Here is a 143,882-nt window from a genome sequence, read left to right as displayed (position 1 = left end):
AACCCACCTCTGTCTGTATGGATGTGCCAAGCTTCAGAGCGACCTTTCATTTCCTCCTGAAGCTGTTAAGAGGTTGTTTTTATACAGACATAGTTTCACCGCAAATCCATGGATTGCAAATCCTTTTTTTATTTTATTTTATTTTATTTATTTCAAAGAGCCCTTCGGATGTGAGAGGATATTAAGGCTGATCAGTGTAACAGTGGCTCCATTGTATTTTGGGAATGAAAATAAATTATTTCAACAGGATTTCCAGGCACATGATGGTTTTGTTTTACAGCTAGTCCTTGACTTACAACCTTGTTTAGTGACGGTTCAAAATTACAACTGCGCTGAAAAAAGTGACTTATGACCATTTTTCACACTTACGACTCTTGCAGCATCCCCATGGTCACGTGATCAAAATCTGGATGCTTGCCAAATGATTCATGATTTATGACGGCTGGTAGTGTCCTGTGGTCATGGGGACACCTCTTGTGACTTTTTGACAAGCAAAGTCAATGGGGGAAGCCAGATTCACTTAACAACCATATTACTAACTTAACAAGTGCAGTGATTCACTTAACAGCTGTGGCAAGAAAGATCGCAAAATAAGGAAAAATTCATTTAACCACTCTCTCACTTAGCAACCTAAATTCTGGGCTCAGTTGTGGTTGTAAATTGAGGACTGCCTGAGTGTATTCTGAATTTGCTTCAGCTAAGGTTATGAAAAATACTCTGTTGGAGGAGATAATGGCTTTTTAGTAGCATCGAGCCGAAAGAAGAAGGTTACAACGTTGTTTAAGCAACCTGTGACCCATTTATCCTGACATCTGCAATTTACAATCTGTAAAGAGCGCACGCACACGCCCCAATTAAGGGCAAAGAAAATAGAGGCGGTTGTGCCCAACTGTTTGAGACACCAAACTTATAGCCTCTCCTTCTGCCCCACAGACAGAACTGGTAGGGCCACAGTCCAGGAATCTTCTCCATCTCCATCAGCCCCATTCTGCACAGTCCTTAGTTTTCCAGCCCAGCTACACCGTGCATGTGCGTGCGCCTCCTGCTGGCCAGCTGATTTTCGGGTCTCTGCCGCAAACGCGCAGGGTCGGGGCGCACGCGGGAGACGCGCATGCATGCACAGGGGTCAGGTGGTGCAGTTCAGAGCGGGATGTGGCACTCCCCCCATGCATATGCATGCCCCCCCCAGCCCATTTTTGCTCCAAGGAGGCTGCAGGGAAGCCTACTAGGCCAAAATGGGGCACTGGGGGGGGGTCATGCATGCAAGCGCAGGTGGGCGCATGCATGCACAGGGGTCTGGGGGCACAGGTGATGTCAGGCACACATTTTATTATGGGTGTGGGCACATGCAGTTGTGTGCACACGCTTTTCACACACAATGACAAAAAGGTTAGCCATCACTATCTTAGACGGATTCTGATGAAGAGCAAAATCTGGAGATGGTTAATTTCGACTGAAGAGAAGTGTTGTTAGGGAGGAGCAGAAGACTGCTGAAGTTATTCCATTGGTCAGGGAGTGTATTCAGAAAGGGGTTAAGAATAAGGGAGCTACTTTGGTCTAGTGATTAAGCCATTGGGCTCGAAATTGGGAGATTGTTGACTTCTAGCCCCATGAAGACCTGAACCATGGAAGTCAGCTGGGTGACCCTGGGACAGCCACTCTCCCTCTCAACCAAACTCACCTTAAAGGGCGGCTGTTGTGGGGAAAATAGGAGGACAGTGGGTTGAATATGTTCATTGCCTTCAGTTGTTTTGTGAAAATAATGAAGGTAGCAAATGAATATAATAATTACAAAAGAATCTTCCAACAGGCTGACTGCAAAATTAAAACCTTTGGAGATTTTGAATTGCAGCAGGAGGTGGTTATGTTAAAGAGGATTTTCAACCAGGGCAACTTTAAGATGCATGGATTTCATGTGGTATGAGGAATTCTGGGAGTTTATGTCCACAGCTCTTAAAATTGCCAACTTTGAAAAACACTACTACAGCAATAGCCCTTAGGCTTATATACTGCTTCACGATGTTTTATGGGCCTCTCTAAGCGGTTTTACAGAGTCAGCCTATTGCCCCCAACAATCTGGGTCCTCATTATATCCACCTCGGAAGGATGGAAGGCTGAGTCAATCTTGAGCCTGGTGAGATGCGAACTGCAGGCAGCCGGCAGTCAGCAGAAGTGGCCTGCAGTACTGCACTCTAACTACTGCGCCATTGAGGCTCATACTATGCTGAGATATGAATCCTGATTGAAAAAGGTTTGGATGATCCATTTCCTCCAGAAGCCTCATCTTCTCTACAACCAGCGGTTTGGACCGGTAATGCTAATTTTGCATCTGGTTCGCTGAACTGGGAGTTGGAAGGATTGGCTGGCCACGCCCACCTCATCCTTCCCCTCCCAGGAGTCTCCATGCAGCCCATTCATCATGCTAGGTAAATGCAGGGCCAGCGCGGAGGCTCTGGGAGGGCAAAAAATGGACCTTCTGGAAGTCCAGAAATGGGCCTGTTTCCAGCCTCCAGGAGGCATCCGGAACCTGGGGGAGGCACTTTTCGCCCTCCCGGAGGCTCAAAAAAAGCTTCGGAAGCCTAGGGAGGGCAAAAACGCCCCCCAGCCGTAGTGCAGAAGGCCGGGTAGGCATCACCCCCATGGCCACGCCCACCCAGCAACTGGGCAGAGAACTAGTTGCTAAAATTTTTCAATCCCACCCCTGTCTACAACCTTCCCCAAACAGAGGACGCTGACAGCTGGATAGAAATTATCCAGGACTGTCAAATCCAATGAATGTTTCTTAAACAGGGGCAACCGCCCATCATTTTCCTGCAATTTTTACCAGCCTGGAAGAAAATGAACCTAATATACGTATGGCTAAGCACACAATCTGGAGACCCTCTCCACTTCCTTGGTTCAAACTCTTCCTAGTTAATACAGGTAGTCCTTGACTTACAACCACAATTGAGCCCAACAATTCCATTGTTAAGCAGGATAGTTGTTAAGATGAGTTTTGACCGGCTGTAAACTTTCAAGGCACCTCTGATTCTATACCCCAGAAAGGAATTTGAAATCCCCCAACATTATTCCATATAACGCATTGCACCACCAACCCTGGCAAAGTACCAAGCGAAACCTCTATGCCAGTGTTGGTGAACCTTTTCGGCACTGAAACGGGGAGCATGTGCGTGCATGCGTGCTGGAAACAGGAAGAGCAGCCGCCCGGAGCGCACAGGCTATCTGGTCTTCCGGTTTCCGGCAAAAGCAACCGGTTCTCTGCCCTGGGTAGGCGGGGCTCAGTGGTCATGTGACTGTGTGGGCGTGGCCAACTCAACGTCACTCAGGCCGATGGGCGCTTTGCCTTAGCTGTGACAATGTCATAAGGGTTAACCAGAGAGGCAGTTTCTGTAAGCAGGTCAATAAAGATTAGGCTAGAAACAACACCAGAATGTTTCCTTCCTGCCTTCCTTACAGGATTAGCCCTGTAAAGTGGAAAAAAACCAAATGAGATTTCTTCCAACAATTGGTTCTCCCAAATAGGTGCGAACTGGCTGAATCCCACCACTGATCTTAGATCTGGTTATCCATGAAGCCCTGTAGTCACTGCCCAAGTACAGTAGTCCCATTATCAACAAGGATGTCCTCTCCTAATCCACGCCATAATCATCACAATTATGACAAATCACAGCTTGAACTATCTTGCTTTGCATGTAATGGGTCTTATCTCATATATTAGTTTCACCTTTTAAGTTGCATTACTGAAATAAATGAACTTTTGCACGATATTCTAATTTTTTGAGTTTCACCTATAGGGGAAGTTTAGCATTTTAAATATATGGGATGGGACAAATGCTAAAAGTGGAACTGACACAAATCATTTCCTTGCTTTTCAGATGACTGATCATCAACAACTTTTCTGAAAGAGGCTGGAACTAGTTTCACATCTCCAATTCTTAGAAAAAGGCCACAAGATACCTCCAAATAGCCCTTACGCTAGATTTTTTTTATGGGCAAACTGCTTAACAGCCCAATTCTAGAACCAGAAACTACCCTTAAGACCACCACATCCACCCCCTTTCTCCTTGCAGAAGCCCCAACTACATATTCCCACATGGGATGGCTAAGTCCTGAAAACACGGACTCTCCACCTTGTTGAATTCCATAATTGCTAAAGGTCTCCTCGTTACGGGGAATGACTTCAGAGAAACCAGAACAAATGGATCTATGGATCCTTGCTGCCACCTACTGGTTGCCATGCAAAAAGCATCCCGCCAAGGATGGGGTGGGGGGGCTTTGCAGCCATAGAACCTGCCTGTGTCAAAAGGGGAGCTCTGGGACGACTGGAAAAACCTATTTCCTTTTGAGAGTGGTAAACCTTCCTCTAACCTCAATTTCCCATGCCAGGCCTCTTCAATCAGGGCCCACGCCCTTTTTTGCAGCCCCATAGTTGTTCAGAATGGAAAGGGCCATTTTTTAACAAATTAGATTGGGTTAGGAGGGAGGGGGTAGAAAACCCAGTGGAGGCTTTGTGCAAAACTCTGCTTCCTAATCTGTTCCTGGTAAGGGGATGTGGCGGTCTAGTGGTTCAGATGCTGGGTTTGCCGTCAAGGTTAGCAGTTTGAGACCCAAACACTGCATGACGGGTTGCGCTCCCATTCTTGCCCCAGCTCCAGAGGTGGGTTGCTCCTGGTTCAGACCGGATCGGGCGAACCGGTAGTACAAGCGGCGGGAGGCTCTGCCCACCTGCCCGGAGCATGCATGTGAGTGAATCCGAACCAGTTTTTAAAATTTGCAACCCACCCCTGCCCAGCTCCTGCCATCCTAGCAGTTTGAAGACATGCCAATGCAAGTAGATAATTAGGTACCATTTCGGCGGGAAGGGAACAGCATTGTGTGCCTTGGTGTATAGCAGCAATGGCGAACCTTTTTTGGCTCGTGTGCCATAAGCACAGGGGTGTGTGTGTGGGCGTGCCGCAACCATAATGCAATGTATGACCCCCAGCGCGCATGTGCACATGACAGCTGCGACCCCACCCATTCTTTGCATGCTTTTTTCATCCTCTCAGGCTCCAGAGGCTTTATAGGAGCCTGGGGAGGGTGAAAAGAGTCCCCCCAGAGGCCCTCAGGAGGCTTCAGGAGCTTCCCTGAAGCCTCCGGAACGCAAAAAAACGGCCCTACGGGCAATCCGGAAGTTCAGGAAGAGACTTCCAGTTTGCTCATAGGGCCAGTCTAAGCCCTCTGTAGCCTTCGGGGGACTTGCAGAGGCTTCCCTGAAGGCTCTGGAGGATGAAAAATGACCCTATGAACAAACCGGATGTCATTTCCGATTTGCTTGTAGGGCCGATTTAAGCCCTCCGGAGCCTTCAGGGGTCTTCCGGAGGCTTCCCTGAAGGCTGCGGAGGACAAAAACCGACCGTACAAGCAAACCGGAAGTCCGTTCCTGAACTTCTGGTTTGCCCGTAGGGCTGGTTTTTTGGGCTCCGGAGGCTTCAGGGAAGCTCCTGAAACCTCTGGAGGGCCTCCGGGGAGGTAGGGGAGGCAGTTTTCGCCCTCCCCAGGCTCCTTTAAAGCCTCTAAAGCCTGGAGACGGCGAAAAATGGCCTCAAAAAAAGGCTAAAGTCAGCTGGCCAGTTCACAGGACAATGCCTCGCCGTCCCTGACAAATGTGTAGTAATGCTGGTCACATGAACATGGAAGCATCTTCAGGCAATGCTGGCTCCTTGGCTAGGAAACAAGAGATGAGCACCGCCCCCTAGAGTCTAACATGATTGGACAGGGGAAACCTCTACCTTTAATGGTTGCTGTTAGTGATCTGGGCAGGGCTGGGGGGTAGGGGGAAGACTGCAAAAATAGAGAGGAGCTATTTCCCATTTTCTCTCTATTAAGTTGAAGGCAGGGGATTGTGAACTGTTCTTACGGTTTCCGGTGTGTGAATGCGCACTGGCTATCTGGTACTCCAGTTTCTGGCACGCATGCATGCGTGAAGACGATCTGACTGGCGCACCGGATCCTGGAAGAGCAACGGACAACGGCTTGTGTGTCTGGAGAGATGGCTCCGTGTGACACTTCTGGCACGCAGGTCATAGGTTCACCATCACAGCCCATTACAATAGGGCAATTAATATTATATCAGCACTTCCATCTGATTCCTAGAACCCAACAGGGTCTTAGACAATAGTGGGATTCAAATAATTTAACAACCGGTTCTCTGTCCTGGGTAGGCGTGGCTCGGTGGTCATGTGACCGTGAGGGAGTGGCCAACTCATCATTCACGTCGACGGGCGCTTCGCCTTAGCTGTGACAATGTAATAAGGGTTAACCGGAGAGGCAGTTTCTGTAAGCAGGGCAATAAAGATTAGGCTAGAAACAACACCCGAATGTCTCCTTCCTGCCTTCCTTACAGGATTAGCCCTTTAAAGTGGGAAAAAACAAAGGGTGGAAAAACCGTGGCCTGAACCAATAGGTTGGACTCTGCTTACCGTTTGTCTCGGATTGTCCGCCTTCTCCCTTAACGCTGCTGCGGTCCAGTGGCGCCCTCCGATGGCCAGCGCTGTGCTTGGTGGATGCTTTGCTGGTAAGGCAGGCCTTTACAAGCCCACCTTTGTAACAGATCCGCCTCTTGCAGGCATAGCTTGAAACAACCCAAACGGACACAAAGAGATGTGGAACAGACAACCACAGCATCATCCGTCAAAGTTGTACGGGGAGTCCTCGACTTAAAATCATACGTTTCATTACTGTTCAAAGTCACAACAACCCTGAAAAAAGCGACTTACGACCGTTTTTCACATTTACAACCGCTGCAGCATCCTCGTGGCCATGTGATCGGAATCCAGGCGCTTGGCAACTGGCTCATATTTATGACGGTTGCAGTATCCCAGGGTGTGTGTCACGCGATCCCCTTTTGCAACTTTCTGACAAGCAAAGTCAATGGGGGAAGCCGGGTTCACGGAACAAAACATGTTACTAATTTAACCAGTGCTGTGATTTGACATTAACAACAGTGGCAAGAAATGGGGTGACGCTGACTTAACAACCGCCTTGCTTAGCAAACCAGGCATTTGAGTTCAATTTGCGGTCGTAAGGCAAGGACCACCTGTACAAAACAAGGAATGGCTTCGGACACAAGGGCAAAAACCTGGATATAACCCCCAACCCTTGAGAAATGGGACTTTTCACTTGCAGATGGTACAAAAAAAAAAGGATTCCTTTTGGGGGGGAAAGTGAAGCCCCTGACTTCATAGACACAAAAATGCCGATTTCTCAGAAAGAACCAGGAAATGAATTGACCACAGCTTACTTCTTCCAAGATTTCTTTCGACATTTTAGTTTAGTCTAGAACCCTAGTTGCTTCCCGGGTTTTTCCCATTCTTTTTTTTTTTTTTTGAGAGAGAGAGAGAGAGAGAGCTCCCCCCCCGCCCCCGCAGATATTCCATCAAACAAGCGCCTTTTTTGCTTCACTTCATCTTCTCCGGAAGGCACAAACCCAGATGCATCACAGGCTAGAGCTGAAATGTCCATTTATTTAACAGCAGTAATAATTTAAAATTATAAAAACCCCTTTCTCGGTGTCGACTTGTCAAAAAGGGTGGTGTTAGTAACAGGGGAGGGTGGTGGCGGGGAGGGAGGGAGGAACTGTGCAGAGTCAGGAAGTGGCTCTGATTGTTAAATTCGCTCCCCACTCCTCCTCCTCTTCCTCCTCCTCCTCCCTCCCCCTTTGTTGCTGGCGCCTAAAGAAAGAACCTCACGAGCTTCTCCAGCAGCAGAAAATTCGCAAAGAGGGGAAGGGGAAGAAGGATCTCTTATTACATTTCTACTTTCGAGGATTGGTATCACCAGTTCTTCAAGAGAGCTGACGGCAGGACGGGAAGTGGGGCCAGAACAAAAAAAAAAAAAAGGAGACATCTGTCAAAATTATATTTTAAAAAAATAATGAAGAGAAAGGGATAGACAATCCGTTTTTTTTTTAGAACGCCCCTTTGGAACTCCGATCTCCCTTACATCCAGTGCTTGTTCATGTTCTGACACACAGCCGCTCGTCACACAGCGCAGTCGGCCTGGTTTTTAAGAGTCCGCACAGCAGCACAGTTTAGAGAGGAGGTTCTTCTCCCACCCCGCCCCGCATCGTTCCCTCGAGAGAATGCAAGATTGAACACCAAACATCGGGCCGGGCCAGGGGGGGGGGCGGGGACAGGAGGGAAGAGAGCGGAAAGTCAAGAGGGTCTTGAAGTGATGGCGGTTGAGGGGAGAAGAGGGGAGATTCCCATTCCCAGCCCTCCCCCACGGCTCTGTACTGGACATTCCCCACCCCACAGATTTCCCCCTGGTGGTGGTGGGGAGAAGCAAGGAAGGGCTATGACATTAGAAAAAGAGCATGAGAGTGGCGACATTTTTTTTTTTGCTTGTTTTTTTTAAAGATTCATGAGTTGTTTGCGGAGTTTTCGTTACTTGGTGAACTGGAAGAAGAGGAGGAGGAGGAAGATGACGAGGAGGAAGCAAAATTCATTGCGGAGAGTCCAGGTGGATTTGTGGCTGTGTTCTGCCCGCTTAAACTTTTCCGACACACAGGGCAGGTGTCATGCTGGGGAAGCAGGTGGAGACAAAAAAAGAAAAGAGAGACAGCTATAGAGAGCAAAAATGTTAGAAAACAGATATTTAGCTCACGTCTTGGTGCTTAAATACAAGCACTCCCCAACTTACGGCCATTCGTTTAGTGAACAGTGCTAAAAAGATGACTTGCAACTTGTCCTTGCACTTACAATGATGAAAGCATCCCCATGGCTTCGTGATTTCCTTTTGCAACCTGACCAGCCAGCTTCCAAGAAGCAAATCAAGGGGGAAACTGGCAGGAAAGGTTGCCATTTGTAGTCTTGTGATGTCTTGCTTAACAACTGCAGTGATCAGCTTAATGACTGTAGCAAAAGAGGTTGTAAAATTGGCTGTGGTCAGCTTACTTAACAACATCAGTGGTGAATGATGAATTCTCCTAATCTTATTGTGGCCGTCAATAGCAATAGCAGTAGACTTATATACCGCTTCATAGGGCTTTCAGCCCTCTCTAAGCGGTTTACAGAGAGTCAGCATATTGCCCCCAACAATCCGGGTCCTCATTTTACCCACCTCGGAAGGATGGAAGGCTGAGTCAACCCTGAGCCGGTGAGATTTGAACCGCTGAACTGCTGATCTAGCAGTAGCCTGCAGTGCTGCATTTAACCACTGCACCACCTCGGCTCTTCAAGTCAAAGACTGCTCTAAATTCAGAAAGAGGCCTTGGCGTTCTTAAGGACAAACATAGCACAGGCAGACAAGCACTCTCTTCCTGCTTCTGCCCACCTTTGGAATTAATTCTAGTGCATTGCACTGCCCTGTTCTTTTATCCAACCCGCCATACAGGGCCCTGAATCACAATACAGTGGTACCTCGGTACTTGGTTGCTTCAAAACCTGTCAAATTTGCTACTGGATGCATTTTGATGTGAAAATCTTGTCCCAGTACTTGGTATCTGTTTAGTACTTGATACGCAGCTACAGGAAGAGAGGGACGGCTGTGGAGAACAGACCGGAAGTAGGTCATGCTGAGAAGGTCACTGCAAAATGAGGGGGATGGCCACAGAGGGCAGACAGGAAGTTGGCCAAGCTGGGAAGGTCACTGTAAAATGAGGGAGATGGCCAAAGAGGGCAGACTGGAAGTTGGCCATGCTGGGAAGGTCACTGCAAAATAAAGGGGATGGCCACAGAGGGCAGACAGGAAGTTGGCCATGCTGGGAAGGTCACTGCAAAATGAGGGGGATGGCCACAGAGGGCAGACAGGAAGTCCCTTTTCCTAAGTCACTGACATAGGAAAAGGGACAGGCAGAAAGTTCTTCCTGGCCGAAACAATGGGTTAGGTGGTAAGTCATGTGGTTTGTTTAGGACTTGTCCCTTTTAGTACTCGTCGCACCTCTCAGAACCAGTTAACACCAAGTACCGAGATACCATTGTATTTCCATGGGTGGGAGCTTGTCATTGAGTCAGAGTCTACTTTGAATGGATCCTTCAAAAATTAAGAATTTTGAGGGAGAAAAAATAAAAATGGAGTGATGGAGAGAGAAAAGCTGAGATGCTGGAAATAAACACAGGGCCTATGCCGATGGTATTCCTGGGAGAGAAAAATAAAAGGAAATCACATGTGACAAAAAAATTAAGAAAATGTGGGCTTGACAGGGCAATGCAACATTTCAAAGGCAGATGTGCTTCGGAGCATCTACAGGAACAAACGTGATCCCCGTCTGCGACTCCTTTAAAAAAAACAATGTCTTTTCCCCAGTTGTGTGGGAACCTGGGCTGGACTGTCCTGTGCAACTGACAGTGCAATCAAAGGAAAATATTGTTTGGTTTTGTCACACAACTGCAGGATGGGATTAGTGAACCATAAGCCCCGCAAAGCAAAACAGCCAACCGAACAAAACTGCCTCTAGAAATTGTGAGCTTTTTTGCTGGAGGCATTTAACGGAGGCCGGAGAGCCATCTGTGTGGAAAAAAACCTACGCTACTGACAGTTTGATGAAATAGCCTCTAACTCTCTAATTCTAATTCGACACTAATTCCAGTGTAACCCTGTGCCAAGGGATCTGTCCCCCCCCCCCCTCAAATCCAGATCTTCAAAAAGATTATCAAAAACTCATCTGTTTTAAATGGACTTGACTGAGACGAGTTATGTAGCATGCTGTAAGCTGTTAATGCCTGGCCTTGAGATTGATTTTTCAATTACAAGCTTCGGGAATTATTGGGTTTAGAAATGACTTTAAAGGGCTGTATATTGGTTTTCTAGAAAGGATTTTCACTAAAAAAAGGGGGGGGGTATTGCAGGAACAAGAAGCCCTTAAAAAGAAAGTGTTAGGCTTCTAAGGAAACAGGGAATCTAGTAGAAGCCTCACTGGAGGAAGGGTTGCCCTTTCGAAGAAGCTTTTTAAAACATTTAAAATCAAAGGCATATTCCACTCTCTAGGTTTTGTTTAAAGCAAGGTTTCTCCCTCGCACATATGTGCTAGTCGTTCCCGACTCTAAGGGGCGATGCTCATCTCTGTTTCAAAGCCGAAGAGCCAGCGCAGTCCGAAGATGTATCCGTGGTCATATGGCTGGCATGACTAAACGCCAAAGGGGCACGGAACGCTGTTATCTTCCCACCAAAGGTGCTCCCTATTTTTCTACTTGCATTTTTTACATGCTTTCAAACTGCTAGGTTGGCAGAAGCTGGGACATGTAACGGGAGCTCACTCCGTTATGCGGTGCTAGGGATTCGAACCACCGAACTGTCGACCTTTCTGATTGACAAGCTCAGCGTCTCAGCCACTGAGCCACCTTCTGTTTAAAGCAAAACAAGATCTTTCGTTTTCAGCGGAACAATTGTTCCACTGAAAACGAATGATTTTGTGTCAATCGTTGAAGAATGAAGCGGGAAGACAGCATACAAGCCATGGACCAAACCTTGCCCCCTTTTGCTAAAAAACAACAACCCTTATCTTAAAAGTCCTCTCTTCCTCCTGTTCAATCTCCAAAGACATGTATTATTCTCCATCGCTATTAAAAAGTGTCTGAATCACAGCAGGCCAAAAGGATTTCCTGCCTAGGCAGGGGGTTGGACTAGAAGACCTCCAAGGTCCCTTCCAACTCTGCTATTGTATAAACAAGGCTCTCATTGGGGCCCCTGGTGGATAGTCTCCAGCCTCCCCAAAGCAGCTGTGGACATGGGATGCTCTCTGCTCAAGTCCTTCCATGACTTCCCCTGACAGCTCACCTGTTCCAGCCACGGGACTATGCAGCCATCATGGAAGAGGTGATTGCAGGGTAATTGTCGCACACTCTCGCCAACTTCATAATCTTCCTTACAGACGGGACATTCCAGTCCTGAAACTACAATTGGAAGGTAAAAAAATAAGAGCGATAGATAAATAGATAGATAGGTAGATAGGTAGATAGGTAGATAGATAGATAGATAGAGAGAGAGAGAGAGAGAGAGAGAGAGAGAGACCACAACTGGGACCAACTTTCTCGTTAAGTGAAGCAGTGGGTAAGAAAAACCGCAACAGGAAGGATGTAAATGTAAGTATGGGTTGCCTTTTCCTCGTTACCGTAGTTGTGAATGGTTGCTAAACAAGGAATACCTGTAGAGGGAGTCCTCCACTTACAGCCATTTGTTTTTTGACTGTTCAAAATTACAACAGCACTAAAAAGGACTAGGTCTTTGCATTTACAACTGTTGCAGCAACCCCACGTTTACATTATCAAAATTTGGGCACTTGGCATCTACCATGTATTTACGATGGCTGTATCAACCAATCCCTTTTCTGGGGTCTGATGAGCGTCGGCATCGGGCGCCTTAACCCGGCGTTCGGTTCATCCCGCAGCGCCAGTTCTGCTTACCAAAAGTGGCCCACTAGGCGTCTCGCATTCCACGCCCGGCTCCACGCCAGCGAGCCGGGCTTCTTACCCATTTAAATCAGGGGTCTCAACCTATACTTAAACTTTTAAATCAGGGGTCTCCAACCTTGGCAACTTTAACACTAGTGGACTTCAACTCCCAGAGTTCCTCAGCCAGCACAAGAACTCTGGGAGTTGAAGTCCACAAGTCTTAAAGTTGCCAAGGTTGGAGACCCCTGATTTAAAAGTTTAAGTATAGGTTGAGATTGTTTCGGCCCCAAGACCTCTAATCACTCGCTTGACTGGATAAAACTGCAGCAGCCTTGTGCCAGCGAGCTCCAGCCATCCTGAGGGAATTTTGGAGGGAACCAGCTACCAGTCGGTTTGATTAGTCTTTCGCTCCCATACACAGGTCGGTCAACCATTTGTATGTTAGGACCGCCATTTGCAACCTTCCCAGCCAGTTTCTGACAAGGAAAGGCAATGGAGGAAGCCAGATTCATTTAACAACCGTGTGATTCATTCAACAACTGCAGTGATTCGGCGAACACTGTGGCCAAAAAAGTTGTAAAAGTCAGGTGCGACTCACTTAATAACCCCCTTGCTTGGTAATGGAAATTCTGGTCCTGTTTGTGGTCATAAGTTGGGGGGTTACCTGGATATTTCAAGCAGCTAATGGAGGGGGAAAAAATCACAGAAACAGAACAGATAGCAAGTGTTCTGGAGGATGATGAAGGCAGAAGCAATTGGGATCTGTTAAGAATTTGCCACCTAAGTTCCCTAAGCTTCCTTTTGTTAAGGTACAAGTAGACCTCCACTTACAATTGAGCCCAAAATAATCGAGACAGTTGTTAAGTGAGCTTTGCTCATTTCACCAGCTTTCGTGCCCCAGTTAAGCGAATCACTGTGTTGTTAAATTAGCAAAACGGTTCTTTAGTGAATCTGGCTTCCCCATTGACCGCTTGTCAGAAGGTCAAAGGTGGTGATCCCGTGACCCTGGGACACAGCAACTGTCATAAATACATGCCAGTTGCCAAGTGTCCAAATTTTGATCCTGTGACCCCGTAGGGATGTTGCAAAGGTTGTTAAGTGCAGCCCCCCTCCCCAATTGTGTCACTTTTTTCAGTGCTGTTGTAACCTTGAATGGTAAGTGGAGAACTGCCTGTACATTGCTCTCAACCCACTGACTGGATGGCGGAAGATATTTATGATTGTACTTCTTTTCGGAAGGCTGAGGCACAGATCTCCTTCCATCCTTCAGCTTCATGTGCTAAACATAATTACAGCACTGTAGACAATGCTGTTCCTGTTCAATGCTATCCAGCCACCCTATTCCACTTGAATAGGAGACGCTTAAAAGAGACTGAAAGGTGATTCTGTTTTGTAGGCTCTTGGCAACAAAACAGAAGCCACAATCTTCTGAAGTTTTAAGAACAAGCTGAGATCGGTTCCAAGTAAGTCTAGGGTGAGCCTAAGAAACCTTGCCTGTCTCTGGTTCTCAACCACAGAAAGGAATGAGGCCACCAACCCTGAACCAGAGAATAAAACCAAGGGGCGAAAGAGGAGGAGGAAAGTTAGCCAACAAAAGCTACAATAAGACAGCAGAATCTTTTAAAAATAAAAATGCTATTGAAACGAAAATTAGATGATGATCCAGGTCTTTTTGAGTGTATTGGGGGGAAGGGGGAGGAGAGAAGAGAGGCAGGAAAATGAGTGAGCCCTTACCGACATGTTCCTCTGTTATATGAATAGTTGGAAGGGCCTGAATCTTCTCCTTGTCTGCAGGAGGCGGGCCGGTGTTTTCAAACTGATTCAGGAGCTGAAAGAAAATAAAAGGGTGACAAAGGAGGGAGAGACAGTCCCAAGGTTGCTGCTGCCAGATTGTGGCTATACATCAAGCTTGGAACTCCCGGGAGTCTCTAATCCAAGAATGATCCAGGCCAAATCCTTCATAGCTTCCTAGCCCAGAGAAGGCCAGCCTGCCGAAATAAATTAAGGGTTAAAATTAATTCTTATTAACAGGCTGTCCTTCCTCCTGCTTGCTCATTTGGGGTTGGGGGGGGGGGGGAATGTCTCAGCATCCCATTTGAACCCCCCAGTATAAGCAGTCCATGTCTTTAAAAAAAGACACATGTCTTATGCCTATCAGGGTATCAGGATAACCAGGGTCAGCTAAATTTGCAGCCTCCTGTTAATGGCAATGTAAGAGCAACCCGCCTTGTCTTTTGCGGCTACTTCCCCTCCCGCCCAATAAAGATGGCGGGGGCAGCTAGGAGCAAGTCTGGAGGTCACAAGCTCAGTTATGATAATTAAAAAAAAACCTAGTGAGCTCCTCAAGATGAACCTGGACATGCACTAGCCAAGGATCCTCCCAATTTTCAGGCTAGGTTTCTGGTGCCCCATTCAAAGGCGCATCCACTTTACAAAGCCCAAGTTTCAGCTTCCTTTAAAAGTGTTTCTCAACCTGGGCAACTTTAAGATAGGTGGACTTCAACTCCCAGAATTCCCCCGCCGGCATGAAGTCCACCTATCTTAAAAGTTGCTGAGAAACGATGCTTTAAGCTGTTTTTCAGAACAAGAAATACTTAAAACCTCCCCTTCCCATCCGCTTTCTAGCTCCAAAGGTTTTATGGGAGACATGTAACAGGGTTACCTCCAAATTGTCATATATTAACCAAATGATATGATTATTAATAATGCAGGTAAGTCTTGACTTACGACCACAATTGAGCCCCAAATTTCTGTTGCTAAGCGAGACAGTTGTTAAATGAGTTATGCCCCATCTTGCCACCGGTGTTAAGTGAGTCACTGCAGCTGTTACATTAGTAACATGGTTGTTAAATGAATCTGCCTTCCCTACTGGCTGCTTGTCAGAAGGTGCCAAGAGGTGATCACATGTCCCTGGGACCATCATAAAGATGGGTCAGTTGCCAAGCATCCGAATTTTGATTATATGACCAGGGGGATGCTGCGATGGTCATAAGGACAAAAAATGGTCATTTTTTTTCCAGTGCTGCTGTAACTTCAAACAGTCACTAAATGAATGGTTGTAAGTCAAAGCCCACCTGTGATATTAAGCAAGGTAGGGATACTTGGAAGGGTCTCACCTTGGTCATGTTTATAACTGTGGCATAGTTATACAGTTTGCATATACGTTTACTGTACAGATTAAGCTAGGCCCATTAGTAAACACTCCCCTGTTTCCTCCCTGCTTTTAGGCCAATGCCTGCACAAACCATATAAGCAGGATTTGTAGGCTACAGCCTTCTTCTGCTGTTGGCTTCCAGCACAAGTCTCAGGGTGGATTCTTCCCTAACAGGGAGTTTCCCTTTAGCTAGTGGAACTTGAGCCTCTTAGAATTAAGCTGCATCTCAGTGGGAGCCCATAGAAAAGGACGTGAGAGCAGGGGTGGGCTGCTACAGGCTTGCCCAGGTTTGGGAGAACCCGTAGCTAATGTTATGGACGGTTCGAAGAACCTCCAAATCCCACCCCTGGCTGGCCTCGCCCACCCTTCCCCTCCCAGGAGTCTCCACGCGGCCCGTTTTGGATTCGAGGTAGGTGCAGGGCCCGCACAGAGGCTCCTGGAAAGCCTCCGGAGCCCAGGAAAGGCAGTTTCCACCCTCCCAGAGCCTCGAGGAAAGCCTCCAGTGCCTGGGGAAGGCGAAAATGACCACCACCCCTGCCGTGGTGCAGGAGGCCGACTAGGCCACGCCCACCCAGCAACCGGGCAGAGAACGCATTGCTGAAATTTTTGAAGCCCACCCCTGCGTGAGATTCCTAAGCTCTGAAGCCTCCATATGCCACCATTCTGCTCCCCCCACCCTGACCCGCAAAAGGAAGAGATGTGCCCTACACACAGCCAGCTGTACCTGAGTAATAATGGCATCCAAGCCGTTGGCGCCCCAAGCGTAGTCCATGGGATTTGAATGCAAGACTCCCCTTTATAAATAGAAAGCACCAAAACAAAGAAAGGACAGGAGGAAAAGTTAAGCCTTCACTGGAACTGGCTGGGCTGCCGTAAGGCAGATGGTCAAAGGTTTATTGACTTTAGATTCTTAGAATAAGCCTAAGAATTCCACTTTCTTTAAGACGTGTGGACCGCCTCCCAAAATTCCCCAGTCAGACAGAATTCTGGGAGTTGAAGTCCATACTTCTTACAGTTGCTAAGGTTGAGATACACTGATCTATAACATGCTCTGACCAACTCACCAAGGTCCTACTCCAAGGTTTGGTATCGTGGTCGGTGCTATAATTCCATTGACCAGCTGCTGGATAATTCTGCCAAAAGGAAAGAAAAAAAAACACAAGAAAAAATGTTGAGGCATTCTGGAGCAGGGCGAAGAGAACTGCTGAATGAGATCACAGTCCCCCAATTTCTGACGATGGAATAGGTGGAATTTTAAGAGGCTACTTGGTAATCCCCAACTTATAACTGTAATTGAGCCTGGAATTACGGTTTTTAAATTGTGTCAGTCATTAAGTGGGTCATCATGTGACGGACCCAATTTTATATTTGCTGCATTAAGCAAATCATCATAGTCATTCAGTGAATTGGCAATCGTTAAGCAAAATACCGTTTGCAAAGTATGCTTTTTGCTGGAAACTGGAAGTCAATGCTGGTGATTACATAACTGTGGGACATTGCAAAGGGCTTCAAATACGGGCTAGTAGTCACGCACCTAAAATGCAATCATGCGGTCACACAAGGGAGGGGGGCGGGGCTGTCGTTGGAACTTCGCTGGTTGCCTTGTTAACTACAATGGCCCTGCTCCAGTGCAGCGGTCTCCAAACTTGGCAACTTTAAGACTTGTGGACCAATTCCCAGAATTTCTCAGTCTCATACTGGTTGAAGAATTCTGGGAGTTGAAGTCCATAAGGTTGGAGAGGCCTGCTCTAGTGCCCTCCAATGGTGACTGGAGAAATGAGTGATGTCCAATTTTTCAGCTCTGGAACCACTGCAACTTAATTTTGAAATTGTACAGGATCTTTCACCTCCAACTTAGGTGTGGCCCTTCCCATTTTTGGACAGCGCAGTTCCAACCAATTTGGTAGACACCCACACCCATTCCCAAAACTACTGTTCTCCTACATCCAAAAATGAATCAGCAGCCACCATGAACCAGGAATCCACTTCCATGGTTTTAAAGCTATATTCAAAAAAGCAACTTGACCTTCGGAGCTGGACAAACTGTCCTCACCCTTCTAGTGTGGGGACTCCCTCATGTCTGCCAGCCGCCCGTCGTGTGGTGAAACGAGCCCGAGGTTGCCTGGCTCCATATCGGTGCCGAGACTGATGTTCTCTTTCCCGCCTGTTCTCAGCATCGCGGTTATCTTCTGTTTGTGTGTTGGACCCAAAGGCTGGGAACTCAAAACTGTCGTCGATTATCCCAAAGGCAAACTGGCCATAGCCCTGCGGGAGGGTGAAGAGGGGCTGATCCACATTCTGGAAAGGCGAGAGAAAGCACCAGACAGAGAAAAGGAAACTGCTTAGAACAGAGGAAGATGACTTACGGAGACAGGCCAGAAAGCAGGACTGCCAGTAAGCTGACATCGTCCGACTATGGAATTAAAGTTCCCATAGTCCTTCACCATTATTCAGCTTATCTGAAGCTTATGGAGGTTGAAACTCTGAAATGTCCGATCCAGGTACCTCTTTCTGCTTTTCTGCCAGAAGTTTGGAAGCATATCATCACAGGCACTCTCATCAAATGGCTGCCATGGCAGGAAAGTGGCCCACTCACAAAATGGCTGCCGGTCACAAAATGCTCATTTACCAATTATTTTCTCTCTCTACCATCTTCTCTAGAACTCTCCTTAGCAACCCGACTTCCTTTTTTTCTGTTTCTTCTGCATAGCTAAGTATTGAAAACCCTGGGAAGGATCCTCTAACCTTTTCTATCTTCTAAGAATGCCAGGGAGGCCCATTCACAGAAATAAATATATTGCTAAAGGCCTCCTTCTTTGTAGGAGCTTTCTGTGTTACTCTTGAAATTTAAAGGAGGGATCTGATTGGGTGCCGTGGGATGTCTGTGGGACTGGTGTGTTTGTGTATGTGTTCGATCAACACTCTGTCTAATTGTACTGCAAATCTTGAGCCAGAGTTGAAAGAACAGAACTTTCCAATCTGCAATGCCTGACAGCTTGGTTCTAGGGAATTGAGTACTCTTTGCTTGGTCTAACGCAAGTGTTTCCCAATCTTAGCATGTTTAAGATGTGTAGACTTCAACTCCCAGCCAGCAACGCTGGGAAGAAGTCCACAGATCCTCAAAGTGAAAAAGGTTGAAAAACACTGGTCTAACAGAAGGGGATTCTAAACACCGCACTGAATTTTTTTTTTTTTAAATATATTTTATTCATTTTTCACATTCCATTTGCAATCACTTATATACAGGGTATTTACTATAAGAAAAGAAAAAAAGAAAAAGGGAATAAAACGAACAAATAAAAAGGAAACACAACTCATCATTCACAACCCCACCTAACCCTTCCATCCTCCATACACCCCATCTACCCCCTCCAACTTTCCTTTCTCCCTCTAACACTCCCCTCCTACTTCCCTTTCCCCACAAACCTTTCTCCCCTTACTCCCCAGACACCCTCCTTACATTCCCCTTACTCCTTCCTTACTCCTCCCTCTTCTTTCCCTCTACCTCCCTCCTTGGTGTATGCCTTTATTCGAGTGTTGTTTGATCTGATAAAAGTAAAATGAACCAAGGAAAAAAAAAAAAAAGAAAGAAAAAACCACCGTATATAAATACATTCTTATTCTTATTAAGACTATTTTAACACCCCCCCCCCACAAATCCCCATCCCCAATCCTCCCGACTTCCCAGGGCCCACACCTGGCACTACCTTCTGTCTAAAATATCTTGTATACATATGGATTAAAAAATAAAAGTAATATGTCAAAAGAAAGAAAAACAGAAAAAAAAAGAAGAGAGAAAAAAAAAGAGAAAAGAAAAAAGAAGAAAAAAAGAAAAAGAAACCACTCTTCCTGGGGGCGTGGCCTGTTGCCGAGGAGGGCTCCACCGAGCTCCTCAGAGATCTGGTCTGTATATCTAAATAAGATCATAGATAGCACCCCTTTTTGGCAAAAAAAGGGGCAGGGAGTAGCTCTGTAGGCGAGGGTCTATTCGTAAGCCACAGCCTTTTTCTTTTTTTTGGCTGTGGACAGAGATTAGATCCAGCCGGAGCAGAGCTTTTATCTCCAGCCAGTTCTTCTCAGCTGCCTTTTTTTTTTGGCAGCCCCAGACAGGCTAGCCCCCCCCAGGACAAAACAAAGTTTTTTCAAGCTAGAATTGATACGGGCGGGTCCCACCCCTGTGAGATTTATGCTTTTATTACTATCTTAAATACCAGCACCATTTGTCTTAGAGACTTCTTTGTCTAAATGGACTTCAAAATGGCGATTTCTCTCCGTGGATGATTGATAGTGGATGTACTTAGCCGGTTTTACCTTCCTGTAGACCGCTCCTTAACAAAATAAACTCTTCTTCTTTGGAAATAGAGGGGAGCAAAGCGCTGCTTACTTGTTTATTTATTATGGCACCCAGGTCAAAGAAGCGTCTTGCTACAAATGTGTCTAAAGAATTTAAAGAATTTTTACTGGAACCACAGCCTTTGTCTCCTATGCCCTCTACTGGAGAATTTCTAACACAGGAATATTTCTTTAAAATGTTTAATACCTTTAAACAAGAAATTAAGGAATTTGTATTGGAACTATATGATGATTTAAAGTCTAAAGTTAATCAAATGAAGGCGAATACGTTTGCAGCCGTGTCTGCCCTGTCAGATTACTCTGCTGAAATAGAGAACAGATTGGAAAGTTTGGAGAAGGCTAATTTTAATTTGACTACCAATATTCAAATTTTACAACAAAAAATTAGAGACAATGAAGAACAGCTCATGATGATAAATTTTAATAGGAAGGCATTTGCAATAAGAGTCAGAGGATTCCGTGAAAAGGAGCAAGAGAATTTGAAACAGACCTTTGCTGAAGCCTTCAGCTATGCGGTGGGAAGCCCGGGACTTAACTTTGATTGGCAGATTCGGAAAATCTATCGCCAGAACTCATTGATAGCGGAACAGCGACAGCTCCCGAGGGACATAATTATACATTTCTCTACAAAAGAATCTAGAAATGCGATTGTGCAAAAGTTTTATAATAACAGTCTCCGAGTTGATGGCCAGAACTTGATTGTCTTCAAAGAAATACCTTTCCAGATGTTAAAGGCAAGAAGGGACTACACCTTTTTAACTAAGGAGCTTAGGAGTCAACAGATTCGATACAGATGGGAGGCCCCTGCCGGCATCACGGTTACATTTGAGATTCAAAGATTTCGTCTTAACTCTGTTTCGGAGGCTCAAGATTTCTATTGCAGGATTCTGAAGGCGGGACTTCCTGACTCGCTTGGAAGAGAGGAGAGACAAGCGGAAGGAGAAGGCAAACGGCAGGCCATGTGGTTGCAAGATGGAGGGGGTAGCCCTTCCTCCCTCGGAGAAGCAGAAAAACGGAGATCGAGAATTTAGACATTTTAAAATACTCGCCAAAGTTAAGGACTGAATGGGGGTTTCAGACCTCTCTCCGGTAGAAAAAGCGGACTAATTCTTATCAGAAGGGAAAGCTGGGTGAAACTACTTTGAGCTAGATTTTAAATTAACGTTAGCATAAATTTGATAGTGGTAAACATCAGACAAGCAAGGGATGAGGGTAAAATATATGTGGAATGATTTACATTGTTTAAGGCTTATTAGAACAGAAAGCCGGTTGGGATTATCTTAAGATAAGTGTAAAAAGAATGCGGAATGATTTATGTTGTTTAAACTTTGTTAGAAGGGACTATTTTAAAACAGAAGGTTAACTGACTCTTGCTGAAAGTATAGTTTGAATATGTGGAATGATCCATGCTATTTAACTTTTATTAGAAGGGAAAGTTGGTTGAAATTGCTTTGAGTTAGATTTTAAACAAATGCTAGTATAAATTTGATAGTGGTAAATATTAGACAAGTAAGGGATGAGGGTAAAATGCATGTGGAATGAACTACGTTATTTAAATCCTATCAGAAGAGAAAGTCGGTTGGAATTATCTTAAGATAGAAATTGATTTCTGTGTAAAGTAATATTTGATCTACGCTGCTTAATTTTACTAAGAAGGGGAAGCTTGGCTAGATTATTTTGAATTACTGTTTGAAAAGGAGGTTAAGAAAGATCACTTACGCTGTTTAAATTTTACTAGAAGGGAAAGTTTGATTACTCTTCTGTAAAGTCATATTTGAATATGTGGCATGAACCACGTTGCTTAAATCTTATCGGAAGGGATCATGAGGTTTAGGAAGAGGAACGGGAGAGTCTACAGAGGTTGGGGTAAATAGCAAAGAAGTAAGAGACGAGAATAAAATATAGATAGAATGATTTATACTATTTAAGCATAGATAAAGATGGGGGGCTGAGATCAACACAAAGAGTGGTTTCTAAACACCGCACTGAATTGTCAGCAGGCGAAACGAATACCATCCATTGACACTAAGAGATATTCTCCATTCCTCTCCGCTCTCTTAGGATTGGACCTGGGATCTCTCAAGAAAAAAAGGGGAGACATAAATACCCTGGGTAAACCTTTGGCAGGTTTTCCTAATTGTCTATCAATATATTTATACCCGTTTCACCGAATGAAGACTTTATTCATAAAGAACTCACCTCAAACAGATGTCTGGCCTGGTCACTGGTTGAGGCTGAAGAGCTGGACCCATTTTCAACATTTCTAGAAGAGTTTAAAGGGTGGGGGGAACAAATTACTTAAGTACGATGGAAATTAGGATTCCTGAGAATGCTAGAGAAAAACTACAGCCAGACAAGGGAAACTGGACGTTTTTAGGTGCCTCTCTTAAAAAAAAAAAAAACAATATAAACAAAGTCTTTTTTTAAAAAAAATTGACATCTATGTATTTTTTTCTTCTTACCTGTTTCATTGTTCTATTATTTAACTTTGGTTTGTTCAAACTTCCTTTTTATTTTGTTGTTTATGGTTGTGAATGACTAGCGTAGCCCCACGGCAAGGTAGATAGCAAATAAATTTAATAATAAAATAATAACAATAATGAGTAAGTTGTGTTGGGTTTACATGAGTGATAGAAACAATCTGTAACAGGCCTTCTTTTGGCTAAAACAAAAAATGCCAGCATTTATTTTTCTTGTTTTTCCTTCGACTTGTAATTGTTTCTGATTTTTCCATTTCTTCTTCATTCAGTAACCTCGACTTTTCAGTTTTTTTTCTCAAGCTGGAAAAAAAAAATCCCCCTTCTCTTCAACTTCCCTGTCTTATAATAACTTCTGCTTTTTAATAAGATGGTGAACCTGTGCAGTGGGACAGGAGGCTCAGCAGCCCCTAGTAGTGCTTATAAAAAATAAATGAGGCTGTGCTTTAAAATTCCTTTCCAGGGCCTCACACACATGTCAAATGTTCCTGGCAGAAAGAGAAATAACACTGCTGGGTGAATCTTCTCTTCCCGGCTTTATGCATACTGCATGCTGTGTAATCCATTCAGAAGAAAACCCCTTCCTGCAAACAGGGAGATTTACTTTCAGTGACTGAATTATACTATTGTATCTTTTACAAAGTGTAAACTGCTCTAGCGTACCTATTGTGAAGGATACAATAGCCCCGTTTTAATTAAATATATTTATCTACTCATGAAAGGAAGAAGGAGCAGAAGAGTATCACTTAATGTACTGCAATCTGAAACCAGTAATCCAAGGGGCTTAACCGGGTTAAAACCTGAAACCATCCCATCTGGGAGCAGAAGCTAATTTAAATATCTGCAGCCTCCTCCCATATTCTCTCCTGAAAGCCTTTCTGCTACCAACATTAAGATATTTTTACTTCTTCTTTGATCGGGTTTTGGCAACCTTGCAGTCAAATTTAAAAGTGTCCTTTTGACAACTTTTGAGCTGGTCTAATACAGGAATAATGGGCCTAATGTAGAACTGGAAGCCTTGAATTTAACTTGAATAAATTCGAATCTGCTTTTATTTTAACAAGGAAATAAAGCAAAAATAGTAGCACACAACAATGGAAATCGTTCCTGATTGAGAGCCTTGAAATAAAATTTAATAGCGTTTCCCCGAAAATAAGAACTCCCTAGATAATAAGCCCAATCGGGCTTTTGAGCGCATGCACTAAAATAAGCCCTCCCCTAAAATATTTAAACGCATGCGTAGCAGGTCCCTGCCATTTCTGGGGGAGGGGATGGGGGAACATGCCCCACGTGCCTCACATGTATCTGCCATCCACACGGAATGGCTTCGTGGAGGCTGCTCCCACAAACCCTACCTACCGCGCCCCTTCTCTTAGTGGCGGCTGCAAAAAAGCAACGCTAGGGCTGGCAAGAGTGTGCCAAAAAGAGAGACAGAACTTCCGGCCCTCTCTGGATCAGCTGATCCGTGGGCCAAGGTTAAGGGGCTTCCTGCACCTCAAAAATAATAAGACCTCCCCCAAAATAAGGCCCAGCATTTATTTCGGGAGTCAAAGGAAAATAAGACCCTGTCTTATTTTCAGGGAAACATGGTGGTGCCAGTGACATGGTGGTGCCAGTGATCACCTGTCAGAATGTAGGGCTTGTTAAAATTCATAACAGCAGAGGAATTCACCAAAAGTTCAGTTAGAATTCCAATAGATACAAACCCTTCCATGCAACTAACTCTAAAACTAGGGGAGAACAATGCATCTTTGTCAGATATAAGGTGGGAACCCCTCACAACACTTTGGTGATGTACAAGAGGATTTTGAAGAGAAGAATTTGCCAAACTTTCTGAGCTGGTGGGCACTTTTGAGAACATATGAAGAACAGTTGCAGGAACTGGGTATGTCTAGTTTAATAGAAAGAAGGACTAGGGGAGACATGATAGCAGTCTTCCAATATCTCAGGGGTTGCTACAAAGAAGAGGGAGTCAAACTATTCTCCAGGGCACCTGAGGACAGAACAAGAAACAATGGGTGGAAACTAATCAAGGAGAGAAGCAACTTAGAACTGAGGAGAAATTTCCTGACAGTTAGAACAATCAATCAGTGGAACAGCTTGCCTTCAGAGGTTGTCAATGCCCCAACACTGGAAGTCTTTAAGAAGATGTTGGATAGCCATTTGTCTGAAACGGTATAGGGTTTCCTGCCTAGGCAGGGGGTTGGACTAGAAGACCTCCAAGGTCCCTTCCAACTCTGCTATTGTACTGTATTAAGTTCTCACCTTCTGGGCTGAGGGCAGAAGCAGCTACCAAATTCCACACAGAATCCTCCTAGGTCCTTTTCTTTAGCAAAACCCCGGGGCAGCAATTTGAGATTTTCTAAGAGGCCATCAGACATGCTTAGGAATAAAGATTACACTGGGGGATGGTGTTTATCTTTGTAGCACACCTACTTCCCTTTCTTTAACTTTTAGTTTTCATTTTTGAGGTAAGATTGGGACACAGTTCCTGACAGAGATTAAAAGAGGTATCAGAAAGCTTATTATGCCCTCAGGCACCACACGGGAGACCCCGACTTTAGTTGCAAAGTCCCAAAGGAGCTTTTCAAAAGAATGGAAGAAGCGTCTGGGACGTGAAGCGAAACATTTTCAAGGGAAAAAAAACACCCCCAAGAAAGTCCAGTTGCCTTTTGAAAAGCCCCTTTGGGACAGCCATGGCCTGGATGATGGAGAAGCTCCACAGAGATTCAGCTGCAAAGCTATCACTGGGGCAGGTTTTATCACCACCACCATTTCTAAAGAGAGAACGTACCCGGAAAGCACGAGAGTCCAGTGTGAAAAGGAATAAATAAGGTCTTGAAAAAAATATGCAGCAACTGTTAATAAAACATGAGCTTGGCCCAGGATATGGGAAAGTGTGAGAAAGAAACTCAAGGTTGCTCCACCTTGATTCTCTTTGGTCAAAGAGGGAAAGAAGGGGAAAACACTGTCAAGATTCTACAATTATCGTTTATATCGAGAAAGTTTTAGCATTTCTTATGGAGCCTATTTCCTGGCCTGCTTTATATCAAAGCGCTGATATCAAGGCGCAGTCATTTGTTGCGTTATGGATACAGTTAGTCCTTGACATATGACCATAATTGAATTTGCCAAGTAAGGTCATATGTCCTGATGGCCACAAAACGGGCCAGCCACCATATTTTATGACATTTTTGCACTAATCATTGAGCGAACCACCACATTCATTAAACAAATCACACCACGGTTGTTAAACAAACCAATGGCTTGGTAGGGGTGCAGTTTTGCTGAAAACCGGAAGTAGCAGTTTGCAGTCACAAAATGCAGTCCTGTGACAGCAGGACACTCCGAATACCTGTACATGCGAACGTGTTGCTGGGCACATGATCACTGAAGGGGGACCAACTGTCAGATCTTCGAATCCAGGTCATAAATTCCCTTTTGGGGGTCAGTCATAACTTCGAACGGTTGCTAAGCAACCAGTTGCAATTAAAGAACTACCCATATTAGGATCTAAACTGAACTTGGAAATTTAGCATTGCTTAAGCCTACGGCTTGCACCAGATATGAGTCAGCTAATGACGTTTAACCAGCTTTTGTGCCACTCCTTCCTTGATATATGTGTAACAGAAACTAACTCAGGAAATAAGACTGTATCACATCCAACTTCAGACAAAGGAGATCATTCGTGAAGGCATCTGAGGGAAGTGGGCCAGGAAGAAGGGCCAGAAATGCTGGGAAATGAACAATTTTTCTTCCTGGCCTCTGTGGCCAAGGATGATGGAAACAGTCAGTTATTCTTAGGAAAAGGATATTTTTGGCTAAGGACCTTCATTGACTTTGTATATCTTCTAGATATGGGGAGTTTTCAACACAAAGAAACCAAGCATTTATCCATCAATCATACTGATTTATAGGTGGATCCAACACCTCCCATGTAGACAGAAAATAGTTCTTGAGAAAACTTGTCAATGCCTGACCCAGAGCTACCCCACATACGCATTTGTCATTTTCAAAAGTAAAAAAAAAAGGGTTGTTACCTTGGTTCTTCGGGCAGCTCTTCAATAAAACCAGATTCGCACCTTGGGCAAATGTAATCCTACAGGAGGAAATGTTGTGTGAGAAGGCATTACGTTCAAAAATCCAGCAAGGAGCAAAAAGATGGGAGATTGCCGGAATGTTCTCCGGCAAAAGCATCATCAGTCAACCATTGTCCAGACTTCAATGTTCCTCAATGCAACAGACCCGGCCTTGCCTCCATTGGCAGCTAACTTTTCATGAATTAGAATCACTTCTAGCAGGGTTGCTAAACACCGGCTGGCTGGGGAATTCTGGGAGTTGAAGTCCACACATCTTAAAATGGCCAAGGTTGAGAAACACTGACTTAACAGATTTCCTACCACTTCGCTCAGGCATAGTAGTAGTGGTATCATTTTTTTTACACTTTAAAAAAGCAAAGCAGAACCCTCTAAACCAGGGATCTCCAACCTCGGCAACTTTAAGACTTGCGGACTATAACTCCCAGAATTCCTCAGCCAGCTTCGAAGTCCACAACTTTAAGACTTGCGGACTTCAACTCCCAGAATTCCTCAGCCAGCTTCGGTCCACAACTTTAAGACTTGCAGACTTCAACTCCCAGAATTCCTCAGCCAGCTTTGAATTGTGGACTTCAACTCCCAGAATTCCTCAGCTTTGCTGGCTGAGGAATTCTGGAAGTTGAAGTGCATAAGTCTTAAAGTTGCTAAGGTTGGTGACCTCTGCTCTAAATTGAAAGTGGTTCTATTTACTACGATACACAAGCGGAGGTTTCCGTAGTGGATACTTGCCTCACATGTAAAATTATATTCCCAAAGAAAAACAGGAGAAGCAAAGCTGAGTTCAAGTACAGGTAATCCTGTAATAGTAGTAAGTAAGTAGTAAGTCGGGAACTACTTGTACCCCTTAAAAATAATTACATATGAAGGAGAAAGCACTGGATTGGCTTGCTATTACTAAAGTGATCAAGCATATTTTTTTTCTGAATACAGAGCAAAAGGATGGTTTGCCCTCTTTTATTAAAAGCTGGGAGAAGTTGCATGCTTGCCTGGCAACAGCAGTCTGGCATTTTAAAGAACCCTGATTTATCACAACAAGCTGCCTGCCAGAGCAGGTGTCCCCCCCCCCCAACCTTCTTGGGATGAACTTCCAGGAATACATTGTAAACTTGCATCTGAACTTGCAGAAAGGCATCGTGGGCATCCCTGCAAAATGGCTACCGGGGAGACAGTGTATTCACAATATGGCAGCTATTACTTGGAAACCTGCTTCGGGACTTTGCGCTCAAGACAAATAAAAAATGAATCGATGTTGGGTTTCACTGGTTAATATAGTTAGTTGATATAGAAATAGCTAGTACTTGTTGTTAAAGTAAAAATGTAACTTTTATTCCGTGCTTTATTGTGCTGAAAAAAATTGAATTTCCCCCCCTTTCCCCATGTATTTACACCTTCCTTCTCCTTTTTTCCCTTCCCCACTTTCTATTATCTGTATTGTCTTCTGTATTTTATATGATAATTTTAAAAATACCCCCCTCCCCAGATGATATTGGGGACAGGAGGGCTGACTTGTCAAAATATTCCATCACACCCTCTCTAGCTGACCCACTGTAGACTTCTCTCTACTATTATCCTTGGTGGCATATCCTATTTTTTAACAAAATAAAATTATTCTTGAAAGATGTAAAATCAGGTGTGGTTAGACGTTATGCAGGCACCTACGGAGATGCTGCAGACCCAGCACCCAGAGCCAATCTGCACCTGGTTGGCTATGTCCGCCAGTAAATATGGTTTAATTACTCCATAAAATGAATGCTTTATGGGCCTTTTGCTGAAAGTGATAAAAATGAACTGATGATTGTTGGATCTGATGATTGGAAAGGAAAAAATATGAGAAGGGAATCACTTGGTAACTGTACCGAAAGCAGATAGATGCTAAATTTATTTTCAAGATTGGAAACCACTTCTTCATACTTTTTTTCCTTTCTTTCCCCCCCCCTTAAAATCGTAACATTTTTAGTATTGTATAAAATTCCTCAATAGACACATTTTTTTGTAAAAGAATATTACGTAAATCTAGGCGTGGAATTTGCAGCCTCCAAAGAAGCCAGGATTTGTAAACTAAACACTAACCTTCGTTTACAATCCCTTAGAAGTAAAAAAAACAAAAACAGGGATCTTGGCTTAGATAAAATAATGAGCTTCCTTTTCCTAGCTAGCTCACCTTACCATCATCCTCTGGGAGAAACAACTGGGCTGCAAAGTAACCAGCACTGCATTCTTCCCTGGTAAGCCAGTTTCCTTTAGAACCCAACTTCCTGTTGTGTTCAAACGCGACAATATGGCCACTATTCATAGTAATCTAGGGCTCACTCTTATCCTGCTTTTGGAATAACTACTTGGCTGTTTGATTTTTTGTTTTTTTAACCAAGGCACCGATTTACTTTTCGTGTACAAAATAAAGCTGCTCTCCAAAGACACGTAGCTATGTATATCTTGACCACTTGGGACGTTGACTTCCCAGCTGACTAAACTCCATGTGATGGTGTTTTTTCCACAACATTTAAGACAGACATTTTTTTTCCTCCTGGGAGCTCTCCAGACAGACAAGATGGACTTCAACTCCCAGAATTCTTAGCAGCCCTCGCATATTTAAAGGGCGCTATCCTGGGGAAAGGTGTCCCCAGGCGATCATGAACCTGGAGAGCTCTCCGAGTAGACAAAATCCAAGTTAGGGCTTGTAATCTGAGTGTGGTTTATATTTATAATAATAACAATGAAAACACAGGTTAATAACAATGACAACTAAAAAAAAAAGCAAGGTGGTAAGTCTTCACCAACATTTTTCAAGTCTGATGTAGCAAAGGTTTGGCTCGGCGATGACAGAATACTTAACAGATTGCCAGGAACCACAGGGCGGTGAGGGATTTAAGGGGAGATGGTAACCAAACGGCTCCAGCAAAACGGACTTTGGGCCCACAGCCGTCCCTGTGGCACAAAGTCTGTGGCTACTCAGGATTACACCAGTAAGTGGACAGGGTGCAATAGTGGTTAAGCTGCTTGGCTACAGTTAAGAACCAAACTCTGAGTAGGCAGTGAGGAAAGCAGAAAGCCGGTCTGCTTGGGGAAACTCGTTTGCCCAGATCGAACACAATTTTTCCTTAATGAATAAATGATGATGATGACGATGATATTTGCAAGATTCACTCCACATGCTAAGGTACGGATTGTATTAACCACAGTTTGTCACACAAGTCAGTCTTTACTAGACAGACGAACAGTTTTTTTCCCCAAACGCCATCCCTCTGCTAAACAAATAATTCCCTCAATACTGTCAAACTATTCACTAAGGCTGCATTACTATTACTATTAGTCTTCCCATCGTTCCTATCACTCGTCTCTTCCCACTTATGACTGCAGAACTATGACTTTGTTGCTTGTATCCTTACGATTTATACTGATATTGTTTCCTGATTGCTTATTTGTACACTATGACTATCATTAAGTGTTGTACTTTATGATTCTTCATGAATGTATCTTGTCTTTTTATGTATATACACTGAGAGCATAGGTACCAAAGACAAATGCCTTGTGTGTCCAATCACACTTGGCCAATAAAGAATTCTACTCTATTCTATTGTTTGCAGATAAATTAACAAATCTGATTCAGAAAAGACACTTGACTAAAAACAAGCAAGCTGTGTTGTAATATAGCACAACGTGTGAAATCAGCTTGTGGTGGGATTTATATAGTGATAAATTATGATTTGACTATGGTCACCACATGAACACTTTATGGAAAAGTGGCACGTGAGAAACCCAATCTAAATGGGTGGATAGGTGAATGCAAGAGGCAAACTATTCCTACACCATGACCTACAACCAATTTCCTTGTATTTATTTTGTACAATGACAATAAAGGCTATACTAACTGGCTGTGTTTTAGCAATATGTTAATTCAACTTAAGCAAAGTATATCACTGGCCTAAGCTTTTTAAATATTTTACATTCTTGACAAGATATAAGCCATTTTGCACTTTGCCTAGTTAGGATATTTTGTCCAGGATGACAATATGGATTACTTGTTTTGGGGTTAGTGTGATACATTAACCTGTTCAAATAAGAATCCAAGGTTTATAAACCAACATAACCCACAGATTTAAACATGTGAAATAAAAATCTAGCTAACAGTAAAACTGTTTGGCTTTAGAGTGCAAGACAGAAACTGGATTCCTATACCACTGCCTACAATTGGATGGGTTTTAGCAAGACATTAATCCAAACTAAGCAAACATCACAGCATTAGTGTGAATCCACTTGCATACTGAATGAAGAGGTCACATATTGGGTTAATTTTTAGTATAACCTGTTATATTACAGTCTGAAGATGCTTCAGTTTAGATTCCTTTACTAAGTTGCAGATTTGGTTCAAGGATCCAGTGATCCGTTTGCATTCAGAATTGTATGGTTCAGCATACCTAATGAATCTATCCATTGCACTGCAGTCTGCAAACCACCATATGATTTAACATGCTTTGTTAATCAGATCACAGACTCAGATACATACAGCCTGGCTAGTATTCTCAGGCATCAAAGGTTAGTCATATTTTCAGTATCTGCTCTGAGACTAAGGTGATGTTCTTGGAAGAAAAATGAAGTTATCTCCCCTCCCCTTTTAAGGGATGTGATATTTAGGAGGAGCGTGCTTGTCCTTAAACCAGTATTTATTACCCTTGCTAACTAAGATGTGTGGACTTCAACTCCCAGAATTCTTCAGCCAGCTATGGAATGAAGGGAATTCTGGGGATTGAAGTCCATACATTTTAAAGTGGCGAAGATTGAGAAACGTTTAAAGAACAAAAACAAATGCCAGTTCTTTACTCAATTGCTGCCTCAAGATGTGGGGATGGTTAGCATTAAATTTGGTTTCAAAAATGATGAGATGGATGCCGGAAAGTAGAAAATAGCTTATAATACCATGTTTCCCCGAAAATAAGACAGGGTCTTATTTTCTTTGGACCCCCCGAAATAAGCGCTCGGCCTTATTTTCAGGGAGGTCTTATTATTGTTAAGGTGCAGGAGGCGGCGAGTTTGGTCACCTCATGACTGCTGCTGTGTTGCAATATTTTCAGGGAGGGGCTTATTTTGGGGGGAGGGCTTATTTTAGCACATGTGCTCAAAAGCCCAATTGGGCTTATTATTCAGGGAGGTCTTATTTTTAGGGAAACAGGGTAGCTATATACAAATTCAAGTTTCAGAGACAGCTAGCTTCCAGATAGCAGGTGTCAGGGACTACAGTAGAAGTAGACTAGTGTCCCAAAACATATTAGTGGGATGTCTGAAGGCATTTAACTGACCAAAGTGAAAGTGGAGTGAACCACTGATCCCATGCAACACTGAACTATTAGTTGCAGCTTCGGGCCTTTTGGTTCCAAGCACCATGTTGGACAAGGCACCTTCCTAGGAAAAATTCCAGGGCTGGCTCTGCTACAGGAAAATTCATCCAGAACACTTCCACCAGGGTCTCCTTCTCTCAAGGCCCTCTGGATGAGCTCTGAGTGCCTTTATCTAATTTTTCAAAATATGCAATCTGCTTTGTTGGGCATACCTATCATTGTTTGCTTAACTTATTTCATAAGCTGTAACTAGCTGGGTATACACATGCTAACTGATAGCTTATTGTTAGAAACCTTAACAGCAGGGTTTACATGGCACACTAAACTGAAACTAAATATGTTACATCAGGGTTGCCATGGTGAACGAAGCCAGCCAATGTGGGTTGTCAGCCAACATTTACAGATGAGTACGTTGAAGAAGCCCAATAGATTTGGACTCATTCAATAAATCACAGTAAAAGTAATAGTATTAGTATATGATTTTTTCTTGGCATGAGGGCTCCTTGGTGCTTTTTGAACTTGATTGTTTTCTTGTAGGCATTTCATTACCCAAACTAGGTAACATCATCCCTCCATGCTGGTAGGAATAATAGCAATAGCAGTTAGACTTATATACCGCTTCATAGGGCTTTCAGCCATCTCTAAGCGGTTTACAGAGTCAGCATATTGCCCCCATAGTCTGGGTCGTCATTTCACCCACCTCGGAAAGATGGAAGGCTGAGTCAACCTTGAGCCGGTGAGATTTGAACCGCCGAACTGCAGATAGCAGTCAGCTGAAGTGGCCTGCAGTACTGCACTCTAACCACTGCACCACCTCGGCCCCTAGAATAGAATAGCAGAGTTGGAGGGGACCTTGGAGGTCTTCAAGTCCAACCCCCTGCTTAGGCAGGAAACCCTATACCATTTCAGACAAATGGTTATCTAATCTCTCCTTTAAAACTTCCAGTGTTGGAGCATCCACAACTTCTGGAGGCAAATTGTTCCATTGATTAATTGCTCTAACTGTTCTCCTGAGTTCCAGGTTGATTCTCTCCTTGACTAGTTTCCACCCATTGCTTCTTGTCCTGCCCTCAGGTGTTTTTGGAGGAAACTCTTCTTTGTGGCAACCCTTAGATATCAGAACTAGGGAGGGAGTGGAGTTTGGTCAATTTATAGTCTAGTCATTTGCCTGTCAGTGTTGGCTGGGAGTAGTCTCAGTGGTTCTTGGGTTGTTTACTGTTAGCTTGTTTGGCAGTTCCTTGATTGGGGTTATGGTTTACTTCTTGCTTGTTGGTCTGATGTTAATGTTGATATTAATCTCTGTTCATCTGGGTGTTGAGTGCTGGTAGGGACACACACACCCTCCAGCAATTAACATGCAGATAAGTAGAGATTAACAGCAGAAAAATTTTATCTGGGATTCTAGAAGCCTAACTAGCAAAGACTCTGCTTTCATTTTCATATTTCTTTACAATGTTTCTTGATTGACTTTCAAGGCCACTATCTTCCCAAGGTGACTTACAATACTCCACTACATAATACCAACTCATAACTTGCAATTAACCAATCAAATACTTTCCTACCCGAAAATACACATGAATAGATTCAATGAAAACCTGCTGGAGAAATAACACCAACAATCGTTTTCATCACTAGCTTGGGGAAAATATAAGTTTTTAAAATCTTTCCAACCAATGATATGCAGAGGCCTTACATATTTTGAGAATGCCATGTTCCACAGAGTATCACTGGGAATGCCATCTCTTTTCCTTATGAACATTTCTTCCTAAGAACTGTCAATATTGAAAATTATACTACCTTGGTTCTGGATCTATGTCTTTAATTCCATTGCAACTTCTCATAGGCAGTTAGGTGGCAGCACCCAGCTAAAAATTCCACTATGTGGAATCAGATATCAGATTAATATTTAAATGGGAAACCACCAGAAATCCCAAAGCTGCAAACATCTTGGAAGGAAGCAACAACACATTTCTGTACTGTTGACAAGGACACCACGTTGAGTTTGACTCAAAGGAGAACATATATTTACCTATCTTCCCCTGCAATTTAAGCTCCACCCTGACAGTTATCCTTCCCACCCAGTCTTCAGCTGCTCTTCTGCGTTCACCATTTCCACTCACAAATTCCTCTGACTCAACTGGACCACAAGCTTAAGAACAGCTGCTGCAGGGCCAAAGTCTATCCCTGAATCAGTGGTGGGATACGATCGGTACGCCCCAGTACAGGCATACCGGTGCCTGCTGGGAGCACAGGTACAGTTCCAGTATGGTGCTCAGGAGGGCCCACCCGCCCTCCTTACCTGTATTTGAGCCAATCATGGCTTTCGCACATGCACAAGGTAGCGTACGGCCCTTGAGCAACACTCCACCGAGCAGCTGGAGCGTCGCAGGTGGTAAGTAAGCATGCATGCACTGTGCTCATGCTGCATGCGTGCAGGTGGTGGACGCCAGGCCCCGTTGCAGTGTACTGATTGCAACAGGATCTGGAATTCACCACTGCCCTGGATGTTAAACATTTGGGAAAAGAGAACATTTTTAAAAATCCTCTCCGATATCTTCAAAAGCATCTGACTGAAGCTAAATTAAAGGAAAACGAAAGTAACTTTTAGCACTATGGTTCTAAGCCAGTGTTTCTCAATGTTGGCAACTTTTAAGATACATGGACTTCAATTCCCAGAATTCCTGAGTCAGCAAAGGGAGTTGTAGTTCATGCATTTTAAAGCTGCCAAGGTTGATAAACACTGTTCCAAACAACAGCAGCATATATGGAGGTTCAGAGTTCATCCACAGCATCTGATTATCACGGAAAAGTATTTCATGCTAATTTTCTAGCCATAAACTTTACACCAATACCAACTCCACGGGATATTCTCCAGGTATTTGTGACTACAAGTTCCAGAATTCCTTGATTGAAGGAATAATGCTAAAAGTCAGTGTCACTCTATATGGCAGATGTAAAATACTGAGGCATAAAGCAGAAGAGCGGGCACACATTATATTGCTCCATATCATGGGTTCCTTGGTTCAGATTTGGAGCAACATATGATCCCAGCCATTGTGAACTGTAAACTATAAATTTTGATGTAAGGCTGTGGGAAATCAAACCGCTACAGCTTGTTTGGTAAATTAGATTACACTACAAGGCATGGACCCAGCCTGACAATCACTTGCTAAGTATAATAATGATTTATTACACTTGTATTCTAGTATCATCTAGGATTCTATGAATATAAATGGGGATTTGTGGTTCATAGCTCAATCTTTTAACTAGCATGATACATTCACCTCTTGGATGAATGAGGCAGCTGGCCAGCCACTGATGAAAGAAAATCCTAAGCAAGATGGAACTTTAATCTGACCTAGAAGGCCTTTGCATATTCTTAGAAAGGACCAGGTCTTTTTATTGACAACACATGTGGGATAAACTGAGTCTGCTTGTTCAATAGATAAACAGGTATATGCATGTATAAGAAAGAGCTGTATTGTTTCATTTCTGGCTTTCCAGCTTCCCACTACGATCAAAGGCTGAGCAAAGTGGGCTTACCTTGCTCTGATCTATCATGGCTCTTCTTGCTCTCAGATACATCCTTAAGGAAACCGAGTCCGTCCACAGCCATTAACCAACAGGCTTTTAAAAGGAAAAGGAGAGGACCACTTACCATGAAAGCTAAAGGTAGATTCAGCCTCAAATGCTGAAAATTGTTTTTAAAAAACCATCCTAGATCACTGATGTAACTGAGAAAACAAACAAGAAGCCCTGTTGACTCAAACCAAGATAAGCCCATCTTGTTCAACATCATGCTTCCCACTGTGGACATACAAAAATCCCCTAATAAAAATCCCCTAACAAAATGGTCCAGAAGGCAACCCTTATCCTCCACTATTTTATCCTCTCAGAAGCAAACCAGAGATTACTATTCTCGGGGAAACCCACAATGGAAATGACAAGTATCAATGGCTGTGTTCACAGATAAAAGGGACAGATAATACATAAAAAGCACTGAAACATCAAACAACATGGTATTTAGGTAGCCATTTAATCCAAGCCCCTTTCTCAATACCTTCGGTGGAAGTCAGAGCATCACTTCCATAGTCCATGAATTTCACTGCTACACTGTTTCATTATTTACAGGTTCTTGGTAAATATGCTTCTGATTTCAACCTGCTTATCATCTCAATCCTGCTCTCTGAAATGACAACCCAAGTCTTTCATAATACTTTATTTCCAAACTCTTCACTATCTTGATTTCCTTTAATTCTGTCTCTATCTTACATAAAAGGTGGAATTCAGAACAAAACATATTACTCCATATGAATCTTAACACAGAAATAAAATGAAATTATCATTGACTATGGTCCAATCAACTCACCTTAGCTAAAACAATTACACACGCCTTCATTTACCATTCCTTCTCATTTCCCGTCCTTCTCATCTGTTTTCCTATTTTTAAACAGTAACATTTTGGGGATAAAAAGCTACTATACAGTACCTGCTTTTTGCAAAGTGACATGTACAGTGACATTCCAGAGAAGAAGTAATTGTGTTAGCCTTTTGCAGCCAACCAAGCATCTCATGCATCTTAAAGTATCAGATTAATTATATATGTTCACAAGGAGGTAGGCAATACATGCAATAACCAAGTTAAGCCTGAATGTACATGGATCACATAATACCGTAAGAATACCATTAAACTTTTTATTCATCTAGCCTAAGACTACATTTCATTAGCAGGGTGTTAGATTATTGGGTGTGTTCAATTTGTGGTACATTTTCCTATGTACAGCACTAAAGCTATATATGTTAAAAAAGGTTATCTTAGTTGTCCCACTTTTGGTTATGCTCTAGGTGAATTTATTTTTCCCCTTTTGATACTGGTGGCTTTCTTAGCAGGAAGGGAGGGGGTTTATCTCCTTCTCTCCTGCAGCAGTCCTCGCAGCCATTTGGTTCTGAGGGATACCATTTTTTATAAAATAAATGTCAACGGATGAGTCTCAGAGAATCTTAAATGAACCTGTCCACAATCCCTTCAACAGGCAGGGGCAGCTCGATCCAAGTAGCCTTGTAGACCCGGAGGCCTACAAAGCTCATCGCTCCTTGTTCTGACAGTATAATCAAAAGTGAAAGCAGTCTCCCTCCCAAGCCCGGCTTGTTTCACACGCGCTGGATTCAAAGACCCATGATTCCCACCCGGCAGCAGGAACAGGTGAGAGGAAGTGCAGACGGCTAGGGGAAAAATCTGGAAAAGGCAGAGAGATGTCCACCTCCCACTTTCGGTGGATCCTCCATGTATAGGGCTAGTCTACCTTGGAGGTCTACCAAGTGGTGGAGGGGAATTAAAGCGGAGTGAAAATCGAAAGGATTAAATCAGCCTTCGGCGACTTGACACTCCATCTATCTCAAAACTACAGTTCCCATCACTCTCAGCCACCAGGCTAACGGCCATGCTGGATGGGGACGGTGGGAAATGCAGTCCCCCCCAGCTTATCAGGAGGACGTCAAGTCTCAAGGCGAATCAGCTCCGGTATTACCATCACCACCGGCCCTTCCCTTCCCCTCCTCACCGGTAAGCGCGGCGCGATCTCAGCCGAGCAGCAGTGGCAAAAATACCGTCCCGGCTGCGGGGAAGCCTCCGCCATCTTGCTTCCTCCTTTTCCTCTTTCCTCCCTCCCTCCCCCGCCCCCCCCACCGCCCTTACAGGGAGGCAAGACCGCCACACGCTGCGTCAAATTACGTCAAGACGCTTGGTAACGCAAACGTCCTACGGCGGCCGTGCAGGTCCAAGAACGGGCCACCTCTGGCGGGAAGTCAGAAAGCTCACAGAGCTTTCCAGTCCTAGACCGGCCCTTTCTGCCGGAAGAAGGCTGAGAAGGAGGCGGGCTTGGGTAGGTGGTGACCTACAGACCGCCGGGCAAAGGGCGGGTCTTGCTTTTAGAGCCACGTGACTTCTTCATTTTTCAGCGTCTGCGTTCTCACGACCTGCGGAGTTGAAATACGTTAGATATTATACGTTAGAATAGCAGGCAGGTTGGCGTTGTATGGTGCAATGCGAGTCCCTCTTTTCTTCCTCTCTCGTATTTTTACACCCCCACCCGCATTGCAAGCTGCAGAAGGGAGTCTGCGGGCTGAAACAAAACTTAAGTCAAACTTTTCTCTTGATTTTTTTTTTCGTGTTAGCCACTGAATTCGTGTTTTTGCAGAACCACTCTTGACCTTTAATTGACTTGGTTTAAACAAGGGGGCCCCGCAGATCTAATCTGCCTCCCTACTGAAGTGCAAGCCGGAAAAATAAGACTCGTATAAAAATCGGTAAAGAAATGTCATGAGTTGAAACTGAGTTTGTGGACATCGTTTAAAGCAAGCACTAGGGGGCGCTTGTCTCCTACCGATGTATTTTTTCTTTCTGCATAAGTAAAACAGCATGTTTTCCATAATGTAGCAATATAGCAGAGTAGTTAAGCCATCGATGCACAGATGTGCAGTCGGTTATTACCCTGGAACTTTCCTCCATGCATCTCGGACTGCCTAGCTTTCATCGCCTGTGGTCTCAAATAAGGGCTGGAGATCTCAGTTTGTTTCTGCTTATACAGGTAATCTTCGTGATCGCCATTGGAACCAGTATATCATTGCTAACGTTGTTTTACGACTTTTGGCACAGTTTTTTTAAAAAAAATCACTGCAGCTGTTAAGTTAATCGTGCTGCCTTTAAATGGATTCAGCTCCCCCCCCCCAATTGACTTTGTCTGAAGCTGCCTGGGAAGGTGGCAAATGGCAATTGCATGACCCCCCCCAGGATGCTGAAACTGTTGTAAATTGCATGCTGTAAATTTGCAAGTGCCCAAATTTTGATCATGTGACTATGGGGGTGCACTTATTGGTCACTTTTTTCAATACTGTTGTTGACTCCAGTTGCTAAACAAATGGCTAGAACAGGTGATGACTGGCTGAATATAATTTCAATTTTATGGCATGGTTTGTTGTGCTGTGTCAGTCTGTTGTGGTTTCATCAGAAAACTATGCCTACAGAATACAATGCCTACCACTCAGCCAATACTGACAAGTCATTTGCATCTGATTCTAGACTTTCCTATCATCTGCTTCTAAATTATCTTAATATATTTAACACAGTTTCTGAATCTGGGAAATACTTGATCATTACTGGTACATTTCTCTCAGAGAAAGATCTAGGCTGCTACTATTATATGTATTCTGTGCCTTTTGGTCAACCTTGACTCCTGGCAACTACACAAACAATGTGGGGTATTGGGTTCCTTCCCTCCCCACCCCCTTTTGATAGTATTTTTCAGAAGTAGTTTGCAACTGCCTCCTTCCTAGGAAAAAAGAAGGGCTCCAATGTCGCTCAACCAGATTCTGTGCCTAAAGCAGTGGTAGTCAACCTGGTCCCTACCACCCACTCTACTGGGCGTTCCAGCTTTCATGGTGGGCGGTAGGGGTTTGCTGTAACTCTGCTTTATAAATTTTATAAAGTAAAGTTACTTCCCTACTTTATAAATCACCATTTCTGTGGAACCGGTGGGCAGTTAGAAAATTTTACTACTAACAGAGATACAAAAGTGGGCGGTAGGTATAAAAAGATTGACTACCCCGGCCTAAAGCATCATTAGAATTCACATTCTCCTCCTTCAACTGTCTCTTTAGTCATTTAACCAAACTGGCTCTCATTTTTACAGCACCATGCAACAAAAAAGTTATGGTAAGTGGTTTTGAATTATGGTAGCTGAATAATGAGCCTCACACAAAGGGCTTTAGAGAGAGGGGAAGGGTTCGCCGACAAATGCGTACCCGACAAATGCGCGTTGACAAAAGCGCGCCCACAAAAAGCGCGCCATCCACAAGACAGTGGGACGCGAAAACATTATAACCCTAACCCTAAAACGTTGCTTTCGTGTCCCACTATGTTGTTTGTGGATGGCGCGCTTTTTGTGGGCGCGCATTTGTCAAGCGCGCATTTGTCGAATCACGGAGAGGAAGCAATCTGTTATGGCAGCTAGAATTTCTTGTTGCTAAATTTGTATTGTTCTGTAAAAAAATAACATGCATAGCAGTTAATGCTATTGTGGATAAAAACAGGATTCAAATGAAAACATTAATAACAAAAGTAATCAGCGAAGCTTTACTGTAACTCACCAATTAAAATCTATTTCAGTAATATCATCTCAAAGCCTACGTGCTTGCCTGAATAAAAACATGTTTACCTGTCAACGGAAGGACAAGCACAGCCTAGCTTTTTATGGGTTAACACAGAGCTGAGAGGCAGCTGTAGATAATAGACCTCATACTGATGAAAATGTGGATTGTAGGAACTTTAGGTAGGATGTGCAAAGGCATAGAAAAATGCATTTGAGATTTTAGATGAAGAGAAGAAACTATCCAGACTCATTGGATGGATTCACCCATTACATTATATCAGAATGAAAGTGTTATGTGATACCTACTACAGGTAGTCCTCAACTTACAACAGTTCACTCAGTGACTGACTGAAGTTACGGCACTGAAAAAGCAACACATGCCCATTTTTCATATGTATCACCATTGCTGCATCCCCATGGTCACGGGATTTACATTCGGATGCTTGACAACTGACTCGCATTTATGACGGTTGCAGTTTCTCAGGGTCACATGATCCCCTTTTGCGACCTGACAAGCAAAGTCAACCAGGAAACCAGATTCACTTAACCACCATGTTATTAACTGGAGTTAACAGCTGCAGTGATTCACTTAACAAATGCGGCAAGAAAAGTCATAAAATGGGGCAAAACTGACTTAACAAATTTTCACTTAGCAACATAAATTTTGGGCACAGTTGTGGTTGTAAGTTGAGAACTACCTGTACTGTACATAACCACTATGGCTGTATTGTGGTTGCCCCGTCTTATGACTTGGTCAATGAACCATGGTTAAAACAGCATGATAAAGATTTTACTTAATCCAGTGTTTCTCAACCTTGGCGACTTTAAGTCCGATGGACTTCAACTCCCAGTTGAATTCTGGGAGTTGAAGTCCACCGGACTTAAAGTCGCCAAGGTTGAGAAACACTGACTTAATCACCTGTCTTCTCTTAAAAGAGTCCTAGTCAAACTGGCAAATGAACCTCTTTATTAAGATGGAAAACATATTGGACATGTACAGGTTCCATAAAGTCTCTTTATTTTAAAGAAAAGTATCTTAATCTATGTTTATCCAATGTACCCTCCTTTTCCCCACCTCTACTTGTTATTTTTCAGAAAAGTCTATTATTAATGTTAAATCTCATATTCAGAACAAAAGGTAGACCTAAGAAAATCCAAAGCCCATGGTTAGACGATATTTTATTCAAAGTAGTGTGTGGACCTATCTAAAAAAATTTCATCAGGCTAAATAGAAAAACGCTAAAAATTGCTTAAGCCAGGGGTCCCCAACCTCTAGGTCATGGGGCTGCAGCTTGTTCGGAACTGGGCCACAGAAGCAGGTGAGCACACGCATGTGTGCACAGCTCCACTTGTGTGAGCAGCACACACAAACACAGCTCCATTTATGGGATGGCATGGTGGGCACTTGACCGCCTCTCGCACAAATAGAGCTGCACCCAATAGCAATAAGACTTGTATACCGCTTCACAATGCTTTACAGCCCTCTGTAAGCGGTTTACAGAGTTAGCCTATAGCCCCCAACAATCTGGGTCCTCATTTTACCCACCTCGGAAAGATGGAAGGCTGAGTCAACCTGGAGCTTGGTGAGATTCGATCTGCCAAAATGCTGGCAGACGGTTATCTGCAGAAGTAGCCTGCAATACCCGACCCTCCCAGGTAACTATTCTCTCCCACCACCACCCTTCTGTTGGTCTGCAGAGCCGAAAGGTTGGGAATTGCTGGCTTAAGCTGAAATAAAGATGCCTGTTTCAACACTGCCGCCACAGGCTCTTCTCATGCTGATTTTTAGATAATCCATATTTTCATATTTTTTTTTTACACAGCATGATAAATGCTGTTGTCAGTATACAAAACTACAATGTGTATTTCTGTTTCTCACATACCAGAGGCCATTGCCAAACCTGTTCTATTTGCTAATGAAACTTTCCTTAAATGTGGATAAGATTGAGGATGTTGTAGTCATTTCAAAGTGTATGCCCCACATTATTTTGCAGCCGGATCTGAACCTTAGTGTTGTATTATTTTCTGTATTCAAAATGATTTGAGTATTAGAAATTTAGAGTCTGAATATCAGAACCTTCCATTAAATTTGGCAACAAGGGCCATTCTGACTGTGAATCAATGAATATTGCTATTCCAGGGTTCAGCGATGTAACTCAGCCTTCTGCTACTACCTTCTTTCAAGCCTTTTCAACAGTCCAGTCAATATTATTACCCCTGTATGACAGATGGGAAAGCTTAAGAACAAAAGAAGGTACATTATGACACGCTAGATCATTTATCCATTTAGTATCCTGTGAGCAAAGTAATTCTTTCGTTCACCCGTCCCCCATTGAATATTTGTCATGCAAAAAAATCAGAGGTTGTCTTCTTTTTTTTTTAAAGAAAGAGAAAAGAAAAACTGACGAAACTATTACGTATCCTCATTTCAATTTAGGCACCATATTCACATGCGCACACCCGCACCCGCACACATACACACACACACATGGATGGCATACACCTTTGAAAGCATCTTTTTCTTCTTTTTTAATATTTCTTAAACTTTACAAGGTTACAATCATCTTAAATATTTCTGAAGTTTAAATACAATCTGTAATAATGTTATAAAATGTAAACTTTTCAGTGTTTTTATTTCTTTATTAAGTCACAAAGGTTAATACCTGAATGTTTTGCGAAAAAAGTGATTTAAAAAAAAAAACAAAAGCTAAAACAAACAAAAAACGAAGTACAGAGGCCAGGAGACAAAAGGCAGTCCCAGGCCTACTGTTTTCAGAGGTAGAATGTGGTTTCTTTTACGATTTTTATTTCTTATTACCTGAGTCAAAAAACTACATACGCTGTACAGATTGCATATCCTTGCTGTGTTCGATTTTTTTTTTCCATTCAAAATCCCTAGAGAAAAAAAACTGAAATTACATCTTATTTTTTTAAGCTGATATGCAAAGGAGAGTGGTGGGAGAGAGTTATGTCCTCCCCGCCCCCAAATCAAGACCTCCCCTCAACACAGTGTTTGTACAAATGCAAGAACAAAAACACCCTTTTACTAACTAAAGCCATCCCTTACACCCCTTTCGCAAGAATAAAAATAAGCCAATAAACTCCCCCCAAGACAAAACTTGATTGTGGGTTGAGCAAGCTGGAGAGCATTGCTTGAGATCTGTAAATTAAAAAAAAAAAAAAGGGTGGTGGATTTAAAATGCTAACTGTGTTATAACGTGTGCTATTAAATGAGAAGAGAACAGGAAGAGTTATTCCCCGAAGAGACTGTGATCTTGCATCACCACTTCTAACTCAAGTCTCCTTTTTACCCGAATGTTTTCACCAGTATCCATTTTTCTCTCAACTGCCTGCTTACAACTCCTCCAAGGCGCCAATGCAACTTTTTTCCAAAATCGTTAAAGAATCTGGAATGTTCCTTGATAGTTGGCTATAATTAAACTCACGTAAATGGAAACACCAAAGCCAATGCTGGGGCTCAGCTCTTTTGAAAAGTTTAAAAACAAGCAGAACGTATTTTTTTAAACCCACCACCACCATCTAAGTAACAGCCACAGCAAGCAAATCTGAACATTTTTTTTAACCCGCCCTTGTTCCGAGACCCTTCCCCCTACCCGCCTCCCCGGATACAATCAAGCTCTAGACAGCAGGTTCAATTCCCCTGAGTTACAAATCCAATCCTTAGTCAAAAAGCTTGGACTGAAAAATAAATTTTATACGTTTCTTAGACACGCACGCGCACACGCCCACAATTACACACTCAAAAAAAGGGAAAAGAGACACAAACATACACACTCATTTTATATATATATATATATATATATATATTTATATATAAATTTAGTTATAGAATCTTTCTTCTCCACCCACCTGCACACTACAGCCCAAACCCTCTTTCACCATGTTTATGGGGAAAATGCCAAGGCCTACCCACCGATAATGAATAGAGTGATATGCTCAGGTTGGAAGGGTGTCTCATGCAAAATTGGCATAAATTACTTTGATTGAGACCAATGAATTCCAAAGGAAGAGCTACCAAAATGAGGAAACAAGAGTGATAACTTGCACTTCGTAGTTCCTGAAAGCCATCGCTAAAGGATTGGCCACGTTTGGACAATTTTATGGCTGAAGTACTTCTACACACATGCTTTATGCCAAGCCTCACAATCTCTTTGTGAACATAAAGCAAAGCAAACAAAAAACTGTCTTGTTTAACCAGCTTCCCTGTAATTGGAACGGATCCGTCAAAAGATGGAATACTCTGGGACATTAAAGCATTATTTGAAGCTGAGTTAATATCCTAGTTTATTCCAACGCTAATAACCATTGTTTTCCCTATTCAAGTGAAAGAGGAAATTATGGTTCATTGCTTGAATTGCAGCTCCTGCAATGGAGCAGCAAACACGAGAAAGACACTTATGCAAGTGTTACTTTACTAAAGGAAGGTAAGGTTTGTGCTGCTACAAGCAGCTGCCAACAGAGGTGGGAACAGTGCTTGGCCTAATCTTTGACAAGATGGCTACCTCAATTGCCTCTTTGTTAAATACTATCTATGCTGCTGGGAGAAGATGGTCCATCCAGCAGTTAGGTAAAAATAGTTCCCGTTTGGGTGAAAGAGAGGTAGGAGGACCAGGATTCTTACAACACAACAAATAGGCTGCTTTAACTCATTTTAACCAGCTTAGCAAAGGCATGTTTGAGAAGCCAGGACACAAAACAGAGAATTTCTCAATAGAGACACCTTTTTGCACAGAACAATGAAGAATATAGGAGTAATTCCTCCCCTTTCTCCGCTCTGTGTGAGGTGTTTTTATCTACTCGATAGCCAATATATTCCGTAACAACTATATTGTTAGATATCCTCTACCTATAGCTAAGGTTAAACCAGGGATAGCTTGCTTAAGGAAAGAATGCAGCAGAACAATTTTGCATAAAATTATATCTTGGGCGTGGCCTGCCAGGGACATGGGTCTTGAGTCAAATTTGGATAATCATTTTAAGAATTGTAGAAATACAGTTTTTTTTTTTTTAAAAAAAAGCAAGCTCTGATAGGAAACGATCAGACTCGCACAGGAGATGAAAGGAACAAAAATAGAAAACGCTGGCTATGTGGCAGAGACTATAGATACTGATGGATCTTACTGGCAATTATGACTCAAGGTTTTTCTGGGAGGAAGTAAGAGATTTCTTAATTGCCATACTTACAAAACCCACCTCAGACACAAAATCTAGAAAAATGACTGCTTTAGCTATTTTAGCCTATGAAATTTCCACAAAGATTGAGAACTCTTTGCTTTTTATTCAAACCCAACGAGGCATATCCTCAAATAGCCTGCTTCTGCAGAAAAAGTCTCGCATGCTTTCAGCTGGTTTCACCCAATGAGGTGTATATGTGGATTGGATCAGAAAAACTTAAGGGGCAGTCAAGTTTCCAGATCTCACAGAAACCCTAGACACCCAAGTCTTCCCTAGCTGGACACTCCAGCAGTGGTAGCACTCCAGTTCCCATAATCCCTAGAGTGATCTTAAGCCACATTGTCTGGGCATTCTGGGAGTTGGAGTCCTTGTCACATTTGGAGGGAATCGTGTTGGGGAAAGCCGATTCGGCACACAACACAAGAAAAATACCAAGAATTGTGGTGAAGGCACGAGAGGGAAAGGCTCCAATTTCACAGCTAGTCTTCAGAGAAAGTCTTCAAGTGGTAGGGTGTTCCGGGGGGGGGGGGGAATGCCCCCAGACTGGGATGCGCTACCACCCTTGTTATCAGACCAAAAGAAATGATAAGGGACGCCTTGTCCCTATGCTCTCCTCCCTTTGGCTGCCTATGGGTCACAGATAAACCCTCTGGGAAGGACCGCAAGTGGAAAGAGAAATGTGTCTCTTCCTCCAACGCAGTATCTAACTAAGGAGAAGCATTTTTTTAATGTGCCCGACAGTAATTTCCCCCCCTTTTTTGCATTCCCCACCCCATCTCAACAGAGCAATGGAAGCAGGAGAGAAAGAAAAAAGAATGGTTTGTGCCATCTAAAAAGGGTTAGGTTCAGCCTTTAAGAGCACTTTTTTCTCTTTCTTTCATATTTAAGCCACTTTTTTGCAGTTCCACTACACCCCTTAGAAGCCAATCTCCTAGATTTTACTTTCTGAAGGTCTTTTTTTTTCTTCTTTCCCTTATGAGATACCCTCTGCTATCCTGAGAATGGAAAAAAATTCCCCGTGTGGGGCAGCTTGTGGGGCTCAAAGCCCTCCCTTCCTTTTAGAAAGTGAATCCCTCCTCCCCCCCACCATTTAGAGACGCCATGCTTTGCCCCACGTTTCCAGACCTGTAGCCATATTGTAACCAAGGGGTTTCCCCTTATCTGGCATTAGAGGGGAAGATGCTGAAAAGCTGAACGACGATAAAAGGCCCCCAAAAATAGATTGCAGTGCTTGGAATCTGTAACTCTGGGAAATGCCTCCACTTGGCCAGGACGCTCTGCTTCCCAAAATGAAGTGCACCCCTTTCGGCATTCGTGGGACCTGAAGAGAAGCTGAATTTTCCTATTCTTAGCAGACCCAAAAGCTGCTGGATCCACAACTGTCAATTCTCCACAACCTGCTACTTTGGCATCCGATCAGAAATGTGGGACTCCCATCGCCCAACGCCTCCTTGCCAAGGTTTCCTTGCGTCTGGGTCATCCAACACAGCCAATTGGCTGGAACAGGTTATTGAGGGGGGGGGGGCAAATGCACTCCTCATACTTGAAAACACTGACGTTTAACTCAAATACTTTCTATCATGCCGAATCAATTACAGTATCTCAGAATCCAGCTTTTTAAAAAAAACCAGGCCTGAGGGAAAGGGTTGCCACGTGTCAGTCTTTTGTATGATGCAACTAAGTGATAGCATTAAAATCCCAGCAAGGAAGAGGCAGAAAGAACATACGCCCGCTTCAAACCCTATAAAAATTCTTTAGAGCTTACTCGGGCTAACCACATAGAAAATTAAAACCTGCCAAAATGAAATCCTGACTCTACAGTATGTGTTGAACGTTGGGAGGACCTCAGTGGTAAAGCAACCTCTTCCAACTGTGTCTCCGCCTAGTTTTCAAGCTTCTGTCTCGTATCACGTTAAATCCACAAATAGGGTCTCTCTTTACGGAGGCTCCATTTCTTTGAAAGCGGCAGTCACTGAACTGCACAGGCTGAAATAAATTATACTTCCAGAGGGCACGGAGGGAGTGAGTTGGAGTGCATATACCTAGGAGAATCGAAAGAGGGAATTAACCAAATTGCTCACCAGGGTCCACTTCCCTCAACAGCAAATTAAAATGTGGGAGGGGGGGGGGAAGCCCATCAAAATAGTGCACAGGGCCTTTGCGATGGCGAATCTTTTGTTGATGTTATTTTGGATTCACTGGTCTTTTGGAAATGAAATGAAAACACCAAACTCCAAAGGAAGTTTGTTTTCCTAAACTGCGTCGAAGGAAGAGGTCAGAAGGAAAAGAAAAACGGAAAGCAGCGGCCCTGAAAAACCACTATTTTTGAGATTGCGAATATGTTGTTTCCAAGCTACCTTTCTATACTTTGCAGACGACCTACAGACCAAACTCTTCCTTCACCTTCTTTGCTACTGCAAAAAGCAGTGAGGGGGGAAAAAAAATCTAGGTAGATGCCTCTTGCGCAGCTGTTCTAACACAAACCCAAATATAGCTAGTCAAAGGAAGGATGCTAGAAGACCGCGCTAAGGGGCAAAAATGGAGTGATCTCTGTTAGAAATAATGGAATAATGGTATTTGTCCTGCAGACCCTTTGATTCCTTATAAATGAAATTATAAACATGGCAGGAGTGATTCTGGAGTGCCATGAAGATCCCAACAACACTGGAGACTGGTAAAATCCCATGTGACCCTGTGTAGTATTCAGGCAAACTTTGCTAAAACTACCTTTGGAGGCACAGGACAACCTGTAACAATTTATATGTTCCAAACATATCTCAGAGCTAGCGAGGAAGCCAATCTTAACAGAGTCTGAGGAGTTTAGCACTCTGTCTAACAAATCATGGTCTTCAAGGGGAGGGGGGTTTAAAAAAATATATCAGTAGCTGCAAGTTGATTGTGACCTGTCTTTGGGGATCCTGTAGTGCACCCCCAGTTATCATTCCCACCCGGCCTGAGAGAAGTCGTGACTATGCCACTCTCTTCTGTTTTCTAAATAGGTGTGCTTTGAAAAGAAGATTAGACAAAAGCAGCTTTGCAGAGATTACGGCACAGGTAAATGCTACTATTTAATTTGTTTTTAAGAAACCCTCAAGCAATCCAGCCACTCTGACCATATGACAGACGGAATCTTCTGTAGATTAAAAGAAAGAATTAGAAGAGAGCCAACAAACAGCTGGTAGGCTGCTCCTTTCAGTCCTCATTCTCACAAACGTACAATCCATACGTGGGGTGGGGACAGCTCTGTATAAAAATATTATCCTATGAAATGCTACCGTAGCCCCTCAAACCCCACCCACTCCACACACAAAAACCTACCTGAGCACCCTCAAAGTCCTACCCAGATCTTGGGGGGGGGGGGGGGGGGAAGAAAGAGTCAGACAGCTCCGAGGAGTTGTTATAATCGCAAGGAAAAAAAAAGAAACCTATTTTAGACATGTTTTCCTTAATAAATGCAAAGACATGAAGCTTGCTTGTGGGTCCAATTTGGGCGGGGGGAGAGAGCAGAGAGATCTACTGAAAATAAACACTGTATTTACACCCTCCCTTTCATTTTCCTTAAATAGTTGGACAGTTTTCAAAAAAAAAAAAGGCAAGAAATAAAGCTTTCCCCAAATTATCCTCAATCTGTGAAATCCTTGATATCTGCATATATATATATATATATTTTATTTAAGGGTTCCATTTCAAAGCAAGCCCGTGAGAATGGAGGCACACCAGCTGCTACTGCCGCCACCGCTACTTGTCTGGAGGTATTCCAAAGAATAACTTAAAAAAAAAAATCAAAATCAAAAGGACACACAGTGCAAAGTGTGGATTTGCATGAGGTAAGGAGTTATGGATCTACAATGCATCACGTCAAAAAGCTAGTCTGCACAGTATTGCTCCGGCTCAGAATTTTAACAACACCCCTCCAGCCCCACTTAGAGCTTTTGTGTGGTTTTTCTTTCCAATGTATTCATTAGGAACAGCCTTCCCCCAAATTGGTGCCCTCTGGGTATGCAGGGACTGCAGTGCCCAGAAGGCCATGGAGCACAACCCTAAACAGAGAATACCAAGTGGGTAAAAAATGCTTTAAAGGGGAGGAAGGAAAAAAAAAACAGCATAGGAAGGAGGACAGGAGAAAACCATCATTCCAGGTACTCCTCTTCCCCTTAATTTTGTTTGGTGTTTGGTTTTCAGCTACATTAGAAAAAAAATGCACTTTGTTATCTGAATCTTTGTCCCATCCTAGGACAGTACCATACCTGAATTCCTTGCTGCCAGGGTGGGGACAGGGGAGTTTGCACCTTTAGAGACCCCCCCCCCCTGCACTATACATGTTACCCCCTCAATGTCCATAACTGGATGCCACGCGTGGTAAGGTGATTCCACTCCCATCCAGCCCCGAAATCCAAGAAAACCCCATCCAAATGTATCAGGCAGGCCCTGATGCCTACGGGGGGGTATCAAGAGGGTGGGGAAGGCACAATTTCACTCCCCCACTCAACACGGGGGAAACAGGGAAGGGGAGGGCCGGTCTCAAATGTCCTGTCCAAACTGTCTTCATTTTGGCGGGATGGAGGAGGAAGAAGAGGTGTGGTGGGTTTTAAGGCGATAAGGAGTTGGTTGAGGTAGAAGTCGGTGCAGGGGGCACACCGACTTGTGAACCTGCTGCCGTGCCACCTGTTGCACCCCCGCCGCCACTACTGCCAGTACTGCTGGAACTTCGCCCACTGTTGGTGCTTCCTTTGTTGTGAGAAGACGAGGCTCCTGGAGTTTGGGCAAACAACACTCCTGGAAAGAAACAGGGAACAAAAATGGACAGGGTAAGTTCATGACGGCTGTGACTCTTCTTCTCCCGCAGCCCGTCTTCTTGTATCTCCCCATAATAATTGAAGCCCCCCCCCCAAAAAAAAACCTATAGTATCACCTTTCAAGCAATGTAACCCATGTGGATTAATATGCCAAGGGTAACTAAAGAGGGCAGTACTTTAAAGTAAAGCACATTAGATTTTACATCTTAGCGCAGAGATGTCACGCTAGATAGCAGCAGCTAGTCAATCTTGGCTGATTGTCAAAAGCTAAGCAGAGTCTGATCTAGTTAAAACTTGGATGGGAGCCCACTAGAAAATCCCACACCTTTAGTCTGGATTGGAAAGTCCATTAAACACCCTCACCCCCCCCTCCAAATAAAGCAATGCCAGAAGAATGACATGAAGTCCTCTCAAGTCAAGATGAATTTGAGAGGTTCTCTTAAATATGGCAGGGGGTGGGGGGAGCCTCCAGCTTATGAACTGCTGCATACACTCTCTGGAGTACTCAAGGGCTTCTGTCCTTTTAAAGGATTAAAACCAGCACAATAAATTTATGTTAGTACCCTTCTTTCGCCATCAAAAGCTTGCATTAACAGTGCATGCCCACTTCCTCTCTGATGATATCACGTTTCTTCCATACACTCAGCAGACTAAAAGAAAAATACCCCTAAGGTGCATCCCTCCCCCCTTCTTGTTTGATTAGGGACTGGATGCTCACCATCTACCTGCAAATTTGCCACCTTTTTAACAATACATGACATGGCTTATAACAGGTGTCACCAACTTTCAGACCTTAGGGACCACTAAATTCATAATTTTAAATCCCGTGGACCACTAATATGATCTGCCTAATGGCCGGCTGGGTGGGCTTGGCCAACTCAATGTCACTCAGGTCGAAGGGCACCTCGCCAGCCTCTACTCGCCACTCGTCTGCCCGCCTGGGCTCCTTAGGGCCCCAACAGGAAGCAGTTGTTGGAGCTAAGCAGCCACCACGAGGAAGTGTTGGCAAAACAGCTCAGTTCAAATTGGATGTGACCAAGAAGGAGGCTCAGCAGAAGCAGCTGAGGACTATGAGCATAGGCTTTCCAAGCAGAGGGAAGACCTGTGGGAATGTAAGGCCAGGTACCAGCACCTGGAGGCTCAGGGGGCTGAGATAGTCAGCCAGTTCCAGGCCATGATGCAGTCCCACTGGAACAAGGCCCTCCAGCTCTTCGCCACCAGCGGCACTTCCCTCCAGCCTTCGCCCAAAGCCCCGTACCAGGAGGCTGAAGCAGACCCCAAGTTGGAATATCTGCCCCCCTCCGACCCGCACAAAAACACCCCAAAGGGGGAGACTCTGCAGCAACACAAACTTCCATTGCATGTATCCGGACCAGGGGCTGAGGTTTGAGGACCCCTGATTTAGTGCAATATAAAAAATGAAAATAATTTTTCTGCCAAACCTCCCAAATTTTCTCATGGTTCACCAGTTGGTGACCACTGACTTATAGAACAATCAATTCTTGCCACAGTGGCCAACCATTTTCTCTAAGTCCCAACTGAATTCTCCCCTTACCTGCATACACGATGCCATTAATCTCGACTGACATGCTAATGCTACTGGTGCCATTGGCAGCCAGATTCATGGAAGAGTCTTGGCGGTTTTCTGCAAAAGAATAAAGATGGCTCTTTTTTTAGATGCAAAAACGTGATCTTTGTACAGCAAGAGATTAGTTTAAAACAGCAATAAATTATATTTGGGGGTACACGTACTTGGCTTATAAACTTGAAATTAAATGGGCAAGGCTAAAAATAAGGACATATAAATGTTGTAAATGGAAAATGAAGGCAATCTCTCAGCCACTTGGATCATCTGAATATACTGAAATCTTGTTAAAAAGAGAATCCTTGATTGCTTGAATTTTTAATGATATAATTGAAAGACACAAGATCTCAGTTTTCACTGAATGTGGGAGGGGGGATTTGTAGACTTATAAAAATGACAATGATTAGTTTCTGTTTGAGCACTCAGTTATCAATACAGGCCTAGTTAAAGCAGGATAAAATGATGCAGAAAAAATACAGCTGGCAGAAATGAATAATAATGCAAACTTGTTTGATTTACATCATTTACAGAGTTTTTAAAAATCTATCCAGTTTTATTTGTATTTATCACATTTATAAGAAGTCCTCATCTTATGACTGTAGTTGAGCCTGGAATTACAATCATAAATCTTGTGGTTGTAAATTGAGGCATCATGTGACCAGACTTGATTGTTAAGCTAATACTGTAGTTGTTAAGCAAATGCCGCAGTCATAAAGCAAATTAATTTTCCCCCAAAAGGCTATTTTTTTGCTGGAAATCAGGCCAAAAAAGTTGCAAATCACGGTCCTATGATAGCAGGACACACTGCAAAGAGCCATAAAGATGAGCTTGTTGCCAAGTGCTCAAAATGTCATTGTGTGATTGTGGGGTATGTGTTATGTGGCCATCATAATTTCAAAAATGGATCATAAGCAGCTTTTGGGAGGGTCCATCACAGCTTCAAAATGTTGTTAAGTGACCGGCCTTAAGTTGAGCATTACTGTATATAGCTGCCCATCTCAAAAAACATGATTCTGAGCAGCATACAATAAAAACAGAAGACCATAACAGACCGTTAGTTGGAAAATAAACTTTCTAGCCACACACCTTTCTCCTTCAGTAATAAGCATAAAATGCTTTCTTAATGGGAGGGTTAACCACAGGTAGTCCTCAGTGACCAACATCACTCAGAGGCTGTTCAAATTTAAGACAGTGCTGAAAATAGAGACAGGCACTCCTTAAAGCTAAAACCAATGCAGGTTGATCCTGTGGTCCTGATTCAAGCACCTGGCAACCGGTATGCATTATCACCACTTGTTACCTTCACAGCCAGCTTCTGACCAGAAAAGTCAATGGGGAAGCCAGCAGGAAGTCGCAAGTCACAGTCATGAGATGTTCTGTTTAATGACCACACTGTTTGCGATTGGTAAGTGAGAACTACCTGTACCCTGAATAGCAATAGTACTTAGACTTATATACTGCTTTACAGTGTTTTATAGCCCTTTCTAAGCGGTTTACAGCATCAGCATCTTGCCCCCAATAATCTAGGTCCTCGTTTGACCCATCTCAAAAGGATGGAAGGCTAAGTCAACCTTGAACCTGGTGAGATTTGAACTGCCAAATTTCAGGCAGCCGGCAGGCAGCTGGCAGTACTGCACTCTAACCACTGCACCACCATGGTTGGTGCAGAGGTTAGAGCTTCAGGCTCCAGTACGAGGCATATCCTGAGCAACCCTTGGGCCGAGGTGCCTGGCTTCCATCCATCTCCACCTCAAGTCTGGTATGGCTATCAACCTTTGGGGAAAGGGAGGGAACATGCAGCAACCCACCGACCTGGTGAGCGGGCCCCTTGACTATTGATCCGGATGCTCATCGGCAGTTGAGCGGTCATGGCGAGCAGGTTTTGCTGGATTGCCCGTTGCATCAGACGCTGCTGTTCATCGGTCACAAGTGCCATCTTCTTTTCTGGCGGCTCCCCCGATTCCAGCTTCTCCCGGAGCTGTTCCAACGCAGCCGCCTGAGCAGCTACAGCAGCTTGGGCGGCGGCGGCTTGCACCGCTGCAGCCTGCGCCGCGACGACAGGATGGCTTGCGAGTGAGACAGGTAGGCGGGTGGGCACCGCAATAGGAATTGCAGAATCTTCCTCTGGCGTGGGGGGGGGAAGGGAAAGTGATGGAGAAAGGTGACTACAATGGTTCTAGAGCTTTCTTTTTTTTTTTAAGAAAACACATACAGAAAATAGGTGCAGCCGGTAAAATTATAGTCTCTCTGGAGGAGACGGCTCCCATAATCTCAGGAAGGCAGTGTTAACAGAAGTAATTAAACTTAAATTAATGCAATCCTTAAAGCAGCTGCAGCTGCTTTTTTGAGGCTCACATGGAATCTTTAAAAAAAAAAAAGGCTGGGCTCTTTTTTTTTTATGAATACTAGAGGTGCTGCTGTACTTCAAGATCTGCAGTCTTTCTTCCAAAAGAAAAGAGCACAGTCCCAATTCCTTAAAAGCCTTTCCATCTGTCCCATTTTAGCTGTTTTCCATGGGAAAGGGACTCTGGTGTTCATTTAATGTAGGCATGTCAAATTCAGGGGCCAGATCCAGCCCACGGGGGGCTTACATCTGGCCCGCGGAGCCACTCTGGAAATAGGGACTGGCCCGCGGTGCCTCTGCCAGTGAAAACAGGCTTCCAAAGCTCCATTTCCGGTTGCAATGACCGCCTGCAACCGTCTGCCAGCAAAAACGGAGCACATGGCCCTCCTGAGCTCTGTTTTCGCTGCAGAGGGTTGCAGGAGGCTGTTGCAGCCAAGCGCTTGGGCCACCACAGGTGCCCCCGACATGAATGACATCGAGCTAGCCACACCCACCTGCCCCCCCCCTGAGGTCAAACACAACCCTGATGCGGCCCTCAATGAAATCAAGTTTGACACCCCAATTTAATGTTTCCCTCTGCAGCATCTTTATCAGCAAGATTTCAGATTGTCCTGAGCCCAAAGACCCAGTCTGCAGAATTTCATTATGTATCAACTTTTAGACTCGGCACCAAATCTGGTGGTAAACATTAGCTGATTCAGGCAGTGCTTTTGCAGGTAGAAGTCATCACCCAAAAAGAGGATTAAGGAGATTCTGCCCTCTGTTACACTGTAGTGCACTGCCTGGCTGCAGCCTTTCCTCCTCCACTGAAGTTCTCCAGTGCTTGAGCGATTGGTATTGCCTGAATGAAGCTGCTTATGTTAAACAGGCAGGATTTTTTATTGATGCATGCAACCCAGTTAGAACCCTCTAGATCTGGCCACTGTGAACTTTAGAACAATATTTCTAGCTGGGAAGAAGTAGGAAACCTACTACAAAGAGCAAATACATATATATATTTTGAGGTCAACTACAAAAGGCCGAGGCTAACAGGATTTTTTTCCCCTCGAAGTTCTGAGAAGCCCAGGAGCAAAATGTTCATTTGTACCACCCCCGAACAAATCCCTTTTTTTCTCACGGCATTTTATGTTAACGATATCTTTCTCATTGTTTTTATTAACCTGAATTGAGTCAATGATCCAGTAAATGAGAATAGGTGATTCTAGATTATGTTTTAACTGATTACTTTTCACTCAAGGCAATGAAACACATTAGCCACGTCCTCATTTCAAATTCATTGGATGGGCTACATAGGTGAGACCCAAGTCACCTGTCTTTCTCCCAAAGTTTCCTGCACAGGTAGTCCTCCCTTAATAACAGGACCCCCAATTTCATTGCTATGCAAAAAAAGTCAAAAGGTAAAGAATGTCACATGACTGTACCACTTAGCAACGGAAATTCTAGAACAGTGATGGCGAACTTTTTCCACCTCGGGTGCCAAAAGCACCTGTGTGCTCGTGTGCCCACATCCATAATTTAATGCCCCCCCTGCGGATACGTACGTGAACCCCCTCCTCCCACCTGCTGCCCCGCACATGTGCACACGACTTTCTTGGAGCCTGGGGATGGCGAAAATGGCCTCCACCTACACCCCCGGAGGCCAGAAACAGACCGTTTTCCAACTTCCGGTGGGCCCAGTAGGTCCAGAGACTTTCCTGAAGCCTGGGGAGGACAAAAACGGCTTCCCCCGGCCCTCCAGAAGGCCAAAAAATCAGCTGGAGCTGAGGGCTGCCATGCCAGCTAATATGACTCTGGGTGCCACCTGTGGCATGTGTGCCATAGGTTTGCCATCATGGTTCTAGAACTTCTGTGCTGTTGTTAAATGAATTCCCATGGGTCATTAAGCAAGGGTATCATGTGCTTGCCATTTGCAACCTCCTGCTCACTTATCATTTACTTTTGATTGTAGGAAGCCAGCAAAATAGGTTGAAAACAACCATCGTGTGACTGCGGGACAATGTGACCCTCTTGAAGTCTAGAAGGACTGGTTGGAAGTACTTGTTTAGCACCATCCTAAGTTCAAACGGTCGCTGAACAAGTGGTTGTTAAGTGAAGACCACCTGTATACCATCTTTTTAAGGAAACAGCAGACAAGGGCACTAATAGAACTTTTAATGACTACTCTTGAGGTGCTAGAAAGCCTCTCCCCCCCACTAATTCTCCCATTATATTTGATGTGAAAAGCCCCACCTGCTAATTAAGAGATCAACATACTAGATTCGCTGCAACTCAGCACCAGTTAATTACATCTCCAGTGCTTAAACGAAGATATAAAGAAATTCCATAACCTGGTACCCTCCGGTCTTTGAACTTCTCCTCCCACAATCTTTAGCCCAGCACAGCCCCGAGGGATTGTGGGAGGGGAAGCCACCGGGAAGACTCCTTCAAACGTTCAACACATCTCTCAACAAAAGGGTGCAGATAGTTACCTTTCTTGATTTTTGGAACGGGGGCAATGGGGCTGCCATTAGTGGCTGAGGTCAGTCCCAAGGTTGGGACTTGAAGCTTGGGTGAAGACAACATGGTGTGAGTGCCACTGGGAGAATAGGTGAAGATTGAACCACTGAATCCTTGCCGACGGCCCTCTCGCCGATTGCTGTCAATGGCTGCTTGGAGTTCATTGGGGTTGCTCAGCCCTCTTTTCTCACACTCGTATGGATATAAGTACTTCATATATCTTTTGGAGACAAAAAAGAGAGATACACAAAAATCATGGTGGTTTAATTTAATTGAACCCCAACAAACAAAGCAGCAATTTTTTAAAATTATATTTTAAATCTGCCCATGTATTTACACTGCTGAGTTTATACAATTTCTGTCTACCAGAGCAATATAGGTAGTCCTTGCTTAGTGAACTGCTTGTTTGGCAACCGTTCAAAGAGGCAGGACTAGAACGCATCTCCTGATTTCTAGCCTGGTGTCTTAACAACTAGACACTGCCCTTCTGATACATCTGGCAAATTTTGATTTGCTGATTTCCTCCATCATGGATTGGGAATCTTCATTGAAATGTTATGTACACAGCTATGCTAATAAAAAAAAGCCAGTTGTTAATAAAAAATTAATATTCTCATTCCATCCACATTGGCTTTTCTCCCTTTTCACAGCCAGGAGACAGAGTTCTAGTTCATTTTAGGCAGGAAAACCACTTTAGTTTCACAGCCAGGAGACTGTGAGTTCTAGTTCACTTTAGGTAGGTGACTTTGGGCCACTCTCTCTCAGCCCAATTCACCAAGCAGGCATGTTGTTATAGGGAAAATAGGAGGAGGAGGAAGGAACATTGTGTGTGTTCACCACCTGAAGTTATTTATAAAAATAATAAAGGTGGGATAAAAGGTAAAGGTTCCCTCCTTGCACATATGTGCTAATCGTTCCCGACTCTAGGGGGCGGTGCTCAGTCGCCAAAGAGCCAGCGCTGGCCGAAGATGTCTCCGTGGTCATGTGGCTGGCGTGTCTAAACGCCGAAGGTGCACGGAACGCTGTTACCTTCCCACCAAAGGTGGTCCCTATTTTTCTACTTGCATTTTTACGTGCTTTCGAACTACTAGGTTGGCAGAAACTGGGACGAGTAACGGGAGCTCATTCCATTACATGGCGCTACGGATTTGAACTGCCGAATTGCCAACCTTTCTGATCGACAAGCTCAGTGTCTTAGCCATTGAGCCACCCCGTCCCACTGAGGTATATAAAAAGGTATATAAAAAGCTGGGATATAAACAAACAATCCAATATCAAGGACATAGTTGTATCCAATTCATTGTTCTGGAAACACTTTTCTTAGAACCTACTAAACTGAGGAGAGGAAGGATGTTTCAAATAAATATTTCAGATCAATATTCCCTCTTTATTAGATGCTCAGGATAATTATGCTGCAAAATCCAAACACTTCCGTTTCTAAGATCTCCACCAGTGGTGAAAAAATGCTGCTGGTGTTCTTTTAAGGGCTCCCGGCTTTTAAAAAGTTAATAGCTCTCCTCCTACTCCTCCCCCCATCCCCCCAATCCCAAATCCCCTTCCGCCACCTGGTTTTCTGAATTCCACAGTAATTAACTTTAGTGTTGATTAGGGTGGATGAAAAGATGGGGGAAGGGAACTGAAAGAAGTCAGAGAGAAAGAGCAGAAGGGAGGAACAAGGTGAAAGGCTCCTGTTTTCTGATTTTAGTACGCAAAATAGGATAATTGGTTATCAGGACACATTTATTCCAAAATCCTTTTAATGTACTGGAACTGATCACTTTTCTATAGATTAAAAATTGGGGGGGGGGGGGAGAGATAGCCAGTCTTCTCTGCAGGCTGCATCTGATATGCAAATCTTTTCAGCCTGGTACTATCCATACATATTGGATACAATTCCGATTACCTCAAATCAGCCTGGTTGTTCCCCAGTCTGGGGAATTTCCTGCAGGTCAGTTGCAAAGGGTAACAAAAAATAATCTGTTTTTCTTGAGTGGTCCTTGGTGCTCTCTTGTGTTTTCTTGCAGGTGTTTCATTACCCATCAAAGTACTGATGATGTTACCTAGTTTGGCCAATGAAACGTCTCCCAAGAAAACAACCAAGCTCAGAGAGCACCAAGGACCTCCCTCATTTCAATCCTGAGCTACAAATATTCTCCTTTATTGGGATCTGTTTCTTACTGGACTGGGAGAGATTCCTCCATTTATTCTTGTATAGTCTTCATGCACGACAGTCATTTTCCCACTGAAACAAATTCTTCCTCTTTCTCTATACAAATATTGCTCCTTAAAATGCCTCGACCTGTCCTGAAATCAAGTAAGGGAAGGCACCTCCTGTGACTTACTGGGTTCGCAGTGTGAAGGCGGCGCTGGTGATGGAGGTGGGTAAGTTCAGGCCCTTGGTGATCTCCCTCCACAGCTTCTTGTTGATCACTTCCACCAAGCCGCCCTTCTCGGTCACCAGAACGTAGAGCATATAAAGATCCAGCACCTGCTTGGCCATGATCGGGATTCGGTTCACAGGGGTCCCTACGTTTGGGAAAAAGTGGAAAGGAGGAAAAAATGTTGGGCAAGGCAATAATCACTAGGATGCTGACTTCCGACATCAACCAGGATCCAGATTTTTGTTTGTTATATAGTTTTCTCATGATATAACAATGCTTGTGCACCACTTCTGCTTCTACAAAATATATCACATGCAGTACTTAAGTTGGAGTAATACAGAAAATAACTCCAAAAGGAAAACCATTACTATGCTTAGGGAAACAAAATAAACACATTAATGAAAGACTACCAAGGCAACTTATGGCAGAGGTAAAATTCAATCCCCCCCACCCTCTGGAAGGTGATTCAGAAATGGCCGTCTTCAGTTCGCCAGTGAGGTTAAAACTGTTGGTGTTGAGCAGTCGGGCAAAATTGCCACAACTGATGGCGCAGGTTTCAGTCTTATATCCTGGAGATAATTCAGAAGCCCTGTGATGGTGAACACCATGTCCTGAAGGTCCTCTAGATACTTTTAATAGGATTTGCTTCTCCTAATGCATGTTGCTTAGAAGCAGTGTCAGACAGGACAGCTAACCCTTCACAGATTCTCCCTCTGCTCCACTAAGTTGGCCTCCAATCCCAGCACAGGCCAGTAGCCTCAGAGACACCCAAGTATTTATAATACAGCCTTGTCTTGGAATGCAAAGAAATACATACTAAAAATGAAAGTGGGGGAGGATGAGGGAGGAATGATTATGGAGAAAGGATGTATTTCTCGCAGCCTGTACTTTGCCTGAAAGGGCATTGGTGGCTCAGTGGCTAAGACGCTGAGCTTGTCGATAAGAAAGGTTGGCAGTTTGGCAGTTCGAATCCCTAGCGCCGCATAACGGAGTGAGCTCCCATTACTTGTCCCAGCTTCTGCCAACCTAGCAGTTCAAAAGCTTTGGTGGGAAAGTAACAGCGTTCCATGTGCCTCCGGCATTTAGACATGCCGGCCACATAACCACAGAGACATCTTTGGACAGCGCAGGCTCTTCGGCTTTGAAATGGAGATGAGCACTACCCAGTAGAGTCAGGAAGAACTAGCACATACTGTATGTGTGAGGGGAACCTTTACCTTTACCTTTACTTTGCCTGCAATTTTGCAAACTATAGCAGTGGAGCTATTCACACTTTATTAATACCCCTCTCTAAAATAAAATCACAGTTCTGACTGCCCGTACCAAAGAAAATGCCACTTTCTTTTCTGCAGCACATGGGGATCTCTGCTATACCTGGCTGGCCTTACCACAGTTTTGAAGAGAGGCTGTTTCATTTAAAGCAACTGCACAGTAAGAAACAAGAAACTCCACTATCTCCGTGTTTGGGGGTTTTCTTGAAGTTTGGCTAGGCTCCAAACAAACAGGGACAGGTGAACTTTGCAGATTTGTCAAATTATGCAAGTTACAAAACTTGTTTCATGCCTTAAATTTAGGGACCGGCATTCGCCTGGGGAGGCTTTGAAGCTTTGCCAAGAAACCTTGATATTACTCAAACCCTTCTCCCTTCACCTTATCCGTGATTGCAAGCATGCATGAAAATACTTTTTTTTAAAAAATGGTTGTAAAGTAATGCTTGTGGGAGAAATTACAAGCTGAACCCTTTCGTAACCTTTTGTAGTTGAATTAACCCCATTTCTCTGGACAAATTCCTATCCAATCACCTCTGGATTACAGGCTGTCTGCGCAGAATAGGAAAGAGCTCACTTTCCATGGATCCAGATGGGGTTTTTTTTTGGTGTCTTTGAGAGATTTTCTATCCAATTAGTCAGTGGCCTGGCAAAGACCCTAGTCCAGCTCAGCAGCAGGCAATCTTTTGCGCAGTACACCAAGTGAATGGGGCCAGATCTAGTTAGGGGCAGAGTTTTAATGGCTGAGATTCTTAAATTCCTCTGAAGCAGGGGTGTCAAACTCAAGGCCTGTGGGTCAGATCTAGCCCGGGAGGTGCTTAAACTGGCCTACAGGATCAGCCTGGAAATAGTAGTAGCAGTAGACTTATATACCGCTTCATAGGCCTTTCAGGCCTCTCTAAGCGGTTTACAGAGAGTCAGCATATTGCCCCCAACAATCTGGGTCCTCATTTTACCCACCTCGGAAGGATGGAAGGCTGAGTCAACCCTGAGCCGGTGAGATTTGAACCGCTGAACTGCTGATCTAGCAGTAGCCTGCAGTGCTGCATTTAACCACTGCGCCACCTTGGCTCAATAGCAAAGGATCGGCCCACAGTGCCCCAGGCAGCTAAAATGGGGCATGGGAGGGGGGACGCATGTGCCCCCCGTGCCCCGTTTTTTGCGTGGACAGCCTCCTGCACCAATCTGCTGGCCCACGTCCCGTTTTGGCAGGCAAAGTGCTGCAGGAGTCCATCAAGGCTGAAAACAGGGCACAGGGCCCCCTCGTTTTGTCCGGCAGGGTGCTGCAAGAGGCGTCCGTGCTGTCTCCCCCTCCCCCCCACCAGCCAGCCCGCAGAGGAGAACTATAATGCTGATCCGGCCCTCAAAGAAATCCAATTTGAAACCCTTGCTCTTGCACAAGGCCTTGAAATCTAAGGCCAAGTGTTTCTCAACCTTGGTCTTGAGACTTCAGCTCCCAGAATTCTCCAGCCGGCCTTCAGGTGCTGACATGTATTTGTGAAGGCTTCAGTGTCTCAGGGTCTTGTGATCGCCATTTGCAACCTTCCCAGTCGGCTTCCTACAACCAAAGTCAATGGAGGAAGCCAGATTCGTTTAATGACTGCATGATTCACTTAACTGAAGTGATACACTTAACAGCCATGACAAAAAAGATAATACAATCGGGCACATATCACTTAAAAAACCATCTTCTTCAGCAAAGGAAATTCTGGTCCCAATTGTGGTTGTACATTGTGGACTACCTGCATAAAAGTAGGCCCGATCTTTAGGGTTAACCATGCTCTCTTCCAAACCATTGAAGGGTGTGAAAAATGGAAAGGATGTGACATTATTTTTTGGGTGTAATCCCTCTATATTTCTGGAAACCTTTGCTGTGTGAAATGAGCCAGCCTAGCCTGTAATATGTTAAACATTTATTTATTCCAGCCTGCACTGGGAAGGTTTCAACATATTGTATTTTAAAACAAAGACTCTATATATTGCTGCTAAACGTTTTCTTCTTTTTTTTAAAGGAAAAAAAACCTATATTGAATGCCGATTGTCTGCCTTTGTTATCAGCTTTGTGGTAGTTTTACTCAGCAAACAGAACTTAGCTGAATGGATTTTTATTTTTTAAAGACCACATCAACAGGATTGCGGTATATATCTTGAAATGTTCAGGATTTCAAGCGTTTTAGGGATGAACTACATGGATCTGACAGACTATCCCAAAAGAACAGGCACAGCAGTTTGGGGCCATAATGATTTAAGCTTTCTGATTATTTAGGGACAGAGGAAGCAGGGAGAGTGCGTCATCATGGAAAGCAGAGAGAAGACCCACCAAAAATCCAGAACAGGCAAAGCAAGAAATGGCTTTTCAGAGGATTTTGTTTGCTTCTCATTCCCATCTCTTTCCCTTTTAATTGATTTCTCCTTTTATTGATTTATTGCTTCCTTAAAACAAAAAGGAACAATTTTGAACAGGGTGAAGGGGGAGGAAAAAAAGCAGGGGGGTGGGAGAAAACCACCTTATTGTGCAGCATAGTTTTACTGCAGGAAGGCATGGCACATTTTCCGGGAGTAAAATCTATTTGAGCAAGGGGGCAGCTGGGGCTCAAATCCTAGGAGGTATTTCTGAGTGAAGGAATTTCCTTCCTATTTCAGTCTGCAGAATAGGATTGGCAGCAGGGCTCCCCCTCCATGCTGGGAAACACACAGCAGACAGAAATCCGGCCACTGCCCCCTCACCATGGAAAAAGGCATCTGACAAGCTTCACATTTGCAAAAGGCACCCAAAATAAGACAGTTGCTCTATTCCCCACCCAACACACACGCACGCACCAGTTTTTTTTTAGAAAACTCCCCCAACTGGTTTTATGCTTGTGCTGTTGCTACCACCACATACATTCATTTTTGCTGATTGCTGAGCTGGCCTTACATGCTTTATATTGTAGGCAGGGGGAAAAAAAGCAAAAGATTTCACTGAAAATAGAGTTCACTAAACAGAGCTGCTTGTGCAGTTAAGTATGTTATACATTGCTTTTGTGCTGTAGGAAGTTATCACCCAGCCCTCCCAGAGAAATTAAATATCCTGGGAAATATTGAAAAGGCAGAATATTTCTCTGGATGTGAAAAGAAAGAAACATGTTTTAAAAGACAGATTAGCTGCCTGTAGGTTCCTGCCCATCCCCACTTTGTCATTGGGCCATTAAGAAGGCCAAGCTAGTCCCTTTACATAACAAAGAGTTCTCCACTTCAGCTCCAGGGAGATGGGATCAAGGCATGATAATATTGGCACTTTACCCAACTCGCCACATGGCATCTGAGAACTCAACCAAAAACGCAGCCTAGAGTGTTGCCCCTGCACGGCTCCATGGGAGTCTGACAACCAATCAGAATACAAGCTCAAGATCAAAAGCCAGAGAGAGCATAAAACCAGGGACTCAGCATCTCAGGCCTCCCTTCTCTTCTTCTCCACCAACATTGAAGCATGTGATCACCTTTTCTGTTCAGGACTCAAGCCATGTGGTCCTGTCCACCATTAAAACCATCTTTCCAAGTAGCCTCCATATCTCCAGTGTCTTTTTCCCCACTTGGAGCCGAACCCAGAAGGACATTTCTTTCATCATATGTTATACATTGCTGTTGTGCACAAAAAATGAAGGTCGTCCCAAGTGTAAGTCCCAATGTTAAAACTTCATGGATGTAACATTTCAGTACCGGGTTCCAACATTATGCTATGTAGCCTGGGTTTGTGCCGCACAGGAAGCCCTGGTTTGGGCTTGCGGTATTGCACCAACCCAAACGATTATAATTCATTAATTAAAGCAGGATTAAATCATAGCTTAATACAACGGCTGGCTTCCCACAACGTACTAAAAACAAGATTAATAAAGCTCGATTTGCTATTTTCACAGGGCATACTACATTTAAGCAAGCTGTCTCTAAAATGTGCCCTAATAGGATGGCCTTTCTCACAATAAGTGAACGGAGGCAACCAAACCGTTAAGCCTCATTTGTATTTAGTAGTAAAACGTATATGCCTGGCAGACACTCTGGGAAATTTTAGTTTAATTTAGTGTATTTTTGTGACCCTAGGCAATAGCTGGTGGACATTATTTTTTTGGTGTCAGTGCTGCTATTTGTAAAAATAAAAAAGTGTTTCGGTCATTGGGGTTGTTTCAAGGAAGCAACTTCAAGGTTGCTTAGTAGTTCAGTGAGCCAGAATTTTCTCAGTTTGGTAGTTTCCCACTATGTTGGTTAATATAGTGGTTAAGGGCACCAGGCCAGAAATCAGGAGACGGTGAGTTCTACTCCTGTCTTAAGGCATGAAAGCCGGCTGGGTAACTTTGGGCCAGTCACCCTCTCTCAGCCCAAATCACCTCACAGGTTTGTTGTTGTGGGGAAAATGTTTGCTGCCTTGAGTTATTTATGAAAATAATAAAAGTTGCATATAGGTAACATTAAAAATAAATAAATGAATGAAATCTCCATAATCCACCCCCGCAAAGGAATTTGGAAATAGGGGTCTGGTGCATGTAGATGAGGCTATGAGGAAGAAAGGTGGCTTAAAGCTTAGCTCTGTGCTAATCGTTATTTCTTGTTTTGACTCCTATTTCTCAAACAATCTTTAGTAGATGGCTCATACATCATGCTGTGCCATGAACTGTAATATACCAAATGCAATGGCTCCATTCATACGTATGACAAAACCAAACTATCTTATGGCTTGTGGAACCAGCTTATACCTAGTACCTCCAATCCCAGGCTCGATTCCATTTGATGCCTTCACTTAGAAATGGCTTTGATAGGGAAGCAGGGTATCAACTGAATAAATGCAATTTATTTATTCTGTGCCACTAAAACATCAATTATAAGGGACACGGTGGCTCAATGGCTAAGACGCTGAGCTTGTCGATCAGAAAGGTTGGCAATTAGGCGGTTCGAATCCCAAGCGCCACATAACACAGTGAGCTCCCGTTACTTGTCCCAGCTTCTGCCAACCTAGCAGTTGGAAAGCACGTAAACAATGCAAGTAGAAAAATAGGAACCATCCTTGGTGGGATTTGGCATTTAGTCATGCCAGCACAGCGCTGGCTCTTCGGCTTTAAAATGGAGATAAGCATCGCCCCCTAGAGTTGGGAACAACTAGCACATACTTGCAAGGGGAACCTTTACCTTTAAAACATCAAATCTCTGTGATGCAAGTTGCAAATGGCATGGATGAAAACCCCTCTTCCTTTGGGATGTGGAAGGCGTTGGGACACACAATGCCCAGAGTTGCAGGTATTTGTGGCCTCCAAGCTGGCACACTGGAGTCTTTGCTCTTGGGTAAATCAGAACACTGGGTGCCCCTGGCATCCTTGCCACCATCCCCCCCCCCTCCTGCAGGATTTAAACTGCCTCACAGCTATATCCTCCAGGAATTCCAGCCATTTAGCTTAGTGCTCCTTTCCTGCTTCAAAAACATGTTGACAATTGTTCATGCAGCCATTCTATGTGTCTCCCACCCCCGGTGTGCCCCTCCTTTTCCCCATTAAACACAGCCCAGGAACATACTAGGTTACCTCCCCATTGTTTGCTTAGATGGCCTGGTGCTGGGTGGGCAAGCCCCTCAAAGGATATTAAGCCTCCAAAAAAACATCCCTGCAATTTCCTTTCCCTGCTTTCCCACCCCCTTTTGTGACTTCTTACATTCCACACAAAGAACACCCCCCCACACCCCTGCCCCGCTTTCTCTGGGCTGGCCAAGGCCATCTGCTTCCCCCCCCCCCCCAAAAAAAAAAATCCCAACCAGATTCTTTGACTTAGGGCAAATCTTTCCCCTCCCCCGTCTTTATCTACAGACTTGAGAATCCTCTTCCTGGCATTACCAGCTGCATTTTGTTGATCAGCTCATCTAGGATCTATCAGAGATAATATTCAGGTGGTGTTTTTTTTTTAAAAAAAAAAACTGGGATTATACGCTGTGCTTTGGCATAAGGTGGTCTCTGCAAACCTACCCAATTGCGGCTTATAAACCAAGGGAAATGGCCTAGGTTATGCAAAGAAAGCTATCATGACTTGTTCAATAAGCATGGTTAGTGGGTTAATAACAGATGGCCCTGAGGCTCCCCCCCCCCCAAAAAAAAAGTCTATACAACAGCCAAGGATTACACTATCAAATAACTGGGACAAATTGCAGTACTGAATAATAGGTAAAGGTAAGGGTTTCCCTTGCACATATGTACTAATCATGTCCGACTCTAGGGGGCAGTGCTCATCTCTGTTTCAAAGCTGAAGATCCAGCGCTGTCCGAAGACATCTCCGTGATCATGTGGCCGGCATGACTACGCCAAAGGGGCAAGGAACGCTGTTACCTTCCCACCAAAGGGGGTCCCTATTTTTCTACTTGCATTTTTTACGTGCTTTCGAACTGCTAGGTTGGCAGAAGCTGGGACAAGTAACGGGAGCTCACTCCATTATGCGTCACTAGGGATTTGAATTGCTGAACTGCCGACCTTTCTGATCAACTAGCTCAGCACCTTAGCCACTGAGCCACCGTATCCCTTCTACTATTACTGAATAATAGTAATACAATAAAGATTTTTTTTAATGAAATAGGCATGCTATTTACTTGATCTCACCAATAGAAGTAAAATATCTTAAAAGATTTCCCTTTCCAATTATAGTTGTTATGACCCTGCAATTCTAAAATGATCATGTGCTATCAAGGCAATGTCAACTCTTAGCACATAAGATTTTTCTATGAAGTAAATTTTAAAAGAATTGAGGCCTATGGCGGCAACAGAAAGAACCGTCCTAATTTAGCATAGTGTCTGAATGAAGCCCAATGGAGACTCTCTCTGACAGGCCATCTTTTGCAATGGATCATTAAAAGTAGTTTCTAACAGAAGATGGGGAAGAAGCCTTGGTTTAAAGATGCTCGGTTCCAACAGCTGCTCTGCCCAATCAGATTCTCTCTTCTTCCGCTGCCTTCCTTCTCTGCTTTTGACCCAATTCTCTTAAGTCCCATCGGGTTCAAAGGCAAACAAGTTTAAGGAGTCCTATCACTTTACATGTTCTTAACACTAATAAGAATAATAACAGGTTTCTGTAATTGGAACTCACATGTAGACCATACTCATCACAACAACTAAGCAATGGTGATGAAACAAGGAAGGGAAACCTAGTGAAACCCCAGATTTGCTTCAGGCACACCCCTACAATAGTATATTACAACGAAGTGTTTTTCAACTCCCATTATCCCCTGCAAGCCAAGTCTTTGGGCTCTACTCTCTAGCAATTCTGCGATCTAGCACAGCTGCAGGGCATCACGCTAGAGAATATTCTTGGATTCCAACGGGACTTCCTTTACCATTGGCATTCAACTGAGAGCCAATTCTCCCTCCAACTATCTAGATATGTCTATTTATATTTAACTTGGGGGGGGGATCAGAACTATACTTAGCATTAACATTTAAGATTCAATTTTCCAGATCCATGAGCAAAGAGCCCCTACCGCCCCCTCTCTCGACAACTTCTGCAACCCCTCTGTCTCACATGCCCAAGGGGCCCCCATCTTCCAATTAGTGCTGGAGCCAGCTGCAAACCATTGCTGGCATTTATATATTTTCAAAGGCAGAGAGACCATTATGTCTTCCAGCATGCCTTGCTGCAACCAGAGACCTTTTCAAGATTAGGCCCAAACCTAATTTAATTAAGTCTGCAGAATGCTTCCTGTATCCCTTATCCCAAAGACTGTAACAAGCTGCAGACGAGGATTCCTTCCACTGGCCCTGCCATCTCCAATCGGTCTCCTTCCTTTAACATGAAGCCCGAAAATGGCTCATTATTTCTGGTCATGAAAACTTGCTCATTATTTCTGCAATCTTTCAAAGGAAACATTCTCCAACTTGCTGCTCTCTAAACATCTTAGATTACTACCTGGCAATTATCAATTAAAAAAATAAAAAGGCTTATTTGCTGTTTGAATCAAAAGGCCTAGTTTCCAAATGCTTTCACCGTCTTCATTTCTTGTTCCTTCCCAAAAGTTCTCCAAGTGCACCATTTAGTACTTATATGTAGGATGCAGTGTGAAGAACCTTCTGAAGCTATCAAGATTTTGTATTTTTGTGTATCTAGTAGTTTCAAGAACTAAATGCTTCCTAGTTTTAAAAACTGCTATTGAGAAGAAACAGAACATATTACAGGAATAAAGGTAAAGGTTTCTCCGCACATGTGTGCTAGTCATTCCCAACTCTAGGGGGCAGTGCTCATCTCCGTTTCTAAGCCAAAGAGACAGTGCTGTCCGAAGACATCTCTGTGGTCATATGACCAGTATGACTAAACGGCGAAGATGCTGTTACCTTCCCATCAAAAGTAGTCCCTATTTTTCTACTTGCATTTTTTATGTGCTTTCAAGCTGCTAGGTTGGCAGAAGTTGGGACAAGTAACAGGAGCTCACTCGGTTATGCAGCACTAGGGATTCGAACCACTGAACTGCTGACCTTCTGATCGACAAACTCAGCATCTTAGCCACTGAGCCATCGCTTCTCTCATTACAGGAATAGCTACTTTTAAATCTATTAAAAAATCTATAAAATCTAAATCGGTAAAAATGTAGAATGACGGAATACTGTATCATAATTGTTTCCACCCACAGAAGCTCACACTAAGTGTATCTTCTCTCTTCACTAATTTGAGGAGCTCTTTGAATTCTTCGTTCCTTCCACTTATTTAACCAGGTCCAAAACAATGAATTGGTAATTAGATGGTATGGGGTGAAGCTACATTATTTCCATTTCAGAAAATAACAGAATTGACACACAAAATTTGTTTCATGGTAAAAATCCAAATTCAAACCAAAGATTTTGGTTTGAAATTTAAGTGGAACGTAACTGACTGGGACACCAGAATGCAATTATATAATTTACACAGGATGCAAGTCTTTATTTATAGGATTGTTTTAAATTAGTGGCCCAGACATTCTTCCTGCCAACAGCACAAATCTCAGGATCTGTGTGGTAATGATTCTCTATATTTCTAAGCAGTTTGTTTCTAAACATTCCATAATTCCTCACCAGATGAGTATGATCATTAATATAGTCTCACTCTATTGATAAAGACAAAGACCACGGCCTGCACATATGCAAGAGAGGGGCCATTCAGACAACATGCCAAAGTAGGGCATTTAAATCAGGCTTGCTTTATACACCTAGAACAGTGTTTCTCAACCTTGGCAACTTTAAGTCCTGTGGACTTCAACTCCTAGAATTCCCCAGCCAGCGAGAGCTGGCTGGGGGATTCTGGGAGTTGAAGTGCACAGGACTTAAAGTCGCCAAGGTTGAGAAACACTGACCTAGAATCTTGGAGAAAATGCAAGTAAGCCAAAGTGCAAAACTTTGGCTTGTTCTACTCACATGATCTAAATTTTGATTTTTTTTCGCGTCACCACCCACCCTCTTGTAGGCCTAAGAAAACAGGGTGGTCAACACCTGGAATGCTCTACCTGACTCCTTTGTTACCCCCTCAAACCCCTAAAACGTCAAACAAACTGTCTCACATCATTCCTAAGAGGCCCATAAAGGGGGCGTCCGTAAGCACACCAGTACACCAGCGTCCCTACCATCCCTGTCCTACTGTCCCCATTTATTTCTACTCATTTCCTTTGTTCATGTCCATGTTTGACAAACTAAATAAATAAAAATAAATAAAAGGGAGAAACAGGGACAAAAGGAACACTAAACAAGGGGTCCCCAACCTGTGGACCATCAGAGGTTTGCAATTGGGCCATGGAAACAGCCCCTGCATGCGCGTGTATGCCACTTGTGCAAATGGCACTGCACACACTAGCCGACCACTTGCGCAAACCATCCCCCGCAACCTGGTACCTAAAGCTGGAAATGTTGGGGAACTCTGCACTAAGCCTTTCCCATTGTACCAGTGGTGAAATTAAATTCATTTTTTTTATTACTGGTTCTATGGGCGTAGCTTGGTGGGCATGGCAGGGGAGGGATACTGCAAAATCCCCATTCCCACCTCACTCCTGGGGGAAGGATACTGCAAAACCTCCATTCCCTCCCCATTCCAGGGGCAGGATGCTGCAAAATCCCCATTCCCTCCTGAGATCAGCTGGGACTCAGGAGGCAGAGAATAGATGGGGGCGTGGGCCAGCCAGAGGTGGTATTTTCCGGTTCTCTGAACTACTCAAAATTTCCGCTACCGGTTCTCCGGAACCTGTCAAAACCTGCTGAATTTCACCCCTGCATTGTACCCATAGCAACTCTGATTGTAACTAAGCTGCAGGAGCCCAAAAATGAAATAAAAATACAAAATCCCTTTCCATTTACCAGCCATTATATATACTTTAAAGATGCTGCCCAAGAGGGCTGCTCCTGGAATAACTGGGCCCTATCTTAGCTTTCTCAATAGTCTGGTGCTGGCTTACTCATCAGTTACTCACCATGGTTTAGAGGAGATTGGGTCAATAGAAGTATCAAGAACAAGTTTGTTCATCTATCCATCTGTAGTCAATTTGATGTTCTTTTAATCCAAGTATTTTAACTGGCAGCATCTTCCATAGGATCAAGAAGATGGAGGCCATTCCTATCTCTTATATCTGATCTTTGAAAACGGATTCAGGGGGCCTTCTACATGCAAAGCTACTTTCCTTCCTCAATTCTGAAAGAATCATCCAATCACAGGTCTCGACTAAAAAGCTGTTTGATTATTTTCATCTAATTTCCATGTATTTTGGTGTGCTGAAAACAAATAAAATATTGGAAAAACTCCTAGACGTCATGATTTGCCACAACATGCAAAACTGTCTTCAAATTTATCAATTTTTTAAAATTTTTGGTATTTTTTATATTATGGGTTTTTAACCAAATTTAAAGTCCAAATTACTATTAATTAATTCACATAAGTACATTTAAGATATAAAATGCCAAAAAAACCTTAAAGGGTTTATCCGAGTTATGTAAAAAAATATAGCACTGTAAATCTGATGGTCAGCAATATATATATAAGCTAAGCAAGTTTTAAGTCTGTGCTTCAAATGGTAGAAGGGGTTAATCTTTCCTGAAGAATCCAGTGGGAGGGAGACAGAGGGCAGATAGCAGCATCTCCGGTCAGTGCAGGGGGCGGGGCCAGCACTGTGACATCACGTGCACAGACACAGAGCTGCTCTCTCCTGCATGCTACAATTGTGCACGAATCATCATCAGGTTCTTGGTTCTAGGCTGTTCACACTTTTTCATCGCAATTCATGTTAGCTCGTCATTCTGCAACCGTTATGTTATGGCTCCACAAAAGTGTATTAATTCGCCTGACAGTTTCTGCTTCATCTGTGGTGAATATACAGTGTTGAAGCAACAGCAGAATATTACAGACTTTGTGAAAAAAGTATACTTTGCATACTTTGGACTAAAATGGAGATCAAGATAAAGTTTGGGCGCCTCAGAAAGTGTGCAAACGGTGTGTTGAGGACCTCCAAAACTGGTTCAAGGGTAAGAAAAAATCTTTCCTATGGTATGGCGAGAGCAAAAGAACCATAGTGATGACTGTTATTTTTGTTCATGTGATATGAAAGGGTTTAATTCCAAATGGAAACATTCCATTTCATATCCCAATCTTCAGTCAGTAATTTGTCCCATCCCCCATGGCATAGATATTCCAGTACCCAAGCCCCCTGCTACCTTGGAAGAGATACCTAGCTCCGATTAAGGTGAAGTGATACCTGAACCAAATGACGAATCAAGTTCTGACTTTGAAGATGATACAAGACCAAAATTGTTTTGGTAAGAGCCAAGGTGGCGCAGTGGTTAAATGCAGCACTGCAGGCTACTGCTAGATCAGCAGGTCAGCGGTTCAAATCTCACCGGCTCAGGGTTGACTCAGCCTTCCATCCTTCCGAGGTGGGTAAAATGAGGACCCAGATTGTTGGGGGCAATATGCTGACTCTCTGTAAACCGCTTAGAGAGGCCTGAAAGGCCTATGAAGCGGTATATAAGTCTACTGCTATTGCTATTGCTATTGCTATTGCTATTGTTTTCTCAGGAGGAGATTAATGATTTGGTAAGAGACTTGAATCTTCCCAAAGATGCCGCTGAGTTACTTGGATCAAGGCTGAAAAGCAGAAAATTATTGTTGCCAGGAGTGTCATCTTCCTGATTCAGACATCGTGAAAAGGAGTTTGTTCCTTACTTCACCCAGGAAGACAAGTTGGTTTATTGCATCAAGGTCGAAGGTCTGATGGGTCAATTTATAGATTCTTCAAAAAGAAATCTCAAAGCAGTTTTACTCCACAATGGTTTTTACGCTTCCATACCTGTAGGTCATTCCGTACACTTGAAGGAAACCTACGAGAACTTGGAGTTGGTTCTTCGTAAACTTAAATATGAAGACCATGGTTGGCAAGTGTGTGGGGACTTGAAGGTCTGGTGCATGCTGCTCGGGCAACAAGCTGGGTATACCAAATACCCTTGTTTTCTGTTCTATGGGACAGTTGAGACCGACAAAATCACTGGACCAAGAAGAGTTGGCAGCCGAGGGTGCTAACAGTCGGTGAAAAAAATGTCCTCCAAGAAACTTTGGTACCTTCCCATAAAGTTCTTCTACCACCTCTCCACATGAAATTGGGATGGATGAAGCAATTCATAAAATCACTTCGAAGAGATGGAGAATGCTTCAAATACTTGGTCACCAAGTTTCCATGCCTGTCGGAGGCAAAATTGAAGGAAGGTGTGTTCGTCGGACCAGACGTTAGAAGGCTTTTAGTTGATCAAGAGTTTGTCAATACCATGACGGATCATCAAAAAGAAGGGTAGATTGCATTTTAAGAAGTTGTACAGAAATCTTTAGGCAATAACAAAGATCCTCACTACAAAAAGATCATCGGAAGAATGCTGAAAGCATTTCAAGCTTTAGGTTGCCTGATGAGTTTGAAAGTGCATTTCCTCCAGTCCCTTGACTACTTTCCTGAAAATTTGGGAGCTGTGAGTGAGGAACAAGGTGAACGATTCCACCAAGACATTAAAGAGATGGAAAGGAGATACCAGGGAAAATGCAGCATTACAATGATGGCAGACTACTGTTGGATGCTTCAGAGAGACATTCCAGATGCTACTCACAAGCATAAATGCACCAAGAGGAGCCTCACAAGGAAGAAGAATTGAGTTTAGTATGTGTAGGTGAGCTCATTTCAGTTCAAAAAAGGATTTTCATGAAAATATTGTAATAAAACTTTAATTTTATAAGTCTATTTCCATTTATTTAGAGGTATTGCTTTATTTAACATAGTTACCTAAATTGTCAGGAAATGTGATGTCCTAGGACAAAATGGAGGTCATTTTCAGATTCAGCGCACCAAAAAACATAAAGATTACGTGGAATAACCAAAACAGCTCTCAAAAAAATTTTTTTTGCAGACCTGTGTTATGGACTGGTGGGAATCTGCCCCTCTCCCATTCTCTCTGTCTCTGAACTTGGCAAGAGCCCTAAAAGATCATCTATAGAATGCACCCAAAACTCACCTCGTTTCTGCATAAAACTGAAGAGGTCATCGAGGAATTCCTTCCTTTTCGGATCTCCATCAAGTTCATATAACTGCAGAGGAGGAGTTGGGGAGAGAAAAATAAAGAAAAAAAATCAGGAATGAAAAATAAAATTGCTTTAGACACTTTTCTCCAACTTCTCCAAAATGTCTTGTGTCATGTAGACAACTAGCCCATTGAAGCTAGCACATAAACAGGGCACCCAGGGGTAAATCTGTTGTTAAGAGCAGTTGTTACAATGCTGTGGGAATGTAAACTAATCACAGATCTGATTCTTTTTAAAATTATTCTCTATGGATAATAACCCTGTTAAGTTTCTAGGTTTTTGTATGCATGTTTTTTTTAAATAAAACCTGAACTCCCTGGCTTGGTTCAGAGGTTGCAGCAATTTAGCTAAGCCTCAACTCCTACTCAACTCCTTTTTCTAATGAGACATTCTGCAGCTATTACAAACTGCAAGATAAGCAATTTGCAACGGCATGAGCAATGGAGTCACTAGGATATCAGCAGACAGACACGCCCCAGGCACCCAGCTAATTTTCTAGCCACCCTTCTCATCTGCTTTCTAGGACCTCCTCCTCCTCCTTCCTCCCACCAACTGGCAAAGAGAAATCTGCTTTCTTTCAAGGGACAGCCGCCAAGCGAAAGAATAAACTCCTATTGTGCCCTCCGTTTGGTCCATTCTGGATTTCTTGCCTACCTAATTCTGTGAGCAGAGATTACCCATCAGGCCACATATTGTAAAATGTTAGACATTCCAATAAATAAAAGGCACCTCTCCCCCCTTGGCCAATTAATCACAGAGTAGTTTTTGTTTGATCAAAACTATTGCAAATTAATGGAAATGCCAGTCTAAATCAAGCTTTTAAGTTAAGAAATGGAAAGAGCTGCAAAGGTTTTGGAATAAACAATAACATTGTATCCATGAATATTTCTCCTCTTTTATTTACTATGGAAGAAGGCGACAATGTGATTATCTGTAGGCAATAAGATACTTGCAACATTCCTAGATGGCATCTATGGCATGCCGAAATCAAAGTATTTTTTAATACGTTGAAATGGTTATGGGATTGTCAATTCTCACAAAATTTCACTGTTGAAATTGAGATTGCATGAGAATCATGCAAGACTTCAGTAATTATCCAAGATGATATGACTGAAATAGCAATACTTTCATTTTTTAAAAATTATTTAAACATTTGCTGTGGCCTTCTGTAAGGAAAAGTTTGCAAACCCTTCGTTATGCCATAATGATACTCAATACTCATGTCCCTTTAAAAACCAGGAAATACAAAATAATCTACGGTAGTTAGAAGTACATCTTGGAATGGACCAACCGTCTCTAAAACATGGGCAGGAAAATGCCTTTTCAGCAATAATACTATATTGGAATACATACCAACCTTAAAAGGGGTTTTCATTTGTATGCAGATTTATGCACATTTCCTCTGAACTCATGTCATGTACAGATAATTTCTTAAAGTCCCAGCAAAAATTCACCAAGGTAAATTGGAAGGAAATGTAGATATATGTAAGATCTGAATGAGCTCGATCGGATCATCTCTATCCTGCCTCTTAATCCCATCACTAGGTCATACAAATTGCAAACCAAAAGGAATCAAAACCCAAATTATTGCCTGTCCACTTGGGAGCTGTAAAAGGGAAGCTACTGGGTCTATAAGACTTCCACTCCCCACTTTTTGCATTCCTGGTCTAAATTTTCCAAAGGTCTCATTTATAATCCTGCATACTCCCTAATGACCTAAAATTCTAAACATGAAATGGTTGGGGAAAATGTGAGATGTTAATATGATGAGGAAGGCAAGATGCGGAAGCCAGATTTAAAGTTCTTAAACCTTTTCTTCCCAATTCAACATTTTCTGGAAAACTCACATTACAACCTAGGAAGGACAAATAAAAAGAAGGCATGCACGCGAGTAATGAGAAATCAATCTTAATTTTAAGCTGAACTGGAGGATCTGTGTCTTGGAATATATGGGAGGCAATGTCATACAGCTAAAGAAATAAACACAATCTGTTTTTCTACCCCACGGATTAATTCCATCTGCTACATTAAAAGTGTTGGAATTTTGCATCACTGCAGGAACGGAGCACAAACAAAACAAAAAGTTATCTTGCATCTTTCTTTAATAGTTTTCAAACGGAATGTGAAATTGAGAAAGAAAGAAAAAAAAACAGACCACCTGCTAGCCAGGAAAAAAAACATGTTCCATTATGCACCAACTAAATTGGAGCACACTTTTCCTTTGCATAAGCTGAGCGAGCAACTGCTTTGTCATCGGTATATCATATAGATCCTTTGGTGCAACAATTCCCTTTGCATGCAGGAACGCTCTTCCCCTGATGTGTAGAACATGTGTGCCCCACTGTTCTCAATTCCCAACTATTAATAGCCTTCAATCAGCAAGAATGTTCCTTGCTGGACCAGCTGCTGAGCTTGAATGGCCTCAGCTTGTCCTCATCACATCACCCCACATAAATTTTGACACTGCACATGGTCACAGCCTTCGATAGATCCAATCTGTAGGACCCACCTCGTCCGAAAAATTTTAACTAGACAATTTTACCAGGATCTATCAATGGAAAGTTAATGAAAGTGAAAATACTTATTATAGTAGTTGACGGTATTGAATTAAATGAACTTGAGCCAGTTCCAAAATGGAATAAGTTTCCAAATTAATAACAGCATTGATTAAGCCAATAAACCAATAGATTGCAGAAAAGTCATGTACCAAGCAAAATGGGAAATTTCCCCCATTGGTAAGTACGTATCAACAACAGCAGAGTACTAATACACACTAAATTATGGAAGTGAGATTTCCACAACCTGAATACAAACATTTAAAATGGAAATTTCTCCCAACTCTATCAATCCAGCTCAAATGGGAAGCCTCTGCACTTTCCTGAGACAAACCAGGGGCCTATATTTGGCAGGCCCTTGATACAGTCCACTTAGGGTTTAAAAGAATACACCATTAGCAATCAGAATTGTGCTAAGCAGCCCAGCACTCTTTAAATTCTTGCAGATACTCTAAATGATAAATCTCATCAAACTAAGTCAACTGGGATTTGCACACCTCCCAACAAAATATAGGTGCTCAAACATTCCAAAGAGAAGGCATCACGTTCCCAGAATCAGTTTGTCTGAGGTCATGTTGGAATTATTTCTTTAGGGGATTCCTCTGGCCATGTTAACCTGGGATTTGGAAGTTGGCATTCCTTCCCAAGTCCAGGAATTCTCAACCTTTTTGTATTCAGGCACCTCTTCTGAGCCTAATTTATCTCTGTGACTCCCCTCCGTAAGCTAGAAAAAAGTTTCTTTACCATTTGCACTGTTTTATTATTACAGATAGTCCTCGAAATTACAACAGTTTGTTTAGTGACCATTCAAAGTTATAATGCCACTGAAAAAAGTGACTTATGACCATTTTTCACACTTATGACTGTTGCGGCACCCCCATGGTCACATGATCAAAATTTGGATGCTTGGCAATGCCTGGACTGCACTACCTGACTCTGTTGTTACATCCTCAAACCCCCATAACTTTAATCTTTAACTGTCTACTGTTGACCTCACCCCATTCCTAAGAGGTCTGTAAGAGGCATGCACAAGCGCACACTAATGTCCCTGTCCTTCTATCCCCATTTATTTGTACCCATTTCCTGTGTTCTTATTCATGTTTATCCTTATTTCTGTTTTCTTGTACACGAGTGACAAACTAACTAACTAAATAAACATATTATGGTTGCAGTGTCCCAGGGCCATGTGTTCAGCTTCTGCATTCTTCTGATAAGCAAAGTCAATAGGGAAGCCAAAATTCACTTAACAACCATGGTACTAACTTATCTCACTGCTGTGATTCACATAGCAACTATGGCAAGAAAAGTCATCAAATGGAGGAAAACTCACTTAAAACATGTCTCAGCAACAGGAATTTTGGACTCAGCTGTGGCTGTAAGTTTAGGATTACTTATATTCTAAATAGCAATAGCAATAGCAGATAGATTTATATACCGCTTCATAGGGCTTTCAGCCCTCTCTAAGCGGTTTACAGAGTCAGCATATTGCCCCCAACAACAATCCGGGTCCTCATTTCACCCACCTCGGAAGGATGGAAGGCTGAGTCAACCTTGAGCCGGTGAGATTAGAACCGCTGAACTGCAGATAACAGTCAGCTGAAGTGGCCTGCAGTACTGCACCCTAACCACTGCGCCACCTCGGCTCTAAAGTCTAAACTGTACCATGAAATGCCTGTGACTCTAGAAATATGGTGTGGCCCCCCTGGGGATCACATAGCCCACATTGAGAACTGTTGCCCTAGTCATCTGGAAAGTGCCAGATTTCTCAATCTGTGTGTACGGGAGAGACAGATGCCAGCAATGAAAAAGCTGGATTTTAAAATGAACCAGGCTGGACTTCAGTGAGATCATGGAAATCCTACTACCTATCTTTTGTAACCTTGAAGCATTCAAGTCAATTTCCATTGGCTCTCGATTAGGGGAGAGGGTCTGGGAGTTGAAATCCAGCACATCCTTGGGCACTACCTTGGGAAAGAATGTGTACCATGCGTATCTCATGGAAACCAACCAACCTACCTACCTACCTACCTACCTACCTAACCTTACCTACCTAACCTTACCTAACCTTACCTTACCTAACCTAACCCTAACCTTACCTAACCTAACCTTACCTAACCTTACCTACCTACCCTCTATCTATCAATGGTGTGTGTGTGTTCCAGCATAACTCTGGAACGCCTCGAGCAATTTCAACCAAACTTGGTACACAGATGACATACTCTTTGGAAACAAATACTGTGGGGGTAAGACATCCCTAAAACCCCTTGGGGTGTTTTGTCTGTTAAGATACAGCCTGCTGTGCCTTAAAATGGCTTCTACTGTGTAGCGCAGTAGAGTTGCTATGGTAACAGCTTCACATTACTCCACAGGGAGGGTTCCCTTTGGTAAGGGGAAAAATCCAATATTAGAAATTATGTTTGGTTCAGACATTTTCCCCCTATAAATAAATACTCGGACAACACCGGGTTATCAACTAGTAAAGGATATGAAAGAATGTGTATGTATGCTGAATAAACCAGGGCTGGTACGAAAGGGCCTTGCTTCCAGTCTCCATTACACAGGAAAAAGGTAGGTATCTCAAGAACACTATTTTCCAGCCTAAACACTGACATAATAAATTCTTTTCTAACTTTTATCAGTCTGCAGAAGACAAGAAAAGAGACGGGCCATTTACCCATTCCATCTGTTTTTTTGTTTTTTGTTTTTTTTTAAAGCTTCATTGGTTCATCCTCTTCCTGAATTGATTTCATTCCAACTGGTCATTTACAAGAACCGTTTCTGGGTGTGTTTGCATGTTCAGTCTTTTCCCACTTTTTTTGAGTCTTTGTTTTTCATGAACAACTGGGCTCATGAAGCAAAAGGAAATTTGTCTGATAGATAAATATCTGCTTTTTTAGAAAAACCCACAGACACGTGAAGAACATATGGCTGATCATCAGGAGAAAAGTACACAAATGCTGGCCCTTGATTGTCCGGCAAGCCGACCTCGGAAAGGAGGAAGACAACTGGAGAGGAAAAAAGTGGCATTAAAGACAACCAGAAAAGTCCCACTTAGCAACAGGAATTTTGAGCTCAGTTGTGGTCGTACGTTTAGGACTACCTATAATCTAAAGCAAGGGTAGTCAACCTTTTTATACCTACCACCCACTTTTGTATCTCTGTTAGTAGTAACATTTTCTAACCGCCCACCGTAATGGTGATTTTATGAAAACCTAATGAAAATGTTTTTAAATAATGCTATGAATTTTTTTTTAAGTCAATTAAATTTTAAAAAAGGAAAGTGCTTCAGTATCGGACAAAACCCCTACCGCCCACCATGAAAGCTGGAATGCCAACTAGTGGGCGGTAGGGACCAGGTTGACTACCACTGTTCTAAAGTCTAAACTGTACCATGAAATTCCTGTGACTCTAAAAATATGGTGTGGCCCAGGGGTGGATTCTGGCTTCTTTAGCGCAGAAGTAACAAAATTGCTTCTGCACATGTGCAGAAGCAAAAAACAAGGCACTGCCAATAGAACCAATTCAGGCATGTGTCTGGCCGAGTTACTACCTATTCGGCCAAACCAGGCCGAACCGGTAGGATCCCACTTCTGGTGGGGCCCGCTTGGGCCTAACCCTAACCAATGTTCCCTCTAATTTTTTTTCAGTGTGAGCAGAAAAGTATAGTGATTGAGCGGCATATTTTCATGCCTGAGCACCTGAATTTTTTTTCACAGATGTCACCGCTGCCATGGGCGGGGGCGCCTGCGGGAGCTTTGGAGGCTTCACCTCGGCTGCAGCGTTGGCGGCAAATCTGGCAGTGCTGTTGGAGGAGGAGGAGGCAGCAGCAGCTATTCCCCTCATCTTCCGGAACCTGTGGCAGAAATCACTGCGCGCAGTTAAAAATGGCTGCGTGGTGTTTTCTTGCCATGTGCGCGGCCGCGCAGCCGCGCACCTTAGAGCAGTGTTTCTCAACCTTGGCAACTTGAAGATGTCCGGACTTCAATTCCCAGAATTTCCCAGCCAGCATTCGCTGGCTGGGGAATTCTGGGAGTTGAAGTCCGGACATCTTCAAGTTGCCAAGGTTGAGAAACACTGCCTTAGAGGGAACAGTGACCCTAACCCTGTACAAAGGAAGTGTGTATATTTACAGATGGAAAGTATACACAGATACATGTATAAGTGAAAATGGATGACAGCCAGTGTAGTCTAGGAGATCAAGGTTCTGGACTAAGAGCAGTCAGACCCAAGTTCTAGCTCCTCTCGACATTCACTGAATGACTCTGGGTATATAGATAGTCCTTCTCGCTCTACCCAAGACTGGGAACATGGGGAAAAAATCTTATCTACCAACCTCACTAGATCGGCATTGTAAATTACAGCCCATTATCTTCTATGGACTGCATTGATTCAAACTGATAACAAATAATGGTAAAAGGAAAATGGAAGCAGAACTGATAGGAAATATGTGATTAATTCCTGGTGTGGGTAGAGGAATTAGAAATAGATCAGTGAATAAGCTTTTGTTTAGTCCCCCAAACTACTAATAGCAAGAATTTGGCAGAGGCCCATTCAAGGCTGCTTGGTACACAGACTATTTAAGGGCCAAGCAACATAAATTTAAAAGTGGGAGGGAGGTGGGGAAGAAGACCTGTATTAAATCTTAATACAACTGTCATTTTTTTCTGGGCCTACTTCTTTTTCAGGGTGGTTGTGAGGAGGTAGAGAGGAGTGGAGTGGAGGCCTGTGCATTCTACCTTTAAGGTTTTTTTAAGTTACAAATGTTCACAGAGTAACAGCTGAGAAATGAAGAGTATGTCTTTTCCCAATACACAAAGCTAAATTACATTCAGAACTAGATCTTAACCCTCCAGGAAACAGCCTCTATTGTGATGCACGTCTTTACAAACATACACTTACATGAGACAATACACATCTTAGATCTGGCTTGCCCAACCCAACATCTCCTCAGTGTGCTCCATTCATTTTCACCTGGTGCATGTTTCAATACTTTACTGCCCACAGATGGAAAGTACTTAATGATCACGTGCTCTACATGGGGCTACCCTTGAAGAGCATTCGGAAGCCACAGCTGGCTCAGAGCGTGGTGGCCCGTGCAGTTCTTAGGGTCCCTAGAGTGGCCATGTTACACCCTTGTTTCACCAGCTGCACTGGTTGCCAGACTGCTTCCAGGTGCAATTCAAGGTCTTGGTCATCCCCTTTAAACCCTGCATGCCATGGGGCCAGCCTCATCCCAATGGGACTGGCCCGCGCTACCAGCACCAGCAAATGGCATTCTGCGGATCCTGTCAGCCCAGGAATTTCAGCTGGTGGGATCCGAGAGAAGAGCCTTGTCTGCTGTGGCTCCTGAACCTCTTACCCATCCTTCTGATTTTTTGAAAGAGCCTTTTATCCATGATTTTATTGGCCAATGTTTTTATCTGCTGGGCTTTTTACAATGGATGGTTTTAATGCTTTTCAATAAATGTTGTAAGCCGCCAAGAATCATTGGATCTGAGATGGGCAGCAATTAAATTATACAAATAAATAAATTTAGTGGAGAGAGAGCAGGAAAATAAGGGTCTTGGTGACAACTGTTAAGAAATAAGAAATAAATTCTGAACACTGCAAGGGAGCAGCATCAATGCACTGGAGCAAAAACGACATGCTTAGCTGTAGAAACACTGCAAGCAGGACGATGCCACAGCAACGCCGAGGATAAAAGGCAAAATAATGACAGTCTCTATGCAAAGCGATGGAGGGGGGGGAGGACCATATATCAAATTAGCCTTTTCTTTCCACAGCCATGCCCCTGTTGCTGGGAGAGCTGGCAGCAGAGTCGGACAGCGAGGAGGTTGGGGAGGAACATGGGGCAGTCCTGGAGTCTGGGGAAGGCTCCGACGAGGGCTCTGCGTCGGAGGCAGAGAGGGGACCAGGGCCATCTGGGAGTTATGTGCTGCCTCTGGAGCCTCCAGAGTCGGACAGCAGAGAGGCAGAGGAACAGACTCCCCCCCGCCCCGTTTCCAGTGCGTGCAAGTGCAGAGCTTTCAGAAGGCAAGAATAGTTAAAAGAGAAGGGACGACGGGAGTAAGGCTTGGAGATAATTGGCCCTTCCCATAAGACATAAAAAAGGAGCAAAGGAACATGAGCCTTTGCAGGGAGCAACTTGGTTCATGCTGGTCAGTTTGTCTTCTGAAAATATGTTTGGACTCGCCAAGCTAATTGCCAATTAAGTCTTTGGCAGCATTTTCAAAGAAGATAAAGGTGGGTGCTTATCAGCCTTATCCCGAAGGACTTTGGCACCCTGCTGTAGAACTCTTTACTACTATTTGGGACTCATTACCAGCTGTGAATGAATTCTTTGAAATAAAAAGACGATTTTGGGATCTAATTGCGTGCTTTTTATTTTATCAGGAAGCCCAGATCAGAACAGCCTCAAGACAGTAAGGACACATTGCAAGAAGGAGCAAGCAGATAGAATAATGCTTATACTTTAGCCCCACTATTTTGGGGAAGGAGGGTGTCAGTGCAACTTTTAAATAAATGCAATTTTTTAAAATCTGACCACTGCATCCACATCTTCTAGGACAGTGTTTCTCAACCTTGGTCACTTGAAGATGTCCAGACTTCAACTCCCAGAATTCCCCAGCCAGCATGGCTGGCTGGGGAATTCTGGGAATTGAAGTCCGGACATCTTCAAGTGGCCAAGGTTGAGAAACACTGTTCTAGGAGAAGGTTCCCTGCTGTTTCTCTTCAAGAATGTCATTATTCACTGAGCTTCTCCAAAAGTCAACATTGCTCAAAACATTCAAACAGCAAACTCACTGTTGTTTTCAGTGTAAAAAAGTGACTCCATTTTTTGCTAGCAATTCTTTTCTCATATTTCTGAATGAGATATTTGTCCAAGCAGATATTTTAGCAATTGGAAAGACAATAGAACAGCAGCTCTTTTGACAGAAGCACCAAACAAGTTTTTCAGGGGGGGGGACCCCAAACTTTCCAGTGAATAAAAAGCAGTTATCCTTTTCTAATGAAAAAAATGGCAGAACAAGCAAGCAGCAAAATTTGACTGTTCTGTTTCATATCTAAAAATCCAGAGATTTTTCTACATGCATTTTTTCAAGTCCAAAGAGAAGGGGGAATGAAAAGGCAACAAGAATAATATCCAGAATACGGATATAATGTCTTTCTTTGTGCAGGGACTAACAGCAAAATATTCAAATAAGTATTGCTCAAAAGCTCAGATATCAGAAGAGAAGGCTGGGGGGAAAAGATAATAAAAATTGAGGAACTGAAAAACTATTTGCGTATCAGGTTACATGTGAAACCAAGAAGCCCGTTAATCTGCAGTTTCAAGGGCTGCTTCCTGTTACACCAAGGGACTGAAGTGAGCAGGTGTGCTGGGCGTCCATCCCCTTAGCTGGGGCCGATTTTTAAAATATCACTCCCTTCATCCCAACCAGCAGGATCCTTTCACCATGCACACACATTTCAGAAAACTCTATTGTTGCAATAACTTGAAGGTCACTGCTGGCATGCAAAGAGGCCTATCACAGCAATAATCCACTGGATCACTTGGAGGCATAACAGAATAATAAGAGTTGGAAGGGACCCTGGAGGTCTTTTAGCATTTTATGTCCAATTTCTTCTTAAAAACCTCCAGTGGTGGAGCACCCATAACTTCTGAAAGCAAGCCATGCCACTGGTTAATTGTCCATGACCTCTACCGGGTGGTATGCCTAAGGAGTTGATCCAGAGCTGAATCTTCAATAGTATGTATTATGGAAGCCTCAATTTGGCCTCCAAGGAATACAGTCTTTGGGACTGTTCCACTGCATCATGGGGAAATCTTATTAGCTTACAAATTCATTGACGCTCCTTAACAATGAGATAGTTAATCGTGTTCCAAGCTTCTCCATGTGCTCTCAAGCATATGAATATAACAGCAACAACCTGTCAAGTCTTGCTATCTGGGTTCTTAAAACAGGCATCTCTGAGCTAGACAGCTTCTAAACAAGAAGCTTCCAAGCAGCCTGAAAGGATTCTACTGATACTTTTCCCCATGAATTTACAATAATATAATAATACAATAGCAGAGTTGGAAGGGACCTTGGAGGTCTTCTAGTCCAACCCCCTGCCTAGGCAGGAAACCCTATACCATTTCAGACAAATGGCTATCCAACATCTTCTTAAAGACTTCCAGTGTTGGGGCATTCACAACTTCTGGAGGCAAGCTATTCCACTGATTAATTGTTCTAACTGTCAGGAAATTTCTCCTCAGTTTTAGGTTGCTTCTCTCCTTGATTAGTTTTCACCCATTGCTTCTTGTTCTACCCTCAGGTGCTTTGGAGAATAGTTTGACTCCCTCTTCTTTGTGGCAGCCCCTGAGATATTGGAAGACTGCTATCATGTCACCCCTAGTCCTTCTTTTCATTAAACTAGACATACCCAGTTCCTGCAACCGTTCTTTATATGTTTTAGTCTCCAGTCCCTTAATCATCTTTGTTGCTCTTCTCTGCACTCTTTCTAGAGTCTCCACATCTTTTCTACATCGTGGCAATCAAAACTGAATGCAGTATTCCAAGTGTGGCCTTACCAAGGCGTTATAAAGTGGTATTAACACTTCACGTGATCTTGATTCAATCTTTCTGTTTATGTGGTATTTCAACTGAATAAATGCAGAGTCCTACCCTTGTCTCCCAAAAATCAAAGACGAGAGTGTAGGATGGGCAGGACCAAAAAGAATCTGGCTGTACTGACAGATCACAAGCTGAGCATGGACCAAGAGTATGATATCCCTACAACAAAAGCAAATACAATCCTAAAATGCATCAAAAGATATTAAAGCTTGTGCCCAACTTTAGGAAAGGCTATAATAAACTATAGCTAAAGATATGATAAGGAGCCTGAAAAATGTATGGGGAATGGTTGGAGCCACTTAGTATGTTTAGCCCGGCAAAGAGAAGGCTGGGGGTGGGGGGTTTGCGGTCTTTAAGTATCTTAAAGGTTGTCATGCAGAGAAAAGCCAGAATTCTTCTGAGGAGAGGAAACAATACGTTTAAATTACAAGGAAATGGTACAGTGGCCTAGCAGTTAAGACACTGGACTTCTTGACTGAAAGATTGGCAGTTTGAAACCCAAGTATCATATTATGGGGGAAGCGCCCATTCCTGCCTCAACTCCTGCCAACCTGAAAACATGCAAATGCAAGTAGATCAATAGGTACCACTTTGGTGGGACAGTAAGAGTGTTCCATCCACTTCGGCATAGGCACGCCTGGCCACATGATCACAGAAGGCATCTTTGGACAATGCTGCCTCTCTTGGCTAGGAAATGGAGATGAACACTGTCCCTTAGAGTCCAACATGACTGGACAAAGGAAGCCTTTGCCTTTTTTGAAAAGAAAAATCCAGTCAAATATCAAGGAAAAAAATCTCCAATTGTAAGAATTGTTCAGCAATGGAATACACTGTGTTGAGAAGTGGCTAAGTGGAGGCTAAATGGCCATTTGTCAAGGATGCTGTTTAGAGATGGATTGGATGGATTGCACTGGGAAAAGGGTTGGACTAAATGACCTTGAAGGTCCTTTTAACCATTATCTTGTATGATTCCATAACAGCCATTACCAATTTGTTTCAATAAGAGTCCATAAAGAGTTTCAGTATTATGCAAAAGATTTTTGTCCATTCATCTCTCTATATCATTAGTAACTTTTAAAACCAGCCCTGAAGTCTTTAATTTAAATAATGTATACACCACTCCCATTTGTGGCCTTAGGCAACTTATAAATATTCAAACCAGTAAAATAAATTTCCTCACAGGGCAAGATTCCAATCCCCTGTCGTTTTGCAACAATTTCCAGAGAGGCAATTGAGCTATTTTACTGCAGCAAAACCAGATGGGAGTCCTGGACACTAATACATTTATTAATTTTCACTGTCCTTTTCTGAACTCCTCTCTCCAAATTTTCTAATTTGTTTTTTAGATATAGTCAAATGACATTGTAGCTTAGATTTGAATTTTAAAAATACATTTGGGTTCTGGCAGTTTCCTACTTGAATGCTTTTTTAATGATTCCTCAGATGGAATTTCCTCTTTTGCACTGCCACCTCTGGGTAATAATCTGTCTCTGAAATGAGCGACAACTTTTTGAGAAGTTCTGTACTCCTAGGTAAAGGTAAAGGTTCCCCTCATACATATGTGCTAGTTGTTCCCGACTTGGGGAACGGTGCACATTTCCGTTTCAAAGCCGAAGAGCCAGTGCTGTGCAAAGACATCTCCGTGGTCATATTGCCAGCATGACTAAATGCTGAAGGGTCACCAAATGCTATTACCTTCCCACCAAAGGTGGCTCCTATTTTTCTACTTGCATTTTTACGTGCTTTCGAACTGCTAGGTTGGAGAAGTTGGGACAAGTAACTGGAGCTCACTCCGTTATGCGGCACTAGGGATTTGAACCACCGAAGTGCCAACCTTTCTGATCGACAAACTCAGTGTCTTAGCCACTGAGCCACTGCGTCCTATTTCTGTACTCCTACCCCACTATTATTGTTCCAAATGCAATTTCTATTGCTGGTTTCAACCTCTAAAACACCAGTTGACCAAAGCTTGTCCTCAGTATGAGAAATTATGATTGTTACTAATGTTCCAAGACCCTGGAATAACCATATGGCTGGGAAATAAATTATTATGTTAATATTTATTTATTAAATAATGGTATCACTGGCTGCCATACCAACAAATCTTGGAAGGCACTTAAGACAGTCTGTTCATTGACAAAATTTCCATCTGCCAATTACAAAAAGCCACACTGCTTAGATCTGCATATGCTACACTGATATAATATGATATCCTAGATTCTTGAGAACAACTCATGTATATGAAGGCCACCAGCTAAAGGACTGGCAGCTGTGACTTCACATTGTTGTGAACAGTTAATAATAACCCATTATACACCATCAGCATCGACAAAATCACCATCAGTCAGTTAAAAAAGGCAACTTTACTTAGAAAACCTTACATCCTGTGGTAGCAATAGCACTTAGACTTATATACTTGCTCCATAGCACTTTATAGCACTCCCTGAAGTTATTTGGTAGACAGTGGGCATATTGTCCGCAACAATATAGGTCCTTATTTTAGGGAACTCGGAAGGATGGAAGGTTGAGCCTCGTCAGGATCGAACTCCAGGCTGTGGGCAGAGTTTGTCTGAAATACTGCATTCCAACCACTGCACCACCAGGGCTCCTATGATGATACTTTAGTGTTATTAAACAATATCTGATTTTCTTGGGTCTTTGGGAAGGATTCAATAGGCAGCCAATAATGCCAAAACTAGTCTAAACCTCTGGCTGACTGTGCAACCAAACATAATAATAACCATATACAAACATGTCACTTTTACCATCAGAAGAGTCTGGATGAAGATAATCACTACAAATACCTGGGCATCCTTCAAGCTGACATCAAGCATACTGAAATCAAGAAGGTTAGAAGTAAATAAATCATGAGAGTGAAGTGCAAATTCAGTGGAGGAAATACCATCAAATTGGTCTATAAGAAAGACCAAGTGAAGAATAGGAGATGTGGAAACGCAAAATATTACATGGCTGGTACATTAAACAAAACCCTAGCAAGAAAAGCTGATAACAAGACCGGGCAATGGGTAAGAGCAAGAAAGCTGCAAAAGAGACAGAGGAGCTCATTCTAACTGCACAAGACCAAACCTTAAGCATATATGCATACGAAGGCAGATTGGAGAAGACAGCAACAGACAGCAATTGCCACCTCTGCAAAAGAGCTAAAGAAACAGTGGACCACCTAGTTAGCTGCTCCAATAAAATCACACAGATTGACCATAAACAACAGTAGCAACAATGGTGCATTGCAATATATGCAAGAAATATACCATTTGCCTGCAAGCAAGAACTGGTGGGATCACAAAATAGACAAAGAAACAGAAAACAAAGAAGCTAAAATACTGCGAGAGTTTAGAATTCAAACTTAACACGCCAGACTTAATAATTGTTTACAAGAAAGGCAAAAAAAAAAGTATGGAGAGTGGATGATGCAATACCTGGAGACATAAGAATAAAAGTACAAAAACCTGCAAATAGAAGCAGAATGATGCAGCAAAAAAAAAAAAAGTACCAATAGTAATAGGCACCTTGGATGCAATCCCAAAAACATCTGGAGCACCACTTGAACGCCATCAGCATTGACAAAATCACCAGATAATTGGAAAGGCAGCTTTACTTGGAACAGCTTTACCTCCTGTGATAAATACTATCAACCTATTTCAGGACCTTGGGATGGATTCAATAAGTAAATTAAAATGCCATATCCAGTTTAAATATTTGGCTGACTGTGCAACTAACCATAACTATTTTATTAAACTTGTATACTGCCCAATTCTCAACAATTGTGGGTAGCTCACAATCAAATTTATCTTTCTTCAGTTAAAGTTTAAATAGCCTTACTGAGTCTGTGGTCCTTTATGGGTGCTGGACTATAATTCGCATCAGCCAGTATTACCATTACTATGTTGGCTAGAGACTGACATGGAGGGTAACGTAACCTACTGGAGGACATTAAATTGGAGCCAGGGTCTCTGCTGAACTAATTATTATTATTTTACTGCATGAGCTGTTAGCCATTTATTATGTTTTCAACCCACCCTTCCCAAGGATTTTAGGGCAAAAAACAATGATTTCCTTTATATTTCACTATCATGCTTTTGTGACGTAGAAACTAATTGTCCATAATTCTCCCGATTTGTTTCTTAGTTGAGCAGTGTTCATGTGACACACAGTCATAATTACCATTTTGTTTTTCTAAAATAAAGCCACAGTGGCTTGATCAGATTTGTTTTTGAAAAGTATCCCTCCCATAGGGAATGAAAAACAAAACAGGAATAGCAGAGGTGTTGCTATCAGAACAACTCCCTTCTGAGGCTGGTCTTTCCTATCATGTCTTTTTCTTGGAGGACTAATGGCTGCTTGCATTAATCAATTAGCCATTAGTCTAGCTTCGGACAACATATTCTGTGATTAAGGTATAACCATTTGTTCACCCATAGATACAAATTGTGGTTAGGATCCTCTTCTTTGATCAACATTTAATTCAGGGTACATGGCATGATCACAGCAAGCACTTAACCATACCATGCTTAGCATGCTGCATAACAGGCATTTTATATTGTACCAGTATATTGTTGTTGTTTTAACCCTTCAGTCGTGTCTGACTCTTGGCAACTCCATGCACCATTATATTAGAATCATCAATATGTCAGCTGAAAAATTCTGAATGCTTCAAAGTCCATATGCATCTATCTTTCTATCTTTCTATCTTTCTATCTTTCTATCTTTCTATCTTTCTATCTTTCTATCTTTCTATCTTTCTATCTTTCTACCTTTCTATCTATCTATCTATCTATCTATCTATCTATCTATCTATCCGATCACGATTTCCTTCGAGGTAAGCAGACTTATAGGATAGGAAAAAAGTCAGTAGTAGTAATAAGAAATTATTACTGAAGAAGTTAAAGTCAGGACAAAGGAGGAAAAATGTGAAATCTAACTGCATTTAATTCACATCCAGACTTTTTATTCACACAAACCATCCTTGTTTCCATCATGCATGTACGCCTATATATATATATATATGTAGGTCTCTAGTTGTTCGGGTTTTCTCCCGCGTAGAATTGGAGATGTCTTGGCGACGTTTCGACGAAGTCACATTCGTCATCTTCAGGCTGCTGCTGACTACTTCAGGTTTGGTGTTTCCACACTACTCCTGGAAACACCAAACCTGAAGTAGTCAGCAGCAGCCTGAAGATGACGAATGTGACTTCGTCGAAACGTCGCCAAGACATCTCCAATTCTACGCGGGAGAAAACCCGAACAACTAGAGACCTACATACTAACACCCGCGAAAACCTCAGAAAACATATATATATATATATATAGCTTTTCAGTGAAAAAAAAATCTGTTTGGCTTCTCCTCCTCCATTTTGTCTTCTCTGTTTATATATTCATATTATACAATAATTTCCTTTATCAGTAAGTAATCTCTCCAGCTCCATATTTCCTTCTTGACTAAATGCTTAATGTATATAACTGGAAAGAGAAAAGAAAGAATATTGGGAAACAAACAGAATGTAATATCTAGCGAGATTAGCTAAAACGTCTAGTTTTGTCATTCTTGCCATCTAATTTATTCTTTTTATTTCTTGCTTTTTATTTTGTTTTTGATGTTATAAACTATTTCCCCAGGATTTATTTTCATTACTTTTTCACATTGTTGAGTCATTCATCTACCTCAGAGGTTGCTGGGAGTTGGGTGCCACATATGCTTAACATATTATTCTTGCTATTACTACTACTGCTATTACTACTGCTGCTGCTGTTTCTGCTGCTGCTGCTGCTACTATACTACTACTACTACTACTACTACCACTACCACCACTACCACTACTACCAGACGTGAGGGTAGGTTTAAGAATGGCCACCAAGTAAGCAGCACCACAATACAGATGCCAGTTCTGAACTGCGAACTTGTTTAAAAGGAAAAGTAGAAGTTCAAAATTCACAAGAAAAGCAGCCTCTCAAAGGTGTTTTCTGGAAATATTAAAATATGGTGTGCATGAATGGGATTGGGATTGTAATCCAGGAGGACTGGTCAAATTGGGGGGTGGGGGGCTATTTAAGTATGGATAAAATCATGCACACACTACACCACAAAAATGGCTAACCCGGTAGAAAGAAGCTGTTGGTAGGATGCTAGAAATGCAAGGCAACCTTACTCCTTCCAGCCACCCCCCATCACCCTTTGTCTTGGGGAGGCCAGCAGCAAGTGCTTCTCACCTCTTCCATTTCATTCAGCCTTCCCCGGAGACAGGAAATATTTTAAAGGGGGTGGGGGGAATGCCAACGCTTGGTTCTCAGGTTCTAGGCAAAAGGAGAGCCACAGGAAGCTTTCTCTCCTTTTCAACAACCCTCTGAGACAACCTGGGCTTTTAAAATAGCATGTGCTGAGCAGGCCCTGGAGTGGGGGAGTGGGGGGAAAGCTGAGTGGGAGGGGATATATTTATCAGGTCTGATGCTGAGAAACCCTCAGAATGCCAATAATTGGAGACATTAAAGTTTTTAAAACTGAGTAATGAGTTGGTAAAGGGAAGCTGTTTCTTCATTTCCTGTTTTAAAAAACCCTAAGGAAGAGGAAAAGGTCACTAGAGCAGGAAAGCCATTGAAAAGATAACACAGGTCTGCAAAAAAAAATTTTTTTGAGAGCTGTTTTGGTTATTCCACATAATCTTTATGTTTTTTGGTGCGCTGAATCCGAAAATGACCTCCATTTTGTCCTAGGACATCACATTTCCTGACAATTTAGGTAACTATGTTAAATAAGGCAATACCTCAAAATAAATGGAAATAGACTTATAAAATTAAAGTTTTATTACAGTATTTTCATGAAAATCCTTTTTTGAACTGAAATGAGCTCGCATACTAAACATGATTCTTCTTCCTTGTGAGGTTCCTCTTGGTGCATTTACGCTTGTGAGTAGCAAGCAGAGAGCAGAATGTCTCTCTGAAGCATCCAATAGTAGTCTGCCAGCATTGTAATGCTGCATTTTCCCTGGTATCTCCTTTCCATCTCTTTAATGTCTTGATGGAATCGTTCACCTTGTTCCTCACTCACAGCTCACAAATTTTCAGGAAAGTAGTCAGGTGGGACTGGAGGAAATGCACTTTCAAACTCATCAGGCAACCTAAAGCTTGAAATGCTTTCAGCATTCTTCCGATGATCTTTTTGTAGCGAGGATCTTTGTTATTACCTAAACATTTCTGTACGACTTCTTTAAATGCAATCCACCCTTCTTTTTGAGGATCTGTCATGTATTGACAAACTCTTGATCAACTATAAGCCTTCTAATATCTGGTCCGACGAACACACCTTCCTTCAATTTTGCCTCCGACAGGCATGGAAACTTTGTGACCAAGTATTTGAAGCATTCTCTATCTCTTGGAAGTGATTTTATGAATTGCTTCATCAATCCCAATTTCATGTGGAGAGGTGGTAGAAGAACTTTATGGGAAGGTACCAAAGTTTCTTGGAGGACATTTTTTTCACCGACTGTTAGCATCCTCGGCTGTTAACTCTTCTTGGTCCAGTGATTTTGTTGGCCTCGACTGTCCCATAGACACACAAAGCAAGGGTATTTGGTATAACCAGCTTGTTGCCCGAGCATCATACACAAGACCTTCAAGTCCCCACACACTTGCCAACCATGGTCTTCATATTTAAGTTTACGAAGAACCAATTCCAAGTTCTCTTAGGTTTCCTTCAAGTGTAAGGAATGACCTACAGGTATGGAAGCGTAAAAACCGTTGTGGAGTAAAACTGCTTTGAGTCTTCTTTTTGAAGAATCTATAAAAAGACGCCACTGCTCTGAATCATATTGGATTTTAAATTGACCCATCAGAGCTTCCACATCGATGCAATAAACCAACTTGTCTTCCCGGGCAAAGTAAGGAACGAACTCCTTTTCACGATGTCTGAATAATAAAGATGACACTCCTGGCAACAATAAATTCCTGCTTTTCAGCCTTGATCCGAGTAACTCAGCGGCATCTTTGGGAAGATTCAAGTCTCTTACCAAATCATTCATCTTCTCCTGAGAAAACAATTTTGGTCTTGTATCATCTTCAAAGTCAGAACTTGATTCATCATCTGGTTCAGGTATGACTTCACCTTCATCGAAGCTAGGTATCTCTTCCAAGGTAGCAGGGGGCTTGGGTACTGGTATATCTGTGCCATGGGGGATGGGACAAATTGCTGAGTGAAGATTGGAGTATGAAATGGAATGCTTCCATTTGGAATTAAACCCTTTCACATTGCATGAACAAAAGTAACTGTCATCACTATGGTTTTTTTGCTCTCGTCATACCATAGGAATCCCATAATGGAAAGATTTTTTCTTACCCTTGAACCAATTTCGGAGGTCCTCAACACACCGTTTCCACACTTTATGAGGCGCCCAAACTGTATCTTGATCTCCAATTTTTAGTCCAAAGTATGCAAAGTATACTTTTTTCACAAAGTCTGTAATATTCTGCTGTTGCTTCAACACTGTATATTCACCACAGATGAAGCAGAAACTGTCTGGCGAATTAATACACTTTCGCGGAGCCATAACATAACGGTTGAAGAATGACGAGCTAACACGAATTGTTATGAAAAAGTGTGAACAGCCTAGAACCAAGAACCTGATGATGATTCGTGCACAAGTGTGGCATGCAGGAGAGAGCAGCTCTGTGTCTGTATATGAGACGTCACAGTGCTGGCCATGCCCCCTGCACTGACCGGAGATGCTGCTATCTGCTCTGTGTCTCCCTCCCACTGGATTCTTCAGGAAAGATTAACCCCTTCTACTATTAGAAGCACAGACTTAAAACTTGCTTAGCTTATGTATATATTGCTGACCATCAGATTTACAGTGCTATATTTTTTTTTACATAACTCAGGCAAACCCTTTAAGGTTTTTTTGGCATTTTATATCTTAAATGTACTTATGTGAATTAATTAATAGTAATTTGGACTTTAAATTTGGTTAAAAACCCATAATATAAAAAAAACCAAAATTTAAAAAAATTGATAAATTTGAAGACACTTTTGCATGTTGTGGCAAATCATTACATCTAGGAGTTTTTTCAATATTTTATTTGTTTTCAGCACACCAAAATACATGGAAATTAGATGAAAATAAGCAAACATCTTTTTAGTCGCTGACCTGTGTAATGTAAAAAATACAAGAGGTTCTATCTAGATGATATCTCTCTCTCTCTCCCTCCTCCACCTTCTCCCTTTAAATGATAAATATAGTTATTTAAAAATGACTTTGCAGGATTTTTGCAAGCAATCAGTTGTCAGCTTGGTGAAGCAAGAAACAAACCCTCCTATTCCTAAATCCCTTTCCTGTCTGGACTACAACTCCAATCAAACCACTTACAGGGCCAAAAGCTATGCTGGCCAGGGAACATGGGTTCTGAAGCCTAAGTAAAGGATAAATAGCCCTCTGCTTTAATTTGGATTCCTCCATTTGTCCCTTCCCCAACTCCACTGAAGAGTTAAAGACAAAGAACAGGGGTGGGCAAGTATGGAATCTTTACAGCCTGTGGACTTCAACTCCCAGAATTCCTGAGCCAGCATGAGGGCCCTTCCCCTCTCTACATGCATAGTATCTGTTAGCAACATCGGGTAAGCTCAAAGGTGCCCATGGGATGTCTGAATATAGAGACAAAACTCTGAACCATTGAATGTTAAAGCAATTCCTGGCCCGAGATACTTTCTCTCGTGCTTAAGGTTTGCTTCAGTAGTAGGATAAGAATGCTGCGTGAAAATAACATTATGGCAATTGTACCAATAGTGATCTACAGACTTCAGGAAGCTAGTGTGGCTTGTTTGGTTTTGGTTTACCATGTAATATGAAAGCAATTATGGATGCAAACCATGATTTATGGAAATATGTTGGGTGAACATACATATGACTATATGTAGACCCAGCCTATATATCAAATTATAATTTGTAAATCGATTAAAACACTTTACAGATCACCAAGCAAGTTGGAAAGAAATACCATGACTTATAAATGTGGGCTCTACCCTAAATAGATATCCATCCATCCAGTCATCCATCCATCCACCCACCTATCTATTTATTTTGTGAATCTCACTCACAGACTGACATATATTGGAACTGTGGAGAAATTGCTCTGTGCAGAAATCCAGAAGACAAGGCTTACATTTTTTTAATAGTCAAAATGTATATAGTTCTTTCACAAATACACTGCAGAATTTTTTTCCACTCCAGAGTCTATAATAGAGGAGGAGATAATCAATAGCCTTCCCTCCCCAGTCTAATGGCCTCAAGGATGATGGGGGGGGCTAAAATTCCCAGCTGTTGACTCTGTTAATTTGAAATTCTACGAATGGAAGCCAAACACATCTTGGAGATACTGAATGTATTTGGAATGTTACATGCAAGAAATGATCACGGAAGCAGAAATAGCAAAGAGAGCTGAACCATTTGTACTAGCAAAAAGAAGCAACCAGCAGAAAAGTAAGCAGAAAGAAATATGGTTTATAAAGGAAGAGGTGCCAGAAATACCAGTAAAAGAAATCACACACTGTTCACAGAGCACTTATACTGCCCTCTCCCCAGGAGCTTGATAGATCATTTACAAAACACCAGAAAAGGTAGCAATGCAGTAGAATAACACAGCTGCCATGAAGATGGCAGTTTCCATGGAAGCAAGCGCATATTACTACTGAAGTGACACACTATATTGGATATCTATCTCTTCCACCAGATGCAAGAGGTCCCTGGGCACTGGCAGCATTAGGCAGGCCAGTTGGGGGAGAGGTATTGGAAAGAAGAACCACTCCAGATCCACGAAGTATCACCAATGTGGTCATTAGTTGATCACTAATAAGATAAGGAGATGAACGGTGCAAAATATGTGTCCCCAATATGAAAAGGAGTAGAGCAAGTTGCTGTTTTCTTAAGAATCCATGAAACGCATGCACATCTTCAATCACACATACTAGCTAGCACAACTTTCTTCAACCTAATACACTCCAGATGTGTTTGGATTGCTAAACCTAAAATGCTACTGGAACAGGAATTAGACTGGACGAGCTCTAACCTAGCAGCCTCTCAGGTTCACTAATTCACCCGTCAGTCTGCTGACAAAGAGGTGTTGTTCTAAAAAAAAAAGTCACTTCTGCTAAGATCTTATTTATGTATCAAGTTCTAAAAATTAAACAAGTACAGATCCTGAAGCCAGTTATGAATGGCCTCTTGAGTACATTTTGGACATTACAAACCTAAAGTTTATGTCTCCCAATTGTTCATAGCATATCAGAACTACTGCTCACACTGAATCTAACCACTTATTCATTGATGAACGGATGATCTATTTTATGGGTAGCAGTGTCTACTGAAACTGGCATTCTGACCTGGAACTGTTGAATTTCAAGGAAATGTTTTTGTTTTTTTTAATGAAGTTGGGGACCCCTTATCTCTTTAAATATTTTCTTCAGGAGTATAAAATTAAAACATTATTGTGATCTTCCACCCTATCTTTGAAGCATGAAAGGAGAGTTTCCTATATTTTGTGGATTTCTGAACAGAACTTCCGCAGAAATAAACAATAGGCTACCACATTCTAAGGACAAGTAAATTTACTGAGGGTATACACAGAAAAGGATTCCATCTATACTGCACAGATATGTTTTAAAGCTCAGAGCAATACATGAACAGAATCAAGCAAGTACCCCATTCAATAGGTGGATGTTTTGGGCTCACAGTTGCTTTGTGTAACCCATTTATTTCTCAAGAGACACAAGCAGTTTTTTCATGGGACAAAGGACAACACATTTATAGATCCTGTTTCCTTTTCTTGTTCCAAGGGGAATTGGAAATATAACCAGCCTGTGTTTTTGACTCGTTGCCGGATGGAACTATCTCCGTGACCTCTGTCTATTGGAAAAACAGGAATAAAATGTGCGTATACATTTCTTTTTTAAAAAAAACAAACCACAATATTTTTATTTTAATTTCTGAAAAACCATTTCTGAGCAATACCCCCATCTTGGGGCAGCTATATCCATTGATTAGTTTGATCAATTTTCTTCATGCTAAGCCTTCATTAGAAAAAGAAGAAGCACGAAGTCCATTTCTCAAGCTACATTAGGTAGATTCCCAACTGATTCACTTTTATGTTTTTTTACCTTATAACCTTTTAATTAGCATGCATTTTTTCCATATACCATAAAGAAGCAGCAACACATCAATGATGATAATCATTCACATGTATCTAGCTTGGCAGATTATTGGGGGTGGGGAGGGACAGATGGACACACACAAACACACACACACACTGAATGAATCCATTTTAGTTACATTTCAGTAAAGTGACAAAGACTGGCTTTGAAACTGGTCAAGAATGCCAATGTATTAGAGATCTCCTCACTTGCTTTTTGCAGTAGTCTACACTAGTTACATAGGGACCATCAATCATCTCCATAAAACTAAAGATAATATTATATTTTGAATCGGGGTGCAAACGTACAAAGCAAGCTTTTAAAACTTACACAGGTCTCTTCCTCAAGCTGAATGTTTACACATAAAGGAAGAATCCCGCTATATGGCATCTCTCTTCAGATATTGAGAAATCATGTATCTCTTTTATTGAAGAATTTATGACAGCCCATCTAAAAGCTCATACTAGATATTAGTTGGAAGTTTACAGATAAACTTGCTTTCCAAAGCAAACCAACCAGGCAAGTGGGGTTTGAAGAACAGAAGCCCTCACTGCTCCAAGGAATATTACCTGCATTTCTTAATCAAAGACATATTGCATTTTAACTGGAGATTCCACATAGCAATTCTAACTTCTAACCAGTGCTTTTCTATGATAGCTTTCTCCAGCCTGGTATGAGCAATGCATTTGGATTATCTCTCTACCCCCTATTACACTACTTGCAGTCCTCAATTTTAGGCCAATTTTAGGAAGTTGGTCTTTGACTTTTATTCTCCCAAGTCACTTAAACTACTCTCTTCAAAGGGCAGGGAAGCCAACTGTATGTAACAGTTCTTTTGTCTATCAGAATCAACATTCCATCTTTTAAAAATGGAAGAATGGTAGATACCACTCACTCTAAACCTTTTCAAACAGCTGCAGGCTGCACGGGAGAGATTATCTGCTCAACCAGCTAATGCAGTGAAAGCCCTGATCAATATTTTAAAAGAAAGTAAATTGACCCTCCTCCAGTCATTAAGACATGTGCACAATCCATCTCTCCCAAGGACTAAACAAACAGCTTGCATCTGCTGAGCTCAGCCATCATTCCTTCCCTTCCTTTTTCTCCTCTGGATCTACCAAGGTTTTGCTTTTCTATAAAGCAATCTAAAATCAGAAAGCTGGTTGTTTGATAGCTGCTTAAGGAGGTTGTTGTTTGCCTCCCTCACATATGCTGACAAGGCCAGGTGCAAAACTGCTTGAGAAGAATGGGGGAAAGTAAGGGCTAATTAACAGATACTTCCTAGGATATTTTTCACTAAAACTAAACATACATATACTTACCACATATCCTCCCCGAAAACTTAAAATATATTTCTGAACTAAATAGCAGGGAGGGAATAGTGAAACAGTCAATTCACTTTCATGTATACCTTAATCCTTTAGGTTCTTTTACATTCAAAAGCAGGAGAATGCATGCTTCTTTCTTCAGGCTTTCCACATTAACAGGCCTGCGTATCAGTTGGTCTAACTATGCATAAGGTAAAGGTTCCCCTTGGACATATGTGCTAGTCATTCCTGACTCTAGGGGGCAGTACTCCTCTGGCCAAAGAGCCAGCGCTGTCCAAAGACATCTCGGTGGCCATGTGGCCGGCATGACTAAACGCTGAAAGTGCATGGAACACTGTTACCTTCCCACCAAAGGTGGTTCCTATTTTTCTACTTGCATTTTTTACATGTTTTCAAACTGCTAGGTTGGCAGAACCTGGGACAAGTAATGGGAGCTCACTCTGTTACACGGTGCTAGGGACTTGCTGACCTTTCTGATCGACAAGCTCAGTGTCTTAGCCACTGAGCTACTGCATTCCTTTTATGCATGTCTTGCACTAATAGTGCCCCTCACAACAATTCTGGGATGTAGAGTGGTCTGCGAAGATTCCTGGCTGTATGGGAATTTGAACCTGATTCCACTTTATTCTAGATCAAAATACAATTTATTTACAATTATTGCACATTGCTCTGATCTTGGTAGATGCTCACTCAACTATGTACAGGACAAAGAAAAACATAATCAACTTTAACAAACCATAACGTAATAACTTAATGGATGCCTGCCTTCATACCATATACCCATACCATACCATACCATTCCATACCATACCATACAATACAATAGCAGAGTTGGAAGGAACCTTGGAGGTCTTCTAGACCAACCCCCTGCCTAGGCAGGAAACCCTATACCGTTCCCTATACCACGCACACCACACCACACCATACACCATACCATACCTTCTTACATGAAAGAAGCGTTTCAAAAGAGTGGGGCTACCACTAAGAAGGCCTGACATGGGAGTGGGACTTTCAACAGGCTCTCTATGGGTGTTCGATATTCATACTGAATAATCACACTAGGTAAGAAGGATCTTGGTGTACTTCACTATCGTATTACATGAGGATTTATTGATAATCACCAGCACTTTAAATTGATTTAAGCTGCAGAATCTCGACAAACAATTGTGTCTGTTGTAAGAGCCATATAAGTGACCAGGCTTGATCGCCAGCTCACTTTATCTACACTGCTCTGAACCCCAACTGTGTAAAGCAAGATGCAGAGAGAAAATCGGAGGCAAAGGATGGGTGGAGGTGCTCTCTTGGACAGGCTGTTACACAGATGACACCTTAAAAAGACAAGAAAGGGGTGTCCCGTTGAGTTAGCTTAAGGGCCATTCTAATTCAGGGGTCTCCATCCTTGGCAACTTTAAGACTTGTGGACTTCAACTCCCAGAATTCCTCAGCCAGAACCCTGTTCTAATTCACCCACCTATTTAATAGAATAGTCAGCTCATCTCTGGGACCCTGATCCATTGGAGCATCTCTTATCAAAAAATTAATCACAAAGCCTTAGTACAATCCTTAAAACGTCTCAAGAAGTGGTTTTAAAAGTCAGAAGTAGATTTAAGAGCAGCCCCAGATCTCTGGCTAATCCCAATACTCCACTGGATGCTCCATCTTTACATCATTTACACGTAGTGAAAGCAGTAATTATCGCGAAAGACAATCTTCTGCCATGTAAAAGACAGAGTTTGATGAAGACAAGGTGGCAAAGTTCGCAGCAGATCCAGGATCTGAGTCAACAACTTCTTCTACATGACACATTTGTGGTTATGAATTTACATGTTAAAACATAGTTTCTTTAAAGCATAATTTGCTGAATAAGTAACAATGGATAGGTTCACACACAAGTCTAAGTCATAAACACTTTGGTGATCCCAACCTCTTCACTTTTTATACTCACATTTACTGAAATATCTGCATCGTAGCAGACAAATGCAAAGAACAGGGAAAGAATAAACTTCGCAATTGGGTGTGGAGAACAATATTACTGCTTTTTTCATTCTGCTATTTCAGATAAGATTCTCCCAACCCCATATCTGTGCTCCCTCCGTTTTTAATCACCAGACTAAAAAAAAAAAAAGTGCAAAAGATCTATTTACAGCAGCACAAATTGAAGGGCAGAACTGAAGCTAGAATTTCTGGGAAGGAAAGGGAAGAAAATGGCATTTGGAGCAAAATCCTATAGAACAGACCAATGCTCCGCCCACAATATAAACATTTATGTCAAGCAGAAGTCCATATGCATCCTTCCTTTTTGAAGAATCACCGGAAGATAAACTTTTAATGCCTAGAACTGAATAACATCCCAGCATTATAGTTCAATTGCTGGGTGTATTGCCCATCATTAAAAAGGCCAAAAGAAAAAGGGGGTCACTGTCACCCAAGATGAAACACTTGTTATTATCTCAGGGAGGTAATAACGACCAGTGATAAACTTAGTCTAGACACTTCCATAAAAATAGCACTAGAAAGGCAATGCAAAAAAGCAAGCCGATGATAATTAACGGAAATGACATGGACTTTAAAATAAAGCTACTAGTCAAGTGGTAGTAACTTGTTGGAATGCCTTTTTCTCAGACTTACAGCCATGACTTTGTAATTGGTCATACTGAAAGTTTTTTTTAAAAAAATCAACTGAACTGCTTTGGGTGAGCACAGAATATTGCCCTATTGCTAGAACTACTAAAATCAGTAATGCAGAGCTGCAGACAATACCCCAAATCCCGTTATGCAGAGCTGCAGACAATACCCCAAATCCCGTTTTTGCCATTATACAAGCTGAGACAAAGGAACAACTCATCTCAAGTCTTCTTGTGTATACGAAGCAATATCCCATGAGGCAAAAACTCCCCCCCCCCAGTTCAATCCCCTGCCTTTCCACTTTTTTACCCTCAGCTACCGGTGGCCACAATTTTACAATTCAAGGAGATAAAAGGCAGGGAAGAAGAGTTATTTGAGTTGTTTCTCATATGCGGAAACAATTTGTTTTTTTTTTTCATAAGTTGCAGCAATGGCCTTGAGACTTCAGAATGCAAAATAGGCAAAGGTGAAGAATCAGAAAAAAATCATAAAGAATATATTTCTCCTTGAGTACATATTCCCATTAGCCCAGGCATTAAGCTACTAAACCCTCTCTGAAGTTTCTCCAAAAGCACTTAGTTGCCCACTCTTGGAATCAGGATGCTGAGTGAAGCAGAGTTTTGGTTTATAACAGAACAGCGTTGGAAGGGACTTTGGAGGTCTTCTAGTCCAACCCCCTGCTCAGGCAGAAAGCCCTGGCCTATACCATTTCAGACTAATAGTTGTCCAAGTTCTTCTTTAAAACATCCAGCAATCACAACTTCTGGAGGCAAGTTGTTCCACTGATTAATTGTTCTAACAGTTTTGAATTCTTAGAAAATATAAGGATTTGATACATTCATTGTAAAAACAAATTTCTCAAAACCATTTAGGTTGATTCTTTCAGCTGAAGAAGCTAAATACTCCTGAACAACAGACAATTGGACGCTTCCCGGTCTGGTCACGGGCAAAGAGAGGATTACCAGACTGGTTAAACTCACCCTGGCCTCCTCCAATCAGGATATTCCTGGGGTTGTTGTTTTTTTAAAGCATACCAGAGAGATTTAAAAAGTGAAGATAAGAAATGTCATTCATGGCTGCTACCTGAAGCTTCCATATACAGATGCAATCTATCCCTGGACAGTTCTGCCTTGAAAGACAGATAGGGGAAAGAATCTGCATTTACATTCTGGTTGTGATCTTTTCAGAATGGCCAAAAGTAGAAGTTCTTCTGTTTGGTATCCTTGATTCAGAAAAAATAAGGAAACTGTACACTCAATTCCCCAAGACACACATATCATGGAGCAATAACCTGCAGCTATGTATTTTGTTATTTTTTTTAAATAACAAGACCGCAACCTATCTTGCCCGGGAATATTCTTACTGCACTTACAGAAAAGCACCAGGCGGCTTTCTCAACAGGTCTTTGGGAGTGCATATGGCTTGCTAATTTTTCTTCTTGAAGACAAGCCCTTTTCTTTGAACTGATGTTTTCTCTTCAACTCGGTCGACACCCAACAAGCTGAAATAATGGCCTTCCTCACCACTACTTTGTCCACTGGCCTTTTGTTCTACTAGCAAGCACAGTTAGCATCCGAGGGGGGTCACCTTCTAATCTGACCTCCGCTCGTTCAGTAGCAGCCCCCTGGGAGCAGGGAACAGCCTCCAGAGCTTGGCTTTCTAACCTCAATAATTCTTGTTCACGCCCTTGACTTGTGGACAAGGCTCTCTGGAAGCCCCACCACCTCCTTCACCGCTAGGAGTGTCTTTTACACCAAGACTGAATCTTCCGCTTGGAAGGATAGAAAGGATAAGAACAGAAGAGGACAATCTTCCCTAAATGTCTGCAGTGGCACCTCCCATGATCATCCAATCTCCCTGGTTGGGGATGATGGCAGTTGTTGCCCAACAATGTGGAGGGTGCCGGGTAGGAAAGGATTGGGTTTTTATCACTTCTCTGGAATTCACCAAGATTGGATCAGGTACCTGAGTCAGGTTTGCAAAGTCAATGCTTCTAACTGGTTAAAGGTTCCCCTCGTAAATGTGTTCTAGTCGTTCCCAACTCTAGGGGGCAGTGCTCATCTCTGTTTCAAAGCTGAAGAGCCAGCAGTATCTGAAGGCATCTCCGTGGTCATGTGGCCGGCATGACTAAACGGCGAAGCCGCACGGAATGCTGTTACCTTCCCACCAAAGATGGTTCCTATTTTTCTACTTGCATTTATGTGCTTTCGAACTGCTAGGTTCGGAGAAGCTGGGACAAATAACAGCAGCTCACCCTGTTATGCGGCAGAGGGATTCGAACCGCCGAACTGCCAACCTTTCGACTGACAAGCTTAGCATTTTAGCCACTGAGCCACCGCAACCCCCAATGCTTCTAACTGCGTCCCCCAATGCTTCTAACTAGCTTTCTGAAGACATCAGTTCAATTTCCCCATATTAAGTCAGTTGCTTCACCTGATTCCACACATTTCTCCGTAATTAAAGAGCCTTTAACGTGGTAAGGCAGAGCAAGGTCTTTCCCAATACCTTAATTCCAGCCTCCATAACCGGATCAGATCACACATCCGTTTAGCTCAATTTTTGATCAAGTATCTCTTGCTGTGGTGGTTTGCAGCTTTTTAGGGCTGATGGGCACAGCTGGAATGTTGAGAAAATATTGTGGCTGCTTGCATAAAATGGCTGCTGGGACAAGTTGTCTATTTAGAAAATGACAGCTACAGAAGACAATCAGTTCCAAACCAGATTTACCAGAATTTGCTACTATACCAGTTTCTCTTACAGGATTGTTTCCTGTGTTTACCCTCTGCCTCTTTTCTAGACAGATGAACCCATCCCCAAAGCAATAGCCTGCAATTTTTGTTATCTAAAAAGCATTTAAAGGACCCATGGAGAGAGAAAAATGTAATGGAAGGTGGGCCACCATTTTGCAGCATTCCAGTTTTTTAAAAATAATAGTAATAATGCAGAGCAAGAGGGATTGCCAGGTTGAAGAACCATACTGGGTACCCAGGTTCTTAGCAGTAAGCGTCACAGATCCCTGTCCATGCAAAATTTAGAGATGAGACTACTCAAGAGTCCAATTTCCTGCTCAGTGCGGGAATCCAAATTAATCTTAGTCACACGACTGTCCCAACTCTATTTCACCTTGTTCAATGAAGGGGAATCCAATATTTTAAACACAGAGGTATTATTTCCTCGTAGATTTGTTTCAACTTTAAAATACAGATCTTAGACAAATCCTGTATCTGCTTTATTAAGCAATTCGGGTTTCAAGTAGTGCCAGAAAGGGAAGTTTGCTTTTTAAACAGTTTATTTTTATCATCTCTCTTCCCTTTACTTAATTTTAGGTTTGATTTTCCCCAATCTAAAATGCCTGACGACGTCTCCTCCGTTTAGATCTGGAGCATGTGAGCATAGAACAGTGACAGCATTTTCCACACCACAAGACTTTTGCCATTTGGAGTGAATCTAACAAAGGCACCCACAATCAACGCTTTCCAGAATACAATTACAACAAAAGATTTCATTGCTGGGAAATATTGCAGCAGCTTTAAGGCTGCATGGGAGGAGGGGAGGGGGGGTCATAGAAAGAGGAGGAAGGAAGAGAAGGAAGGAAATTGCACCGGAAATGGGTACAAACTGCTTTGTCAGGTTTACTGACTCACCAACCAAGAAAGGTTTTGCAGCATCTCACCAAATCTTGCATAACTGGGGAGGAATGGGGAGAAAACTGTCCTGTATTATGGAGGTATCAGAGAGCTTCAAATTTTAATAGTAATGGAACAGGCTCAGACCGCAATATACAACACAGCCCAGTTTATTACAACCTGGCAGGTTTTACACTTCTTTAATAACACTTGCACGGACGCACTGGCTCAGTGGCTATGCTTGTCGATCAGAAAGGTAGGCAGTTTGGTGGTTCGAATCCCTAGCACCATGTAACAGAGTGAGCTCCCATTACTTGTCCCAGCTTCTGCCAACCTAGCAGTTCGAAAGCACATAAAAATGCAAGTAGAAAAATAGGGACCACCTTTGGTGGGAAGGTAACAGTGTTCCGTGCACCAGCCACATGACCACAGAGACGTCTTCAGACAGTACTGGCTCTTCGGCTTTGAAATGGAGATGAGTACCACCCCCTAGAGTCAGGAACGACTAGCACATATGTGCAAGGGGAACCTTTACCTGTAAGAACACTTGCAATGAATTTTACCAATGTGTTTCTCAGGGTGCATTTTGAAGAAATATAAGGAAAACCAAATTGGCCCAGGTCCAATAAGGGATCCAAGGGAGGGAGGCAATCTCACTTCTCAGTTTGGGGCAAAATTCACTTAACAACTGAGCCAAGGTGGCGCAGTGGTTAAATGCAGCACTGCAGGCTACTGCTAGATCAGCAGGTCAGCGGTTCAAATCTCACCGGCTCAGGGTTGACTCAGCCTTCCATCCTTCCGAGGTGGGTAAAATGAGGACCCAGATTGTTGGGGGCAATATGCTGACTCTCTGTAAACCGCTTAGAGAGGCCTGAAAGGCCTATGAAGCGGTATATAAGTCTACTGCTATTGCTAATGCTATTGTCTTGCATAACAAGTCTTGCAATTTTGGGCTCAATTGCAGTCGTAAGTCGAGGACTACTTGTACAATATTAGGAAATGGGGGCAGAAGTGAAGTTAAAGATTGCTGGGGTTTTTTTGAATTTGGGAAGAACCATCTTATGTAAAGTGAGGTAATAAAAGCTAATAAAACTATTTCATTTCTATTTTATTTCCTATTGCCAATTGTCTTTTTATGACATTCTTTTATTTCAATCTTTTTACCAAAAGAGTAGAGTGTAAGTCACTCAAGATTTCTCTCAATCTATGTGGCAGCAGCATAAACAAATAAATTACCCAATACTCTTTAATATTTTATATATACCAAAATACAACCAATTAATAAGGTCAGGAGGTCACAAAGTTGAAGGCAAACTCTACAAAACCGGAGAGAGGAATATTGGTCAAGGAATTTTGTACATAATTTTTCTCCGGGAAAAAAAAAAGGTAGAACAGGAAGGAAGAAGGAACCCCACGGAGCCAACTGAATTCTGCAAAATGACGTAAATGACACAGAAGAAAGTAGAGGTGTACAGTGGAATAGGAGGGGGAGGAGGAAAAGGCTACTATGGGAACTCCTATTTTGAATGATGGTGGGAAAGGGAGAAAGAAGAAAGAAAAAAAAGGGGGGAAGCCCTGTCAGAAGTCAACCGTTGAAAAGATTTCCATTAACAAGGCAGTTTCTGTGAAACAAACACGCACACCTTTTAAAAGAAGGAAAAACAAGCCTCAAGCAGGGTAAGATCTGATTACTTAATTGGACTGAAACACCACAATACAGTCAAGTAATTACCAATACAGCATATTCATGCAACACCTCTTCATAACCTACTTGCAAACAAGCACCCAATTTTCATTCAGACTCTAGCAGTCTGTACAACATTTGTCCAGTGCACCTACAAAAATAACACAAGCACACGCGGGGTGGGTTTATGTAAAGGGCAATACGAAGTATTTAGAAGATGCTCAACTGCCTATAATCCTTGGTATTCCTGAGTCCTGATAGGTGATCCGGACAGACAGACAAATTGGGGAAAGAAAGTTCACGGCTCTAAGTCAAAGCATTTGTTTCACAGGCTGAATCATGAGTTTAACCATCAAGTTATTCAGGTTAAAGAGAGTCAGTGTGGTATAATATTTTAAAAGTTGGACAAACGTCCACCCTGAGTCATGGAAGCTCTGTGGATGATATGGGGATATTTCTTCCCTCTTGGAACAAGGACCAACATGGTAGAACAATGAAAGTGCTGGCCTAAAAATAAAGAATTCCAGATTCTAGTGCTTCCTTGATAACATGGTGAAGGGGCTGGACTGGGAAGAGTTAGATGTAGGCCCTGGTCCCTTCTCTCTGGAGGACTTTGTGTTAGCTGCTCCCTCTCAGCTCGACAGTCAGAGTCATGTAATCAGGGGTGGGATGAAAAAAATTAGCAACCGGTTCTCTGCCCAGTTGCTGGGTGGGTGTGGTCATGGCAGTGTGGCCTAGTCGGCTTCCTGCACCACAGGGAGGGAGGTGCTTTTGCCCTTCCACGCTCCGGAGGCTTTCCTTGAGCCTCCGGCAAGATGAAAATGACCTCCCCCGGCTACAGAGGTCCTCTGGAGGCCGGAAACGAGTCCATTTCCAGACATCCAGTAAGTCAATTTTTCGCCCTCCCAGAGCTTCCGTTGCGTGCCTGCACTTATCTGGCATCCAAAACGGGCCACATGGAGACTCCTGGGAGAGAAGGGGAGGGTGGGCAGGGTTAGCTAGTCCTTGCAACTACCGGTTCGGTAAACCAGATTAAAGTTAACATCCAGTTCGCCCGAACTGGTTCGAAATGGCTGAATAGCACCTCTGCATATGGTGCTGAAGAACTGGAGCAGGAATAACCAAGGTCATATCCACCCTTAGCCTTGGAAACTCATGAAGTTACTTTAAGCTAGTCCTCCACGCTTACCCCAAATTAGGGCTGCAGTGGTAGGGAAGAAGGAATTCTACACATGCTATCTTGAGCTCCCAAACAAGAGACAGAATAAAAATCTAACAAATACATGCATTTGAATGGGAGAGAACGAGAAGAATTTCAAGGACACCTGGGTAGAGTTCTGTAAAAGGATACCCATCTATCCTTTTAGTGGACAATGCAGTCAATGTGTCCTACTGATCCCGGTTGAGAAAATATAGAACCGTGATGCATGGCACACATGCTCAAAGTGGCACGCAGAGCCAGGTTGCCTGGCATGCATGCCTGAAGTGGCACACAGAGCCAGGTTGCCTGGCACGCGCAGCGCTGCCCATTCCTCTTCCGGATTTCTGTTGCGCATGCACGTGCAATGATCAGCTGGCCTTCGTGCGTGCGGCAGTGCTGGAAACTAGTCCACTTTCCCGAGTGAGCATGGGCGCTCGCCGGCTGATCGTCATGCACGCATGTGCACCAGTAACCAGAAGACTAGCTGGCCGACATGCATGCATGCGCCAGAAACCGGAAATTCATTTTCCGACATGTGCATGCCCCCCGCGCAGTTCCTCTTCTGGGTTGCGTCCCAGATGAGCGTGCATGTCATTCCCTTTTTGGCACTCGGTGCTGAAAAGATTTGCCATCGTAATGGTGAAAAGCACTCCCTGTTGCCCACGTCTTGAAAAGCTACTGCCATCCGTAGCAGATGGATAAACAATTTGACCTGGAATAAAGTAGATTAATGTGGATGGATTTAGCTACATGGATCTCAGCCTGCCAATTAAGATATAACCAGAGTTGACAAACCCACAGCCCTCCAGAGGCTGGAAATTGTGGTTCAGCATGCCTATGACTATATGTTCCCCTATCACTGACTCCCGAAGGTATTTCTTTCTCATTGCGGGTGGTTACAGGTAGTCCTCAACTTACAGCCCTTCACTTAGTGGCCATCCAAAGTTACAATGGCACTGAAAAAAAGTGACTTATGACCATTTTTCACACCGTTGCAGCATCCCCACATGATTTACATTCAAAGGCTCGACAACTGACTCACATTTATGATGGTTGCAATGTCCCATGATCATCACCTTTTGTGGCCTTCCAACAAGCACCTGATAAAGCTTAAAGCACTTGGAAGTCCAAGTACATTAGTCCTTGAGGCATCATGGTCATAACTCATAGTGGTTGTAAAATGGGTCAGTCATGTGACTGACTTGTTTTATGACCTTTGGTGTGGTAGTCGTTAAGCAAACCAATGATCTCCTATAGGCATGGTTTTTCTGAAAATTGGAAGTAAATGCTGTTTTCAGCAAAGTCATCATAAATTAGGTCATAGCACTGTGGGACGATACAGATGGGCATAAATGGGGCCTAACTGCCCAGCACCCGAAGTGTGGAGATGTGACCATGTGGGGGGATGAAGTCATTGGAACTTTGAATCAGGATCGTAGGTACGTCCTCCCGGCCAGCTAGGCCCATTTAGTGACTGTTCAAAGTTACATCATCACTGAAAAAAATGACTTATGACCATTTTTCACACTTACGACCATTGCAGCATCCCCAGTCACATGATCGAAATTCAGATGCTGGGCAACTGACTCATCTTTATCACAGTTGCCATGTCCAGGGGTCATGTGATTCCGTTTTGTGACAAGCAAAGTCAATGGGGAAACCAGATTCTCTTAACAACCTGTCCCAAGAAAGGTAGGTCGTAGGTTGAGGATTACCTGTACTGTCCAACAGTGCAAAACACAGAATACGGGTCTTAAATTACAGGATGAGAGATTCCAGTGGAATTGAAGAAAAACTTACTAAACCGGAAAGCAACAGGACAATGGAAAGGATTATCAAGGTCCGTGTGTGTGTGTGTGTGTGTGTGTGTGTGTGCGTGTGTGCGCGCAGGAGTGTGTGTGTATGTGTCTCTTCATTGGGAACATTCAAACAAAATCGAAGCAGCCATTTGTTTGGGATGCTTTGCATTGCTTTCCTACACTGATCAAGAGCAGGTCAGGGGTGAGTACTGCCAGCATTACTGCTGGTTCGGTGTACGTGCAATTTTGCACGCATACGCTTGCTTCACTCATGTGTGCACCAGACTGGGAACCGGTTCAGAGGCATGGCAGGCCTGAGTCACTGCCGATTTTGGCGACCCAGGCCGGCAAACCACTACCAGTTCGTCCGAACCGAACTCTGCTGCCATGCCTCTGAACTGGTTCCCCGGTTGGCGCAGCATGTTTCCCCCCCCATTTTTTAATGTTCCGTGCATGCGCAGACCTATTTATGGGCAATTGCACATGCGTGTGGAGCGCATGTCTGGTACGCATGTGAGTGAAGCGAGCACATGAGTACAAAATTGCGCGCACGCCGAACCGGCAGTAATGTTGGCAGCAACCCACCCCTGCATGTGAGGCCTGGGTCGCTGCCGGTCCCCGCGACCCAGGCCGGCAACCAACTCATCTGAACTGGAGCAGGTCCCTTTCAACTGCAGGACTCTCTGAATCTGCTTCTAGAAGGCAGGGAGCTTTCCTGCAGAGCCACTGAACAACATGAAAGAGAAACACACCAAGATCTGCTGGCTGGCCTGCCTGAGAAAAGCCTCTCCCAACATATGTCAGAGGGAGGGAAGAGGCGAACACGAGGTGTTCACCTTTGGATCCCTGCCAGGGATTTGCTCAGTTAAGCATCTGGCAGCAAGTTCCACTCGGCACTCTTCCAACCAACTTTTTTCTCCCCTCCCCTCCCCCTTCCTTTTCTTCCTTTCTGAATGCTCTCCAAGCCCTGCTGATAGGCCACAGCCTTGGCAAGCAAAGGCCTGGGAAAAAAAGGAACACAGGAATGTAAACAAGACAGGATACATGAGACAGGACCTGCCAAGCTACCATAGGGGCTGTCCCGTCCCGGGCAGAAGGCCTTGGCAAAGATACAGAGTGATTTCTTAACCCTGACTTTCAAGGCACAAGCAAAGTTCTTCTAGGAGCGGGGTTTTTTTGCCTTGCGGAGGTGACAAGAGGTAGGAAAGTTGATTATCAGTGGGAAAAGAAGGAACACCTAGACCAGGGGTCCCCAAACTTGGTAACTTTAAGACTTGTGGACTTGGTAACTTTAAGACTTTAAGACTTCAACTCCCAGAATGCTGGAGCATTCTGGGAGTTGAAGTCCACAAGTCTTAAAAGTTGTCACGTTTGAAGACTTCTGACCTAGACTACAGTGCCTTCTACAGAAGACCACACGTCTTAAAGTTGCCAAGTTTGAAGACCTAGACTAAGGCAACCATTTAAAACAGCCTCAGTACAATGCTTATTAGGTGTTGTTGGTTTTTTTTTAACTTTACAATATGGCTTCCTGCAAAATATCTGAAAACGGTTTCCAAAGAAAACAACAAGTTAAAAAACAGTTCATAATTGCAGCCTGGGTATTTGAGCACCTTCCTAGGTAACTGGCTGAACTGGGTGATGATGTCACCCGCAGCCTAATGCTTGAGGGAAACTAAAAAAGAACAGAATGTTATTGCCAATACCAAAAAAGAGCAAAAGATTCTTTCTGGCGCATGGGAGGGAAGTGGGGGGGTAGGCAATGAAACGCAAGTTGAGTTCTCTTTCCTTGGAGGAGGGTGAGGGCGAAGCTGAGAATTCAGTAAACAGGGAATAAACATCTCGGAGACAACTAGGCTGAGGAAGGCTTAATCACAAACAGAGGCAGCAAAAGAGGACAACACACACACCTCCTTAAAACAGGGCTGAAAACAAGAAGGGCTCAGAAGCAGGGAAAAGACTGCCTAAAATAGGGGTGTCAAACTTGGTTTATTGAGGGTTGCATCAGGGTTTGTTTGACCTTGGGGGCCCGGGATGGGCGTGGCCAGGGTGGGCATGGCCAACTCGGCGTCACTCATGCCTGTGGTGGCCTGAGCGCTCTGCAAATAAAAACAGGCTCCCAAGCTCGATGGCTGCGATGGCCTCCTGCAACACTCCACCAGCGAAAACAGAGCTTAGGAGGGCCCTCTTGAGCTCCATTTCCGCTTGCAGAGGCACTGTGGGTCCTTCACTGTTTCCAGGGTGGTCCCACGGGCCAGATCTAAACACCCTGCGGGCCAGATCCAGCCCCCAGGCCTTGAGTCTGACACCCCTGGCCTAGAAAAAGGGCTTTACATTAGCAGGGAGCTAGCGGCTACAAATGGCTAAAGCACAAATCAAGGGAGACAATTGTTATGTGCATGCAACATACCCACACCCATATAGCCGCAGATAACTTTTGCCTATATACACTGAGCTGAAAACTTATATTTTGTCAGATGGAATGAAGACATGATTATTACATCTCCATCTTTCCCCATGCCATTCTTATTCAAATTACTCCTTTTAAAAAATGGGGGAATAAAAGCAAAACTGACATTTTCTCGTTATATAATTTCCCTGTATTAGTGGTGTGGGTTTTTATTGTAACACCCTCTGAATTTTGTAAAGGAAACGTATCTAAATATAGGCTCTGCAAGCAGAGTCTTGCTCGCATTCAAAAAGGGCCATTATCTGCAATGCATATTACATAAATGTGCCCATTCAATAAAGTACATTAGTCCTTCACAATCGTTGGTCTCTTATCTTTACTTTTGTTGTCTTTCTCTCCAACCATTCCTCTCCACAGATTGTCTGGAAATGAGGTCCCACCTCCATGTCAATAGAACCAGATAGCATTACCCTGAACTTTCCCTTTAGTGTCACCTTTGTAATGCAAAATTGTTTGCTTTGTGGAATTTGTGGGTGTATGCTTTCCCAAAAGCAGGGAAATCTGTTGCATCTTGAGTGATGGAGTTCTGCTTAATATGACCTCCTTGGAGAAAATAATTGCTTTCAACTTACCCAGTGACTGGTCAGGGTCTCTGTCTGGGAGCAACTGGATGATTCAGGAGCAACTGAGTGATTGCACTTAACACACAACATGGTAAAACTACCTCCCATCAAGCCAGATGAACGCCCTTGAAGACCAAAGATTCCGATTGCTAGGAGTGCTCCAGACTAAGGTTTCTTCCAGCCCTGAGTCTATTCTGTGACTCATCCACAGTCACACTGGGAAGCTCTTTTTATAGGCAGATACCATCAAACACAATCCTTTTAGCAGAAGCTTGGCCAGTTTAGGAATCATTAAATTACAAGTAATTCTCAACTTACAACAGTTCATTTAGTGACTATTCAAAGTTGCAACGGCATTATGACCAAGGACCTTTTTCACAGTTGCAGCATTTCCCATGGTCACGTGATCAAAAAAGATACCTGGCAACCGACTCATATTTATGAAGGTTGAAGTGTCCCAGGGTCATGTGTTCATCTTTTGAGATTCTGAGAAACAAAAGTCAATGGGGAAGCCAGATTCACTTAACAACCATGTTACTAACTTAAGAACTGCAGTCATTCCCTTAACAGCTGTGGCAAGACAGGTCGTAAAATGGGGCAAAATTCGTTTAACAACTGTGTCGCTTAGCAACAGAAATGTTGAGGTCGAGGATTACCCGTATTGTTTTTTTTAAGGCGTCCTTTTCATCTAACTAAAAACTTCAAAAATATAGATACTGAGCAGGGAGTTGGACTAGAAGACCTCCAAGGTACAGTAGAACCTCTGGTCACGAACGCTTCTGACCACGACCAAATTCAATTCCGACCAGAAAATCCACAATTATTTTTATACAGCCGATTTCCTCTTCTGTGCCATTTTTTTTGTAAGCACCAAATTAACAAAATTAGGTTCAACCAAATCGGTTTGTGACCAAACTTATGGAACGAATTATGGTCGTGACTAGAGGTTCTACTGCACCTTCAAACTAAATTATTCTGTTCTGCTATCTCTGAAGAAAATACCACAATACTCCTGCGACCCTCCAATGGGTCTTTTTACTAGCTCCTCCAGCTACTTTCTCCCTCTTTCTCCATCTGGATTCCATCTGCTGCTGTTTGGACAAAAAGGAAGGGGGGAAATCTCCTGATCATCCCTTCCACCCCAAATTCTCAATGTATTTACAACTAGTAGATCAAAGGGGAACGCTGCCTCTAGGGAGAAAGCTTGCAAAGAACTATTTCCTTCTATTAGCTTTAAGGCTTTTTTGATTCAATACCCAGTCCAGGATGATCAAACAGAAAAGTAGAAAGAGAGGCAGCGGGAAAGAAGTTTTTTTAAAAAATGGGAAGGGGGACATGAAGAGAGAGAAAAAGATTTGGTGATGGAAAAAGGTGGCACTGCTAAATTAATGTGTTCTTTGTTGGATTGGGCTTCCCATTAGTTCTATATCTCAAAAAACAAAGACATTAAGAACAACTTCCTTTTTCTCAAAAAAATTCTGCATCCATATCATGGGAATCAAACACTATAACTGCAAACAGATCCAAACTATAGAAGCATGAAATATCTGCACTATCTATGTTAAAAAGAGAATGGCCATTATATAATCAGACCACCAGTATCTAAGTACCATATATTTAGCTCAAAATATAATCCATGGTGACAGAAGTTGAAAAATAACGTTTAAAATTTAACCTGTTACATTTGAGGGAAGGCAGCCACACAAAACAGCATAGTTTTATTTAAGAACAAAACCTCAATCTGTTACTGTATGTAGGTCTTCTACAGATCACTGTTACATAGAAATAATTAAATCAACAGTGAAAGCAAAAAGACTCCTTTTAAGAGTATTTCTTACACATGAATCCACATTTGTTAAAGCATTCCGCAAAAAACAAAACACATTTAGCCACAACATGTTGTAACACTGTCACCCCAAATGATACTCCTCAGTAGCTCAAAAAAAAAAAGCATAACAATTAAACTCCTTTAAAAGTCGCCTTATAATTTCACAATTATAAACCAAAGAGACAGCACCTATGTGGAGTTCTCTTTACATATGATATTTTAAGGATTTATGAGTAAAAGAAAAAAACCACAGTGAGCCACAAACACATGCAGAATCCGTGTAAGGCTTTCCAATCTGTTCCTGCATTTAAAAAAAAATAGTTTCAAGTATGTTTCAACCTCAGCTCAGAGGGCAAAGAACTGAAGCCTGAACAAACTTGTTCCAAATAGTCTGGCTTTTATTGCAGGGTCCAGGAAGAGGCCAGCTAATGCTGGTCAGTTTTGCCCGAGGAGAAATATTTCAAGACTAACAAGCTTGTCTCTCTGCAGGCTTCTATACTGCTGAGTTTCAAATGGAAAAATCTGCTTTCTCTTTCTACCAAAAAAAAGAGAGATTTTCTTAGGAGAAACATCCCAGAGAAGGTAAGTAGGGGAAGACAAACAATTCTGTTTACAAGAATGAGTCATTTGAGTCCTCATAAAAGAACAACGGGCAGGTTTCCAAGTTGTTGTTTTTTGTTTTTTTGGAAAGAGGGGGGGGGGGAGTAGCAGAGTGCCAAGACCTACCAGTTGGAGCCTGGTGCCAAAGACTTGCATTTGAGTGATAAATCACTCTGAATCCAAGCATTTGTGTACCAGTACCAGAAAACAGGCAGAACTCACAGTCCCTCCACATAAAGATCCACCTCAAGTCACTCCACTACTTATCTTCAGCTGTGTTGTTTCAGAGAAAGGGGAAAAAAATTGTGTTGTGGAAGAACAAGGGTCAGAAATTTTAGCTGATCAGACATGCCAAAAATATCTACTGTATTTTTCAGAGTATAAGACGCACCTTTTTCCCTCAAAAAAGAGGCTGAAAATCTGGGTGCGTCTTATATACTGAATACAGGATTTTTGGCCCCCTGAAACCCCACCCCCTTTGCAAAAATGGCCATGCAGAGCCTTTAGGAGGCTTATAGAGTGCTCCTGGGGGCTGGGGAGGGCAAAAACGAGCGAGAAATGGGCCATTTTTTGCTCGTTTTTGCCTTCCCCAGCCCCCAGGAGCACTCTATAAGCCTCCTAAAGGCTATGCATGCCCTTTTTTTGACAAAAAAAGCCGTTTTTTGCTCGTTTTTGCCCCCCCCCCCCACCCCAGGAGTACTCTACAAGCCTCCTAAAGGCTATGCATGCCCGGGCCGTTTTTGGGAGGTCTGTAGAATGCAAAAACTTTTTTTTAAATTTGCCTCTTCAAAACCTTGGTGTGTCTTATACTCTGAAAAATACGGTATTTCTGATAGAGGGTTTTGCCCCATTTTATGACCTTTCGTACCACAGTTGTTAAGGGAATCGCTGCAGTTATTCAGCTAGTAACATGAGTAAGTGAATCTGGCAAATTGCCCAATTTTGATCACATGATCATGGGGGTGCTGCCACGGTCATAAATGTGAAAAACTGTCATGTCACTTTTTTTGTTCGTAAACAGTCAGTAGACGAATGGCAGTGAGTTGAGGACTACCTGTACAGGTAGTCCTCGACTTACGACCACAACTGAGCCCAACATTTCTGTTGTTAAGTGAGACATTTGATAAGTGAGTCTTGCCCCATTTTACAACCTTTCTTGCCATAGTTGCTAAGTGAATCACTGCAGTAGAAGTTAGTAATCCGGCTGCTAAGTGATCTGATTCCCCCACTGACTTTGCTTGCCAAAAGGTTGCAAAAGGGGATGATGGGACCTTGGGATACAGCAACGGTCGTAAGTATGAACCAGATACCAAGCATCTGGATTTTGATCACATGATCATGGGGATGCCGCAAAGTTCGTAACTCCGAAAAATGGTCATAAGTCACTTTTTTCAGTGCCGTTGTAACTGTGAATAGTCACTGAATGAACTGTTGTAAGTCGAGAACTGTCTGTATGTGAGATGGGCAGCTATATAAAGTTATTAAATAAATAGAATGTACAAAATACTTCTGTGCACTTTGTACTCTTTGATTAAAATTCTTTAGGACACAGGGGTCTCCAACCTTGGCAACATTAAGACTTTGCTGGCTGAAGAATTCTGGGAGTTGAAGTCCAAAAGTCTTAAAGTTGCCATGGTTGGAGATCCCTGCTTTAGAAGACACAGACATATGAAAAGAGTTTAACAGAGGAAATTAAGGTTCAGAAATGAAACCATCACTGCTAAGATTGGTGAGAATGTAAGAATACTGAACATCTCCCATATGTCTATTTTAAGATTCACAGAATTCAACAAACTGCTTTCTACAATGGCCACCTGGGTGTATCTGGAAAGTTCACCGTTCATCAGCTAACAGCGAAAGACTGCCTTTCAACACAGAGGATCTAGTAAACCACAAGTCATTAACACAATCTTTTCCTGACTTCTGTAAAGCTAAGGGCAGCAATGCCTAGAATTCACACCATGGTGAGAGCTTTCAAACCAAGAGCTTCACATAATTTAATAGAACTTCACATAATTCAATAGAACAAGTCCCATCCATCTGTAGAACATCGGACTGGAAAAGGTTCTTCTCCTCCATTAATTTAAACAGTTTTTAAAGCCCCGTATACCAGCAGGCAGCCATGAAGATACCTGGAGGAATTCTGTGACTTAATTCTGTCCTACAGCCCAAAGAGCTGCTGATTCAGTTCTACAGAGGAATTATTGAGTCTGTCATCCGCACCTTCATAACTGTCTGGTTTGGCTCAGCAACCAAACAAGACAGACACAGACTTCAACGGATAATTAGAACTGCAGAAAAAACAATTACTACCAATCTGCGGACCTGTATAAAGCATGAGTCAAAAAGAGGGCTGTGAAAATATCTACAGACCCCTCACATCCTGGACATAAATTGTTTCAACTTCTACCCTCAAAATGACGCCATAGGGCCCTGCACACCAGAACAACTTGGCACAAGGACAGTTTCCCCCCCGAATACCATCACTTGGCTTAACAACCAATTCCCACAATACTGTCAAATAATTTACTATGATTGTATTACTACTATTCTTCTCTTCCTTCCTAGTATCTCTCTCTCCCCACTTATGACTATAACCATGTTTCTTATATCTTTCATTTTATATTTTTATTTATTTCTTAGTACAATTTGATATCTTATTAGTAACCTTGACTATCACTAAGTGTTCTATCTTTTTATTCTTGATGAATGCATTTTATTCTCCTTATGTACACTGAGAGCAATATGCACCAAAGACAAATTCCTTGTGTGTCCAATCACACTTGGCCAATAAAGAATTCTATTCTATTCTATTTATAACGGCTGCTACATTATTCTGTCATTATGGTTCCATCTTGCCCTGCGTGAATGACAATTTACAAGTCTCCTGAATGAGCAAATGAAACAAAATGCTGAACTCCAAAGCACTAACAATGTTTTCTGCCTTTTCTGCTCTGGCTTCTTCTCCCTGGAACATCTCCTCCCCATCTCCAAGGTCAGATCTGCTCCACCCTTTTTTTGAAAGGCCTTGAAGACATGGAACACCAATGGGAATGTGGCAGTTTGGAGGGGGCTAATGGGAGTGGATAACACTCCACCTCCTCCCTGGGCACACTTTTCCCCTTCCCTCTCCACCCTTAGCTTTATTTTAATTTCATTTTAAATTTAAGATCTTTATTTATTGTTTTGATGATTTATGGTGCGTTTTTAATCAATGTCTGCAAGCCGCCTAAAGTTGCTTTTGGCAAGATGGCCTGTGTACAAGTTTAATAAATAAAAATATTTTCCATCCTACCCATAACTTTATGAGTGTCTATCACTACAATGTTTCCACTACTGCCTTTTGGCTGTAAATTAAATTAATACCTCTCAAACTATAGCACCTGACAATATAGCTGACTTTCCCCAAAGGAAGATGAACATGCCTCTCAATTAGTATTTTCTAAAGATATAAACCATGCTTTTCAGCACACATAATATATCATTAAACGAAGATGGGGGGAGGATATTCCACATTGCAAGGTTGACCCATTGATTTGCGGCTTCTTCTCAGTCCCATCTTAACCCTTTTCACCAAATTTAAAAAGCCACAGGTTAACGCAATTATCTCCCTAATTCATTCCTACATATTGTCTTACCCTCCCTGCACAAATGGAAACAAGGTTCTAGTCCTCACTGGCTGGGAAGGGGGGGGGAGAATCAACAACTTGACCGGCAGAATCACTGAATTTCTGTCATTTAAAGATAGGAAGAAAATATATTTTTACACCTTACCTGCTTGAATTGTTCTTCATAAGTCCAATCTCCATGGTCCAGGGCTTGGGGCTGCAACTGTGACAGGCTTTGCTGGGGAACCCCAGAATGGCCCCGTTCTTGCCCCCCTACCAGTCTGGAAGGTTCTCCTCGGTACTGCTGGGGGGTCTGTTGTTTGTGCAGAAAGGCGGTGCCAGGGTTTGATGTAGCCACTGCACTGGAGCCAAGCCCTCCCTCCACCATTTCTTCTTCTTCTTCCTCGTAGTCTTCTTCCTCCTCACCCAGGTCTTCTTCAAAATCTTCAACCCACTTGCCCTTCCTAAAAGAGGGAGAGAATTATAAGGAGGAAAATGTGAATACCTAAAGCAGGATAATAAGAATGGTGACTCTGGGTTCTAATACACCTCCAGGTACCTCTCTCTGATGCCAATCAAGCTTTTAATAGCAGGCATGTCTAGGTTAAAATAATTAAATAGCAAGCTGGCATCCTGCAAAGCACCATCACCTTGCATCGTAGTCAATTTGCAGCAATACTTTGGGCCCCAGTACATCTCTTAAAAATGACAGACAGCCTTCCAATAATTATTTTGGGACGCACTGTACCCACCACGGCAGTCATTCCAGGAGTAGGCAGATTTCCCATAACGTAATGTCATGTGAACTGCAGCCAGGACAGACTTGCCAGATATGCTCTAAATCCCAAAAAAGTTGTTTATTCTAGCCTACAGTCAATCCTACACTAAAAATAGCCTTTCTATTAGATGCCTGAATTACGGCATAAAATGGGGGGGGGGAAGGGACCTAAGTTTTTTTTTCTTAAAGTAGCTAAGAGACGAGAAACTGCAGCCTCCCAGCTTTTTTATAACTTGAATTATACAATAATACAATACAATAGCAGAGTTGGAAGGGACCTTGGAGGTCTTCTAGTCCAACCCCCTGCCTTCAGACAAATGGCTATCCAACATCTTCTTAAAGACTTCCAGTGTTGGAGCATTCAGAACTTCTGGAGGCAAGCTGTTCCACTGGTTAATTGTTCTAACTGTCAGGAAATTTCTCCTTAATTCTAAGTTGCTTCCCTCTTTGATTAGTTTCCACCCATTGCTTCTTGTTCTACACTCAGTTGCCCTGGAAAATAGTTTGACTCCCTCTTCTTTGTGGCAACCCCTGAGATATTGGAAGACTACTAACATGTCTCCCCTAGTCCTTCTTTTCATTAAACTAGACATACCCAGTTCCTACAACCGTTCTTCATGTTTTAGTCTCCAGTCCCCTAATCATCTTTGTTGCTCTTCTCTGCACTCTTTCTAGAATTGTTAACTGGAGGCCCAAAACTTTGGCCTGTTTTACTATGGTGGTGGGGGGGGGGAATTAAAGGGGAAAAAGAGGTACTGTAACCCTGCTTAGATTTTAGACACCCATTCATTCCTTAAGAACACTGAAAAACATCAGAAACTGAGGTTCTGTTTCAACTGGCTGTTGGGGTACAGCTCTTCACAAAGGCTGCTTTCAGGTCCCTCCCTCGCCCCCCCTCCCCCCATTACAGAAACCATCCCTAGAAGTCAGGCAGCTGGTTATGGGAATCAAACTCCCAACAAATCTGAAGGTTGTTAGAGTAGAAGCATCTGACTGCTGAGTAAACAAAGGCATATTTAGACACACTTCACTCCCCTCAAAAGATTCTGGAAAAATGGCATTCTCTCCCCCCCCTCCCTTTGTACTTTTTTTTTTTTTTTAAATAGGTTGGAAATTTTCAAACAAGGATCAGGAACTTAATCAAAAAGCCCAAGGCATTAAAAACTAGCCAGACTGGTTTTGCCTTAAGAGCTGCTGGTTTTATTGTCTCCTGACCCCAACAACACTAGGGAGGGGCCCAGGAGCCTGATGGAGAAACACACCAAAATTACCAAATCAAGAGCAGTCAAGTGAGCGATAATCTTGCTTTCCAAACGTTTTGCAAAATGTTTTGTGTGAGCCGCAAATCAACTCAGCACGTTTATTTTATCCCACCCTGGGATGGGAGAACAATACCTTTTCACCTTTGAAAAAGTAATGAAAAACGAGAGACGCTCCAGTTTATAAAATGGCTACTCATCCACGGCAAAAGGGATACCGTGCAAGAGAAAACAAACCCCTGGCTTTCTGTCCGAGCCCAGAAAGTTTGTGAATTACATGTTTTAGCACAAGAATTACAAGGTAGCACATACTAGCAGAGGTCTTCAAACTTGGCAACCTTAACACTTGTGGACTTCAACTCCCAGAGTTCTCCAGCCAGCTCTGCTGTGAGTTGAAGTCCACAAGTCTTAAAGTTGCTAAGTTTGGGGAACCCTGACATACAGCTACACCCCAATCTTCCATTCCAATGTCCCTGCAAATATAAAGTCTGCTCCGTAACATCTGAGCCAGGGGTGGGTTTCAACCGGTACGGCCGTACCGGATGGTGAAATTTAGCGTTCCTTCCTGTACCCATTGGTGAGGAGGCCCCGTACTGGAACGCTGCTTCCCCTCGTTCACTCTTTCACTCGCCCACCCATCGTCACCATGTTGCCGAAAAGTTCTCAGAAGAAGAACCAGAAGAAGAAAGAACTGGTGAGTGGCTGGGGGGTGGGGGGAGGATGTTGGGGGAACAGGGAAGAGGCAGAGGGGCTGCTGGAAGAGTGTATGCGTGTGCACAGGCTGTGGGTTTTAAAAATGTCTTGTGTGTGCACAGGCTGCGAATTTTAAAGACATCTGAGTGAATCCAGGAAGAGGGAAGAGGCAGAGGGGCTGGAAGTGTGTGTTTAAGGTGGTCGATAATGTTGAAGACCGGCAAGGACAGTCATATTTCCTCTGTAAGTAGGTGATTTATTGTTTTGTGTACTTATTCTTATTTAAGTAGTAAGTGCACAAAATAATACATTTCTTTTTCTTTCTTCTTTTTGTAGATCATTCTTTGGGTCAAATAATTCAGTGACATCAACTTGGCCACTCCCACCCGATCACATGACTGCCAAACCACTCCCACCCGATCACATGACTGCCAAACCACTCCCACCGGTCACATGACTACCAAGCCACTCCCACAAAACAGGCCACACCTACAGAATAGGTTCTAAAAAAATTTGAAACCCACCACTGATCTGAGCGCTGAGGGGCCAGGACAAATATTACATTTCATTTTATTTCACTGAACATTTATCTAGCATTAAAATTATTTCATAGGATTCCTGTCCAATCATGCATCGGTCACATTAAAAATTACAATTTGGTTGAGAAAACAGACAAACCTGAAAGGTCTCTGGGGTAATGACTTCTAAGGGGGTGGGAGTGTCAAAAAAAAACCCAAAACACCAAGATGATCATGGCTTGTTATATAAACTGAAACTCTACCCCTTTTAATAAAGTCTGTGTCATATGAATGATGCCCATAACAAAGGGGAAGGGCTTTGATCCCATGGATGCCATCTTGATTTTTTGACAATGAGCCCCCCTCCTCCACACCCCTTCATCTGTGGCACAAGTCATGTGGGCCTTCATGATCTAAACATTTAAGCCCCTTATGAGGACACTAGCATAACAGCAAAAAGTGCTGGGTGGGACTCAGATAAAACTTACATATCCTCTTCGTCTGAGCCTATTTCTCGGGGGTATTCGCCATCTTCCTCCTCCTCCTCTTCTTCCTCCTCTTCTTCCCCTACAAGCTCTTCTTCCTCTGAAGAATGGCTCTCCTCCGACCCAACTGGGCTGGATGACTGTCTGAGGCCAGCGGCAGCTGCCCGCATAGCTGCCAAAGCCGCTATCTGTGCCCTCTGGATCCGGGCAGTGTCAGGTTCTGCCCCCTCCTCAGAGAGAGGGGGTTCCTGGCTGCGGCCACGGGGCAACGCTGTGATGCCAGGGGCTGACAACATGGTCGGATTCGGTGCAGGGAGGGGCAGAGGATTGCTCTGCGGCTGGTCCTGTTGCTGCCGCGCCTCCATCTCTTGCTGCAGCCGGGCACGTTGTTGGCGCTGCAGGTTCTCCATGACGGCCTGCAGCTTCATGGCTCTGCCTGCAGGAGGCAGTGTCCTGGCAGAGGAAATCAGAGGGGCAGAGCAAGGCTCCAAAGGGGAGGAGCCTATGCTTTGCACAGGAGAGGGAGGGGCTGTAGAATAGCGATCAGTCGGGGTCAGCGCCGTGAGGAATGCTGGGAGATGCCCTCTGCCCCAGATGTTCTGGGGAGGGCAACCACTTTTTAAAAAGTGTCACAAGACTGCACTGTCTTGTGGGTTAGGGAGAAACCCGTGGCACCATTAACCACTTCCAAAAGGCGGCTCTTTCCACAGCAAGGGGACGACGGCAAGTCAATTTGTACAGAAAGGAGTTTGCAGAGATATTTTTTTAAAAAGGCTATTCAAATAACATGATGCTTTAAAAATTAGCCGTGATCCTGCAGTTCAAGGTCCCACGTTCTATGCAACCACGTTGCTTTGCGCCAACCTGAACTGAAGCTTAACCCTGTTCTTTTGCCACGTTTCTTTCCATCCAAGGAGGGCTTAGGGGCAATCTGCAAACTGTGAGTTGTCCACCTCTTCTTCTTCATCTAGGCATCAGTGAAAAACCTGTCCTTTAAAAAAGTAAACACAAACATATACAGAGAAAACATTAGGACGGCAAGAGCTAGGAGCTTGACTTCTTACCAAAGGCTAATTCATCCAGATATAGGAACTATACAAAATTTAGCTGTTGAGCTCATAAGGTGTGTTTTATTGAAGTAGCTCCTCCAATGCCTGTCTATAAAAAGACGGAAAATGGATTAAAAAATGGTAAATATAGAAGACAGAACAAGAAGAACCCACTAAGATCAGAATCTTTAATCTGAATCATGTGGAAAGTGGAAATAATGACTACTATCTCTGAAGCCAATTTTATCAATAAGATGCTATAAACATCGCATACCCACAGATACATGTATATACATATAATACACATATAAACAAAAGCAGAAGCAATTATAAAAAGGGGAACAACATTTTTTTTTAACAAACAGGAAGGTAGGAGAGAGTTTTTCGGCTTTTGCCAGCAAAACCTTTGGTCAAGAGGGAACAGTGGTGCAGTTTTTAGATAATGTCCACAGTTAATGATTGTGGCTTATAACCCCAACCCTCTACCTCTTACAAAATGTATCTCAACACAAAGAGCATGTTCACACAGTCACAAGCAACACTTTTTACTGCATTTCTACTAATCTCTCAGGAGGCATCGGCCCAAATAAATTCATTTACTCTGTAAATTTGCATGGGTGTGGCCTACCTTAAATCGTGCCTGTTGGCTAACACAAATTTTTAAAAAATGGAAATGTTGATATAAAAACAGTAGAAAACAAACAATAAAACATAGGCTGTTACAAACAATGATTCTTCAATCCACACAAAGCAAAAAACACCAACCAGATTCCACAATTAGCCTGCCCCAAAAGCCCAAGGGAACAGCCAGGTTTTAAAACCCTTCCAAAAGGTAAGGTGAAGGTAAAGGTTCCCTTTGCACATAAGTGCTAATCGTTCCCGACTCTAGGGGGTGGTGCTCATCTCTGTTTCAAAACCGAAGAGCCAGCGCTGTCCGAAAATGTCTCTGTGGTCATGTGGCTGGCATGGCTAAGCGTGGAAGGCGCATGGAACGCTGTTACCTTCCCACCAAAAGTTGTCCCTATTTTTCTACTTGCAATTTTTACATGCTTTCGAACTGCTAGGTTGGCAGAAGCTGGGACAAGTAACGGGAGCTCACTCTGTTACGCGGCGCTAGGGATTCGAACCGCCGAACTGCCAACCTTTCTGATCGAAAAGCTCAGCGTCTTAGCCAATGAGCCACCGCCACCACTGAGCCACCAAAAGGTAGACAGGGATAAATTACTACCCTGTTTCCCCGAAAATAAGACCTCCCAGGATAATAAACCGAATCGGGCTTTTGAGCACCTGTGCTAAAATAAGCCCTCCCTCAAAATATTGCAACACAGCAGCAGCCATGAGGTGACCACGATCGATGCCTCCTGCACCTCAAAAATAATATCTCCCCAAAAATAAGGCCAATCACTTATTTCGGGGGTAAAAAGAAAATAAGACCCTGTCTTATTTTCGGGGGGAAACGGTATACCTTAAGAATTCTCACTAGCCTATTTGCCACCCATAACCACATTACTATTCATAGCCTGATGCCCTAAAAGATGGGGGGGGAAAGAGGCAACAACAACTTTCTCTAATTTATATTTGGGTCACCCAGACATAATGATTCCTTGCCCCTGGCAACCAAAGCTTATTACCGTATTTTCTAACATCCACCAAAACTTCCCACAACGCCTCTGAATACCACAGCGAAGATCGTCATCTGTCTAGAAAAAGAAAACATTCTGGCATTATCTGCTCCAATGCCACAGAACACAGTGCTCTTTTTACAGAGGGCAAAAATGAGCAGAAATTAAAGATTCCCATGGAAAAGATTGCCTGCCAACAAGACCATGCATGCCTTCCCTAAGAGCCCCCAAGCTCGTTCAAACTTGCTCAGATTAATGCAGTCATAATATGCATGGCATTTTCACTGATAGTTTGGAAGACCAGCCAGAAAACTGAGAGGGCTCCTCCCATAGCCAGATCTAGCAAACTGCTAGGCTCATGAATTCCTTCTTCAATGTTTATCTCTGCAACAACAATCCTGCAATGCAGGATAGACTAAATAAGCGACTATCCCAAAGGCATCAGCTGAGAACCTATGTTTGAATGAACTTGAGCCAAAATCCATTTCCCCGAGTCCCAGTTCAGTGCCATAAACGCCTCACTATACTAGTTCTAACAAGGAGTTTCTCTGAAACTTGAAATCTGGTGACTCCGCAGGTGATGTACATGGAGATTTCTCAGCAAATAAAACATGGCCACTGCCATTCCCAGGTATTTTTCAACTTTCCACTCTGACCTAGGATTTATTCTTGGGTCCCCTATTCAAACACTAACTAGATATGGCTTGGGTTGGCTTTCTGAGATCCATCAAAGTTTCCTCAAGAAAATGCAGATACTCCTTGACTTACAACCCACAATTGAGCCCAAAGCCTCTGTTACTAAGTAAGACAGTTGCTAAGTGAGCATAGCCCCATTTTATGACCTTTCTTGCAACACATTACTAAGTGAATCACTGCAGTTGTTAAGTTAGCAACAGGGTTGCGAAGTCAATCTGACTTGGCTTGTCAGACGGTCGCAAAAGGTGATTGCATGACTCCAGGTTAGTGCAACTGTCATAAATACATACCAACCGGCTGAATTTTATCACGGGACCAAGGGGATGCTACAATGGTTGTGTGAAAAATGGTCATAAGGCCCTGTTTTTAGTATTCTTGTTACTAAATGAATGAATGGTTGTAAATCGAGGACTACAACACAAGTGTTGGCGAACCTTTTCGGCACCGACTGCCGAAATGGAAACACGCATGCCAGAAACCAGAAGAGCAGCCACCCAGCGCGCATGCCAGGCACCTGCTCTTCCACTTTCTGGTGCATGCATGCACACCGGCCACTTGGTCTTCTGGTTTCCAGCGCATGTGTGTGCAAAACCAGCTGGAAACTGGAATATAATCTTCCTGGTGGGCGCATGCGCCCTGGGCAACTGTTCTTCCAGTTTCTGGCACTCCTACATGCATGAAGACCAGCTGGCCGGCGCACCAGAACTTGGCAGAGCAATGGGCGACAGCTCACATGCCCAGAGAGATGGCTCTGTGTGCCACTTCCAGCACTCTGTGTGCCACTTCCAACCTTCTTCAATCAATTCCCAGTTTCTTAGACAGCCTGGCCTGGGAACTCTGTTGTTGCCCTAAGTCTCTAAAAAATGCTCTAAACTGGAGAATGTCAGTATACACCACACTGGAGGAGGGGGCTCAATGATGTATGATCGAAGGGGACCACCAGTTTCATTAGCTCACAAAAAGATCAATTCCTCCATGGAGTTGGAAGAAGAGAACAGTCTGTCAATGCCCACAATTGAGAAGATGCTTCTCAGCTATCACCAAACTGTCTAATTTAACTAGCTGTTTTCCACTACAACTAACTGAGTAGATCTGGAAACTCCACCCCACCCACCCCCCAACTTAAATTTAACAGACAGCCCTGCCAACCAACCCCGTTCTGTCTTCTGCCAAGGCCCTCTCCCACGAAATACCCTTTTCTTCCCAACTGCCATGGAACCTTCACCAAGGCAAGCGCTTTAATGACATCAGAGGAAGCAGGAACCAATCAAGAGACCCACAGTGGATACTGTCTCTAATTCCTTTGGCTGCACAGCGCAAAGGAAGGGCCCAAAATGATGCCTTCTGGTTTTCATGTCCTCAAGGGAGAAGGTGTGAAATCTGCACTTCTGCAGATAAAAAAGGACAACGGAAGATGCCCCCAAAAGGAATACAGGTAGTCCACGACTCACGGCCACAACTGAGCCCAAAATTTCTGTTGCTAAGTGAGCCATTTGTTCAGGGAGTTTTGCCCTATCTTGCGACCCTGCTTGCCACAGTTGTTAAGTAAATCACTGCAATTATTAAGTTAGTAACACAGTTGTTAAGTGAGTCTGGCTTCCCCATTGACTTTGCTTGTCAGAAGGTCGCAAAAGGGGATCATGTGATCCCACAACATTGCAAATGTCATAAATATGAGCCAGTTGTCAAGCATCTGAATTTTGGTCATGTGATCGTGGGCAATGGTTGTGTGGGGAAAAAAAGTCATAACAACTCACATTTTTCAGTATCGTCATAACTTTGAACGGTCTCTAAATCAACTGTTGTAAGTCGAGGACTACCTGTACAGTCAAAAACTCTCTGAGAATAACCTCATCTCGGTCAAAAAAAAAAGAAAAGAACTAAGTTCTCACGTCCTGCTTTCATTTCGTCCAGTTTTACATATAACTTTGCATGGGTCTTGATATTTCGAATCTCAAAAAAATCCCAGAACATGGAAACTAACACTAATAATTTTATATTCACAATGTCAGTTGCTTGCGGCTTTTTATTCCCCCGCCATCACAGAAGTTTTATATTACAGAAATTTTCAAGAACTGAATATTATTAACATCGGTCCAGTAACCATAAGGGCGTATTACTGAACTGATTGGTGTGGGTGAGTATATAGATAATTGAATAGGTATATTTCAAAAAAGGTAAAGTGGCAAACAATAAATATCAAATATTTCAATTCTTGTGGATTTAGTAGTGCCTGTTCCTCATTACCTAATGTAATTTAAGTAGCTTGCCTACAATATGTATAACTAAACTCAAAATAACCAACAAAATATAACCAGAGATTGAAAATATGTGACCCTTGGTCCTGGCCTAATTAGTAAAATGTTGTAATAAAGAAAAAAGATATATGAATTGTCTATCTCTGTCCCAAAATATGTAATTTCAAATGTATTAAAGAGTACCTTCTTTTGCTCCTCTGTGCAATTCATACCTAGAAATTAAAGATGAATTATAATGCCTTCACATTTTCTCCTATCTAAAGTCAACACTCCCACTTGTCAAAAATATTTTAGTTCCCCACCACTGCCCCTTCAAACTATAGAGCCAATTCCAGATGTAAACAAGGGTATAACAGTTGTCAAAGTTTGAGAAAAAGAAAAAAGAATTCAAGAAATGGTTGAATTGGGATGTCAAAAGGCAGCCTCATCTAAGCTTTGTTCTGGCCCAGAGACATTAATGCTTTATTAATCTAGAAAGCAGCAGAAAGTGAAACAAAGGGCAATTTACAGAAGCCTGTTAGCTAAGCAAAAAGAGGTGGTGGGATTTTTCTAGTTAGTGCCGATATGATCATCCTAAGGATAGGCAGAAATAGCAAGTTATGTGAGCAGAGCAGGCGGGCAAGGAGAAATGCTTCTCTCTCAAGGCTTGAATGTATATTTGCTGCAATTTATATTGCAGCAAATTCTATTATCTAGGCTGCCAATCAATTCCCCCAAACACAAGATGTGAAGCTGTCCAGATCCCAAATGTTTTTCGCATGCCCTCTATTTTTTTCCCCATGCACAGGCTTGAAATTTAAGACTCTTAATTCCTTGGGCAGAATTCTCTGTCAAATGAAGTTAATAGCATAAGGTTAATCAGATTTTCAGATTTCTCCTTCCCATCTGGGAAGCATATTCTAAATTCAGCCTAGGAACAGGAGCTATTTGAGCTACATGTGGCGATGGGCTTTTACATATGGACCACATTCACAGATGTGCGCCATAGAACGGTATCCTGCGCGATGGGTTTAATTGTAATATTTGGTAAGAAGAACAAGCCACAGCAGATGCACAGAGATAAGAATTAAAACTGACTTCCTGAGTTGTAATGAAGCAAAGATAATGTGATACAATCAGCCAGTCACAATTAAGGAGTCATAAATCAACAAAGTATTATTTTTATGAGACTGATAAATGAGATGAGGTAAATTGACAATAATCATTTAAGGACATTTGGGGGTAAAAAAACCGCTCAGATTTTTTCATTGCCTCTAGCTCAATAAACTTCTGTATACCACCTACAGACTCTGTAGCCTGAGTATACATGCATCTATGAGAGCACACATTTGCACCATACCAAATTTTGCAATGGTGATGACCTTGACTACTTGTTATTCGTCACTCTCTTATAAAATTGCAATAATTGACTAAGCCAGACTTTTCCAACTCATAAAGTATGTTAGGGGCAAGGAGGTGTTGCATACTCAATAACATCATCAAGCAGTTTCAATATTTTGTCACCCTTTAGTGAGCAGGGTAAAAAGAACAAAGGGGCAGACTCCACAGGCTGGATTCTAAATAGCTGGGGTCAACTTTTAACTTCTCCTAGACGCAACTTTTGGTAGGAGAGCAGAAACAGTATGTCTGGGAATAAAGCTGTCGGCAGAGGCAAAACCATTGTCTCTCCAAGGAGCTAGGCCTTAGTGATCACAAGCAGGAGAAGCAACATAATCTTACTCCTAGACGTAACTTTTGGTAGGAGAGCAGAAACAGTATGTTTGGGAATAAAGCTGTCTTGGCAGAGGCAAAACCATTGTCTATCCAAGGAGCTAGGCCTTAGTGATCACAAGCAGGAGAAGCGACAAAATCTTACTCCTAGACGTAACTTTTGGTAGGAGAGCAGAAACAGTATGTCTGGGAATAAAGCTGTCTTGGCAGAGGCAAAACCATTGTCTGTCCAAGGAGCTAGTCCTTAGTGATCACAAGCAGGAGAAGCGACATGATCTTACATGTTTCAGGATTGTTGCTAGTTTGCAAAAGGTGATCTAAATTCCAGAGAGGGCCCTGAAACACCCTAAATTACCTCTCACTCTGCTAGAGAGAAGCTTGTAAAAGTCAGAACTGCGAAGGGAAATCCAAGTCCTCAATCGTGTTTCTCAGCTTTTTTTTTTTAAGAGATCAAACTAGTAATTCCTGCAAAGTCAAATCATAGAGATAGCTCAGCAGTCAGGAGAAATATAGCCACGGGATGCAGACAAAAATTGCTGTATAACTAAGTTTAAAGGGTGCCTTCCTTTAAATGCAATATTTCCAAAAACACCCCTTCACATGCAGGTTAAATAATCCACAGGCAAGCCTGATGGGTAGGCAAAAGATAGGCACTGCAGCTCTGCATGATATATTGATCCAGTTGGTGCCTCTAAAGTCAACACAATCAGATCTCTCAGCTCACTCTTGTTGCGGACACACAAGTGTGTGCATGCTTTCATAGTTACCAATACTCCATTCACCACTTTGACCTTGAGTCCTTCTAAACAGATGTAATAGAAAGGGGCTTGAAGGTGAACTGGCCAAATGGCTAAAAAGAGCTACTATACACCCTTTTTATTAAACACTGTGTTCCATTTTAGCCATTAAATTGGGGAGGGGGAAGCAGGGGAAGCATAGAAGGTGCCTCCAACTCGAATACAGAAAAATCTCTCTTTGTTGCTGGTAAGTAAAATGCTGTCTCAAAGCTACACTGACAATCGCATACACTAGGGTAGTTAGGCCCAGCAGACAAAAGTGAGAGACTTTTTTTCTGAATAAACATGCTGTTAATGGACATGCTATCTTTTAAAAAGATTATTTCTAGGTTAAGGTGGAGAGACCTGGAATGTTAAAAAGGGTTAAACAAGATAATGGCAGTTCCACTGAAGGGAATATTATGGGTCACAACAGCTCCTAATATTGAATTACAGAGGTATAAGCGCAGCCTTTTCAACGAGATCGTCTAAAGCAGACTTTTTTTTGTTGTGTGTGTTTTTTTAAAGTACTCGTTCGAGACTCCGTGACGCGCGTGTAAAAAAATCAGCCTAGAACAAATCCAACAGGAAAAAAAAAAACAGTGAGCAGCGATCCACACAAACATTAATTGGGTTGGAGGGGGGGGGAGAGGCGAAGCGAGCCAAATGGATTACTTTTAAAGACGTACAACTGTCTTTAAAAAAAAAAAAACACCACCACCCCAGCTTAAAATTAAATTGCAAAATTAATCGAGGAGTGGAATGGCCAGCTTGCCCAGGAAAGGGACGGCGAGGGACTCCTCTGCACCCCATAGGGGGGGGGGGAAATACATGAAGGGGAGCTGCCCGTCGCCCCCTCCCACAACTCGATTTTAAATATATAACTATGGTCCTCTCTCTCTCTCTCTCTCTCTCTCTCTCTTTAAAGTAAAGTTAGAATCCGAGGGCATTTCAAAGAAAAGCAGCAACGCGGAGGCGATGGTCTCGCTCAACCCGCAAAGCACATTACATATTAACTTTATTTAGCCATTTATTTATATCGCTCTACTCCCCCTCCTCCCCCCCCAAAAAAACCCCTCCATTCCCTTCTTTGGGAAAGGAGGGGAAAGCTGGACATCTCTTCTAAAACGCCAGCAATTTTGTTTTCCATTCGCTCGGATTTCAAAACACACAAACACACACCCTGCTTGGAGCCGTTTGTCCGTTTTTTTAAAACAAAAAAACACATTTAGAGGACAGCGGATTCCTAGCCGCGGTGGCTATTTTACCTTGCAGAGAGGCAGGCGAAGGGAGCTTCATTTTTCCCCCCCCTTCTGTCTGGTTCCTTTATTCCACCCCCGGAACCCAGTCTCTGATCCAGCTGGGCCGCTCAGTTTTCCACGCGCGATGCTTCCTTCCCCTTTTTTGATCGTCCAGGCAGATTCTTTCCTCCCTTTCCTTTTTTTTCTTTCTTCTTTTTCTTCCTCGCTGCGGCGTCCTCCCTCCCCCTTTCTTTTTCTTCCTTCCTTTTTTTAATTGCGTCGCTCTTAATGCCGCCTCCCTTATCTGGCTTGGATTAGTAAGTTTCCTTTTACAAGCGATTGCATGGCCTCCTCCTCCTCCTCCTCCTCCCTCGATGCCTAAGGCGTGCACAGAGCTGGATAGACAAATCATAGGATGACAAAATAGCAATCAGATGCAAATTCCTAACCTCTGAATCAGGACCCAGCCATAAGAGAGGGTTGGGTCCTGCCCTGCTAAGGGAGCGTCGCGCAATTCCCCTTGGCGGAGGAAACACGGGCGAGAAGCCAGACCGCTCGCAAAGAGACACGCCACCTGTATCTGCACGTTTCAGTCCCTTTAAAGTCCCGCGGTACTCTCGGCTCTATAACTCTTAACCCTCTAAATAATCCAGGCTAACAAAACTCCCGTTTGTGGTATTCGCACATAACAAAGCAAATCAGCCATGTTAAAAGCTTCCCCGGAAGGCCGGGTTCCCACAACACTTTGAACCGTAAGTTGACCCAGTCTAGCGTGCAGAGAGGGAACGTGCTTATTATTGCCTTTTTTGCTGTTATGGCTGCTAGGAATTCCTCGAGTTTGCCATTTAGGGGCTTAAGGGTAGGAGTTAAGCTTTAAATTACAAGTTGGCACTAGGGAATTGAGAGAAAAGAGAGAGAGACAGAAGCAAGCAGCAGAAAGGGTGGGGCGGCCAGACCTGCAACTGCGAAACCCCAGACACCCACCAGGTGGTAGCTAAAAAGAGGCAGGCAATTACAGCCCTTTGCTGCCATCTAGCGTCAGCCGTCATTTTTGCATGACCTGCAAGCAGTTCTGACAAATGGCCCAGTCAGAGGAGATCAACCATGACTGCTCTTTAGAAGGCCAGATCCTGAAGAGGGAACTCAAATACTTTGGCCACTTAATGAGAAGGACTCACTGGAGAAGAGCCTGATGCTGGGAACGATTGAGGGCAAAAGAGGAAGGGGACGACAGAGAATGAGGTGGCTGGATAGAGACACCAAAGCAGTCCGCGTGAGCTTGAATTGACTCCAGAGGATCGTAGAAGACAGGAAGGCCTGGAGGAACGTTGTCCATGGGGTCGCAATGGGTCGGACACAACTTCGCAACTAACAACAACAAAGTAAGCTCAGGTTGTTTGGATAGCTGGGGCCCACATGAGCCCCGATGTTGTATTGCTAGAAGCTCTACGCTCAGAGACAAAGGCTTCTTTTCAAATTCCTCCGAATTATATCCAGCTGCCCTGAGTTCTTGGTTTGCACTTTTATCACTGTGGAAAGTTTTCTCCCAGCCCTCTCCCAGAAAAATGAAATATCCTAGGAAATATTGAAAAGGCAGAATATTATATTTTCCTGGATGTGAAAGGGAGAAACGTTTTAAAGAGAAACTTCCTGCAGCTTCCTGCCCATCCCCCTTTGTCAATAAGCCATTAAAGCTTGAGCTAGTCCACTTTACATAATAAAGAGTTTTGCCCTTCAGCTCCAGAGTGATGGGATTAAGGCATGATAATATTGGCCCTTTATCCAACTCGTCACATGGCATCTGAGAACTCAACCAAACCTGGATTCAAAACTCAGCCTAGAGAGTTGCCTCTGCATGGCCCCATGGGAGTCTGACAACCAATCAGAACACAAGCTCAAGATCAAAGGCCAGAGAGGGCATAAAACCCAGGGACTCAGCTTCTCTTCCTTCCTTGCCTTTTTTCCCTTCTCTTCTCCATCAACATTGAAGCATGTGATCACCTTTTCTGTTCAGGACTCAAGCCATGTGGTCCTGTCCACCATTAAAACCATCTTTCCAAGCAGCCTCCATGTCTCCAGTGTCTTTTTCCCCACTTGGAGCCAAACCCAGAAGGACATTTCTTTCATCATCACTCAGACCAGAGTTTTTCAAATATTTTAGATGTGCAGACTTCAATTCCCAGAATCCCCCAGTCACCATGCTGAGAGCTGAGGGTAGTTCTATCACAATGCTGACCGACCACCACCACCCCACACACACACACACACCAAATTCACTATATATTGCTAGCTGGACCATTCTTTTTTTCTTTTCTCCCATTTGCAACCCAGCAATAGCAGACTTATATACCGCTTCCCAGTGCTTTTACTGCCCTCTCTAAGCGGTTTACAGAGTCAGCCTATTGCCCCCAACAATCTGGGTCCTCCTCCCCTTAGAAGAGACTTTCTCCTTTCCCAGCCACCCCCCCTCTCCTCTGGGATGGCTGCGGATGGTCACTTCCGGCTCTTTGAAATTCTTCAATCCCCCCCCCATTCGTGCCGTTGGGTTGTATTAACAGCTGGTGGTGCTCCTTGAGCCTGGGGGGGGCACAAAAACCCACCACCACTCTTGGGCAAGTAATAGTCCTCAAGCCAGTTTCTAGAAAGGGTGTGGATTCAACTTCAGAGGAGAACGTGACAGATTCCCACCCGATCCTTTATATATGTATGTATGTATGTATGTATGTATGTATGTATGTATGTATGTATATGTGTATATATATATGTGTGTGTGTGTATTGTGTGTGTATGTATGTATGTATGTGTGTATTTCCTCCCATAATTGGGGCTTACCAGGGGTTGTGACACTATCTATCTATCTATCCATCCATCCATCCATACATACATACATCCATCCATCCATATCTATATCTATCTATCTCTATCTATCTATCAATCTATCTCTATCTATCTATCTATATCTACAGGGTGGGGCATAACCTTTTCCTAGGGGGTCACAGCAACACTTGTAATAACAACACAAATAATTCATACACCATTCGAAAGCCCATCAAAAACTGAGTTTATTGACACGATTTAATAGTCAGTATGACCACCATTAGCCCTTCGAACAGCATTCAAACGAGGTGGATAAGAACACAACAAATCTTCAAACAGTTCCGTTCGATTTTCCAGATTTTTCAACAGTTTCCAAATTCATTCTCAAAGTTTCAACCGAATATCGATTTTGACCTTGCTCCTGAATCATCAGAGCTTCCACTTCATCCTTAATTATGGCCCCAATGTTCTCTGCCGGATTGAGATCTGGCGAATTTCCCGGCCAGACGTCATTGCCCCAAAATTCGAGCCTCTCGAAAGGCAATGCATTTTATTCTGTCAATGATCCTCTGTTCTTCCGAATTGAATTTTCCAGCCATTCTTAAAGCAAATTTAACATTTAATAGCTCATTCAATTCAGTTTTTTATGGGCTTTAAAATGAGGTGTCGCGGAAGTTGTAAACTGCTGTCGATCTTGCTGTGACCCCCTAGGAAAAGGTTATGCCCCGCCCTGTATATAGATATAGATATAGATATCCTTCCTCGCACAGCTCTAGCGCCTTTAATAGCTCTCTGCGACGGAAAGCGGGGTGGAGTCGGCTAGAGGCCCGTTAATTGAAAGGGATGGGTTTGGCTCTTTGGAGACGCTCCCTAGGCCAACTCTGGCTAAAGTCAGTTCCGCTTCTTTTCTTGGCTCTCGCTCGAGTTGGCTCTCTTTGAGTTAAAAGATCCTCCTCCCTCTCTTCCCCCTTTCTCTCCGCCAGAGCCTTGCCTATCCCATTAACGTAATTGCAACAGACATGTTTGTGGTTGGCGAAGGGGGGGAAGAAGACAGAAGCAGTCAAGAGGCCGAAAGTCCATGTGCGTGGAAGGAAGAGTTCCTTATCTAAAGCAGCAGCAGCAGCAGCATCGGGTGTATTGATGATCGCCCGCGCTTTTGGCGGGCCTTAATTCCCCCCCCCCCTCCACGATCCTTGTCATGACCGTGCAGTTTTTCTCGGATGCCCTCCGAAAAGTGTTGGATCGCAGGACCATCATCCTCAGCCAACATGGCTGGCTGGAGGTGATAAGGGGAGCTGGATCAACACACCCGGGAAGGAAGGTTATAACATTCTGCGGAGAATTTAAAAATGTATACCCGTGCAAGATGTTTAAAAACATAAATAGTATTCAGTGCCATTTAAATAAATACGTAAAAGTATATAATGAAACAAAATTAAGAACTAGGATATTCTTTAAAAAATTCCCTTGGCTGCTACCCATCCATCTCATCCTGGGCACCCCCCCCCTTTTTTTTTTTGAACTATTACCATCTGGTAGATGGTACAGGATAATAAAAACAAGGACAAATAGGCTGGGGGGGAAAAGCTGCTGTCCCAGGGCAGTAACCATTTTGAATTCTACTGTATACAGTGATGGCAAACCTTTGGCTAACCGAGTGGTCAAAGTGTGCACCCAAACCCCAAAAATGCAATGCACATATGCCCCAGTGCATTGCATGCATGACGCCCCCGTGCATATGCCCCTTTGCACATGCCCCCCCAGCCCTCCCCCCCATGCATGGCAGAGACCCGACAACCAGCTGGCCAGCAGGAGGTGTGCACACATGCGCAGCAGAGCTGAACTGGGGCAGCGGCTTGTGTGCCCACAGAGAGGGCGCTGTGTACCACCTGTGGCACGGTGCCATAGGTTCCCCCATCATGGTTATAGTGCAATATTAATGCAATATCAGGAGTTTTCAGTTCAATTGGAGTATAGAATGTGAAGAATGTGTGTTTGTGTTTTATTTTTATAATGTACACTGAAGATGGCATTTAATTTTGTTGTACGAGGCGCAATGACAATAAAGTAAACTAAACTGTCTACAAAATATGGCTGGAGAAAATAGAATTTGTGCCATATAGTCAGAGAAAAGGAACAGAAATGGATCCATGGTTGACCTTTGGGGTCTCTTTATGCATCAAAGTTCGTGGTTCAGCCAACTTTGAGAGGCCTATTTTCATCCTATTTGGGATCCTGATGGTTGCAAAGAATCAGCCCAAGCCCTTGACAATTGGAAGTGTTTGCCTTCTTGTTCTGCTTGTGGTGCCTGTGGTTGATTGCTATCTTTGGAGATGGCAATTGAAGTGTTCAACATCTGCTGACAAAGGGATTTGGCCCAATTTTATTTAGGTTTTAAACCACCCAGGTTTAAAGTGTTTACAATTTACAACACACTTAAAAAAAAATCAGTCAAAACATATACAATAAAATCAAGTACCAACAACTTGGTCATTAAGCAAAGTGGTTGCTATGTGAAACCATGGCTGGGCTTATTTCAGCTTTGCTTTATAGCCCTGCAAAGACTGCACATATTAATTTATTATTAAATATAATTAAGATATGATTTAAAAGCTTGGGAAAACTACATTTGCCTAATGTCAAAAATATGCTAATGTGGATGCTAATTGAGTTTCTCTGATCATTGATCAATCTCCCCCCCCCCCAAAAGTAATAAAAACATTTGGGGGTGGGGGGGGAGTGATATGTATGTCATCTTAAGGACAAATAGAAACATTTTGAGCATGTATACAACAGGATATTTCTATAGAAAAAGTCAGTATATTATGTTCAAGAACAATGTTCCATTAAGGAATTGAAAACCTGAGTATTTTTTCAGCTGAGTTAACCTCTTTGAGATATTTTTCAGTATGATTTTGTGCTCTCTATTTGACGTTTCTGGATGGATATCATCTGTTTCTCTGTTATTGTTCTGGGTTTTTTTTTGATTATGTAAAGCATCTACGGTCATTCAAAACTGGACATTTTCAAAATATATAAATAACTGCAAATGTGAAAACCTTGTTACTATTGCTAATGAATAAAACTAATTTTGAATGGTAAATGGATCCTTCTCGGTGGCTCAGTGGTTAAGACTCTGAGCTTGTCAATCAGAAAGGTCGGCAGTTCGAATCCCTAACGCTGCATAACGGAGTGAGCTCCCGTTACTTGCCCCAGCTTCTGCCAACCTAGCAGTTCGAAAGCATATAAAAATGCAAGTAGAAGAATAGGAACCACCTTTGGTGGGAAGGTAACAGCGTTCCATGCACCTTCTGCGTTTAGTCATGCCGGCCACATGACCATGGAGACATCTTTGGATAGCGCTGGCTTTTTGGCTTTGAGACGGACATAAGCACCGCCCCCTAGAGTCGGAAACGACTAGCACATATGTGCAAAGGGAACCTTTACCTATCCTTCACGTTAGTGGGTTTTCACAGCTGTTTATTGCTCGTTCATATTTCAACTAGAGCAATTTATGTGTTTAATTGCTGTTGCAATTTACTTTTTGGGTGTTTTCTGATAACAAACTTGTCAGCAAACAACAGGGCATAAAAAAAAATAAGAATATGCGACAGAGGCTCTGGGTCCAGCATTTGGTTTCTCACAGTCACTAGCCAGGTACTCCAAGTTTGGTCTGATGCTCCAGGTCCTTGCTCAGAAACTGGGAGACTGTGAATTCTAGCCCCATCTTAGGCATGAAAGCTGGTTGGGTGATTTTGGGCCAGTCACAGCCCCTCAGCGCAACCCACCTCACATGGGTGGTTGTTGTGGGTGAAATAGGAGAAGGAAATATTGTATGCCACCTTGGGTTATTTATAAAAGAACAATAAAGGTGGGATATAAATAAACGTCACTCCTCTACAGCTAAAATTTGGATATATGGTATTGCCAACCTTTTCAAACCAAGAAACTTTTGATAGATCTGCCTTTCACAAAGATAATCCAATCAGCTTTCAAATCTCCAGTTTTGTGGCCATCAGCACCTTTTATGGTGATATTAATGCCTCAGATTAATCCTGCACAGTGTGATGAAATGCTTTCTTTTCTGGTTTAAATAGTTTTCTGATCCGTTCATTGGGCGAACCCTGGTGCTCTGTTTATTTTTCTACTCAATGCATGATTTCATGTTTCAATCAGGGGCTCAGTTACATTTCTTTCCAACTAGAGCAACCTGGAAGAGAGCCAGGTTTTGTCATTGCATTACTGCGATAAGGAAATAAAGAGAACAAATCAATAGTGGGATTCATTTTGAACTGTGGTTGGGCGATTTTTCTCAACTTCTTCAAAAACATCACAAGAAAGAGACAAGACATGGGCATCGCTGGTTAAAGATGGTCAGATGTATCAATTTATTATTGAACCACTAACAGAATCTTCAAGGGACAGACAGACACACACCCACACCCACACACACACACACACACACTCCTGAACTTGCAACTGGTTGCTTATCAACCATTCAGAGGGATAGACCCCCTCACCCAAAAAAGCCACTTGGGATTTGATTTTGAAGTTCCAACATTACACCCTCCTCCCACCCCTGCAATCATATAACTACATTTTAGACAGCTGACAATCAGACCACATTTAGTTTTTTTGCAGTGCCCAGATCATCTGACCACAATTTATGCTGCTTTTGCTAAAAGCCTGTATTTACTTCTGGTTTCCAGCAAAAACTGGCCCATAGCAAAGCAAAGGTTTGCTTAATAACCACCTGTTCACTTAACAACTCTGGTGTTTGCTTTATGACAGTTGCATTTGCTTAAGAATGGCAGCCAAAAAAGGTTGTAAAATCAGATCCGTCCCTTGACGACCTGCTTTGTAACCACCGTGCTTTTAACAGTTATAAACTGCCAGGCTCAATTACAGTTGTGAGTCAAAGACTACCTGTATATATTCTTCCATTCAGTCATGTCCGATTCTGAAGACGCTGCCTGGACAAGTCCCTGCAGTTTTCTTGGCAAGTTTTCCCCCCCAGAAATTGTGTGCTATTGACTGCGTAGCAGTGGTGGGATTCAAAACTTTTTACTACCTGTTCTGTGGGTGTGGCTTGCTGGGCATGGCAGGGGAAGGATACTGTAAAATCTCCATTTTCTCCCTATCAGTTGGGACTTGGGAGGCAGATAATAGATGTGGGCGTGGCCAGCCAGAGGTGGTATTTACTGGTTCTCTGAACAACTCAAAATTTCCGGTATTTGTTCTCTAGAACTGGTCAAAACCTGCTGAATACCACCTCTTTTCCGCAGGACTGAGAGAAAGTGACTGGCTCAAGGTAACCCAGCTAGCTTCATGCCCAAGGTGGAACTAGAACTCACAGTCTCCCAGTTTCTAGCCTAATGACTTAACACCACATCAAACTGGCTCTCAAATATATATGCAGTAGTGCAATTTAAGAAGGAAATAGTTTAACCTATTATGAATTCTTGATGTCTTTCTGTGTCAAGAAAGAACACAGAACACTAGAACATCAAGAGTTCTAGCATGGCTAAATCTTAAAATGGGGTGAGTTTTTTAAAAAAACCAAATTAGAATTTAGAACCATTTCTTTTGCAAAATATCTTCAGCAATGGTTTCCATCAATAGTTAATTTTTCTAATTCCATGAAATTACTAGTGCTTTATTCTTTCTTCTTTATTTCCATGATTAAAAGTGAAGAAAGGTGGGAGAAACCAAAGCTTCTGTCCACCTTTTCAGGAAAGGAAAGGAAGGGAAGGGAAAGGAAAGGAAAAGAAAGGAAAGGAAAGGATTTAGTAGGTATTAATTTCCCAATGTAAGAGGAAAATGTTTCTAGCAGGAGATAGGTAAACTTCCATGAATCCATTTTATTTAATGGGAAATATAATTGCATTCATTTCTTTTTGTAAAACAGAAAAATATTTCAATAAAATTATCCATATAGGCCTTGCTTTTAGTTACTTTGCCCAATAAATTCTCTCTCTCTCTGCGTATGTTTATTTAGAAGTGGACTTTTCTGATTTGGAAAGTGTGAGGTAATAGTGGTAATAATAATGTTGCAAAATTGTGTAACCAAAAAAAATGTAACTTTTCATATTATAGAGTAATGAAATTAACCAAACATATCCAAGCAACTATAGGCAGTCCCCATTTAGGAACCACAGTTGGGAACAAAAATGTCATTAAGTAAAGTGGTCACTAAGTGAAACTGCAAGCGTGCTTTTGATCTTACTTCAGTGTTCCTTTGCTTTACAGAACTAAAACCTCATAAATGCAAGGACTAGTTTTTCATCATGATTCAGACTATGAATGGCCGCTAAATGAGGCACTCTCTAAAAAAGGAGTGTTCTATGACAAAAAAAATGGGGAAAAAAGAAAAAAGAGAAAAGAGAGGATGGGGAAGAGGAAAAATACTATTTCACAGTAGGAAGAAATTGGAGAAGACTTGACGAGGTAAGAACTGTCGATCTTCCAGAGTTGCCAATAATTTGGTAGAGACTGTTCACCCTGGTGTGATTTTGGACTCAGGATTAAGTTCCCTCTTTCAAGAGTTCAAAGGAGAGCAGAATGGGTTGGGTTGAGATGGGGAGAGGCTGTTTGAAGAGGGTGACCCACATCTGTAATTCCTTTACCCCCTGAAGGTGACACCAAAGCTCTCCCCCCACCCTACCCCCCACTCTGGTCAGAGAAAGAGCAGTTCAGAGAGGAAAGCTGGGATTTTCCACCATTACACAACAACTAAGTGATCCGTCTTATCACATTTATTTTGCTCTTTATTTACAAGGTACCAGTTGAAGGAAAGAATTGCGAAAGAGAGCAGAATTAAAATCGTAGCAGTGCTTTAAAAAACAGGACAATTACAGAGCCATAAATTGCAACGTCAGTAGCTTATCAACTTCCAGGAGTCCCAGGGTGAATGATTTCCCCCACCCCATCATTTTGCCTTCCCAAAAAACAGGTCTGAAGAGACCAAGCTGGTATTCAGACTTCAAACGGAAAATTGTGCAATACTGACATTGGTTGGATTTCTCGATCTGCAAGGCGGATTTGCCAATATGGTGCATTTTATTACTTATTTCTCTTGCCTTTTTTCCCCCTTACAACAATCTCACGCCCTGGCCAGTGTGCTCAGAGATATGCTGAATCTTAGTTTTATCCTCACTGAAATCCTGTGGGTTATATTTGCTAGGTTTCTGTACAGGAACAAAAAAGGTTTCAATTTGAGTTGGACCAGACGGCCCCATTTGGAAGGCATAGCTTAACCCTAACCCCTCCACTTCTTTTAAATATATTCATTTTAATTGCAGCAGTGGTGCAGCGGTTAGTGTGCAGTACTGCAGGCTATTTCTGCTGCCTGCTGGCTGCCTGCAATTTGGCAGTTCGAATCTCACCAGGCTCAAGGCTGACTCAGCCTTCCATCCTTCTGAGCTGGTAAAATGAGGACCTAGATTGTTGGGGGCAATAGGCTGACTCTGGAAATCGCTTAGAGAGAGCTATAAAGCACTGTGAAGCAGTATAAAAGTCTATTACTAAATGTTAGGAATATAATCTAATGGTTGGGTTGGCAATATATGAATCATGTAACAACGTTGTACCTGTTTCTTTAAAGCATACTGGAAAACGTGATTGGTTGCTGTTTTCCTCAATCGGCCATAAGAGGGAGCTAGAATGACTGTTAGTTCTCTGTTTTGTTAGATGCTGGGCTGATCTGATCTGAGTAGTTTGGAAACTGGCTGTTAGAAAGTGCCGTGAGCTATTGTAAGTTTTGCAACTGCTAGCAAACTTTGTGTACCGGACTGTTTGTATGAATATGGACTATGTTATTTGGATTATCCCTTAACTGAAAGACATTGATGACTGTCTTATCCGTGTATGACTTGGACTGTTTGATGGACTCTGATACCTCTATTTCCACGAAAGTAAAAGCCTATTTAAACTGCAGTGTCTCTGTATGCTGGTTTGTGTGTTCTCCAACACAACTCTCACAACGCTTCATTGAACGTACTTGCTCTCCCAACAGGGAGCTTACCTAACACTAATGCTAATATGCTGTCAAATATGGTAAAAGACAAATTTCTATTAATAAAATTAGTAAAGGGAGAATATTAATGCAAGCTATAGAGCAGCTTCTTCTAGACTGACACTTCTTCAATCTTGGTGAATTGGACTATAATTCCTATAATCATGAGTTAGCAAGACAGCCCTCTCTAAGCGCTTTGCAGAGTCAGTGTATTGGCCCCAACAATCTGGGTTCTCATTTTACCCACCTCGGAAGGATAGAAGGCTGAGTCAACCTTGAGCCTGATGAGATTCGATCTGCCAAATTGCAGGCAGCCAGCAGGCAGCAGAAATAGCCTGCAGTACTGCACTCTAACCATTGCACCACCGTAATGAAATGTCTGCAAGAAAACAACCTGGAGCTACAAATATTCTCCTTTATTGGTACACTCATAACTTGTGAGAGTTGTAAAGAGGGTTGCCATGTGACTGGACCCATTTTTATTACCTTTTGGTGGCAGTCATTAAATGAATGCCATGGTCGTTAAGCAAACCCATTGTATGCTATGGGCTGGTTTTTGCAGGAAACCAAAAGTAAACGCTGGTTTCCAGCAAAAAAATGAATTGCGATCACAGGATGCTACAAACAGGTGTAAATGTTTTGGCTGGTTGCCAAGGATTCAAAATCTAGTCATGTAACGGGGGTGGGGGGATGACAATATCAGAACTTTAAAACTGGATCATAAGTCACTTTGGGGAGGTTCCGTTGTAACTTTGAATGATTGCTAAGTGACGTGTCATAAGTCGAGGACTACTTGTTTTGCAAACTCTCGCTTTTGAGAAGAATAAAGTAAAAAAAAAAAAAAAACAGATTTGCTTTAAATCCTAACCCCGGGAGACAGTTTACAAAACCTTCATCTAGAATGCTCTTGAACTAAAACATGGTTTCCTTCATATTTGTTCAGATTTCAGTTGATGAATTTAATTAAGACTTCTCAGAGCTTTCCAAGCTGATGGTGTCTGTGTTTGAAAATAAAATTTACTCCACTGAATTGCAAAAAAAAACATTGTCCTTGCGGGCTTAAAAATACTAACATAGCTGATGTTGAATTCTCCAGTCCCTGAAAGGAGACATTTTCATCTTTTCAAACTACATCAACTTAAGCTACATTTTTTTTAAAAAAAAAGGCTTTTTTTTTTCAGAAGAAAATAAAAACTCAAACATTTTACTCAAGTATATCTCATCAAGAGACATCTTATGGGATGTCAAAAAGTTAAAAGGACAACCAGCCACAATCATGAGATAGAAGCCTTGTTCATTTTAATTCTGATAATGTTCCACAGGGTTTGGACCAGCGGTACGATTCACATAAGTTTACCACCAGTTCGCAAATGTGAACAGGCATCGGCACACTCATCACATGCATGTGCTCCTTCCGTGCATGTGTGCAGCCTTCTTTGCATGTGCTTTGTGTGTACGCACGCAGCATTCACTCATGCACACAGCGTCGAAAATGAGGCTACATAGGACATTTTGGAGCTACCTGCAATTCGCCGCTACTGGTTTGGGCGAACCTGTCCGAACCAGCCTAATACCACCTCTGGTTTGGACCTGTGAAATAAAGGTGGATTGGAACGCAGCCCAGAAAGCATCCTCAATCACTGAGCCAAAAAAAGAAATGCTAATTGGATTGTTTTTAGAAAGAATAAGAATCTCTTTCAAGGTAGTGCATGAATG

The 143,882-nt window shown here is 42.9% G+C and overlaps 2 protein-coding genes and 1 long non-coding RNA gene across 5 annotated transcripts; 1 reads left to right on the top strand and 2 right to left on the bottom strand.

Moving 5' to 3' along the window:
• Window positions 1-7,485: 7,485 nt before the first annotated feature.
• Window positions 7,486-37,455, bottom strand: RNF126 (ring finger protein 126). 2 transcript variants are annotated; one of them, XM_032238873.1, is made up of 10 exons: window positions 37,347-37,444; window positions 35,329-35,412; window positions 26,396-26,454; window positions 22,078-22,141; window positions 17,579-17,823; window positions 16,590-16,658; window positions 16,250-16,319; window positions 14,106-14,199; window positions 11,758-11,873; window positions 7,486-8,563 (listed from the first exon to the last, which is right to left on the bottom strand). In XM_032238873.1, exons 2-10 carry the CDS (start codon window positions 35,368-35,370, stop codon window positions 8,402-8,404), a joined length of 921 nt encoding a protein of 306 aa, XP_032094764.1. In that variant the 5' UTR covers window positions 35,371-35,412; window positions 37,347-37,444; the 3' UTR covers window positions 7,486-8,401. The 2 variants fall into 2 exon arrangements, with proteins under 2 accessions (XP_032094764.1, XP_032094763.1); XM_032238872.1 differs by lacking the exon at window positions 35,329-35,412 and having other exon boundaries at window positions 37,347-37,455.
• Window positions 37,456-42,303: 4,848 nt separating this feature from the next.
• On the bottom strand, window positions 42,304-131,835 carry ARID3A (AT-rich interaction domain 3A). Of its 2 annotated transcripts, none has more exons than XM_032238869.1 (9): window positions 131,363-131,835; window positions 121,987-122,974; window positions 118,417-118,714; window positions 73,492-73,564; window positions 58,692-58,875; window positions 56,322-56,569; window positions 53,322-53,633; window positions 51,480-51,569; window positions 42,304-49,904 (listed from the first exon to the last, which is right to left on the bottom strand). In XM_032238869.1, exons 2-9 carry the CDS (start codon window positions 122,409-122,411, stop codon window positions 49,717-49,719), a joined length of 1,818 nt encoding a protein of 605 aa, XP_032094760.1. In that variant the 5' UTR covers window positions 122,412-122,974; window positions 131,363-131,835; the 3' UTR covers window positions 42,304-49,716. The 2 variants fall into 2 exon arrangements, with proteins under 2 accessions (XP_032094760.1, XP_032094761.1); XM_032238870.1 differs by having other exon boundaries at window positions 121,987-122,969.
• Window positions 51,566-56,154, top strand: LOC116523731. The gene is made up of 2 exons (XR_004257103.1): window positions 51,566-52,914; window positions 55,802-56,154. It is a non-coding gene; the product is annotated as an uncharacterized LOC116523731 (long non-coding RNA).
• Window positions 131,836-143,882: the final 12,047 nt, after the last annotated feature.

Source organism: Thamnophis elegans, chromosome 1 (assembly GCF_009769535.1).
Source record: "Thamnophis elegans isolate rThaEle1 chromosome 1, rThaEle1.pri, whole genome shotgun sequence".
Lineage (NCBI taxonomy): Eukaryota > Metazoa > Chordata > Lepidosauria > Squamata > Colubridae > Thamnophis > Thamnophis elegans.
Note: the sequence above shows the minus strand (reverse complement) of the source record. Positions and strands in the feature narration are given on the sequence as shown.

Bases quoted from the DNA above. Each gene is read 5' to 3' on its own strand.
- RNF126 (XM_032238872.1), bottom strand. From the start codon at position 37,421: ATGGCGGAGGCTTCCCCGCAGCCGGGACGGTATTTTTGCCACTGCTGC. The intron at 26,455-37,346 runs GTGAGGAGGGGA...TTCCTCCTGTAG, and splicing joins AGATCGCGCCGCGCTTACCG to GATTACATTTGCCCAAGGTG. The intron at 16,659-17,578 runs GTGAGGACAGTT...TCCTTTTGGCAG, and splicing joins GGAGTCCCCACACTAGAAGG to AATTATCCAGCAGCTGGTCA.
- ARID3A (XM_032238869.1), bottom strand. From the start codon at position 122,411: ATGAAGCTGCAGGCCGTCATGGAGAACCTGCAGCGCCAACAACGTGCC. The intron at 118,715-121,986 runs GTAAGTTTTATC...TCCCTCTTTTAG, and splicing joins GGCTCAGACGAAGAGGATAT to GAAGGGCAAGTGGGTTGAAG. The intron at 49,905-51,479 runs GTAAGGGGAGAA...GTTTCTTTCCAG, and splicing joins TAATGGCATCGTGTATGCAG to GAGTGTTGTTTGCCCAAACT.